General features: G+C 37.9%; 2 protein-coding genes and 2 non-coding genes across 6 annotated transcripts; 2 read left to right on the forward strand and 2 right to left on the reverse strand.

The window, feature by feature from the left end:
• The first annotated feature begins 20,688 nt into the window (after nt 1–20,688).
• GCFC2 (GC-rich sequence DNA-binding factor 2) lies at nt 20,689–88,821 on the forward strand. Of its 3 annotated transcripts, XM_060117815.1 has the most exons (17): nt 20,689–20,997; nt 25,507–25,647; nt 33,646–33,864; nt 34,778–34,878; nt 49,292–49,407; nt 59,543–59,729; nt 62,140–62,263; nt 63,260–63,341; nt 63,814–63,926; nt 64,708–64,907; nt 66,596–66,746; nt 72,305–72,429; nt 78,697–78,773; nt 80,248–80,314; nt 82,263–82,409; nt 85,246–85,370; nt 86,203–88,821. In XM_060117815.1, the coding sequence occupies exons 1-17, from the start codon at nt 20,727–20,729 to the stop codon at nt 86,318–86,320; spliced, it is 2,364 nt and encodes a 787-aa protein (XP_059973798.1). In that variant the 5' UTR covers nt 20,689–20,726; the 3' UTR covers nt 86,321–88,821. The 3 variants fall into 3 exon arrangements, with proteins under 3 accessions (XP_059973798.1, XP_059973799.1, XP_059973800.1); XM_060117816.1 differs by lacking the exon at nt 64,708–64,907 and having other exon boundaries at nt 66,609–66,746; XM_060117817.1 differs by lacking the exons at nt 72,305–72,429; nt 78,697–78,773; nt 80,248–80,314; ... (1 more) ...; nt 85,246–85,370; nt 86,203–88,821 and having other exon boundaries at nt 66,609–66,696.
• LOC132502249 (U6 spliceosomal RNA) lies at nt 76,331–76,434 on the forward strand. The gene has a single exon (XR_009534443.1). It is a non-coding gene; the product is annotated as a U6 spliceosomal RNA (small nuclear RNA).
• A 4,744-nt stretch (nt 88,822–93,565) lies between the features above and the next one.
• Nucleotides 93,566–106,299, reverse strand: MRPL19 (mitochondrial ribosomal protein L19). Its single transcript, XM_060117818.1, has 6 exons — nt 106,191–106,299; nt 105,881–105,998; nt 103,142–103,260; nt 102,793–102,927; nt 99,404–99,585; nt 93,566–99,280 (listed from the first exon to the last, which is right to left on the reverse strand). The coding sequence occupies exons 1-6, from the start codon at nt 106,291–106,293 to the stop codon at nt 99,059–99,061; spliced, it is 879 nt and encodes a 292-aa protein (XP_059973801.1). The 5' UTR covers nt 106,294–106,299; the 3' UTR covers nt 93,566–99,058.
• Nucleotides 106,300–117,691: 11,392 nt separating this feature from the next.
• On the reverse strand, nt 117,692–117,902 carry LOC132502247 (small nucleolar RNA U3). Its single transcript, XR_009534441.1, has one exon. It is a non-coding gene; the product is annotated as a small nucleolar RNA U3 (small nucleolar RNA).
• Between the last annotated feature and the right edge of the window lie 26,277 nt (nt 117,903–144,179).

Raw genomic sequence — 144,179 nt, forward strand, 5'->3', positions numbered from 1 at the left:
TACAGGAAGATTTATTTTCCCACAACCTCTTATTATACTGGAAAATTAATCTCAGACCATTCAGGTCCACTTTTCCTAGGGCTGCATCTAAGTTTCAGGTGCTTTCAAAGTATAAGGCACAGAGAGGGAGCCATTTCTGATTTTCTATGCCATTTGCTTTCCAAAAGCCCTCCCATCTGGTCCTGTCATTTGTCCATTGTTTACTCCTGAGATATCCCTTCTCCCTCTCACCTGGCATGTTCATCCTAAAGCAACTTCTCTCTCATTTCCATGCTAAGGGATAACTGCAGCTTTGGATTGAGTATGGACAGTGAGGCTATCCAACTGTCCCTCTTGATCCAGATTCAACTTGTAGCCCTCCTCCTCTAAGTCCTCTGTCTCCCCACAGGCCTATCGAGGACACGTGGTACAAGGCCCCTCTATATGGGCCATGCCTCACACGTTTCTGCTCTTATCTCTTTCCCTGTGTCTCTACTCTAGATCTCCCAGCCCAGGAAATCTTAGGAGATGGGGAAAGCCCTTGCTGCTTTCAAACATTCTCTCTGTGTCTCTTCTATATCAAGGTTTCAAAACCTTGGCACCATTAACATTCTGAACCAGATAAGTCTTTGTAGTGGGGGCTTGTCCTTTGGATTCTAGGATATGAAGGAGAGCAGAATATGTCACCCCAAAGTGTGTCATTCTGGTACATTGGTTATTTTGAATTAAAGTTACTTAAGAAACAGCCAGTGCAAGAAGGACACCCTGACTCTTCTTCACCCCGAGAAGGAGGAAATAAATTCCCCATGTGAAAGGTATCCTCCATGTACCAGCAGGCAAAGAGACGACCTTATCACCAGAGATAGGGAATTTAGAGCCAAGAAGGCTGTGTAAACAAACCTTGTTACTTCTTCACTAATTTACTACCCCAAGCCCAAACTTCTTTATCAATTCTTCCCAAATTTATTGTTTCTTTGTCTAAAAAGTAAAAGAGCTGCCTGCTTTGATCACTTCTTTGAGTCATATTTTTATGAGCTCCTCTACATAAAAAAAATTAAGTTTGTTTTTCTCCTGTTAATTTATCTCATGGCAATTTAATTAGATCAGTCAAAGAAACCAGAACGGAAGAAAGGAAAAGTTTTCCTCCCCCACAGATGTTAGCAGCATCTACACACACCCAGTAAATATCTCTTAGTTGTGACAATCTGAAATGTAAAATGTTTCCTTCTGGAAGAAAAATAACCCCAGGTTAAGAACTACTAAAAACCTGAATTTTTGTGAAAAACAAAACAAAACACAGAAGTAAAGTCCCTGAGTATTTCCTTCCTGCTTGCTTCATTTCTCCCCTGAGATACTGAACTCAGGAAAGTTTCCCTGTGTGAATGCAGCAAAGGAAAGGGAAAAGAAATTTGGTGGGGAGAACACAGATTAATATCTGATAATTACCTGAACACGCTATCTCATTCTGTGTGACTCAAGATCACCCGTGGCTCATTAAAAGTGCAGAATCTCAGGGCCCCACCCCATAGCTACTGAATTAGAATCTTGACAATTCAACTAACAAGCTCTCTGCATTATTCTTATGCTGTGTAGAAATGAAGACCATCCAAATGAAAACACGCAGAGGTTTAATGTTTAGAGCTTGCTATAGCAAGGAAATCAGCCACCATCACTTACATTTGACTCTAAGGCAGTCAGGGGAGTGGCAAAGCTTTACAGTGGAAAAAAAAAAAGGAAAGCTTAAGATATATCTTGATTGGAGGTTATTGATGCAGGAAAGCTGGATGAGGCTAACTAGAAGTGGAGCATCCTATGTGACTGGTTTGTGAACATATTTCACTTTATCTGGTTGGTCCTGGGTTGGAGGTGGGGGCAAAAATTAGTGAAGGTGGCAGTTATTGACCAAATTCTAACTGTTCTGGGCTGATTGGCTCCCCAGGCTGGTTGCTATAGAGGTGTGGGTCAGGTTTTATTGTCCTATATAGACTGGCCAATGTCCATTGGTATATTTCATATCTCAGCCACTAAAGCTTGAGAATCATTGCTCTTTCCAAAATATCTGGCTGAGCCTCATCCTACAAATTTGAAGAAGGTGCCCCTAAGGAGCCGACAGTTTAGCAGAGGAGAGTGACACGAAAACTACCTGCCGTGCAAACTAACTTAGGGAGAGGGCCATTAGGGAGGCCAAAACAAGATGTCTTGAGAACAGAGAGGAGGGAGTAATTTCCTCTGACAGGGATATCAGGGAAATTCATGCTCCCAGATGGTGCAGCATGAGTATTGAGCTTTGAAAAATCAGTGGGATTTCAGTACAAAAAGGGGAACTAAGGTAAACCTGCTATTTCTGAAAAAATAAAAGATTTTTAATCAAAGGAGAGAGTCTGCAGGGCTCAAAATAAAATCTGGTCTCTTTAGCTTGGAAGGAAGGGACTGATCATACAATTCTCCTAGCAGCCCACATATTGTCTTGCACTGTATCTGTCTCTGTATCAGAAAAGGTATAAAGGCCAGAGTCAGTTACAGACTGCTAATTCAGAACAGATCACCCCTTGCCTTTTGGCAGGGAGCATCTCTGCCTCTGACCAACCCTTAAAGACTACAGATGCTCAAATAGCAGCACAGATGTAACAGAAAGAAACCTGGGAAAGAGCCAAATCCTAGAAGGGGAAAGAAGGTGAAACTGTCATATAAATAACGTGCAGAGAATGAAGAAGGGACAAAGAGGAGGGGTCGGAATGAAGAATGGAGCCAACAAGGGACACACACACACACACAAAGTTGAAGCAAAATGTAGAAGGTTGAATGAGAAAGGAAGGACCAGAGGAGGAAAAGCCTTCCGAACAGAGAGTCCATCACGAGCCCAGGAGGGAGAAGGAAGTAAAATCTCCATGGGGAAAGTAAAGGGGTAATGGACTATTTTATATCACCGAGATTACAGAAAAACAAGCAGAGTAGCAAATGATCATGTCTCCAGTGCTATATCCCCTCAGTGTAGAAAGTCCTAATGCTCAGGTCCTGTTAACTGACCATCCCCACCCATAGCCCAGAATTGTAAAGCCCATTGGTCGGAGCTGTCTCACAGGCTCTATTCTAAAGGTAATTTGTATGTAGCATTCATGACATACCTATGAAAGTGGTAAGTTTTACTAATATCTGCATTTTACAAGGCATAGGCACGTTAAGTAACTTGCCCCAAACCGAAGTCATGGATCTGGGATTGGTCGGAGCTGTGCAATGAGTCTCAGAGCAGGGAGAAGGGAGAGGAGCATCGGGGCAGTTAGCACAGGGATCAGCTGAGGACTTCCTTCCCAGGGAATAAAGGGAATACAGCAGCCTGTCTCTGCCCATCTCCTCTCCTGAGCCCATAGTTCTTCTACCTTTACTCCTTTCATTCCTGGGTATTCAACTTTTATCTTTATAATCTGAGGAGAGCAAGGGGGGATACAACTAATCTTCCAAGCTTTCTTGTCCTCCAAGAGATATGTTAAAGTCAGATGCTCTTAGATTTTAATCAAAGTCCATATAGGGATATTCCCTCAAATCCACAACACTATTTTTACCTAATTCCTTTCTCAACAGAAAAATTCTGTGTCCAATTAATTTTTTTTAGTGAATATCCCGAAGCAAAGAGTCATTGCACATTAGTCAGGCAGACACAATTTTCACTGAGAGAACTAACCCCCAGCTAAGGGGTAAATTAAATGCATTTAGTCTTTCTTTGAGGGAAAATCAAGGAAGAAAATTGATATTTGACCACAGCTGCTTTATGCTAGGCACTGGGATAAGCACCCTTATATAAATTCATACTTGATTTGAATAACACTGGCAAATGGGCACTATTATCCATAATTGACAGCTAAAACACTGAGGATAAGTGGTTATCAAACCAAGCCACCTCACCAGAAATGGTGGAACTGAAGCCTAAGCTCTGTTTTGATGAATCTCAATCTTCTGCTCCCTTTGCATTTGTAACAACTTATCTCTGCCCACCTAGGAGCTCAGCCTTCACAGTGTCTCCTTCGATTCCCATAGAACCTTGCTCCTTGGAAAGAATTTGTTGCTAGTCATTTAAAATAGTGTATTTTCCCAAATGTGCTCTAGAGAACACTAGTACTATCAACTATGAGTTCCATAGGTAAATAAATTTGGAAAGCACTGGACTAAACGAACAAACATTTTCACTGGAGAATTCTCAAAGCCTTGATCATAGTTATGCACATTGTGAAATAAGAAGTGGATAAAGCAATAGGATGGAATGGAGTATTGGGAAGTTATGTTATGATTCTCCAAAAGGGGATATTGTGAGACAATATAATGCAGTGGTTAAGATCACAGTCTCTGGGGCCAGATTCATTAGTTTCCAATCCCAGATCCATTACTTCGGTTTGGGGCAAGTTACTTAACCTGCCTATGCCTTGTAAAATGCAGATATTTGTACAACTTACCACTTTCATAGGTATGTCATGAATGTTACACACAAATTACCTTTAGAATAGAGCCTGTGAGACATCCATGAAAATGTGCCTCTCAGATCTCCTGCTGCAGGGAGCAAAAGTTGACTGACAGCCCCAGCTGCCAGCCCTCTGGGTCCACCATTGCATTTGTGCTGAGACCACAATTTCTCCCTGGCAGTACACAGTGTGTGTACCAGTGTAAGCCCATTCCTGTGAGACATGAGACTTTTCTAACAAGTGACTAAGCTGTGGTGTGCCCATCCTCAGTGAAACTTCCTTAGCACTGCACTGTAATCTAAGATTCTTCCTATTCAATCCACCTTTTTTCTACCTTTGCTTCTCTGCCTGTGCCTGTTTCTTTCCCTTCATTCATTAGGTATTTCCCTAATAAATCTCATGTGCATCCAATCCCATTTTGGCATTTGCTTCCTGGAAGACCTGAACTAACAAAGGCTGGTACAATCAGGCATAACCCACAAAGTTAGTTTGCCCATAGAGTCTGTTACTCAGGAAGCACCTTATGGGACACATTCCATGCAACACATCTTGGTAAAATAGTGAATATATCTGTATGTTAATTTTGCCTGTAGGTAGAGATACTTTAGGTATTTGTTGTTGGAGAGGAAAGTAGGGAGAGAAGAGCAGAAGAATCTTCAAGGTAATCCAAAATCAAATTCCATACCAACTAGCTACCCAACTTAGCACATATGACTGTCTCTATCTGAGATAGTAAATAGACTCTGCTGGCATTTGGAGACATGAAATAATTTGTAAAACTTTAAGTTCTCTTCCTGCATTAGGACTCTGTGAAATTAGCTTCATTAGAACCCAATTTTCCCTGGTAAGACTAGAAATAAAATGGGGGAAAAGGCAAGGATTGTATAATGCCAGTTCTCAGTCATACATTCATCAGCTCATTCACTCATTTAACAAACAAGCATTGAGATCTCAATATGCACTGGATTCATTCCTAGGTGCTGAAGATAAAGGTTCATGAGTCAGATGAAGAAACAACTTTTAACAAATATGATAAATGCTGTAAGAGAGAATTAAGTTCTACAAGAGCACAGAGGAGAAAGAACTTGACCTAACACTGAGAAGGACTCTTTTAGGGTGACAAGGAGGGAAAGGGAAATCCACACAAAGAGAGAGCTGTGTGAAGACTGGAAGTGTGAAAGAGGAAACACAGATTGCTCAAAAGCCTATGCTGACCGTAATGTCTAGGGTTCATTATGAGGACAGACTGTAAAGACAGGCAGAGATCAGATCACAATGGGCTTCCTAAAGCACCCTAAGGATTGTGCACTCACTTAGGATTCCAATTAGCCAGCTGGACATGGTGAAATAATTGATGAGATTTTTGAAGATAATGTTGATAAGGATGTACATATACTGACATTTGGGGAATTTATTGGAAAAACAATTTTAAAAACAGTTGGCAGTATCTACTAAAATTGTACATCTGCAGGCTCTAAAACACAACTGTAATACATGCACCTGTGTATCAAAATAAAAAGTAAAGACTTTTCATACCCCCTCGCCGAAAAAAGGATTTTCCACTTCCCCTGTAGAAGAGACAATGAACCATACAGTCCTGCTTGAAGTTGAGACACAAACACTCAACATGGGAGCACTGAAAACCTCCCTTGAGTGGATTGGGCCCAAACTGGTAGTTGCAAGACCCTATCAGTTCATGACATGGGTGTAATAAAGAGGGAATGGAGCACATGTGAATGTACATGGGAATGTATGTGTATTAATGCTTTGTCCCCGGAAGAAAGTAAGCCCATTCCACTGAAAATCATCAGTATGGAATTGATTTGAAGCACTTACAAGTAATAGAAATACCCATGTTTTCTATCATAACCATAAAACGTACTAACAAACTATGACTTCAGGGAGAGTTGAAATTTCAGAAAGCCCACTGAATTTTTCCCTCTAACAAGTACCAGAGTAAACTGAAGTTAATCAAAAGAATAGAAAAGTTCTAAATTTGAAAAAAAATTAGTTTTAGAGTCCTTGAACCATATGACTGTTCTTTGTGCCCTCATTTCATTCTGTGTTCAAAAATTTTAATCCCCATTTTAAAAACCCATGCATATTTTTTGAACTGAGTTTAAATGTTTCATCATCACAAATTTCTGAGATGTTTTCTGCTCAAGAACTGATCATTAGTAAATTCACTTTGTATTCTAGTGGCTGTCAAGGTTAGTTCTGAAGGTGTTACATTGAGTTTTGACATTAATTGATGAACATTTAAACTAAGCATAACTCTGCTCAGATTCAGAACAGCAGAAATTAGAAAGATGAATTTCAGGAGATGAATCAGGAAATGAAACTTCAGAATCACTACCATTGAATGATCAGAGTTCAATGACCTTCACACTGAAGGCAATAAGGAATCCTGGCTGCTGTCAAGCATAGGGTTCTGGTGAGGGGGAAAAAAAGTTATTCTGCATGTGTTGAACAAAGCTGGACCAAGTCAGCAGGTCCAACTTCACAGTCCTATGTACTGGGAATGGATGAGAACTAGGTTTGCCTTATTTTTACTAAAGAGCATCTCCACAGTGTGGAGAGGAAACTACTTAGGTTGAAATAATAAAGAGTTCTTATTTCTATCACTACCAAAATATTTGTGAAAATGGAAATTGTCAGCCTTAGGCTAGCAGACAGGAATTGGGGCTGTGAAATCCCAACAACTTTGACAAGCAAGTATTAAATAAATTCATGGAGCTAAGAGTGAAATAGAGCAGTTTTCCTTGGTAACAATAGGTACTTGCCTATCTAAGCTACTTGAATAGCTCATGGGTAGTTCAGTAAATTTTTTGATATACAAAGTTTTCTGAAAACAGGAAAACATGATGAAAAGATGATTAGACAGGTTAAAATCAATAAATATTCAAAATCCATAACTGCAATACTAGCGTGGGTCCAAACTTCTAGGGTATCACATTCTTGGAATCAAAATCCAGTCAACACAAATGACTTTCCTTCCACTTGTTTTACTCTTCAAAGCTCCACAAGGGAGGTTTGTTTTGTTTTGTTTTTTAACCTAACTTACAAGCTTTCAATTATTCATGAGAAAGACCATGTGCTAAAAGGTATGGAGGAACACAGAGGAACTTAGAAGGTTCTTTGAAAACAAAAAAGTAATTAGCGGGCTTCCCTGGTGGCACAGTGGTTGAGAGTCCGCCTGTCAATGCAGGGGACACGGGTTTGTGCCCCAGTCCGGGAAGATCCCACATGCCGCGGAGTGACTAGGCCCATGAGCCATGGCTGCTGAGCCTGTGCGTCCAGAGCCTGTGCTCCACAATGGGAGAGGCCACAACAGTGAGAGGCCCGCATACTGCAAAACAAAACAAACAAAAAAAAATTAGCTAAGCTTTTAGGAAATATTGAATTTGTTAAAATAATAGCCACACCTCCTCTAGCCCTGGCATAGTGTTAGCACCTATATACTCTTATTTCTAGGAAGGATCAAGGTGGTAAAGAAAAAGGATGTGGACCTCACCTCCTCCCACAAACACATCAAAAATACATCTACACGTGGAACAATTCTCACTGAAAACTAACTGGAAACTGTCAGAAGAACTCCTACAAACAAAGCTATAAGAAAGATACACATGCAATCAAGCAGGAAGGGAAGAAAAGTGATCAGGTCAGGACCTGTGCCCCTGGGAAGGGAATCAGAGGAAAAGGGAGATTACACAGACAGACACCCACCCTGGGGAGTGAGTGGCTCAAGCCAGACTGGGCTCCCCAGTCCTGGGGCCTACACATGGGAGAAAAGCACACTTGGCTGGTTGGAGGACCACTGGGAAAAACAGAAGGGCTGTGGGAAGCCTGGACTCAGCTCATGAGGAGTGCTCACTCACTGGCTAGCTCCTGAGGCAGGGCAGAGAGAGGTCTGCTCTAGTGGTTGCATTGTTTCCCATGATGATCTTGCCATGCACCCCAGCCCAAGCTGAACAAATGTGTCAGCCCCACTGACTACACATCACAATGTGGCACTGGATCTGGGGCAGCCACAACCAGGAAAAGACCACGGGATGTGCAGAAGACCTGGTCCCAGGGCAGAGACTGGGCAGGGTGCAGTGGCCATTGTTGGTGCTTACTCAAGCAACCCAATCTCTGATGGTAGCCACTCACCCTCCATTACCTGCTGAGAGTCCACATGGACCCTTCCAGCCCTGCAGAGTTGTTCCACATCAGAGTAGGGGTGGCAGAGGCTAGGGGTAGTGATCACTGTGAGGGACAAATAGGAATTAATCCAAAGGCTGCATCTGAGCAGAGTCATGGGCACCTACACAGGCAGCACATCAAACCTCTATCAGCACAGAGACCTCACTTACTTCAGCACTCTCTTCTTTTGGGCAACAGTCGTGGTGAAGGGAAAGGTAAAAAAACACACACACTTAAACGGAATGGAGCCAGGTCAACCTGACCCTCAGGGCTTCTCTTCCAGCAAATTAGAATCCCCCCTGAGAGAGTGGTAATGGTCACGAGCTGAAGGGAAGTCCCACTCACACTTGATGCCAGCTCTAGCCCTTCCATCTCCAGCCACACCCCCTACAAACTGCTGCCATCACACCCTGAAGAAAGACGTGCCTTGTGTCCACATCAAACCTAGCTCTCCCCTAAAGACATTGGGCACATGTTTCAGACTACAGGGATGTTCCCACATATGAACACCCCTTTGAGACCACAATAGGTAACTGTTTCACATAAATTCATAGAGGCAGAGAGAGTTAAGCAAAATAAAAAGGCAGAGGAATTACTCTCAATTGAAAGAACAAGAGAAAACCCCTGAAGAAATAAAAAATAAAACAGAAATAAACAATTTACTAGACAAAGAATTCAAGGCATTGGTAATAAAAATATTAACTAAATTAGAGAAAAGAATTGATGTACACAGTGAATATTTTAACAAACAACAAGAAAATACTTTTAAAAGACCCAGTCAGAAATGGGGAATTCAGCTCAGAAGCAGTGCATTAAAGCTCCACAATCAACTTGATGTACCCTGCATCTGTGGAATATATGAATAGACCACGAATAATCACAAATTGAGGAGGTGGACTTTGAAAGCAAGATTTAAGATTTTTTCCCCTTTTCCTCTATTGCGGGGTGGATGAAAGGCTCTTGGTGCTGCAGCCAGGAGTCAGTGCTGTGCCTCTGAGGTGGGAGAGCCAACTTCAGGACACTGGTCCACAAGAGAACTCCCAGCTCCACATAATATCAAACGGCTAAAATCTTCCAGAGATCTCCATCTCAACACCAGCACCCAGCTTCACTCAACGACCAGCAAGCTACAGTGCTGGACACCCTATGCCAAACAACTAGCAAGACAGGAACACAACACCACCCATTAGCAGAGAGGCTGCCTAAAATAATAATAAGTCCGCAGACACCCCAAAACACACCACCAGACATGAACCTGCCCACCAGAGAGACAAGATCCAGACTCATCCACCAGAACATAGGCACTAGTCCCCTCCACCAGGAAGCCTACACAACCCACTGAAACATCCTTAGCCACTGGGGACAGACACCAAAAACTACAGGAACTACGAACCTGCAGGCTGCAAAAAGGAGACCCCAAACACAGTAAGATAAGCAAAATGAGAATTTAGAAAAACACACAGCAGATGAAGGAGAAAGATAAAAACCCACCAGACCTAACAAATGAAGAGGAAATAGGCAGTCTACCTGAAAAAGGATTCCGAATAATGATAGTAAAGATGATGCAAAATCTTGGAAATAGAATAGACAAAAGGCAAGAAACATTTAACAAGGAACTAGAAGAACTAAAGATGAAATAAGCAACGATGAACAACACAATAAATGAAATTAAAAATACTCTAGATGAGGGGCTTCCCTGGTGGCACAGTGGTTGAGAGTCTGCCTGCCGATGCAGGGGACATTGGTTCGTACCCTGGTCCAGGAAGATCCCACATGCCATGGAGGAGCTGGGCCGGTGAGCCATGGCCGCTGAGCCTGTGTGTATGGAGCCTGTGCTCTGCAACGGGAGAGGCCACAGCAGTGAGAGGCCCATGTAACACAAAAACAAAACAAAACAAAACAAAACAAAACTCTAGATGGGATCAATAGCAGAATAACTGAGGCAGAAGAACAGATAAGTGACCTGGAAGACAAAATAGTGAAAATAACTACTACAGAACAGAATAAATAAAAAGGAAAGAAAAGAACTGAGGACACTCTCAGAGACATCTGGGACAACACTAAACGCACCAACATTCGAATTATAGGGGTTCCAGAAGAAGATGAGAAAAAGAAAGGGACTGAGAAAATATTGGAAGAGATTATAGTTGAAGACTTCCCTAATATGGGAAAGGAAATAGTTAATCAAGTCACATATTAATAAAACTCAAAAATTAAACACAAAGAAAACATGTTAAAGCAGCAAGGGAAAAATAACACACAAGGGAATCCCCATAAGGTTAACAGCTGATCTTTCAGCAGAAACTCTGCAAGCCAGAAGGGACTGGCAGGACATATTTAAAGTGATGAAGGAGAGAAACCTGCAGCCAAGATTACTCTACCCAGCAAGGATCTCATTCAGATTTGATGGAGAAATTAAAACGTTTACAGACAAGAAAAAGCTGAGAGAGTTCAGCACCACCAAACCAGCTTACAACAAATGCTAAACGAACTTCTCTTGGCAAGAAACACAAGAGAAGGAAAAGACCTACAATAAAGAACCCGGGCCTCCCTGGTGGCGCAGTGGTTGAGAGTCCGCCTGCCGATGCAGGGGACACGGGTTCGTGCCCCGATCCTGGAGGATCCCACATGCCGCGGAGCGGCTGGGCCCGCGAGCCATGGCCGCGGGGCCTGTGTGTCCGGAGCCTGTGCTCCGCAACGGGAGAGGCCACAGCAGTGAGAGGCCCGCGTACAGCAAAAAAAAAAAAAAAAAAAAAAAAAAAAAAAGAACCCAAAACAATTAAGAAAATGGGAATAGGAACATACATATCGATAATTACCTTAAATGTAAATGGACTAAATGCTCCCACCAAAAGACACAGATGGCTGAATGGATACAAAAACAAGACCCATATATATGCTGTCTACAAGAGACCCACTTCAGACCTAGAGACACATACAGACTGAAAGTAAGGGGATGGAAAAAGGTATTCCATGCAAATGAATATTAAAAGAAAGCTGGAGTAGCAATTCTTTTATTAGACAAAATAGACTTTAAAATAAAGACTATAAGAAGAGACAAAGAAGGACACTACATAATGTTCAAGGGATCGATCCAACAAGAAGAAATAACAACTGTAAATATTTACACACTCAACATAGAAGCACCTCAATACATAAGGCAAATACTAACAGCCATAAAAGGGGAAATCGACAGTAACACATTCATAGTAAGGGACTTTAACACCCCACTTTCACCAATGGACAGATCATCCAAAATGAAAATAAATAAGGAAACACAAGCTTTAAATGATACATTAAACAAGATGGACTTAATTGATATTTATAAGACATTCCATACAAAAACAACAGAATGAATATTTTTCTCAAGTGCTCATGGAACATTCTCCAGGATAGATCATATCTTGGGTCACAAATCAAGCCTTGGTAAATTTAGGAAAATTGAAATTGTATCAAGTATCTTTTCCAACCACAACGCTATGAGACTAGCTATCAATTACAGGAAAACATCTGTAAAAAATACAAACACATGGGGCTTCCCTGGTGGCGCAGTGGTTGGGAGTCCACCTGCCGATGCAGGGGACACGGGTTCGTGCCCCGATCCCGGAAGATCCCACCTGCCACGGAGCGGCTGGGCCCGCGAGCCATGGCCACGGAGCCTGTGTGTCCGGAGCCTGTGCTCCGCAACGGGAGAGGCCACAGCAGTGAGAGGCCTGCGTACAGCAAAAAAAAAAAAAAAAAAAATACAAACACATGGAGGCTAAACAATACCATACTTAATAATGAAGTGATCACTGAAGAACTCAAAGAGGAAATAAAAAAATACCTAGAAACAAATAACAATGGAGAAACGACGACCCAAAACCTATGGGATGCAGCAAAAGCAGTTCTAACAGGGAAGTTTATAGCAATACAATCCTACCTTAAGAAACAGGAAAAATCTCTAATAAACAACCTAACCTTGCACCTAAAGCAATTAGAGAAAGAAGAACAAAAAAGTTAGCAGAAGCTAGCAGAAGGAAAGAAATCATAAAAATCAGATCAGAAATAAATGAAAAAGAAATGAAGGAAACGATAGCAAAGATCAATAAAACTAAAAGCTGGTTCTTTGAGAAGATAAACAAAATTGAAAAACAATTAGCCAGACTCTTCAAAAAACAAGGGAGAAGACTCAAATCAATAGAATTAGAAATGAAAAAGGAGAAGTAACAACTGACACTGCAGAAATACAAAAGATCATGAGAGATTACTACAAGCAACTCTATGCCAATAAAATGGACAACCTGGAAGAAATGGACAAATTCTTAGAAACGCAAAACCTGCCAAGACTGAATCAGGAATGAATACAAAATATGAACAGACCAATCACAAGCACTGAAATTGAAACTGTGATTAAAAATCTTCCAACAAACAAAAGCTCAGGACCTGATGGCTTCACAGGCGAATTCTATCAAACATTTAGAGAAGAGCTAACACCTATCCTTCTCAAACTCTTCCAAAATATAGCACAGGGAGGAACACTCCCAAACTCATTCTATGAGGCTACCATCACCTTGATACCAAAACTAGACAAGGATGTCATAAACAAAGAAAACTACAGGCCAATATCACTGATGAACATAAATGCAAAAATCCTCAACAAAACATTAGCAAACTGAATCCAACAACACATTAAAAGGATCATACACCATGAGCAAGTGGGGTTTATTCCAGGAATGCAAGGATTCTTCAATATACACAAATCAATCAATGTGATAAACCATATTAACAAATTGAAGGAGAAAAACCATATGATCATCTCAATAGTTGCAGAGAAAGCTTTCAACAAAATTCAACACCCATTTATGATAAAAACCCTGCAGAAAGTAGGCATAGAGGAAACTTTCCTCAACATAATAAAAGCCATATATGACAATCCCGCAGCCAACATCATCCTCAGTGGTGAAAAACTGAAACCATTTCCACTAAGATCAGGAACAAGACAAGGTTGCCCACTCTCACCACTCTTATTCAACTTAGATTTGGAAGTTTTAGCCACGGCAATCAGAGAAGAAAAGGAAATAAAAGGAATCCAAATGGGAAAAGAAGAACTAAAGCTGTCACTGTTTGCAGATGACATGATACTATACATAGAGAATCCTAAAGATGCTACCAGAAATCTACTAGAGCTAATCAATGAATTTGGTAAAGTAGCAGGATTCAAAATTAATGCACAGAAATCTCTGGCATTCCTATACATGAATGATGAAAAATCTGAAAGTGAAATCAAGAAAACACTCCCATTTACCATTGCAACAAAAAGAATAAAATATCTAGGAATAAGCCTACCCAAGCAGACAAAAGACCTGTATGCAGGAAATTATAAGACACTGATGAAAGAAATTAAAGATGATACAAATAGATGGAGAGATATACCATGTTCTTGGATTGGAAGAATCAACATTGTGAAAATGACTCTACTACCCAAAGCAATCTACAGATTCAATGCAAATCCTATCAAACTACCAATGGCATTTTTCACAGAACTAGAACAAAAAATTTCACAATTTGTATGGAAACACAAAAGACCCCGAATAGCCAAAACTCTCTTGAAAACGAAAAATGGAGCTGGAGGAATCAGGCTCCCTGACTGCAGACTATACTACAAAGCTACAGTAATCAAGACAGTATGGTACTGGCACAAAAACAGAAAGATAGATCAATGGAACAGGATAGAAAGCCCAGAGATAAACCCACGCGCATATGGTCACCTTATCTTTGATAAAGAGGCAGGAATGTACAGTGGAGAAAGCACAGCCTCTTCAATATGTGGTCCTGGGAAAACTGACAGGTACATGTGAAAGTATGAGATTAGATCACTCCCTAACACCATACACAAAAATAAGCTCAAAATGGATTAAAGACCTAAATATAAGGCCAGAAACTATCAAACTCTTAAAGGAAAACATAGGCAGAACACTCTATGACATAAATCACAGCAAGATCCTTTTTGACCCACCTCCTAGAGAAATGGAAATAAAAACAAAAATAAACAAATGGGACCTAATGAAACTTCAATGCTTTTGCACAGCAAAGGAAACCATAAAAAAGACCAAAAGACAACCCTTAGAATGGGAGAAAATATTTGCAAATGAAGCAACTGACAAAGGATTCATCTCCAAAATTTATAAGCATCTCATGCAGCTCAATAACAAAAAAACAAACAACCCAATCCAAAAATGGACAGAAGACCTAAATAGACATTTCTCCAAAGAAGATATACAGACTGCCAACAAACACATGAAAGAATGCTCAACATCATTAATCATTAGAGAAATGCAACTCAAAACTACAATGAGATATCATCTCACACCATCCAGAATGGCCATCATCAAAAAATCTAGAAACAATAAATGCTGGAGAGAGTGTGGAGAAAAGGGAACACTCTTGCACTGCTGATGGGAATGTGAATTGGTACAGCCACTATGGAGAACAGTATGGAGGTTCCTTAAAAAATTACAAATAGAACTGCCATATGACCCAGCAATCCCACTACTGGCCATATACCCTGAGAAAACCATAATTCAAAAAGAGTCATGTACCAAAATGTCCATTGCAGCTCTATTTACAATAGCCTGGAGATGGAAACAACCTATGTGTCCATCATTGGATGAATGGATAAAGAAGATGTGGCACATATATACAATGGAATATTACTCAGCCATAAAAAGAAACGAAATTGAGCTATTTGTAATGAGGTGGATAGACTTGGAGTCTGTCATACAGAGTGAAGTAATTCAGAAAGAGAAAGACAAAAACCGTATGATAACACATATATATGGAATTTAAGGGAAAAAATGTCATGAAGAACCTAGGGGTAAGACAGGAATAAAGACACAGACCTACTAGAGAATGGACTTGAGGATATGGGAGGGGGAACGGTAAGCTGTGACAAAGCGAGAGAGAGGCATGGACATATATACACCACCAAATGTAAAACAGATAGCTAGTGGGAAGCAGCCGCATAGCACAGGGAGATCAGCTCGGTGCTTTGTGACCACCTAGAGGGCTGGGATAGGGAGGGTTGGAGGGAGGGAGACGCAAGAGGGAAGAGATATGGGAACATATGTATATGTATAACTGATTCACTTTGTTATAAAGCAGAAACTAACACACCATTGTAAAGCAATTTTACTCCAATAAAGATGTAAAAAAAAAAAAAAAGAACTCTACAAACAAATGCTGGAGAGGGTGTGGAGAAAAAGTAACCCTCTTGCACTGTTGGTGAGAATGTAAATTGATACAGCCAGTATAGAGAACAGTATGGAGTTTCTTTAAAAAACTAAAAATAGAACTACCGTATGACCCAGAAATCCCACTACTTGGCATATACCCTGAGAAAATCATAACTGAAAAAGCGACATATACCACGGTGTTCATTGCAGCACTATTTAAAATAGCCAGGACATTGAAGCAACCTAAATGTCCATCAACAGAGGAATGGATAAAGAAGATGTGGTACATATATACAATGGAATATTTGTCATAAAAAAGAACGAAATAATGCCTTTTGCAGCAACGTGGATAAACCTAGAGATTGTCATACTGAGTGAAGTAAGTCACACAGAGACAAATATGATATGATATCGCTCATATGTGGAATCTAAAAAAATGTACAAATGAACTTATCTACAAAACAGAAATAGAGTTACAGATGAAGAAAACAAACTTATGGTTATACGGTGTAAGAGGGGGAAGGATAAATTGGAAGATTGGGACTGACATATACACAGTACTATATATAAAATAGATAACTAATAAAGACCTACTGTATAGCACAGGGAACTCTACCCAATATTCTGCAATAGTCTATATGGGAAAAGTATCTTAGAAAGAGTGGATATATGTATATGTATAACTGATTTACTTTGCTGTACACCTGAAACTATGACAACATTGTAAATCAACTACAGTTCAATAAAAAAAATTTTTAAATATTGCCAACTGTAAGTATGATAATTTGATTGTGACTATTTTTTAATAATATAGTCTTTATGTTTTAGACATACCTGAAATATTTTGGATGAAACACCATGTGTGTGACATATTTTGAAATAATGTATAAAGAGAGTAGATGGGAATAGAAATGAAACAAGTTGTCCATGAGTTGAAAATTATCAAAGCTGAATAATAAGAGTTCATTAAATTCTTCTGTGTACTTATTACATATGTTTGGAAATTTTCCATTATATAATTTTTAATTAAATTAGGTCAATTGGATAACCATACAAAAATTAATTTGACTGTCATCTCACTCCATACCCAAAAAATATCAACTCCATGTACATTATAGATCTATATCCATAATATACTATCAGAGACTATATTTTTGACGTTGGGGTATATAGAAAGATTTCTAAAATAAGACACAAAAAACACAAAAGATAAAGGAAAGGATAAATAATTGCTTTACATTAACATTAAAAATTTAAGAATTTCTCTTCACACACACAAAAAAACAAAAATCATTAAGAGAGTGAAAAAGCCAACCACAAGGTGGTAGAACATATTTGCAATATGTATAACAGTCAAAGGGCTCATATACATAATACATAACAAATAGCTATGTGCCATTAAGAAAAAAAACAAGTAATAGAAAATGGATAAGAGACTTGAATAAGAAAGTCACAAAAGAGGAACTTTAGGTAGGACGTATGGGTGTGTGTCTGTGTGTGTGTGTGTGTGTGCGTGTAATACATACATATATATTATATATATTATTTATATGTATGTATGAATAAGGGCTCTTATTCATTAGTAATCAAGGAAATTCTAATTAAAGCCATCAGGACCCAGAAGGCTAAAAGTAAGACAATTGACAATACCAAGTGTTAGCAAGGATAAAGAATCATGAAAACTTTTATACATGTAAATTTATGGAAGTATAAATTTAGGTGGCTACTACCTTGGAAAGCTGGCATTTTCCACTGAAATTAAAGATATGCATAATCCATGTCCCAATATTTCACTCATAGGACAATACCCAACAGAACTGTGTGAACATTACTCTGAGCTGGTATAAGTTTTAATAACTATATTATTTGCAATATGGCTGTGAGATAATATATATATATATATATATATATATATATATATATATATATATATATATATATATATATATATATATTTCTATTATAGGTCCCTATGGAGCCTTCCCAGGAACAGATCCCCATGTCCCCTGCTTCTTGTTTTTAGAAGAGCTTTAGCCTCCTAAAACCTTCCCTGAATGACAATGAGCAAATTTAATCAGAGAAATGCAGACACTAAGGAAAAGAGTCAAGCAAGAAACAATAATAGTAGTTTAGCTATAAGACAAAGTCAAGCACTTCTAGTTCCTCCTTAAAGGTTATAGATAATATCCTGAGCCATATCCTCGAGTTGTTTTGCAGATACTAAAACCCCCAACAGGTGAAAGAAGTTAACTCCTGACCACCAGCATGTAGACCCCAGACCAGCTGGAAATAGAAGGTTGATGATGTTGACTCTGAAACACCACTGTTACCTCACCACCAACAAATCAGAATATCCATGAGCTGATCAAGCACCCTGCAACCCTCTTCCTCACATTGCACTTTAACCTTTCCCTGAAAGCCAACAGGGATTTTGGGTCTTCTGTGCATGAGCCTCCCATTCTCCTTTCTTGGCCCTGCAGTAAATGTTGTACTTTCCTTCACTACAACCCAGTGTTGGTAAATAGGCTTTGCTGTGTGTTGGGCGAGTGGACTCAAGCTTGGTTCAGTAACAGTCTCTGCTCCTGGTTCCTGGCACAGAGCTCCTGAAATCCTTGTACTTTGATTTGAATAGGATTTTAAGAGACTTTCTCCAAAGAAGCCAACAGGTATGTGAAAGATGCTGAACATCACTAATCAGGGAAATGCCAATCAAAACCACAATGAAATATCACTTCACATCTGTTAGGATGGCTGGTATCAATCAGTCAATCAATCAATAGTCAACAAGTGTTGGCAAGGTTGTGGAGAAAGTGGAATGTTTGCACACAGTTGGTGGGAATGTGAAATGTGCAGTTGTTATGGAAAACAGTATGGAAGTTCCTCAAAAAATTAAAAATAAAACTACCATATGATCCAGCCGTCCCACTTCTGGGTATTTATCCAAAAGAATTGAAATCAGGATCTTGAAGACATATTTGCACTCCCACATTTATTGCAACACTCTTCACAATAGCCAAGGTATGGAAACCACCTAAATGTCTATTGTCCAATGAATGGATAAAGAAAATGTGGTATATAGAGACAATGGAATATCATTCAGCATTAAAAAGGAAGGAAATCCCACTATATGTGACAAAATGGATGAGCTTTGAGGACATTATGCTAAGTCACAGAAAGGTAAATACTTCATGATTCCACTTACATGAGGTACCTAAAATAGCCAAACTCATAGAAGCAAAAAGGAGAATGGTGATTGCCAGGGCAGGGAGGAGGAGGAATGGGGAGTTAAAGTACAACAGGTAAAAAGTTTTGGTTAAAAGGAAAAAGTTCTAGAGATCTGCTGTACAACATTGTGCTTATAATTAACAATACTGTACAGTACACTTAAAAATTTGTTAAGAGTGTAGATCTTACATTAAGTATTTTGAGCATCATTTTTTTTTAAGTAATTTCCAACAAGCCAAACTGTAGGGATAATTTGGCTAATAGCACCTGACCACCGGGAGCATGACCCCCATGTATATCATGACCCTTTGGGCCCAGGACAAGAGACCTTCATAGTAAGTGCTCAAAAATAGATACTGAAAAAATGAAAACAAAATTAGGTCCATACTTTTGTGGATGTATTTCCACAATAAGTGTTTTTAATTCCTAAAGGAGAGAGTGATAACTTATTAATACGACTTCTCTAAATTTGTTCTCTGAGAAAATCTGATGTAGGTATGGCTTAAAAATGAAAATATATCCATTACTTATAACAAGAGAGAATGAAAAGTAGCTCTATTATGAGAAAGGAGGCAATTTCCAAAAGATTGACACAATCCTTCTGTAAGTAGCACATTTCTCACTAGAGGGAGCTCAGAACCCACTGACCAATGGCTAGAAGAGCAGAATAAAATGTCACCACTAGGGGATAAACGATTTCCAAAAGCTGGGAATATTTCATCTGCCAATTTTCTTTCAATTATTAACCTCTTCAATTTTTAAATTATATAAAAGATGAATAATGTAAAGTTTCCTAATAACCAGTTGATTAATTTAATAAGCTAGTATTGTAAATAAGTATAGTGGGGGCAAATAAGATATATGGCATTATTCATGCCCTCTTGGGGGAAGAAATTCCTCGTATTCATGAGAAAGGGCAAATAATATAAAGTAGTGATGATTATGGGTACCTAAAAAGGCTTCTTGCTCTCTTGTTGCTCCACCCGTTTCTAAAGGTAACTCTGTGGGGCTGTCCTTCTTATCTCTGTGCTTCTTTTTAAATTACATCCCCATTTTTCAAATACATTTTTTTTTCTTATGGACCAACGTATTTAACCAGGTTCGATTGAAGCCTTGATGCTTGGAAGCAATCATTTGATGTTTGCTTATTTGTGCACCTATCATTTATGTGCAGATTCTACTGTGTAGATTTTACTGTTTAGCTTTCAGAGACAATCTCAAACACACACACACCTGCGGTTTTTTGCTTGTGTTTTGTCTTTTTTAATTCTTGGTTGGAGAGAGAACTTCACTCTCTCCAGAAAGTAGAAGAGCAGATCCGGTCCCAGTCCAGGATGTGGGCATAACGCCTGATTCCCAGATACGGTTTGCACAAGGAGAGCCTGTGAGTGCAGCTTTCCGTGGAACTCACCTCCGGAAGTCAGCGAGATTCTCTGCAACCATCTGCGCAAGCTGGCCTTGCAAAGTAAAGACAGCGCTCTACCTACCTCAGCCTGGGAACCGAACTCTGTCGAACAGATCGAAGGAAGCAAAGCACGCATGCGCATGGAGAAGCTGGAGTTGAAGACGCGCGGGTCGGGCGCACGCATGCGGCGGAAAGGCGGGAGGCGGAAGCGCGCGCCTGGGTGGTTGCTGTAGCCCTGGGTTTGCCAGAGCCGGAAGTGAGCCTGCTATGGCTCACAGGCCGAAAAGGACTTTCCGGCAGCGCCGAGCGGACTCTAGTGACAGCGACAGCACCCAGGAACCATTTGCTGAACCCGGGGCGTCGAGGGAGCAGGCAGACCTGGGCCCTGCGGAGGAAGGGCTGCCGTCTGGAGGAGGCCGCGCGGAAGCGGCGGAACTACCCCGCCGGGCCCGGGGCCGGGGCCGCGGCCGTGTCTGGGCCAGTTCCCGGCACGCCGCGAGAGCGGCTGCGCGTTTGGACGGAGGCTCGGACGTCCCAGGTGACGCGGGGCAGCAGGGTGGGTGCCCGGGGCGGGGTGTGGGGAGGATGGGGAAAGAGCCCGCGGGGTTCTCTAAAGGTTTCTGCAACCTTTTGCCAGCCACGAACAACGATGAATCGCGGAGATAACCTGCCTGCGAACACTGGCCTGCTGCCTGCATCTCCGTATTGGGCCCCTTGGGGGAGTAGAAAGAATACTGCATGGTTTGGGCTTGTCCGTGTTTGCACTGTCAGATAAACCCTCACCAATTATATATAGCTTTAGTGCTGCACTTTATGCTTAGAAGAACCTAAATCGTCACAGAAGAGTTTAAAAATTCCTAATACTCCTAGGTAGGTGAAGGTACTTTCTGTCCCCAATTCTTTTCCTCGAAAACAAGCAAAACGATACACTAGAAAAATTTAGGTGACAGGCTTTGGGACATTTTCTTTTGCGTTTTGTTTTTTAATCGGTTATTTAAAGAAAAGATAAAAATAGCAATATATGCCACTAACAGATTGGTGACCCTGTAGAGTACCAATAATGGTGTTAAATACAATGTAGTAATTTTGAAGTACCTTTGCATTCTTAAAAGTAGAATTCAAGCAGCATAAACTTGTTTACGTAAGATGTGTTCTAGTTTGAATTGGAGTTTAATAATAATATGGTTAAAAATAAAACTGTATAGTTAGGAAAAGTTAGAAATAAAAACACAGGAACAAGGACTTGGAAGGAACTTGTATAAGTAGGGTCTTGAAGTTTAAATACATTAACTTCTGACTCAGACACACATAAAAGTATTTGAGATTATGTTTCATTCTAAAAGGAACTTCTAAAAAAATTCAATAGTGAAGCTCGTAGTAAAGGCCCTAAAAGCAACCAGCTTCTCCAAATAAATGGCACTTTTTATCTACTTTTGTCTGCAAACCATGTTTCTCCAGGATACCTAACACTCAGGTTTAATGAACTGAGGTAATCCCCAGCCTGTTAACATGAGTAGAATCTCCAGTTTGTCACCTGTGGATGATGCCACCAATAGAATGATGATTCAGCATTTCTGGCTTGTCACAGGATGAAATAACCATGTAGAAAACAAACCTATGTTGCTAATGATATGTTACATAATTTATTATTATTTTCAAGACAGTATACATGGTATAATTTCAATAAATAAAAAAGTATCTGTAAAAAAAACTATAGTTTTTGGTTAGTCTTGAGGTAAAAAAGTTTTCTCCCCACTATTTTTAGTCCAGGTGATTTTGGTGATTTCTTAGTCAGTGTTAAAATCACTTGTTTATCTGAAGTTCTGATGACTTTTAAAATATTTTTTTCTTTATGTAAGAGTCATCTGGTTAAACTTTAATGGGGGGTGGGGGGGGTGGGGCCCAGGAGTTGCCTCTTCTCTTGCCTTCCAAAACAGTGAAACAGTGGTTCTCAAACATTTTGGTCTTAAGAGTACCCTTTTGGTCTTAAAGGTATACCCTTTATACTCTTAAAAATAATTAAGGATCCCAAAGAGCTTTTGTTTCTGTGGATTATATCTATAATATTTACCATCTTAGGAATTAAGATAAATTTTTATTAATTCTTTTTAAAAATTAACTCATTATATGTAGGGATAAGAAACATTTTTATGAAAAATAACTTTTCTGATAAATAGTAAGAGACGTTTTCAATTTGCAAATCTCTTTAATGTCTGGCTTAATGGAAGACAGCTGAATTCTCACAGATATTTCTGCATTCAGTCTATTGAAATGTGTTGTTTTGTTTGAATGTATGAAGAAAACCAGATAGATGACTAGGAGTACTTAAGAGCCTTTTTAGTTCATTAAAGGTGTTCTGCTTTAATATTACAATGAAGCTCAAAAAGTAATAGGTTCTTGGGGCTTCCCTGGTGGCGCAGTGGTTGAGAGTCCGCCTGCCGATGCAGGGGACACGGGTTCGTGCTCCGGTCCGGGAAGATCCCACATGCCGCAGAGCAGCCGGGCCTGTGAGCCATGGCCGCTGAGCCTGCGTATCCGGAGCCTGTGCTCCGCAACGGGAGAGGCCACAACAGTGAGAGGCCCTCATACCGCAAAAAGAAAAAAAATAATAATAATAGGTTCTTAAAGGTTAGTTTGCAGTGTGTGTCGACTGAAGAAAATGCACAACGTGAAAGTTTGTGAGTTGTTTTATTTGGAGCAAAATGAGAACTATAGCCCAGGAGACAGCGTTTCAGGTAGCTTTGAGAAACTGCTCCACAGAGGTAGGGGAGAGGTCAGTGTTACATATGATATTAGTGAAGAGGGGTTTGTGCGGTCAGACACACATTTTGGCAGAACCTTGCTGCTAGTCATGAGGAGCAGACGTCACCATTAATGATTTTAGTGCTTTTCCAGATATGAGGAGTTGTAAGGATTGGGCTTATAAAATCTTCTGAAAATATCTGTCTGAAGGCCTGTTCTGCCAGTTTTTCCCAAAGCACAGAGTACCTCATTCCTCAGCTCTGCCCTGAACTCCTTTCAGGGTGTGTTGAAAATCAGCAGCTACAGCAGTTTGTGACTTAATCCTTGTAGATGCAGAAGGCAAGTGCTAAGTTTTAGTTGGCATGAGGAAGCTGAAACCATATCAGTCAATTCTTTGTACTCCACTATAGTAAAATCTGTCAGTGTGTTTTGCACTTTGAATGGCTTTTACCCATGCATGATTGGTAACATCATGCATTGACTCTTTGGAAAGTAGTGGTTCACCCAGTTGCAGTTCTTGCAAGTGTTGGTACAATTTATTACAATGTCAAAAAAAATCTCTTAATGCTACTACTGACATCATCAGTCTTTAAGTATTGGAAAGCTATCAAGTTCACAGTAGAGGGTGTGCTTTCCCAAAATTATAGACTTCACTTGCAACCTCTAATCTTGAAGTGGTAGGCACGACTTTGCTCGTTTTTAAGAAAATGTTTGTCAGATACCCGTGTCTGAATAACTAGAGTTTGTCTGTCATTCTTTCAAGTAGAAAGGTTTTCCTCCTCGAAGACAGTGGTTAAGTTCAACTTGCAGCTCATCACACAAGTGCTTTACCTTGAGGCAACCATTGCATTTCAGTATGCGCCAGAAGTGCTTTATGCATGCTTCCATTTTGATCCACAGAATATTAAAAAGATATGTACTCAGGGCCAAAATTTAATAAAATTAATTTTTTATTGCTTCATTAAGGACAATAAGTGAAACTGACTATTTTTCTTGCTAGTACAAGGTGGAAAAGAATACAGTGGATGCTTCTGCAGATTGGTATCACTGTTACGATTCATACTAAAAAATTAGCAGTTTTACCCACCAATGGAGTAAAAAGGGCAAGTAACATGTTAATGTTGTGATGAAAGTAGTTTGGGTTTTCCCTCAGACCCGCTGAAAGGGTCTGAGGGACCTCCAAGGGTAGATGAATCATACTCTGAGAACCACTGCTCTGGTGTAACTTTACTTCACTTTAAGAAGATGTAGGAGTTGTCATAAATAGCAGTAGCTAAGAAAGATATAAGCTACAGCTATATTACTTGTCTTTTACACTTGATCTTAGCCAAATGGCCAAGAAGTGATATATTACTTTGTCTTTTAATTCTTGATTTTTACTCCAGCTTTTTTGAAATTTATATAGGTTTTCTAATTAAGGAACATTCTTAATATAAGAGTACTTATTTATGTAATCTTAAATCTTAAGATTATTCACAACTATTACAAAATATTTGTGAACTAACAAGTCCTTTTTTGTCAATAATACCATAAATTCCTTTACATTTTGCTCATTCAATTCTCACAATACCTCTGTGGGTGTTCTCTCTTAATGCTGTCTTTGTTTAATAGGTTAATTGACTGTGTCCTTTCCAGAATCACACAGTGGAAATAGATCCATGATTTGGTTTGAGGCTACAGTACTCATTATAGTACTTCTTACCACCAGCCATTGAAATGTAACTTAGTATTTATATTACAAGAGCCTAAATTCCAGAGTTGGATGAAATTAGATTGAAAGCCCAGCTTCTCTATTTAGTAACTTTGTGACATTGGACATGTTATTTAGCCTTTCCAATCCTTAGTTTTCTCATCAGTAATAACATTTACTTTATAGAGTTCTGAATGTTAAATGAAATAAATCTTGTAAAACAGACTTCAGTGTGCCTAGCACATAGGAAATGTACGTTAAGTATTCTTTTCTTTTTCTATTTATTCACTATCACTATTTTTCTTTTTTCATTTAAATATTCTTTCACTTTTTGTCATTTTCTTTTTTCTCTTATGTTCCCTTTCCTCTTTTCATTTCATTCTTTAATGAAGGGAGTATTTTACTAGTTAAGTAGATAACACAAATAGGATACATCCTTGTACATTTATTAGACCATGCATTGATTTCAGAAAGAATGGAAATTAGAGAAAAATCTGCATATCTACTTTAAATATGTAGAGTAAAATTAAAACACCATATTTTACAAATGCCATGTGTTGTTCACAATTTCAATTATTGATTCCAACATCTTGACTCTTTCTTGTTATATTCAAGAAAACATCCTGTTAGAATCCAGAGCGGTTGATCTTTCAACAGACGAAGAGGATGGAACACATCATGCTTCAGAAAGTAAAGATGATCAGAGTTCATCTTCCAATACCTCTAGCTCTCTGGAAGAAGAGTTTACATCACTAGGTTGGTAACTTTTGAATTTTGTTTAAGAACTTTATTTCTAGGCAGCTGAAAGCACGGACCCCAGAGACGGGGGTGGGACGATGGGGCTGCTGTTGCCGCCACCAAGAGACCTGTGTGTGAGCGCAGGTCACTGTCCATGCCCCCCTTCCGGGGAGCCTGTGCAGCCCGTCACTGCCGGGATCCCAGGATCCAGGGACGGTTTCCCCAGGAGAGCGCATGGCGCGCCTCGGGCTGGTGCTACGTCACGCTGGCCTCTGGCGCCGCAGGCTTGCCCCGCACTCTGTGCCCCTCCTTCCCCCCTGGCCTCAGTGAGCCAGAGTCCCCGAAGCGGCTGCTCCTTTAACCCTGTCCTGTCTGAGGGAGGAACAGATGCCCTCCGGCGACCTACAGGCAGAGGCAGGGCCAAATCCAAAGCTGAGACCCGGGAGCTGTGAGAACAAAGAAGAGAAAGGGAAATCTCTCCCAGCAGCCTCAGAAGCAGCAGACTAAAACTCCACAATCAACTTGATGTACCCTGCATCTGTGGAATACATGAATAGACAAGGAATCATCACAAATTGAGGAGTCTGAGCCGTGTGGATGAAAGGTTCTTGGTGCTTCAGCCAGCAGTCAGTGCTGTGCCTCTGAGGTGGGAGAGCCAACTTGAGGACACTGGTCCACAAGAGACCTTCCAGCTCCACATAATATCAAATGGCGAAAATCTTCCAGAGATCTCCATCTCAACACCAGCACCAGCTTCACTCAACGATCAGCAAGCTACAGTGCTGGACACACTATGCCAAACAACTAGCAAGACAGGAACACAACGCCACCCATTAGCAGAGAGGCTGCCTAAAATCATAAAAAGTCCACAGACACCCCAAAACACACCACCAGACGTGGACCTGCCCACCAGAAAGACAAGATCCAGCCTCATCCACCAGAACATAGGCACTAGTCCCATCCACCAGGAAGCCTACACAACCCACTGAACCACCCTTAGCCACTGCGGACAGACACCAAAAACAACGAAAACTACAAACCTGCAGCCTGCAAAAAGGAGACCCCAAACACAGTACGTTAAGCAAACTGAGAAGACAGAGAAACACACAGCAGATGAAGGAGCAAGATAAAAACCCACCAGACCTAACAAATGAAGAGGAAATAGGCAGTCTACCTGAAAAAGAATTCAGAATAATGATAGTAAAGATGATGCAAAATCTTGGAAATAGAATAGACAAAATGCAAGAAACAGTTAACAAGGACCTAGAAGAACTAAAAATGAATCAAGCAACGATTAGAAACACAATAAGTGAAATTAAAAATACTCTAGATGGGATCAATAGCAGAAAAACTGAGGCAGAAGAACGGATAAGTGATGTGGAAGATAAAATACTGGAAATAACTACTGCAGAGCAGAAGAAAGAATAAGGAATGAAAAGAACTGAGGACAGTCTCAGACCTCTGGGACAACATTAAACGCACCAACATTCGAATTATAGGGGTTCCAGAAGAAGAAGAGAAAAAGAAAGGGACTGAGAAAATATTTGAAGAGATTATAGTTGAAGACTTCCCTAATATGGGAAAGGAAATAGTTAATCAAGTCCTGGAGGCACAGAGAGTCCCATACAGGATAAACCCAAGGAGAAATACGCCAAGACACATATTAATCAAACTGTCAAAAATTAAATACAAAGAAAAAATATTAAAAGCAGCAAGGGAAAAACAACAAATAACACACAAGGGAATCCACATAAGGATAACAACTGATCTTTCAGCAGAAACTCTGCAAGCCAGCAGGGAGTGGCAGGACATATTTAAAGTGATGAAGGAGAAAAAACTGCAACCAAGATTACTCAGCAAGGATCTCATTCAGATTTGATGGAGAAATTAAAAGGTTTACACACAAGAAAAAGCTGAGAGAGTTCAGCACCACCAAACCAGCTTTACAACAAATGCTAAAGGAACTTCTCTAGGCACGAAACACAACAGAAGGAAAAGACCTACAATAACGAACCCAAAACAATTAAGAAAATGGGAATAGGAACATACATATCGATAATTACCTTAAATGTAAATGGACTAAATGCTCCCACCAAAAGACACAGATTGGCTGAATGGATACAAAAACAAGACCCATATATATGCTGTCTACAAGAGACCCACTTCAGGCCTAGAGACACATTCAGACTGAAAGTAAGGGGATGGAAAAAGATATTCCATGCAAATGGAAACCAAAAGAAAGCTGGAGTAGCAATTCTCATTTAAGACAAAATAGACTTTAAAGACTACTAGAAGAGACAAAGAAGGACACTACATAATGTTCAAGGGATCGATCCAAGAAGAAGATATAACAATTGTAAATATTTATACACCCAACATAGGAGCACCTCAATACATAAGGCAAATACTAACAGCCATAAAAGGGGAAATCGACAGTAACACATTCATAGTAAGGGACTTTAACACCCCACTTTCACCAATGGACAGATCATCCAAAATGAAAATAAATAAGGAAACACAAGCTTTAAGTGATACATTACACAAGACGAACTTAATTGATATTTATAGGACATTCCATCGAAAAACAACAATACACATTTTTCTCAAGTGCTCATGGAATATTCTCCAGGATAGATCATATCTCAGGTCACAAATCAATCCTTGGTAAATTTAAGAAAATTGAAATTGTATCAAGTATCTTTTCCGACCACAATGCTATGAGACTACATATCAATTACAGGAAAAGATCTGTAAAAAATACAAACACATGGAGGCTAAACAATACTTAATAACGAAGTGATCACTGAAGAAATCTAGGAGAAAATAAAAACATACCTAAAAACAAATGACAATGGAGACACAATGACCCAAAACCTATGGGATGCAGCAAAAGCAGTTCTAAGAGGGAAGTTTATAGCAATACAATCCTACCTTAAGAAACAGGAAACATCTCAAATAAACAACCTAACCTTGCACCTAGAGCAATTAGAGACAGAAGAACAAAAACACCCCAAGGTTAGCAGAAGGAAAGAAATCATAAAAATCAGATCAGAAATGAATGAAAAAGAAATGAAGAAAACGATAGCAAAGATCAAAACTAAAAGCTGGTTCTTTGAGAAGATAAACAAAATTGATAAACCATTAGCCAGACTCATCCAGAAAAAAAGGGAGAAGACTCAATAGAATTAGAAATGAAAAAGGAGAAGTAACAACTGACACTATAGAAATACAAAAGATCATGAGAGATTACTACAAGCAACTCTATGCCAGTAAAATGGACAACCTGGAAGAAATGGACAAATTCTTAGAAATGCACAACCTGCCAAGACTGAATCAGGAATAAATACAAAATATGAACAGACCAATCACAAGCACTGAAATTTAAACTGTGATAAAAAATCTTCCAACAAACAAAAGCCCAGGACCAGATGGCTTCACAGGCGAATTCTATCAAACATTTAGAGAAGAGCTAACACCTATCCTTCTCAAACTCTTCCAAAATATAGCAGAGGGAGGAACACTCCCAAACTCATTCTACGAGGCCACCATCACCTTGATACCAAAACCAGACAAGGATGTCACAAAGAAAGAAAACTAGAGGCCAATATCACTGATGAACATAGATGCAAAAATCCTCAGCAAAATACTAGCAAACAGAATCCAACAGCACATTAAAAGGATCGTACACCATGATCAAGTGGGGTTTGTTCCAGGAATGCAAGGATTCTTCAGTATACGCAAATCAATCAGCATGATACACCATATTAACAAATTGAAGGAGAAAAACAGTATGATCATCTCAATAGATGCAGAGAAAGCTTTCAACAAAATTCAACACCCATTTATGATAAAAGCCCTGCAGAAAGTAGGCATAGAGGGAACTTTCCTCAACATAATAAAAGCCATATATGACAAACCCACAGCCAACATCATCCTTACTGGTGAAAAACTGAAACCATTTCCACTAAGATCAGGAACAAGACAAGGTTGCCCACTCTCACCATTCTTATTCAACATAGTTTTGGAAGTTTTAGCCACAGCAATCAGAGAAAAGGAAATGAAAGGAATCCAAATAGAAGAAGTAAAGCTGTCACTGTTTTCATAGGACATGATACTATACATAGAGAATCCTAAAGATGCTACCAGAAAACTACTAGAGCTAATCAATGAATTTGGTAAAGTAGCAGGATTCAAAATTAATGCACAGAAATCTCTGGCATTCCTATATAGTAATGATGAAAAATCTGAAAGTGAAATCAAGAAAACACTCCCATTTACCATTGCAACAAAAAGAATAAAATATCTAGGAATAAGCCTACCTAAGCAGACAAAAGACCTGTATGCAGAAAATTATAAGACACTGATGAAAGAAAGATGATACAAATAGATGGAGAGATATACCATGTTCTTGGATTGGAAGAATCAACATTGTGAAAATGACTCTACTACCCAAAGCAATCTACAGATTCAATGCAAATCCTATCAAACTACCAATGGCATTTTTCACAGAACTAGAACAAAAAATTTCACAATTTGTATCGAAACACAAAAGACCCCTAATAGCCAAAGCAATCTTGAGAACGAAAAATGGAGCTGGAGGAATCAGGCTCCCTGACTTCAGACTATACTACAAAGCTACAGTAATCAAGACAGTATGGTACAGGCACAAAAACAGAAAGATCAATGGAACAGGTCAGAAAGCCCAGAGATAAACCCACGCACATATGGTCACCTTATCTTTGATAAAGGAGGCAAGAATATACAGTGTAGAAAGGACAGCCTCTTCAATAAGTGGTGCTGGGAAAACTGGACAGGTACATGTAAAAGTATGAGATTAGATCACTCCCTAACACCATACACAAAAATAAACTCAAAATGGATTAAAGACCTAACTGTAAGGCCAGAAACTATCAAACACTTAGAGGGAAACATAGGCAGAACACTCTATGACATAAATCAGAGCAAGATCCTTTTTGACCCACCTCCTAGAGAAATGGAAATAAAAACAAAGATAAACAAATGGGACCTAATGAAACTTCAAAGCTTTTGCACAGCAAAGGAAACCATAAACAAGACCAAAAGACAACCCTCAGAATGGGAGAAAATATTTGCCAATGAAGCAACTGACAAAGGATTCATCTCCAAAATTTATAAGCAGCTCATGCAGCTCAATAACAAAAAAACAACCCAATCCAAAAATGGGCAGAAGACCTAAATAGACATTTCTCCAAAGAAGATATACAGACTGCCAACAAACACATGAAAGAATGCTCAACATCTTTAATCATTAGAGAAATGCAAATCAAAACTACAGTGAGATATCGTCTCACACCAGTCAGAATGTCCATCATCAAAAAAATCTAGAAACAATAAATGCTGGAGAGGGTGTGGAAAAAAGGGAACACTCTTGCACTGCTCGTGGGAATGTGAATTGGTACTGCCACTATGGAGAGCAGTATGGAGGTTCCTTAAAAAACTACAAATAGAACTACCGTATCACCCAGCAATCCCACTACTGGGCATATACCCTAAGAAAACCATAATTCAAAAAGAGTCATGTACCAAAATGTTCATAGCAGCCCTATTTACAATAGCCCAGAGATGGAAACAACCTAAGTGTCCATCATCAGATGAATGGATAAAGAAGATGTGGCACATACATACAATGGAATATTACTCAGCCATAAAAAGAAACGAAATTGAGCTATTTGTAATGAGGTGGATAGACCTAGAGTCTGTCATACAGAGTGAAGTAAGTCGGAAAGAGAAAGACAAATACCGTATGCTAACACTTATATATGGAATTTAAGAAGAAAAAAATGTCATGAAGAACCTAGGGGTAAGACAGGAATAAAGATACAGACCTACTAGAGAATGGACTTGAGGATATGGGGAGGGGGAAGGGTAAGCTGTGACAAAGTAAAAGGGAGGCATGGACATATACACTACCAAGCGTAAGGTAGATAGCTAGTGGGAAGGAGCCGCATAGCACATGGAGATCAGCTCGGTGCTTTGTGACTGCCTCGAGGGGTGGGATAGGGAAGGTGGGAGGGAGACGCAAGAGGGAGGGGATATAGGAACATATGTATATGTATAACTGATTCATTTTGTTATAAAGCAGAAGTTAGCACACCTTTGTTAAGCAATTATACTCCAATAAAGATGTAAAAAAACCTTTATTTCTAATATTAGTATTTTTCTATAGCAGTGATTTTTTTAATTTAATTTTACTTTTTTATACTGCAGGTTCTTATTAGTTATCTGTTTTATACATATTAGTGTATATATGTCAATCCCAATCTCCCAATTCATCCCACCCCCTACCACGCCACTTTTCCCCCTTGGTGTCCCTGCGTTTGTTCTCTACATCTGTGTCACTGTTTTCCTTGCAAACCGGTTCATCTGTACCATTTTTCTAGATTCCACATATATGCATTAATATACGATATTTGTTTTTCTCTTACTGACTTACGTCGCTTTGTATGACAGTCTGTAGGTCCATCCACGTCTCTACAAATGACCCAGTTTCGTTCCTTTTTATGGCTAATATTCCATTGTATATATGGACCACATCTTCTTTATCCATTCGTCTGTTGATGGGCATTTAGGTTGCTTCCATGACCTGGCTATTGTAAATAGTGCTGCAGTGAACACTGGGGTGCATGTGTCTTTTTGAATTATGGTTTTCTCTGGGTATATGCTCAGTAGTGGGATTGCTGGGTCATATGATAATTCTATATTTAGTTTTTGAAGGAACCTCCATATTGTTTTCCATAGTGGCTGTATCAATTTACATTCCCACCAACAGTACAAGAGCGTTCCCTTTTCTCCACACCCTCTGCAGCATGTGTCGTTTGCAGATTTTCTAATGGTGCCCATTGTAACTGGCATCAGGTGATACCTCATTGTAGTTTTGATTTGCATTTCTCTAATAATTAGTGATGTTGAGCAGCTTTTCATGTGCCTCTTGGCCATCTGTATGTCTTCTTTGGAGAAATGTCTATTTACGTCTTCTACCATTTTTTGATTGGGTTCTTTGTTTTTTTTAAATATTGAGCTGCATGAGGTGTTTATATATTTTGGAGATTACTCCTTTGTCCATTGATTCGTCTGCAAATATTTTCTCCCCTTCTGAGAGCTGTCTTTTCATCTTGTTTACAGTTTCCTTTACTATGCAAAAGCTTTTAAGTTTCATTAGGTCCCATTTGTTTATTTTTGTTTTTATTTCCATTATTCTAGGAGGTGGATCAAAAAAGACCTTGCCATGATTTATGTCAAAGAGTGTTCTTCCTATGTTTTCCTCTAAGAGTTTCCCATCTTACATTAGGTCTTTAATCCGTTTTGAATTTATTTTTGTGTGTGATGTCAGGGAGTGTTCTAATTTCATTCTTCTACATGTAGCTGCCCAGTTTTCCCAGCACCACTCATTAAAGAGACTGTCTTTTCTCCATTGCATATCCTTGCCTCCTTTGTCATAGATTAGTTGACCACAGGTGCGTGGGTTTATGTCTGGGCTTTCTATCCTGTTCCATTAGTCTGTATTTCTGTTTTTGTGCCAGAACCATATTGTCTTCATTACTGTAGCTTTGTAGTATAATCTGAAGTCAGGGAGTCTGATTCCTCCAGCTCCGTTTTTTTCCCTCAAGATTGCTTTGGCTGGGCTTCCCTGGAGGCGCAGTGGGTGAGAGTCCACCTGCCGATGCAGGGGACACGGGTTCATGCCCCGGTCCGGGAGGATCCCACATGCCGCGGAGTGCCTGGGCCCGTGAGCCATGGCCGCTGAGCCTGCATGTCCAGAGCCTGTGCTCTGCAATGCGAGAGGCCACAGCAGTGAGAGGCTCGCATACCACAAAAAAAATAATAATAATAATGATTCTATTGAAACAGATTTTGAGTCATTATTCATATCAAAATAGTGAAAAAATTGGAAAAATGGTGCTCTTTTCCTTTAAATATGAGGAATATTTCTCTCTGTTAGTATTTTGTTTTCAATGTCCTCCTCTTTGTTTCTTTCAGTAAATATCCCTGATGCAGCTTTTATTCAGGCAGCCTACCGAAAACGTGAATTGGCCAGGGCCCAAGAGGACTATATTTCTTTGGATGTAAAACATGCCTTCACCATCTCTGGTATGAAGAAAAACACTGAATATCCTGAGAGTGAGACTGATGATGATGAAAATATACCATTTACCCCGAAGCCTCAAACACTTAGACAAAAGATGGCTGAAAAAACAGGTACATATTTAATTTATTTATAATAAATGAACATTAAGGCATTTTTCATTAGAATATAATATTATGATAAAAATATCCATAAAAACATAATGTAGTATCTCCTATTCTAAAGGTTGTTTAAGTTATTTTTTAATACCAATGTATTTACTGACATCATGGCTTCTAAAATACATGTCTGTATCAAAATGTTATCAAAGGGTACATGCAATAATAATGTTTACTGTTATCTGATCTCCACTTGATCTTTCTTGACAGGTTAAAAAATTTGTAGAGTTTCCTATTTTTGATATTGAAAACTTTCATTGTCACCTTTATAAGATTTTTTTTAACATAGAAACATTGGTAGGATTTTGGTGTCATGTGTTAAAATCTTCCCTGCTCCAGTAAAAAGTTTTCCTCAACCAATAATCCTTAGGTATCAAAGAACTATTTTCACATTTCTCATTTGTAAACAATAATGTTTTACCCAAGTTTTTGTCATTTCAAATAATACTATTTCAGAATGAGACTTTTGGTTCCTATTAACCCAGAAATTATTTTTGCGTGTTTAGATTCTAAGGTAGAATTGAGAATCTCTGATAAAACCAAATGTTGCATTTTTTCCAAGCTTTTTCATATGTGAGACCATCATGTTTTGAGTGAGACAGTTTAGTGATAAATGCAGATTCTGAAGTCAGATTGCTAGATTCAGGTCCTAGGTTCAACACAGTCCTTAGATAGAGAACTGTGTTATGTAACATTGTGATATCTTAGTTTCTTTGTTTATAAAGAGAGAGTAAATTTTGAATTGTGAAGAAAAGGTTAACACATATAAAGAGCTGCTAAGCCATTTATAAGCTCCCCAATTGCTAATTTCTGCTGCTATTAGAATGGAAAAATATGGAATATTTATACATGAACTTTTTTTTTCAAGCCACCAGAAATGAAGAAACAAGTGAAGATAGTGAAGAAGATAAAAAATATCAAGATATTTGGGAAGAGCAGCAGATGAGAAAAGCAATTAAAATCACAAAGGTAATAATCTTTTATGCCATATGTATTAGTTTCCTGTGGCTACCGTAACAAATTACCACAAACTTGATGGCTAAAACAACAGACATCTATTCTCTCACAGTTGTTGAGGCTAGAAGTCTCAATTCATGGTGTTGACAGGGCTGTGCTCCTTTTGAAGGCCCTAGGAAAGAATTCTTTTTTTTTTCCTTTTTCCCCCCCTTTTTCTTTTCTTAATTGAAGTTGAGTTGACATAACAGTATTGTTTTAGTTTCAGGTGTACTAGATAGTGATTGGCTTTTATATACATTATGAAATAAATCACCATGATAAGTCTAGTAACAATCTTTCACCATACAAAATTATTACAGTGTAATTGACTATGTTCTTTATGCTGTATATCATATCCCTGTGACTTATTTATTTTATAACTGGAAGTTTGTACCTCTTAATCCCCTTCACTTATTTCACCCTACCCCCATCCGCCTCCCCTCAGGCAACGACCAGTTTACCTTTTGTGTCTATATTGTCTGTTTCTGTTTTGTTTGTTTCATTTTTTAGATTCCACACATAAGTGAGATCAAAGAGATTGTCCTTCTCTGTCTTGTTACACTTAACATAATACCCTCTATGTCCATCCATGTTGTTGCAAATGGCATGATTTCATTCTTTTTTATGGCTGAATAATATTCAATTGTGTATATATTACCACATATTCTTTATCTATTTGTATATCAGTGGACACTTAAGTTGCTTCCATATCTTGGCAATTGTGAATAATGCTGCAATGAGCATAGGGTTGCATATAACTTTTCAAATTAACATTTTCGTTTTCTTCAGGTAATTACCCAGAGTGGAATTGCAGGATCATATGGTAGTTCTATTTTTAATATTTTGAGGAATCTCCATGCTGTTTTCCATGGTGGCTGCACCAATTTACATTCCCACCAACAATGCACAAGGGTTCCCTTTTCTCCACATCCTTGCCAACCCTTGTTGTTTGTTGTCTTTTTGATAAAAACCATTCTAATAGGTGTGAGGTATCTTATTTTGGTGTTGATTTGCATTTCCCTGATGATTAGTGATGTTGAGCATCTTTTCATGTTTCTGTTGGCCATTTGTAAATCTTCTTTGAAGAAGTGTCTTTTCAGATCCTCTGTGTATTTTTTGATCAGATTTTTTTGATATTGAGGTGTATGAGTTCTTTATATAATTTGAATATTAACAATTTATCACATATATCATTTGCAGATACCTCCTCCCATTCAGTAGAGTGCCTTTTTGTTTTATTGATGGTTTCCTTTGCTTGTGCAGAAGGTTTTTCAATTTGTAGTCTGATTTGATTATCTTTGCTTTTATTGCCCTTGCCTGAGAAGACATATCCAAAAAATACTGCTGAGACTCATGTTAAAGAGCATACTACCTATGTTTTCTTCTACTTTTATGGTTTCAAAAATGAGTTTTCTATATGGTATAAGAAAGTGGTCCAGTTTCATTCTTTTGCATGTAGCTGTCAAATTTTCCCAGCACCATTTTTTTTTCTTTTTTTATTTTTTTAATTAGTTTCTGCTTTATAACAAAGTGAATCAGTCATACATATACATCTGTTCCCACATCCCTTCCCTCATGCATCTCCCTCCCTCCCACCCTCCCCATCCCACCCCTCCAGGCGGTCACAAAGCACCGAGCTGATCTCCCTGTGCTCTGCGGCTGCTTCCCACTATCTATCTACCTTACATTTGGTAGTGTATATATGTCCATGCCTCTCTTTCGCTTTGTCACAGCTTACCCTTCCCCCTCCCCATATCCTCAAGTCCATTCTCAAGTAGGTCTGTGTCTTTATTCCCGTTTTACCCCTAGGTTCTTCATGACTTTTTTTTTTTTAATTCCATATATATGTGTTAGCATACAGTATTTGTCTTTCTCTTTCTGACTTACTTCACACTGTATGACAGACTCTAGGTCTATCCACCTCATTACAAATAGCTCAGTTTCGTTTCTTTTTATGGCTGAGTAATATTCCATTGTATATATGTGCCACATCTTCTTTATCCATTCATCCGATGATGGACACTTAGGTTGTTTCCAGCTCCGGGCTATTGTGAATAGAGCTGCAATGAACATTTTGGTACATGTCTCTTTTTGAATTATGGTTTTCTCAGGGTATATGCCTAGTAGTGGGATTGCTGGATCATATGGTAGTTCTATTTGTAGTTTATTAAGGAACCTCCATACTGTTCTCCATAGTGGCTGTATCAATTCACATTCCCACCAGCAGTGCAAGAGTGTTCCCTTTTCTCCACACCCTCTCCAGCATTTATTGTTTCTAGATTTTTTGATGATGGCCATTCTGACTGGTGTGAGATGATATCTCATTGTAGTTTTGATTTGCATTTCTCTAATGATTAATGATGTTGAGCATTCTTTCATGTGTTTGCTGGCAGTCTGTATATCTTCTTTGGAGAAATGCCTATTTAAGTCTTCTGCCCATTTTTGGATTGGGTTGTTTGTTTTTTTGCTATTGAGCTGCATGAGCTGTTTATAAATTTTGGAGGAATCAGGCTCCCTGACTTCAGACTATACTACAAAGCTACAGTAATCAAGACAGTGTGGTACTGGCACAAAAACAGAAAGATAGATCAATGGAACAGGATAGAAAGCCCAGAGATAAACCCACACACATATGGTCAACTTATCTTTGATAAAGGAGGCAGGAATGTACAGTGGAGAAAGGACAGCCCCAGCACCATTTATTGAAGGGACTGCCTTCTCCCCCATTGTATATCCTTGTCGCCTTTGTTGTAGATTAGTTGACCGTATAAGTATGGGTTTATATCTGGGCTCTCTATTCTGTTCCATTGATCTATGTGTCTGTTTTTGTGACAGTAACATACTGTTTTGATTACAGTATAGTTTGAAATATGTAGTGTGAAACCAAGGAGCTTGATATCCCTAGCTTTGTTCTTTCTCAAGATTGCTTTGGCTGTTTCAGGGTCTTTTGTAGTTCCATATAAATGTCAAGATTATTTGTTCTAGTTCCATGAAATATTTCATTGGCATTTTGGTAGGGATTGAATTGAATCTCCCAGCAGAGAATTCTTTCTTGCTTTTTGTAAGTTCTGGTAGCTCCAGGTATTCCTTGCTTTGTGACTACATAACTTCTATCTCTACCTCCTTCTTCACATGGCCTTCTCTACACTCTACTTTGTGTGTCTCTTATAAGGATACTTGTCATTGGATTTAGGGCCTACTTGCGTAATCCAGGATAATCTCATCTTGAGATTCTTCACTTAATTATAACCACAAAGACCCTTTTTCCAAATAAGGTCATATTCAGAGGTTCCAGGGGTTAGGATATAGACCTGTCTTTGGGAGGCCATCATTCAACCCACTATACCATGTACATTATGTTCTTTTCCCACTAGATTATGAATACTTTCTACATATTGTAAGCCCCTTGAGGGAACCATCTTTTTTACTTTTAATTTTACAGTTATATGGTAGATGCCTAAATGTGAAGTTCAAACAAATAAACAGTGAGGGCTAAAACAAAACTAACAAACAAAACAAGTATTATACTTGGGGTGGAAAGTCCTAGATTTGGGTTGTGGCTCTACCACTAAAATACACTCTCCCTGAAGTCAAGAATTATTAACTACTTTTTTCCGTGTTATATCCCATAGTGTCTAATATTGTGAGAGCTCAATAATTATTGGTATGACTTTGAGAAAATAATTTCATTTTTCTAAATCTCAGTTTTCTCATCAATAAAGTGGGAATAATAAAGTGGGAATGATAATGTTACCTACCTGAGTAGGTGGCTGTAAGGCTCAAAGTTATAATGGTCTAATCTAATTCAAAGTGCTTATAAATTGTATAACAAACACAATTTTTATTTTTAATCTTTTTAACAGAGGTGCTTTGAAAGATTTTTTGCTCTTTTAAGCAAGAAAGTATTGTACGATCTTCATGTTATTAAAACTAAAAAGCTAAATAAAAGTAAGCCTTCAGTTACAACTTAGAAGTCTCTGAGCCATTTTTTTTTTAGTTATTTGCAGTCTGAATTTTTTTGCTATTAGTAAGAACTGGTAAATATTTGCTTGTTTTTTTTCCTTCCTTTTTTTTTTCTTTCTTTTGTTCAGATGTGTGTTTTTTGAACTTTTCTCTTAAGGTAATGGCCAAGAGTAGTATTACTAATAGAGAAGATGAACATTTTTATGGCACTTATTACATTTTTCTCTGTTGTCTTCTAGAGAAAATTTAGATCACTCTGTAATGCCACTGTTATTATGGGAATGTTCTACCGTAATCTTGCCAGCTTTAGGTATAAGTTCACTTGGTGAAAATGGAATCTCAAGTTTATTTGATTTGCATTTTTATTGCTGATGTGGATGCATTTACTGATTTCTTTATTAAAGTTTTACTGCATGCCACTGTATTCGTTTCCTGTGACTGTTCTAACAAATTACTACAAACTGAATGACTTGAAACAACCAAATCCTATTTTCTCACACTTTTGGAGGCCAGAAGTCCAAAATCAAGGTGTTGATATGGCTACACTCCTTCCAAAAAGCTCTAGAGGATAATCTAGTCCTTGACTATTTTAGCTTCTGGTGGCTATTGGCATTCCTTGGCATATAGCTGTATCTCTCTACTCCATCTTCACATCACCTCCTCTTTTTGCATCCCAAACTCTCTCTCCTACTCTTCTATGAAACTACATGTAATTACAGTTAGGACTCATTTAGATAATCCAGGATAAGCTCCTATTCCCCAGAACCTGAATTTAATCACATCTTTTGCCATATAAGGTAATATTCATTCACAGGTTTGGGATTTTAGAACCTGGGCATATCTCTTGGAGATCACTGTGTAGCCTCTATAACTACTTAACAGTGGTAGACAAAAGAATGTACAATCTTTGCAGGGGAGAGACAGCTAAACAAAAGAATTATAGTAAAATCTTACAAGGTTCTGTGACAGAATTCTATACAGGGTTCTGAAATAGCACAAAGGAACAAGTGAGTGGTCAGTTTTATAGGCGAGAGGGTGGATGAGAAGGTTTGGAAAAGCCTGTAAGAAAATGGTCAAATTTGAATGAGTCTTTGAAAGATGTTTATGATGTAAGAGATTTGAAGCAAAAGAGGATATCAGGGGTGAAGACATGAAGTTTGAAAAGGTCTGGTTAATTTGGGAATTTGTAGGTATGATTCAAACTGAAGAGGAGACTTGGTAAGAATTGATATGAGAAATGATCAAGTCTCATGGAAAATATAAAAAGTATAGTTAAGCCATTGAGTTGACTAATTATCTGGTCCACTTCTTCACATATCCTTTTCTAAAACAGGTTCTTCAGAACCTTTTCAACATTCTAAGCATGATGGTGATGAGTGAGTTACGATGAGCCAGAGGACAGTAATATGAAATGTACTGAGTTACAACATGTATTAGCTAGGAATACATTCCTCTGCAAGTAACAGAAAACCCAAATAATGGTGGCTTAAAGAAAATTAAAAGCTTTACCTAGAAACCCACCAGCAGACTTCCATTTGCTTTCCTTTCATTAGACTGGAGTTAGGTGGCAGCATCTATCATGAAAAACCGGTATTTGGTTTCTTGTTGTTTTAATTTATTTTACTGAAGTATAGTTTATTTACAATATTGTGTTACTTTCTACTGTACAGGAAAGTGATTCAGTTATACATATATATACATTCTTTTTCATATTCTTTTCCATTATGATTTATCACAGGATGTTGAATAGAGTTCCCTGGGCTTTAGAGTAGGACCTTGTTGATTATCCATTCTGTATATAATAGTTTCCATCTGCTAATCCCAAACTCCCAACCTGTCCCCCACTCCCCCTTGGCAACCACAAGTCTGTTCTGTATGTCTGAGTGTGTTTCTGTTTTGTAGATAAGTTCATTTCTGTCATATTTTAGATTCCACATATAAGTGATATCATATGGTATTTGTCTTTCTCATTCTGACTTACTTCACTTAGTATGATAACATCTAGGGCCATCCATGTTGCTGCAAATGGCATTATTTCATTCCTTTTTATGGCTGAGTAGTATTCCATTGTATATATGTACCACATCATCTTTATCCATTCATCTTCAATGGACATTTAGGTTGTTTCCATGTCTTGGCTATTGTAAATAGTGTTGCAATGAACATTGGGGTGCATGTATCTTTTTGAGTTATAGTTTTCTTTGGATGTATGCCCAGGAGTGGGATTACAAGATCATATGGCAACTCTATTTTTAGTTTTTTGAGGAACCTCCATACTGTTTTCCACAGTGGCTGCACCAATTAGCATTCCCAACAACAGTGTAAGAGGGTTCCCTTTTCTCCATACCCTCCAGCATTTATTATTTGTAGACTTTTTAATGATGGCCATTCTGACTGGTGTAAGGTGATACCTCATTGTAATTTTGTTTTGCATTTTTCTAATAATTGTCAGTATTCAGCATCTTTTCATGTGCCTGTTGGACATCTGTATGTCTTTTTAGAGAAATTTCTATTTAGGTCTTCTGCCCATTTTTCTATTGGGTTGGGTTTTTTTGTTACTGAGTTGTGTGAGCTGTTTGTAGATTTTGGAAATTAAGCCCCTGTTGGTTACATCATTTGCAAATATTTTCTTCCAGTCTGTAGGTTGTCTTTTCATTTTGTTTATAGTTTCCTTTGCTGTGCAAAAGCTTATAAGTTTGATTAGGTCCAACTTGTTTATTTTTGCTTCTATTTCTGTTGCCTTGGGAGACTGACCTAAGAAAACATTGGTATGATTTATTTCAGAGAATGTGTTGCCTATGTTCTCTTCTAAGAGTTTTATGGTGTCATGTCTTATATTTAAGTCTGTAAGCCATTTTGAGTTTATTTTTTGTGTATGGAGTAAGGGTTTGTTCTAACTTCATTGATTTACATGTGACTGTCCAACTTTCCCAACACCACTTCCTGAAGAGACTGTCTTTTCTCCATTGTATATTCTTGCCTCCTTTGTTGAAGATTAATTGACCATAGGTGTGTGGGTTTATTTCTGGTCTCTCTCTTCTTTTCCATTGAATCCATATGTCTGTTTTTGTGCCAGCACCATGCTGTTTTTATTACTGTGGCTTTCTAGGATTGTCTGAAGTTTGGGAAGGTTATACCTCCAGCTTTGTTCGTTTTCTTCAGGAGTGCTTTGGCAGTTCTGGGTATTTTATGGTTCTATATAAATTTTAGGATTATTTGTTGTAGTTCGGTGAAAAATGGTATGGGTAATTTGATAGGGATCAGATTAAATCTGTAGATTGCTTTGGGTAGCATGGCCTTTTTAACAATATTAATTCTTCCAATCCAAGAGCATGGGATATTTCCCATTTCTTTAAATCATCTTCAATTTCCTTTATTAATGTTTTATATTTCTCACCATATGTCTTTCACCTCCTTGGTGAGGTTTATTCCTAAGTATTTTCTTTTTTGATACGATTTTAAAAGGGATTGTTTTTTTTTTTTCTTTCCCTTTCTGGTATTTCATTGTTAGTGTAAAGAAATGCAACCAATTTCTGTGTGTTAATCTTGTATCGTGGCTACCTTATGAATTTGTTTATCGGTTCTGCTAGTTTTTCTGTAGGTCATTAGGGTTTTCTACATATCATGTCACATAATGACAATTTTACCTCTTCCCTTCCAATTTGGATCCCTTTTATTTCTTTTTCTTGTCTGATTGCTGTGGCTAGGACTTCCAGTACTATGTTGAATAGAAGAGGTGAGAGTGAGCATCCTCGTGTTGATCTAGATTTTAGCGTGAAGGCTTTCAGTTTTTCACCATTGAGTATTATATTGGCTGTAGGTTTGTCATAGTTTTTATTATGTTGAAATATGTTCTCTCTACACCCAGTTTGGTATGAGTTTTTATCATGAATGAATGTTGAATTTTGTCAAATGCTTTTTCTGCATCTTTTGAGATTATCAGGTAGTTTTTGTCTTTTCTGTGTCAGTGTGGTGTATCACATTGATTGATTTGCATATTTTGAACCATCCTTGTGACCCTGGGATGAATCCAGCTAGGTCATAGTGTATGATCTTTCTTATGTGTTGTTGGATTCAGTTTGCTAGTATTTTATTGAGAATTTTTGCATCTGTAATCATCAAAGATACTGGCCTGTAATTTTCTTCTTTTGTAGTGTCTTTGTCTGGTTTTGGTATCGGGCTGATGGTGGCTTCATAGAATGTCTTTGGGAGTTTTCCCTCCTCTTCACTCTTTTGGAAGAGTTTAAGAAGGATCAGTATGAGTCCTTTTTTGTGTGCTTGGTAGGATTCCCCTGTGAAGCCATCAGGCCCTGGACTTTTGTTTGTAGGGAGTTTTTTTATTACAGATTCTATTTCACTTCTAGTGATTGGTCTGTCCAAAGTATCTATTTCTTCTTGATTCAATTTTGGTGGGATGTTTCTAGAAACTTGTCCATTTCTTCTAGGTTGTTCAATTTGTTGGCATATAATTGTTCATAGTATTTGCTTATGGTTTTTTGTATTTCTTCAGTATCAGTTGTGATTTCTCCTCTTTCATTTCTCATTTTGTTTATTTGATTCCCCTCTCTTTTCTTCTTAGTGAGCCTGTCTAGAGGTTTGTCAATCTTGTTTAGCCTTTCAGAGAACCAGCTCTTGGTTTTATTGATTTCTTTCTATTGTTTTTGTAATCCCTTTTTCATTTATTTCCTCTCTGGTCCTTATCATTTCCTTCTTTCTGCTTACTTTGGGTTTTATTTGTTCTTCTTTTTCTAATTCGTTTAGGTGTTAGGTTTTTATTTGAAATTTTTCTTGTTCTTTGAGGGAGGGAGGCCTGTATCACAATGAACTGATCTCTAAGAACTGCTCTGCTGTAGCCCATGGATTTTTGTAAGATTGTATTTTCATTGTCATTTGTCTCAAGGTATTTTTTAATTTCCTCTTTGATTTCATCGTTGACCCATTGGGTTTTTTGGTAGCATGTTGTTTAGTCTCCATGTAATCTTTTTTTTTTTTCTCGTTTCTTTTTCTGTGGTTGATTTCAGTTTCATGCTGTTGTGGTTAGAAAACCTGCTTGAAAACATTTCTGTACTCTTAAATTTGTTGAGGCTTGTTTTGTGCCTCAGTATGTGGTCAACCCTAGAGAATGCCCCATGTGCACTTGAAAAGACTGTGTATTGGGTTTTTTGGATATAATGCCTGAAAATATCAATTAAGTCTAAATGCTCTAGTGTATCATTTAGGATCTCTGCTGCGTTATTGATTTTCTGTCTAGAAGATCTGTCCACTGATATGAGCAGGGTGTTTAAGTCTCCTACTATTATTGTACTCCCATCCCTTTTTCCCTTTATGTCTGTTAGTATTTGTTTTATGTATTTGGGTGCTCCTATATTGGGTGCATATATGTTGATGAATGTAATATCCTCCTCTTGTATTGATCCTTTCATCATTATATAGTGTTCTTCTTTATCTTTCTTTATGGTCTTTGTTTTAAAGTCCATTTTGCCTGATATGAGTAGTGCTACCCCTGCTTTCTTGTCATTTCTGTTTGCATGAGATATCTTTTTCCATCCCCTCACTTTCAGTCTGTGTCCTTCACTCTGAAGTGGGTCTCTTGTAGACAGCATATGGTAAGCTCTTGTTTTTTAATCCAATCTGCCAGTCTGTATTTTTTTATTGCAGCATTTAGTCCATTGACATTTAAGGTAATTATTGATAGATATATATTTATTGCCATTTTTAACCTTGTTTTCCGGTTGATTTTGTATTTTTTCTTTGTTCCTTTCTTTTTGTTTTTCCTTTTGTGGTTTGATGATTTTCTTTTGTATTATGCTTGTTCTCTTCTTTTTGGTTTTTGTGAATCTGTTGTATGTTTTTTGATTTGTAGTAACCCATATGGTTTTCAAATATGTTAACCCATTACTATATCTACTTGCTTTAGATTGATGATAGTCATATAGGCTCAAACACATTCTAAAATTTAAAAATCTACATTATTTTACTCTCCTACCTGGCATTTTATGATTTTGATACCCTCTTTTACATCTTCATGTTTATCCTTTTTCTGTTCATTTTGCTTATCATCCCTTTCATAAAAATGTTTGTTTTTTACTCTAATCTGTATACTGGCTTAAGTGATTTACTTTCCATTTTTGATTTTCTCTTTTATATAGATTATTGCTTCTTTTCTATTTAGAGAAGGCCTTTAATTATTTCTTTTAGTATAGGTTTAGTATTGCTGTTATTCTTTTAGTTTTTGCTCTTCTGAGAAATTCTGTCTCTTTCCTATTCCAAATGATAATCTTGCTGAGTAGAGTATCCTAGGTTGCAGATTTTTTTCCTTTCAGGACTTTGACTATATCTTGCCACTCCCTTCTGTCCTGCAATGTTTTCTATAGGAAAATCAGGTAATAGCCTTATGGTGGTTCCCTTGTAATTAACTCTTTTTACTCCCTTCTGGCCTACAATGTTTTCTATAGGGAAATCAGGTAATAGCCTTATGTGGGTTCCCTTGTAATTAACCCTTTTTTCTCTTGGTGCCTTTAGAATCCTCTCTTTAACTTTTGCCACTTTAATCATAATATGTCTTGGTGTAGGTCTGCTTGGGTTCATCTTGTTTGGGACCCTCTGTGCTTCCTGTGCCTAGATATCTGTTTCCTTCTTTAGGTTTGGGAAGTTTTCAGCCATAATTTCTTCAAATACATTTTCAATCCCCTTGTCTCTTTCTTCCCCTTCTGAAATTCCTATTATGCATAGATTGGCACACCTTATATTTAATGTTTTAAAAACTTTTATTGTGGACATATAATAATACAATGAATCCCCCTCTGTGGACCATCATTCAGCTTCAAAAATTGCCAACTATTGGCTAATTTTGTTTCATCGATGCCCTCATGTACTCACCCTGCCCATATTATTATGTTTTAGTTAATAGACTTTTTTTTTTTAGAGAAGTTTTAGGTTCACAAAAAATTAAGCAGATAATATGCAGCATTCCCACCTCTCCCTCTTCACCCAGTTTCTCCCATTATTAACATCTTGCATTAGTCTGGTACATTTGTTACAATTGATGAACCAATCCTGAGACATTATTATTAACCAAAGTCTGTAGCTTATATTACAGTTCACTCTTTGTGTTGTACAGTTCTATGAACATAAGCTGTTTATTCCACAATTTATAGAGTCAATTATCCCTAAGACCATAAATGTCTGGACTAAATCTAAACTGCCTTCTAAATCTTTAGTTCAGGAATCAGTGAAGTGATAAAAAAAAAAGCCCTTGGAACTAATTGAAAATTGTAAAGTTGAGGAAACAGCAGACCATACTAAAAATCACCAGTCCTGGTACATAAAAGCAACTGTAGCGCAAGTCATCTTTGCCCAAAGTGTGGGTGGGGCTGTGGGCTGGGGAGGAGCCTGTATCCTGCCCTGGCCCTTATGGGCCTGGAGGAGACAGAACCCACTCTTCAAGGAACAGTAATTTTAATTGAAGCAACATTGTTGAGGCAGCAGGAGCAGGAAGGAGAGCATAGAACTTTCCACAAGCATGACTGGAGTCAGAACCTCCGAGGTCCTTGCGGCAGGGAAGAGAAGCCTTTGAGTCAAGTACTGAAACTCAGTGCTTTGGCCTGGGTGCTATACATGTCACTTCTGCTCAGACTTCCTTAGCTGCAAGGAGGCATGTGGCTGTGCCCGGCTTCACGGGAGTGCGGAAGTATCCTACCTTAACGGCAGTGTCCATGTACTCCAGTTGCTGGGGCCTCCACGGACTGTGACCCATGGAGACTGCTGCTGCCATTAAGTCCCAGAGGTGGGGATGGGGGAGAGGTTCGGGGCAGCTTCGAGGCCTGGACCCCACAAGTGGGTGGCCCTGGCGAGGGCTCTGGAGCTCTGCAGGGCACAGCCCTCAGCCTGTCCCTGAGCCACCAGCTCACCCTCCGGCCTGAGGCCAGAGGGCCTGGAGGGCCCCAGGGAGAAGGCTGCGATCCTCCTCTCTCTGCACTCTCCATAGCGAGGACCACTGCCAGGCTGATTGTTGGCAGAGCGGGACCTCTAACCACTGGCAAGCTTTGTATTATCCCATAGATCTTTTCTATTGCTTCCATTTTTTTCATTTCTTTTATATTGGCTTTCTGTCTGCTGTTCTGATTGGGTGATTTACATTATTTTGTCTTTCAGAACACATTCGTTCTGCATTATTCAGTCTGCTGTTTATTGCCTTTAACTCAGCTTTCATCTGGGCAACTGAGTTTTCTAATTTTTCTTGGCTCCTCTATATAGTTTCTAGTTCCTTTTTATAGTAATATGTATTTCAATTATAGTCTTTCTTAATTCCTTCAGTATTTTCACTATCTCCTTTTTGAAATCAGTATCTATTAGATGAAGATGTCTGTTTCACTGTTTGTTCTTTCAGGGCAATTCTTTTGATCTTTTAATTGGAAGTGGTTGTTCTGCTTCTTCATTTTACTTATATTTCTCTTACTCTATGAGTTTAGGAGAAACAGTTAATTACTGTGGTCTTGGAGGGCTATTTTTATGTGGGAGTATCCATGTGTAGCCTGCATGGGTTTAATATATTTGGTGGGAGGGCTGTTTTTAGTATGGCTGCCTCTTTCCTCAGTGTGTGCTGGCCATTATCATCTTAAAAGGGGGTGTGACTGGTGTTGTGGTGACCCGAGCCTGAACTGAATGTTGAGCGGATCCTCCTCTTTGCTCTGTGGTTGTCACAGCCCTGTTGGAGGCAGCGTCTACCCCCTAGTTGTTGGAGTAGAAACCCTCAGATCTGTTTCTGATGTGCGGTGTGAGATAGGTGGAATTGGAGCACTCGCACTGAGAGAGGAGCCACTGAGTGTTCCTCTCCCAGAGCTATCCACTGTGAAGTGCGCTCCATGGTGTCACCTGAAACCCACTGTGCAAGCTAACAAAGTATACTGTTGGTGGCACGCCCTTGGTCCCACCTCAACTTTGGGAATGCAGGCAGTAGTCCCTGGTGTCCCTCAGGCCCTGTGTTTACAAAGCCACCAGCTCAAATCAACCAGTGCAGATCCACTGAAGTCAGGTACCATGACTGCAGTAGTTGCACACCTGGACCCGCCATGGGAGCTATGGAAGCAACCCAGACCCTGTCCCAGCCTGCATGTGCATGCGCCCACAGAGCCCACAGGTGCTAAGTCCAGACCCATCAGAGCTGCAGGAGCACCCGTTGTCCATTCAGATATCGTGCAGTCGCTGAGTTCTTACAAAACCAGTAGCCGTGGCATAAATCTGCAGATCACACAGTCGTGGGGAGATGGCTTAGATTTCAGCCCTGCTTCCTAAGTTGTGTGACCCCTGGTAATCAACTCGGATTTCAGCCCTGCCTCCACTTGTGGGCAACCCCCTGGCACTTGCATGCCCCCAGAGCTTGTAGAGATGGTGCCAAGCCAGCTGAGAGTGTGCAGAGAAAGAGGCTGCTATGGCGGCCCTGCCCCTCCCTTCACTCATATGCACATTAACAGTGGGGTTTCAGTGGCAGCCCCACTCCCTCTGTGAGCATGCCAGGTGTGAGGCTGCTATTGGCAGGCACCACCACTCCCTTCTCACACCCCCTTAACAATGACACTTCGCTTCTATGGCGGGCCCAGGCTTCTTCCATGTATACCCACCGGTTGACGCTGTACCACTCCAGCCCCTTCCTACTGTTTCCACACAGCCAACCCCAGTCCTTCCCCTGGGTCTGTCCTCTAAAGCTGGAGTATCAGCACCCAGCCCTCATGTGCACCAGCCGATGTGCATCTCAGGCTGGGGAGTGCAGGGCAGTGGCCCAGACCATCTGTTCTGGTCTCTCTGTGCAAACTGGCTGCTGCTGTCTCCTCTGAGCCTCTGAAGCTCCCTTTCTGTCCCACCTGAGGGGACTTCCAAGGTATGGGAACCTTTTCCTCTTTCATGACTCCCTCCCAGGGACACAGGTCCCATCCCACTTCCCTTTTTTTCTTTTTCTTTCATCCTACCCAATTACATGGAGATCTTTCTTGCACTTTTAGGTTCTGAGATCTGCCAGGTTCAGTAGGTATTCTGTGAGAATTGTTCCACAGAGATGTATTTTTCATGTATTTGTGGGTGGAGGTGACCTCCATGTCCTTCTATTCTGCCACCTTGATTGGAGCATCCAGTATGTAGTTTTTTGAGAGTATATTAGATATAAACAGAACTAGCTATATAAACACTGAGAACCAAGCTTTTGTGAAAAATAAGATTTTGTAATTTGCCTCTTGCACGTGAATTTAAAGTTCTAAATTTTAAAACTGTGTGCAAATTTTAAAAACGTTTTATTACAACCATAAAAAATGTCAGAGGCATGGAATTTTGAGCTGGTGAGACCTTGGTGTATCCAATCTGCTTTCATGCTATTAATATTTGTAAGACTAATGAATGTTGAAAACAATATAAATTTTCATATTATTTTTAGGGACGAGAGATAGATCTTTCTCATAGCAGTGAATCTCAAACAGTGAAGAAGTTTGGTGCTTCCATTTCATTTCCACCAGTAAATTTAGAAATTATAAAGAAGCAACTAAATACTAGGTAAGTAATATTAATTTTAAAATTTATATTTGTCATAGACATTTAATAGTGAAAAAAATTAGCCCTATAATCTTTTTAACTATTAAATATTAGTATTAAAGAGATTTATAGGAAAAAATTAGCATCACCTGTTACCACATTAATATAACTGATTTCCTCTTTTTACATGTCTTTTAGTGTTTATAATAAATATATATAGTATAGTTACAATCAATAAAATTAAGTTCTGCTCTTTTCACTTACTATTTTTGTTAGCATTTATCTGCATTGTTAAATAGCCTTTAATTTTTAAAAATAATATGTCGGGAGTGTTGGCAGCAAGATGCCAGAATAAGAAGCCCTAGACCTCATTGCCTCACAGAGATACCAACTTAACAACAACATACTGTCCAAAAAGCTTTTATGAGTACTCCAGGAATCAGGAAGTTGTAATACCCCAGGCAAGCTCAAAGCCCAAAATAGCCACATTGTAATGGGTAAGAAAAACCATTTCATTCCAACTGCATCTAGCCCCTCTCACAAGCCAGCACTGCTTTTGATGGAGAGAAAAAACCCAAGTCATAGCTTTTCCATTGGGAAGGAGAAAGAAGTGTGCAACACTGTCTTTTGGAGGTACTGCCCAAGGGACTTGTTTCTGTCTTGTCTGTCTCAGAGCACTGATGGGGAACCATCATACATTAAATACCTGAGGACAAGAAAGAGCTAAGCAGCCTGTTGCAGAACCGGAAAGTCTGCAGTACTACAAACACCAGAGGGAACAAGAGACTACAGAATCCTGAAAAGGAAAGCCACAAATCTCTATAACTAGGAAATTTCATATAGAAGCCCAGAGAAGGTGCATCCCCCAGGAAAGGTTTGAGAAGACACTCTTCCCCACACAACACCACTGGGAATCTCCAGTCAAGCTGATTGAAATGCACTTAAGAGAAACAGCTTCATATGGGGGAGAAACTCCCCTTAAGTGCATTTTCAAATACACAAAACACAACAAAAAGATAACCAGATACATGAAGAAACAAGGAAACATGGCCCAATCAAAGGGCCAAAATTAATTCCAGAACTAAAAGAAACAGAGGTCTATGAATTACCTGACAGAGAATTCAGAATAGTCTTCTTAAAGAAGCTTAATGTCTTCTTAAAGAAGCTTAATGTGCCATAAGTGATCACAGACAACTAAAGAAATCAGAGAACTGATACATGAACAAGGTTGGAATACCAACAGAGGTGGAAACTAAGAAAGAACCAGAGGTTCTAGAGCTGAAAGTGTAATAACTGAACTAAAAAATTTACTGAAGGTAGCAGACTATATCAAGCAGAAGAAACAAGCGAGACCTCTGAGAGTGATCATTTGAAATTACCAAGTCAGAGTAACAAAAAGAAAAAAAAAAGAAAAGTGAAGAAATCCTAAGGGATTTATATGATGCTATCAAGCAGAACAACATATACATTATGGGAATCCAAGAAGGAGAAGAGTAGCAGAATGGGACAGAGAGCTTATCTGAAGATATAATGGCCAAAGCCTTACCGGCCTGAGGAAGGAAATGGGCATTCAACTTCAAAAAGTTAAAAGGACTCCAACAAGGATGAATACAAGGAGGCTTACACTGAGACGATTATAATCAAACTTTCTAGATACAAAGAATTTAAAAAGCCACAAAACAAAAGCACCTCATCATGTACAAGAGGGCCCCATAAGATTAACAAGAGACTTCTCAACAGAAACATTACAGGGGCCAGAAGGGAGTAGGATGATATATTCAAAGTACTGAAAGAAAGAAACTGCCAACAGAGATTACTGTATCCAGCAAAACTGTCCTTCATGTATGAAGGAGAAATAAAGAACTCAGGTAAACAAAACTGAGGGAGTTCATCACACTAGACCTGCCTTAACAAAAATTGCTGAAAGATATCCTTCAAGTTGAAATGAAAGAACACTAGACAGCAGCATGAACCATACAAAAATACAAAGTTCTCTGGTAAAAGTAAATATATATATAAATACAGAATCCAGTAATACTGTAAGAGTGGTGTAAAAATCACTTTTAATATAGAATTTTAAAGGTAAAAGCACAAAAATAACTATAACATGTTAGTGGATACAAAATTTTTAAGTGTAATCTGTGATATCAATAACAAGAGGTGGAGGGGAGATATAAAGAAGTAGAGTTTTTGTATGTGATTGAAGTTAAGATGTTGTCAGTTTAAAATAGATTACTAGAATTATAAGGTTTTTTTTGGTAATCCCCATGGTAAACATAAAGAAAATACCTATAGAAGATATGCAGAGGAAAATGAAAGCGATCCAGAGCACATCACTACAAAAAAATCAACAAAACACAAGGCAGCAACAAAGTGAGAGAGTGGCGTGGACATATATACACTACCAAACGTAAAATAGATAGCTAGTTAGTGGGAAGCAGGTGCATAGCACAGGGAGATCAGCTCGGTGCTTTGTGACCACCTAGAGGGGTGGGATAGGGAGGGAGGGAGACGCAAGAGGGAAGACATATGGGAACATATGTATATGTATAACTGATTCACTTTGTTATAAAGCAGAAACTAACACACCATTGTAAAGCAATTATACTCCAATAAAGATGTTAAAAAAAAAAGAGAGGGAGAGGTACAAAATAACTACAAGACAGACAAAAAACAATTTAAAAATAACAGTCATAAGTCCTTCCATATCAGTAATTACTTCAAATGTGAATGGATTATATTCTATAATCAAAAGACATACAGTGGCTGAATAGGTTGGGAAAAATAAAAGAAGCAAGATCTGGGAATTCCCTGGTGGTCCAGTGGTTAGGATTCTGTGCTTTCACTGCCTAGCACCTGGGTTTGATCCCTGGTCAGGGAACTAAGGTCCCACAAGCTGCACAGCCAAAAAATTTTAAAAAGCAAGAGCCAACTATATACTATCTGCAAGAGGCTCACTTAGATTTAAGGATACATATAGGATGAAAGTGATAGGATTGCAAAAAGATTCCATGAAAACAGTAAACAAAAGAGAGCAGGAGTGGCATTACTTAGAGAAAAGAATTTTAAGTTTAAAACTACAAGAGAGGGCTTCCCTGGTGGCGCAGTTGTTGAGAGTCCGCCTGCCAATGCAGGGGACACGGGTTCGTGCCCCGGTCTGGGAGGATCCCACATGCCACGGAGCTGCTGGGCCCGTGAGCCATGGCCGCTGAGCCTGCGCATCCGGAGCCTGTGCTCTGCAACGCGAGAGGCCATGACGGTGAGAGGCCCACATACTGAAATAAATAAATAAATAAATAAATAAATAAATAAATAAATAAAAATAAAACTACAAGAGACAAGGATATTATGTAATATAAAAGGGTCAATTTATTGGGACAATATAGCAATTATATACCCAACAGTAGAGCACCTAACTGTATAAAGCAAATATTGACAGAGCTGAAGGGAGAAATAGCAATATAATAATAGTATGAGACCTCAATATCACACTTTCAAATAATTGATGAAATAGACAGAGAATCTTAAGGAAACAGTGATCTTGAACAAAGCTAAATGAACCTAACAAATATATGGAATGTTCCACCCAACAGCAGCAGAATATACTGTCTTTTCAAGCACACAGACCATACTCTGCAGGATAGATCCCACATTAGGTCACAAACAAGTCTTAACAAATTTAACGTTGAAATCATACCTTTTCCAAGCACAGTGCAGTTAGACTAGAAATCGGTAACAGAAAGGGAAAGGGAAAATTCACAAATGTGTGGAAACTAAACATGCTCTTGAACAGCCAATGTACCAAAGAAGAAATCAAAATGGAAACTATAAAGTATCTTGAGGCAAATGAAAACAAAAACACCAAAAGTTATGGGATGCAGCAAAAGCAGTACTAAGAGGGAAGTTTATAGCAATGAACACATTAAAAAAGAAAGATATCAAATCAACAGCGTAACTGTACCTCAAAAAACTTAAGAAAGAACAAACTGAGCCCAGAGTTATCAGAAGGAAGGAAATAGTAAAGATTAGAGCAGAAATAAACATAATAGAGCATAGAAAAACAACTGAAGAAAAATCAAAACTGAAAGTTTTTTTTTTTTAAGATCCAAAAAATTGACAAGCCCTTAGCCAGGCTAAGTGAAAAAGAGAATAGGTTCAAATAACAAAAATAAGAGAAACGTTAGAGCTAATGCCACAGAAACAAACAAAAAGGATCATAAGATACTACTCTAAACAATTATACACCAACAAACTAGATAACCAAGAAGAAATGGATCAATTTCAAGAAACATACAACCTACCAATACTGATTTATAAAGAGATGAAAAATTTGAACAAATCTGTTACTAGTAAGGAGATTGAATTAGTAGTCAAAAACCTACCAACAAAGAAAAGCCCAGGACAGATAACCTCACTGGATAATTCTACCAAACAATTAAAGATGAATTAACACCCATCCTTCTCAAACCCTTCCAAAAAACTGAAGAGGCAATAACATTCCCAAACTCATTCTATGAGGTCAGCATTACCCTGATCCTGAAATCTCAGACAAAGATAGTACAAGAAAAGAAAGTTAATAAGCCAATATCCCTGATGAATATTGTTGTAAAAACCCTCAATAAAATACTAGCAAATGTAATTAACAGTACAATAAGAGGATTATACACATGACCAAGTGGGATTTATTCCTGGAATACAAGGATGATTCATAAGAAAATCAGTGTGGATACTACATTAACAGAATGAAGGGCAAAAACCACATGATCATCTCAACTGATACAGAAGACACCGTTGACAAAATTAAGCACACTTTCATCATAAAAACCCTCACCCAACTAGGAATAGGAAGAAATTACTTGAACATAATAAAGACCATATATGAGTAGCCCACAGCTAACATCATATTCAGTGGTGGAAAACCAAAAGCTTTCCCTGTAAGATCAGGAACAAGGCAAGGATGCCTATTCTTGTCCCTTCTATTCAAAGTATTAGGAGTCATAGCCAGAGAATTCACGCAAGAAAAATAAATTGATAAATAAATAAATAAAAGACATCCAAATAGGAAAGGAAGAAGTAAAATTATCTCTGTTCACAGATGATATGATCTTTTATGTAGGAAAGCCTGAAGACTACACTTACACACACACACACACACACACACCCTGTTAGAGCTAATAAATCTAGCAAATTGCAGAATGAAATATCAACACACAAAAATCAGTTGTTTCTATGCACTAACAATGAAAAGTCCAAAACTATATACTTAGAAAACACTCATTTACAATAGAATTAAAAAGAATAAAATTTAGGAATTAACTTAGTCAAGGAGGCAAAATATTTGTACATCAAAAATTATAAAACATTGCTGAAAGAAATTGAAGACATAAGTAAATGGAAAGACATCCCATGTTCATGGATTAGAAAACTTAATACTGTTAAAATGTCCATATTACCCAAAGCAATCTATAGATGCAGTGCATTCTCTATCAAAATCCCAAAGGCATTTTTTGCAGAAATAGGAAGAAATCCTGAAATTCATATGGAATCTCAAAGGACCCAAGAAAGAAAAAGCACTGGCAACAAAAGCAAAAAGAGACAGGTGGGACTACATCAAACTAAACTGTTTCTGCCTAACAAAGGAAATAATCAACAGAGTGAAAAGGCAACCAATGGAATAGGAGAAAATATTTGTAAACCATATATATGATAAGTGGTTAATACCCAAAATATATAAGTAGCTCATGTAACTCAACAACAGACTATCCAACTGAAAAATGGGCAAAGGACTGGAATAGACATTTTGCAAAGAAGACATACAAGTGGTGAACAAACCTGAAAAGATGCTCAACATCACTAATCAGAGAATTAACAAATCATAACCACACTGAGCTATCACCTCATACCCATTAAGGTGGCCACTATAAAAATACAGAAATTGACTAGTATTGTCAAAGATATAGAGAAAAGGGAACTCTTATACACTGTTGGTGGGAATGTAAAATGGTCAGCTGCTATGGAGAACAATTTCTGAAAAAGTTAAAAATATAATTACCATATGATCCAGCAATCCAACTTTTGGATATATAGCCAAAAGAATTCAAAAGAAAACAGTTCAAGAGATATTTGCACATTACAGCATTATTTACAATAGCTTGGAGGTAGAAGCATCTTAAATGTCCATCAGCAGATGAATGGGTAAAGAAGATGTGGTATTTACACACAGTGGAGTATTTATTATCAGTGGTAAAAAAAAAAAGAAATCCTGTCATGCCACAACATGGATGAACCTTGAGGACTGAGTGAAATAAACCAGTTACAAAAAGATAAATACTGCATGACTCTACTTTTATGAGGTATCTAAAGTAGTCATACTCTTAGGAACTGAAAGTAGAATGGTGGTTGCCAAGGGTGGGGGGAGATAGGGAGTTGTTGATCAGTGGGTATAGAACTTCAGTTCTGCAAGATGAAAAAGTTCTAAAGATCTGTTATACATCAATGTGCATATCGTTAATACTACTCTAATATACTTTAATGGTTAAGTGTAAATTTTGTTATGTTTTTGACTACAATAAAAAATAATAAGCATATTAGTAATATTTTGTTCATCAATACAGTTAGTATATCATGATTTATTTAAGTATTTCTCTGTTGGACGTTGACATTTTGATTTCTAAATTTGTCTTATTATAAATAATGCTACAGATGTTCATTATGAACGTTTTGTTCCTATAAGTCACTTAAACTGTTATTTTCTTTTTTTTATGAATGTATTTATTTATTTTTGTCTGTGTTGGGTCTTCATTGTGGTGCACGGGCTTCTCATTGTGGTGGCTTCTCTTGTTGCGGAGCATGGACTCTAGGCACATAGGCTCAGTAGTCGTGGTGCACAGGCTTAGTTGCTCCGCAGCATGTGGGATCTTCCCGGACCAGGGCTCAAACTCGTGTCCCCTTCATTGGCAGGCGATTCTTAACCACTGCACCACCAGGGAAGTCCCAAAATGGTTATATTATTTCTTAAGATAAGTTTCCGGGGAAAGTTAAATGCAGCAAAAGTTAGGCATATTTTTATGGTTGTTGATACAAATACATTTCTAAAGCACAGCTAACCACTCATTATCTATTGCTATTAATAGTTATCTCTTAAAAAGTATTAATCTCACATTTATAAATGCTATTTTTTGTTAAAAATAAGGCAAACCCCGTAATAGGTTGTCTTGTTTTAAATATTTATATATTTTCTGTTTTACTATTTAGGATCTAGTGTGCATCTTTAGATATATGAAAGAATAAGTATGACAGTAAAGGTCTAATTAGTCCTTACAACATTTAATACAAGGAGAGAGCTTGGTTCTCCTGCCACCAAAGCAAGTATTCTTAAAGAACATTTTCATTGCTTTTTTTTTTTTTTATACCTGGAATTTTTTTCTGGTACCTTGGAATAGGTTCAGAATTTTCTCCCCTGTATCTTTTGTATAAATCAGGTTTACAGTAGCTTCATTCCTTGATCACATTGCAACTAAAATATGTTGGTCATGGTTTATTTAAATGATTTGATGCAGAAAAGGACCTTTTGTAATATTTTATTGTGAAATATATGAAAATTTTAGATGTGCCATTTTTTAGATTTCAGGTTATCTCTGTTTTCTAGGAGGTTGGCAAACTGCCAGCCTACAGCCTGTTTTTGTATATAAGGTTTTATTGAAACATAGTCATGCTTGTGCAGTGTATTGTCTATAGCTGCTTTTGTGCTACAACATAAAATTGAGGAGTTACAACAGCAACCATCGAGCTTCCAAAGCCTAAAATGTTTACTGTCTGTCCCTTTACCAAAAAAGTTTGCCAGCCTCTGTTCTAGGTCATTGTTTTTCAGTAGTGATGTTAAATGATGAGATTATTTTGATTAAAGATGATTTTTTGTAATGTTTTCACTATCATTTCATCTCCTTCTGATACAGAGCTAAAATTATAGATAGATTGCATCTAGAATCACATATAACTCAGAATCTTTTTTTTTGAGATTGTGTTTGAGTTGTCTTGCATGAGTAATAGAACAGAAAAAAGTAGCAGACCACTGATATAGATTAGCATTTCACTTTATCCAGATAAATGTTATTTTTAACTTTAGTGTACTTTATTCTTTTTATTAACCAGGTTCTTTATTTTAAAAGAAAATATATTTTATGGTTTAAAGACAGAAAATTCAAACAGTACAAAAGCTGATACAGAGAAAAGGAAGTCATCTTCCCCAGAGAAAACCATTTCTACCAGTTTCCTATGTTTCCTTACAGAATTAATATATATGTATGTCTGTATAAGCACATATGTACTTATATATTGCCCCATTTTTAATACAAAATTGAAGCACACTTATATACCCTGTTCCATACCTTGTTTTTCCATATATGTACTTACACATTTACTGCTGTAACCAGTAATACTACACTTAAAGCATTTTGTTAATAATGCTTGCTGGGCTTCCCTGGTGGCGCAGTGGTTGAGAGTCCGCCTGCCGATGCAGGGGACGTGGGTTCGTGCCCCGGTCTAGGAGGATCTCACATGCCGCGGAGCGGCTGGGCCCGTGAGCCATGGCCGCTGAGCCTGCGCGTCCGGAGCCTGTGCTCCGCAACGGGAGAGGCCACAACAGTGAGAGGCCCGCGTACCACAAAAAATAATAATAATAATAATAATAATGCTTGCTGTACATTATTATCTTGATTTATTTCTTAACTGCCTCTATTTTTTATATAAAGCAAGGAAAGATTTTCAGAGACAAATGCAGTAGTCATTGTTCAAGGGAAACTTGAGAAGAGGACATTTGGCCTAAGCAAGTGCTTGCTAATGAGTTTTCATTTTAGAGGAGGTTAGCAGAAGTTTAATTTTTTTAATTGTTTGATTCAAGTCCAAATACTATGAATTTGTTATTTCATTTAGTTAATTCTCTAATTCTAATGTGCTCAGAGTGTCAAATATTAGTGTAAAACACATTCTGGATTTTTTGTGTGTTTCTTATTTCTCCATTGGCATGTATATGTAAGGGGTAAGTGAATTTTAAAAGATAAGCAGATGTTGAATTGTATTTGAGAGTCTTTTTTATGTTACATAAGTTGATACATGTGATATTCACAAGAGCTGAAAGAAACTGGGCTTTCTGAACATCAACAGAGCAGTATAGGGGCTACAGCAACAACAGAGGGAATGAAGTGCACCTCACGGAACATCAAATTCTAATGACAGGGCTTCCCTGGTGGCGCAGTGGTTGAGAGTCCGCCTGCCGATGCAGGGGACACGGGTTCGTGCCCCGGTCTGGGAAGATCCCACATGCCACGGAGCGGCTGTGCCCGTGAGCCGTGGCCGCTGAGCCTGCGCATCCAGAGCCTGTGCTCTGCAATGGGAGAGGCCACAACAGTGAGAGGCCCGTGTACCGCAAAAAAAAAAAAAAAAAAAAAAAAAAATTCTAATGACAAAACAGAAACCATTATGAGTCACAAAACAGATAAATTATTACCAAAATAATTTATAAATTATAAAGTTTAATATTAAATTTTAATGTTAATTTAATATTTAATTTTATTAACATTAAATATTTATTGATGTTTAATATTAATATTTAAATATTATTAAAATGTTGGTTTTAAATATTAAATTTAATATTAAATATATTAATACTTTAATGATTATAAATTATAATATTTATAATCTTATAAATTACCAAATCATAACATGCTCAAATGTTTTTAATACCAGCTCAGATACCCATATTGCAAGGAAGACCACAGATTGATTTAACAGTAACTCCACATGGACTCCTGTGTTTCAAATATAAAACCACTGATTATTGCAGGAACTCACCTTGTTTATAAAATCTGATCAATCCACACTTACTAACTTCTCCTCTAAGACTAACTTATGATTAGCTCCAGCACCTAAAAATCTTTGTGTCCTTTCCTACCTTTCCCTTTGAAACCTCTTTTATCCTGGTGTTTTCCTTTGCTCTACAAGTCTTATAAACCCAGGTTTATATGATTGTCAGTTTCCTTGGTGGTCTTTGTAAGGTAGATTTGAAAAAATTTTTCATTAGACCGCTACTTACTATAATAGAAATAAAAGTTTGTAATATAAAGCGATTTTTATTTATTTTTATTTTATATTTATTTAGATTAACATTACTACAGGATACTCACCGCTCACACCTGAGGGAATATGAAAAATACATAGAAGATGTCAAGAGCTCAAAGAGTACCATCCAGAACCTAGAGAATTCATCAAATCAAGTTCTAAATTTTAAATTCTATAAAAGCATGAAAGTTTATGTGGAGAATTTAATTGACTGTCTTAATGAAAAGGTACATGTCTATAAATATGTAATCATTTTCTTTTTATGGAGAAATTCTCTTACAGTGTGATTTTTTTAAAAGTCTAAATCCCATAAATAAATATTTCATCTAGGACTCTTCCTACATATTTTTGACATACTGGAATATTAAGTATTCCCTCGATGTTGGACAGTTAGGTGTTTTTTGTAATCATTTTGCAACTTATAAATAGCAGTATAAATTTTTTAAATTCCATCTGTTTAAGAAAAGTTCCTAGAAAGTAAATTATTAAGTGAAAGGGTCTAAATATTTTTAAGGCTTATGGAACATTGCTAAATTATCCTCCAGAAAGATTGTATCAGTTTCTAGTTTACTACATTAAAAAATGGTTTTTGGTTTTACATATTTATTTTGATCTCAAACAAACCTTTGTTTTGTTAATGTAGTTTTTCTTCTTTTGAATTATTTGTGTCCTTTGCCCTGCTATCTTCTTGGTTTATATGGAGGTTTTTTGTGGGTTTTTTTTCCTTTTTTCTTTTTCCAGTATATGGTGAACAGTTCTTTATTGCTTAAAAATTTTAGTGCTTTATCCTATTTGATGTAGGTAAGCATTCCAGTTTGCCCTGTCTTTTGATTTTGTTTGCAATGTTTTTTTTCACATTAGATGTGTTTTTTTGTTTTTAATTTTTTTTATTGAAGTATAGTTGATTTACAACGTGTTAGTTTCTGGTGTACGGCAAAGTGATTCAGCTATGTATATGTATGTTCTTTTTCATATTCTTTTCCATTATGGTTTATTACAGGATATTGAATATAGTTCCCCGTGATGAACAGTAGGACCTGGTTATTTTATATATAGTAGTTTGTATCCACTAATCCCAAACTCCTAATTTATCCCTCCCCCACCCCCTTTCTCTGGTAACCATAAATTTGTTTTCTGTGTCTGTGACACAGAAGTATGTTTTCTGTGTCTGTTTCTGTTTTGTAAATAAGTTCATTTGTATCATATTTTAGATTCTGCGTATAAGTGATATCATATGGTATTTGTCTTTCTCTTCCTGACTTATTTCATTTACTGTGATAATCTCTAGGTCCATCCATGTTGCTGCAAATGGCATTATTTCATTCTTTTTTATGGCTGAGTAGTATTCCATTTGTGTGTGTGTGTGTATGTGCGTGCATGTGTGTGTACACCACATCTTCCTTATCCATTCATCTGTCAGTGGACCTTTAGGTTGTTTCCCTGTCTTGGCTATTGTAAATAATGCTGCTGTGAACATTGGTGTGCATGTATCTTTTCGAATTAGAGTTTTCTCCAGATACGTACCCAGGAGTGGGATTGCAAGATCATGCGGCAACTCTATTTTTAGTTTTTTAAGGAACCCCCATACTGTTTTCCATAACGGCTGCACCAGTTTACATTCCCACCAACAGTGTAGCAGGGTTCCCTTTTCTCCACACCCTCTCCAGCATTTGTTATATGTAGACTTTTAGATGTTGATCATTGTGACCAGTGTGAGGTGATACCTCATTGTAGTTTTGATTTGCATTTCTCTAGTAATTAGCAATGACATCAGATGTTTTGAAATTTTTGTGTTAATCAGATTTATGAATCATTCTTTTCCATTATTATTTTTGTTTTTGTTTTATATGTACTAAGTCCTTACACTGGGGTCTTAAGTTGTCCTTTTTTTAAAGTAGACTAATCATTTTAAAAATATACTTTCTGCATTACTTTTAATTTACTTTTAAAATATTACCAAATGTATTTTCTCCCCTATTATTTTAAGTTGACTACCTTTAATATCACTTGGTCGTTACTTTTCTGAAATATCTATTACAGTGTAACTTTCTTCATTCATCCTTGAAGAATTACACTGTCAAAGGCTTGAATCCATAGCATTAGCTATGGAACATCATTGGAGTGGGTGGGATTGTTGCCCAAGAAATATAAAAATGCCAGTTTCAACTAATCACTCAATTCTGCTTGACAGCTTTCTTACTTGTCTGGTTAGGTCTCTTCAGTTCTCTATTTTTTTCAAATTTTACCAGTTTCCTCAAGTGTTCCCTACAGTCTGCCCCACCTCAGCCTGTGAAAAATAGCTGCAGTCATCATTTCCTCCTCCTCTTTTAGCTCAAAAAAGAATCCTTCTTCTTATCTATCTACTCTTACCATGTTCCTGACTCCAGCCCATTAGGTTTTATTATTTATGATATTTATAGCTGTTTTAATACAGTAAGTTGATTTTCTAGTTTTATTAGTATTAAAAGTATTGGAAGCTAGGTCTGTTCCTCACAGTGTTCTTTTAATTGAAATGAGATGATATAAAAAATGTTTCTGTATATGAGAATTGAGCATGTAATGTGCTTATATATAAATATTATATTTTATAATTCATTAATGATGACCCACAAAATGTTACTTATATATGTATTTCAGATTATCAACATCCAAGAAATAGAATCAGCCATGCATGCACTCCTTGTAAAACAAGCCATGATCTTTATGAAACGCAGGCAAGATGAATTAAAACATGAATCAGCGTATTTACAAGAGTTATCACGTTAGTGTTTTTCATGTTCAATGTGATTTTTTATTCATTAAGCTAAATTATCAGCTAAAAGATAACAATATTTTTATTCCTGTATAAAAAATGTTTTTTGAGTATTTTCCCACTAACCTTTCAACTACCCCCTTCCAAAAATCCCAGACCATTTAAGCTAGGGCTTCAAAATGTCTTAAGTGCAGTCTAAAACTAAAACATGAAAATTATAACTTCTAATCACTTAGTATTTGAAACAAAATATTTATAGGACCATTTAATGACTGCTTGGAGATGACTTGAAATAAATATGTAGACTGTGTCAGAAATATAACTCTATAAATTTTCCATAGCCCGTCCACAGATTGTTTGTGGAGGTTAAAGAAATTCTGGTGGGTTCAGCATAGAATCATCTGTAAGATCTCATTATATTAATAAAAGATTTGGATGCTTCCCTTTAGTTGTCACACTGGTTTTGTATTTTCAGAGATGTCTTCCATTGATTAAGGTGCTGTCAGGGTATAGTGAAAGAAATGGGCCATAGCATCAAGTAGATGATAAAAGCAAAATCGGAATGACTCAAATACATGACATTCATTTGGTCATAAATTACAGTACATGCTAAAATAGGAAATAATATGAATGACATATTGGTAATGCAAATGTTTCTAGCATTTGACTATAGGGACAGAAAAAAAACTGGTGAAAACTGCTGAAAAAGAATACTAGGGAAAGAAACTTTCTATTAAATTTTGTTACTGTTCTCAAGTGCTGAACTATATTCACCAGACAAGGTACATTTTCGTAGACTAGCAAGCTCAATGACTGTTAATATTGCGATAGGGAGTTAACATTGCAATTTCATTGCATGATGAAATATGCAATTTAAGCATATTCTATGTGTGTGTTTATATATACAGATATGTATATATATCTAAGATATAACTTGTTTTCAAAGTGTTTCACTGTATTTCTTTTGAGAATTTGCAGTATGAAATCAATTTTATTCATTAACAGGCAAAGCTGAGATGTCAACAAATAGAAGCTTGGCTATAGATGAAAAAACTCAATGGATTTTAGAAGAGATTGAATCTCGAAGGTAACTATATAAAGACTTAAAGCATCATTGAGCAAGTATTTTTTCTACTTAAATAAAATTAACCATATAGTATAAATAACCATAACCTTAGCATATTAATTTGTGAGAATGATGTAAAACCAAAATTTATGGTTTAAAGATGCACTGGTATATTTGGATCAGTCAGAAGGAATGGGTAAAATGGCATTTATCAGCCTGGGAATGGCTCATACCTAGAAGCCGGTCCTAATTACATTGTTACCTGCTCTTCCAAATCTGGGTAGGCTATGGGAATGTCTTAAAGGAAAAAAGAGGGAGAACCAGTTCAGATTAATGAAGCTAAAATGTCAAAAATATTAATATAAAATTGCATGCAAATGTGATGGTTTATTTCTGGGTATTTTAAGTAAATGATGACTTTTTGTTTTAAAGCATTTCTTTTCAACAGGAGCTATTTGTTTTTTATTTATTTTTGGTTTATTGCAAAATATAGGGCACAAAGAAGACAAGCAAGGGTTCTTTCTGGGAATTGTACTCATCAGGAAGGAACATCTAGTGATGATGAACTATCTCCAGCAGACATGATGGACTTCCAAAAAAGCCAAGGTCAGTTATCAAGTTTCTAATGTGTCTTGAAGTATTGAAATGCTGGAAAATGCTTTGCTGTGATTGCCCTTAATTATTTAAGCTATGTAAAACAGTTGGTAAAATTCAGGAAAAGAGGAATACATTTTTTTTCCAAATAAGACTTGTCCTTTCCTCTGAAAAAATGGATAAAATGGAGGAGCATGATGAGTATTCCTGAGTTTTCTCCATCAACCTTTTTCATCTCCTGTTATAAAAGGAACCATGAACATTTTTGGCTTCATTTCTCTACTGCATACTTTCTATATTATAATTTTTAATTTAAAATAATTGAATATAGTAAAGCCCAGTTTTAGCATTATAAGAAGGTAAAATATGTGTAGTTGAGTGTGGGCTTTACAGTCAACCAGATGAGTTCAAAGAGGGGATCTAGTCTGTGTGATCATTGGCAGATTCCTTGACTTCACTATATCTGATATTGTTGTTTGTTTGCTTGTTCTTTGTCTGTAAATAGGTAGGCTAGAAACACCTACCTTATAGGGAACATAGTTATGATGATGAAGTGAGGTAATGTATTTATAGTGTTTTGGCATATAGCAGGGGCTCAATAAACGGCAGACTTTATTAGTGTCAATTGTTACTAAAGTGTTTTTTTAATAAAACCTAATTTATATGTTAACGTCAAAGGATAGTTTTCAGCTCAGTTGATTACAAAAATTATACGTAACTATGTTTATAGGAAGCAAACTTCAAGATCACAAACTTAAAATGCATAATATACAGAGACTCATTTTCTTCACAGGTGACATTTTACAGGATCATAAGAAGATTTTTGAAGATGTACACGATGATTTTTGTAATATCCAGAATATTTTATTGAAATTTCAACAGTGGCGAGAAAAGTTTCCTGATTCTTATTATGAAGCTTTCATTAGTTTATGCATTCCGAAGCTTTTAAATCCCCTAATACGATTTCAGTTGATTAATTGGAATCCTCTTAAGGTACATAAGCTTATCATGTGAAAAAAATAATCCTGATCACATTTAGTTACTTAAATCCTCTAGTTATCAGGTTAACTATAAAGTACCATTCCTTTAGAGTTGGAATTGATAATTTGTGCTTTGGAGTAATAGTCTGCACTCATCTTTTCTTGGTTCTCACTCTGTTTTTAAGGCTGAGTGACACTTAACATCAGTAAAGGAAACACTTTTTCTTTTAAATCTTCTTCTATGATAAGTTGAAGATTACTCAAAAAAGTAAAGATAGTATTAGACCTTAAGAGTTTTATAGTCTGTTTGAGTGAAATTCAAAATAGGTACCAAGAGTTCTGAAGTTGGAGATGACATAATGGGAATACTTGGCTACAATGAAGATGAGGAATTTAAATGATGATTTGAAGGATATATAGAATTTAAACAGGAAGACAGAGGAAGGAAAAGGTATTTTATAAAGGTACATAGGGAGAAATATTCGTTTAGTAGACTGCATAGATCCTAAATTAAGAGATATGAACTTGTTTTGATAGATAATGGGAGGCGTACATGATGAAGGTAATGTTTTAGGAAGCCCTGAGCAACAGGCTAACTTGGAGGCTAGGGAGAAAGAGTTGAAGGTATATACTGAAAGGCTATTGCTGTAGCCCAAGTGCAGGGTGAAGAATTCCTCACGTGGGGTGATAGTGACAAAGGGAAGAGAAAGAAAGTGTTGATTACAAGGGAAGAGAAAGTGTTGATTACAAGTGTTGTTATGAAGTAAGAATCAGTAAAATACTGAGAATAACCCTAACACCAACACATCAGAAAGATGACCCCAAGGTTTGGAGTCTGAGTTATTAGTACAATGGTAGTTCAATTCATAAAAATGGTGACTTTTCAGAGAGGGGAACGGTTTTGATGGAAGTTCTACTTTATAGACAATGAAATGATGATGGGACATCCATGTGGATATGCCTGTTAAGCAAACAGAAATGAGAAAATGAAGAAAGAGCTGAAAATAAAGATTTAACAAAGTAAAGGATGGATCCTTGTCATTTATCTTCCTCTGCTCTAGTCATGCATGCCTTTAGGCTCTGTGTTAGGGCCATGCAGTGTTCATAATTTAGGAGCCAAGCTTATCCCTGAGAAAGTGGTAGATAGTTGGTCGGAAAGCAGCCTAGTTGTTAACCACTCCAGCTGAACTGAGTACTCTGTTACATCCAGCAAAGATCTGTTCATTCAGTTATTCAACAAATAATAATTGGCCATCTGCTGTTTGTTGAATAATAAGCTAAACCACATGCAAAGTATACATTTGTGCCAGTGAAACTCGAGAGAGCCAGAAGTGAATTTTGCGTGAGATAAGTGTATTTTTATAAACAAATTCCGTGGCTGTTTTAACTGCTGTTGTTATAAATGCATATTTTGCTCCTAACAGTACCTGCCATGTAGTAGGCTCTGAACACACAGTGGACATTTCTGGATATGAATGAATGCATGAAACGCAGTGTTCTGTCCTACTGCCTAGACGTCATGTCTTAGTCATGTCATCCTGCCTAGCCTTGGTGGTCTAGTACTGTATACATTGGGTTAAAATATGGAATTATTCTCCTTTGATCATTAGAGAAGCTCTGGTAATTACTGAAAAGTTAACTATTTAAAAATAAACTAATGTTTAAGAATTTATTTATAACTTAGATAATTTTATTTATAAGTTTGATTCCATAGGTTTAAAACAGATGCCATGGTTCACATCTATAGAAGAATTTATAGATAGCAGTATGGAAGATTCAAAGAAGGAAAATCGTTCTGATAAGAAAATCTTATCTACTGTCATCAGCAAAACAATTATTCCTCGACTTACAGGTACTGTTTTGTAATCTTGATAAAATTAAATTGTTCTTTGGCAAAGTGTAAGATCATTAATTTCTGTTACAGTCACAAATTTTTTTAGACGTTTTTGAACACAACAACTGTAATATGCAGTAAAAAGCAACAGATGTTATAATTTAAGCTGATTAAAAAATGCTTGTTTGTGCAAGTGATTGGCTATCAAACTCCTGATACTTTTGGATCTTTAGTATTTGTGACATTAGCATTACTTTTATTTTTATTTTTTTTAATTTATTTATTTTATTTTAGGCTGTGTTGGGTCTTCATTGCTGCATGCAGGCTTTTCTCTAGTTGGCAGCAAGCGGCCTCTAGAGTGCAGGCTCAGTAGTTGTGGCGCACGGGCTTAGTTGCTCTGCAGCATGTGGGATCTTCCCGGACCAGGGCTCAAACCCATGTCCCCTGCATTGGCAGGTGCATTCTTAACCACTGCACCACCAGGGAAGCCCTAGCATTACTTTCATTAGTTACTTTTTTATAAGTCATTTATTAGGGGCACACTTTCATCTCCTACATGTATTTCTTTCTTTCCCTTAACTTCTCCCCTTATGTTTCTTTTTTTTAAATTTTTATTGGAGTATGGTTGATGTACAATGTTGTGTTAGTTTCAGATATACAGCAAAGTGAATCAGTTATACATATCCACTCTCTTTTTGGATTCTTTTCTCATATAGGCCATTACGGAGTACTGAGTAGAGTTCCCTGTGCTATACAGCAGGTTCTTATTAGTTATCAATTTTATATATAGTAGTATGTACATGTCAATCCCAATCTCTTGATTTACCCCTCCCCCCATCCCCTGGTAACCATAGGTTTGTTTTCCATATCCATGATTCTACTTCTATTTTGTAAATAAATTCATTTGTACTCTTATTTTTAAATTCCACATATAAGCGATAACATGTGATATTTGTCTTTGTCTGACTTACTTCACCCAGTATGGCAATCTCTAGGTCCATCCATATTGCTGCAAATGGCATTATTTGTTCTTTTTTATGGCTGAGTGATATTCCATTGTATATATGTACCACATCTTCTTTATACATTCCTCTGTTGATGGACATTTAAGTTGCTTCCATGTCCTGGCTGTTGTAAACAGTGCTGTAGTGAACATTGGGGTGCGTGTATCATTTTGAATTATGGTTTTCTCCAGGTATTTGCCCAGGAGTGAGATTGCTGGGTCATATGGTAGTTCTGTTTTTAGTTTTTTAAGGGACCTCCATACTGTTCTCCATAGTGGCTGTACCAATTCACATCCCCATCAACAGTGTAGGAGGGTTCCCTTTTCTCCACACCCCCTCCAGCACTACTGTTTGTGGACTTTTTGATGATTGCCATCCTGACCGGTGTGAGGTTATACCTCATTGTAGTTTTGATTTGCATTTCTCTAATAATTAGTGATGTTGAGCAGCTTTTCATGTGCTTTTTGGCCATCTGTATGTCTTCTTCAGAGAAATGCCTATGCAGGTCTTCTGCCCATTTTTTGATTGGGTTATTTGTTTTTTTGCTATTGAGCTGCATGAACTGTTTGTGTATTTTGGAGATTAATCCCTTGTTGGTTCCTTCATTTGCAAATATTTTCTCCCATTCTGAGGCTTGTCTCTTTGTTTTGTTTATGGTTTCCTTTGCTGTACAAAAGATTTCAAGTTTAGGGAATTCCCTGGCAGTCCAGTAGTTAGGACTCCGTGTTCTCACTTCTGATGTCCTGGGTTTGATCCCTGGTTGGGGAACTAAAATCCCACAAGCCATGTGGCATGGCCCAAAAAAAGATTTTAAGTTTAATTAGATCCCATTTGTTTATTTTTGTTTTTATTTTCACTGGGAGGTGGATCAAAAAAGATCTTGCTGCAATTTGTTAGTGTTCTGCCTATGTTTTCCTCTAAGAGTGTTATAGTGGCTGGCCTTACATTTAGGTCTTTAATCCATTTTGAGTTTATTTTTGTGTATGGTGTGTTTCTTCTTTCTTTAAAAAACATTACTACATTTCCCTCACATCTGCCACCAGCACTCAGAAACCCTTGGGCATTGATTTTTGTGCTTCAGTCTGAAGACTTGTTTTATCTGAAATTGTATTTGATAAGGATCTGTTCCACCATGTCACTGAGAATGGATTCTGACAGCAAAGTCTGTAGAACTCTTAAAAGATGAAGCAACTTACTTTATAGTGCTTCTCAGCCAACTTGACTATACTTTAAAGATTTTTTTTTCATATAACTTTCAGTGCAATCATGGGTATCTTAGAAAGATAGTACTTTTAACTATTTACTTTTAGCTATTAAGCACTATTAATGATAGCATAGAATATATGTGCCTTATTTAAGTACTCATCTGAAAACTCCAAATTTTCACTTACAATTAAACAGTTCCTCAAATAAGTAGCATTATGAGAAATTAATACTGTATATTTATTCTCAAGTCCTATCCTGGATCTTCTTCATGAGCTCCCTGAGTAATTGCATACTCTCCTCTAGTGCCATCTATATCTGTGTTGCTCATTATGGTAACCACTAGCAATATGTAGCTATTAAAATATAAATTTCAAATTAGTAAAATTAAAATTCAGTTCTCAGTCACACTAGCCACATTTTAAATCTTCAATAGCCATATATCACTCATGGCTATCATATTAAATAGTGCAGATGTAAGATGTTTTTTTCCATCATCACAGAAAGTTCTTTTGGATGGTACTATTCTGCTTCATTTTAAATCAAAACGAACTGGAAGAACAAGTCCAGATGTCTTCTTAGAGCACCAGATCTCTCTTATCAAAGTACCTTCTGAGTACATCTACTTGACAACTCAAACTCCACACGCAAAATCATACTTGTCATCTTTGCTGCAGACCTGCTCCTCTTATATTCCTTGTCTAGAAAATGGTACCTCCATCTACCCACATATTCAAACCAGAACTTTGAAGTCATCCACTCCTCCCTTTTTCTTACCTCGTTATATAAGCAATTGCCAGGTCTGTTTTTTTTTCCTTTTTCTAACCCATTTTCTATACAGAAACCATGGTGATCTATCTAAAATATGTCTGATTCTGTCATGCCTCACGTAAAACACTTTAATTATTCTTAACTGTCTTTAGGATGAAGTCTAAACTCTTTAACATGCTTTCCAGGCCTTTCAGGATTTTGTCTCTGTTTAGTAGTGCTTTAGCCCCATCTCCTGCCAAGCTCGGTTCCTTCTTCCCCTCATTTCCACCTCTACTGGACTTCAGCTATATTCTCCTTGGCCTTTATATCTTCTGCCCTCCATCCACTTAACAAATCCCCTAACTCTACCTCTTTCATCTAGCTAACTTCTTCTCATCTTTCAGAACTCGGTATGGACATCACTTCTAGGAACTGGATTAGGCATACCTCTCAGGGTTCCTGTAGCACTCTGAACTCATACTTGGGGTGGCATCTACGCATTAAATTATAATTGCTTACCTAAACGTTTGTATTTGCCATTAGACAGAATTGTTCAGAGGCAGTTACCTCGTCTTACTTATTGCTTTGTTTCCTGTCGTTAATGTTAGACGCATAGTAGGCTCTCAGTATTAGTTGACCAAATATTTCTGAGATTATTACAAGCCTAACCTTGTAGTTGCCTGAGAAATCACTGTTTTATATTTGACTTGGGGTGTTTCTTTTTAACCTATTTAAATTTAAAAACGTTATTTAACATGTATTTTACAAGGGTCAAGCACAGTTGTTACTTCAGTGTATACAACAATGAACAAAATAATAATCCCTGCTCTCATGGAGCTTACATTCCATGCAGAAGACAAACGATAAACAAGATAAATAAATAAAATCTAGAGTATGTTGGTTAAAAGGGCCAAGGAGAAAAATAAAGTAAGGGAAAGAGATACAAATTATGAAAGAGTAGTGCAATTTAAAATAGGTTGGCCAGGGAAGGCTTTCCTGGGAAGGTCACAAATGAGCAGATTCCAAAAGGAAGTAAAGAAGTGGGCCATATGAATATCTGAGGTAACAGCATCCAAGGCAGCAGAAACAGCAAGTACAAAGGCCCTGAGGCAGGAGCTAGCCTGATTTGCTTGAAAAACAGCACGTAAGCCAGGGTAACTTTAGTAGAGTGAGCAAGGGGGAGACTACGAAGAGGTGAGCAGGATGACTGGCTGTGTCATATGGGGCCTTAAAATCATTTGTAAGGACTTTTACTTAAGTGAAAGAGTGAGAAGCAGTTGGAGAGTTTAGAGCAGAGAAGTGACAAGATCTGCCTTAACATTTTAACAGAATTACTCTGGTTATTGTGTTGAGAATGAACTGTAGGCAGACCAGTTAGGAAGCTTTTGCAGTAATCCAAGCAACAGATGATGGTAGCTTAGGCTTGAGTGTTAAAAGTGGAGGTGGCTGGAAAGTGGTTGAATTCTGTATAAAGTATAAATATAAATAGGAAAGAGAAGGTAAGTGACCAGAGTCCTGAGGTACTCCAGCATTTAGAAAGTCAACAAGATGACAAGCAGACAGTAAAGGAGACCAGAGAGGTAAATGGGACACGGAAGTCGTATCCTGGAAGCCAAGTAAAGAAAAGTGTTGTGATTGTTGCTGATAAATCAGATGGGGAGTAGAATCAACCATTAGATTTTACAAATGTGAAGGTTATCTGTGACTTGGTAAGAGTAGTTTAGGAGAATAGTTGGAAGTAAGGCCTAACTGAAGTGAATTCAGGAGTTTGAGGAGAGAAATTGGAGATAGGAAGTTTTTTGAGTAATTTTGTTATAAAATGAAGGAAAGAAATAAGGCAGCACTGGAGAGGAAAGTAGGGTCAAGAGAGGGATTATTTTTAATACAAGAGAAATAATTGTAGAGTGATAGAAAAGATCCAGTGGAAGTGAGAGGGCAGAATTCCAGGAACAGGATCTTCAAGAAAGCCAAAGGGGTTGGGGTCTTTTGTACAAATAAAGGGTTGGCCTTGGCAAGGAGTGTAGTGCTTCATCCATAGGAATGGGAGACAAGTTAGAGTTTATGAGTACAGGTGCTGGTAGCTGTGTAGATTCTGTAGGAGGAGCTTGTGGAGCTTCTTTTCTGATTGATTCTATTTTTCTCATCAAATGGGGAAGTAATCAGCTGAGAGTGAGAGCAAGTGTGGAGAAGAGAAAACGTAAGAAATATTCATCTGGAAGAGTAAAGTCCATTAACTGAGAGCAAGGAGTAAGGATAAGTCAGGAAATAATTGTCTAGGAAAGAGAACGGGCCAGGGAAACAGAATGTGATTGCTGGGCAGCATTAAGGGCTCACTGGAGTTTCATGGTGATCAATTTAGAGTGTATTTTTTTCCAGCCATGTTTTAGCCACATGGTTGCAGGCACAGATGCTGTGACAAGGTGATTTAACTAGGGTTGCAGTTGAGCCAGACTGCAACAAAAGAGAGTGTATGCAAATACGTAATGGTACTGATTGTCATGGATTTTAAACCACATAAGGAGGGAAGTAGTGTTTGCTAAAGGCCTCAATTGTTTATATGTGACAAGCAAAGCTTAGTCTAGTAACTAAATTGTGCACCGCCAAAAATTTTTGTTTCAGACTTTGTAGAATTCATTTGGGATCCCTTGTCAACCTCACAGACAACAAATTTAATAACACAGAGCAGAATGATCCTTGAAGAACATTCCACTTGTGAAAATGAAGTTATTAGTAAAGGCAAACAGGTAAATTATTTAATTATTATTTAATTATTATTAATTATTCTAGAATTATGAATTTCTTGATATATTTGTAAATCAATATAATTTATTATAAATCTTTGTTTACGGAAGATGCAGAAGAAGTAATTATCAGAAGACTAGGATTGACCATTTTTTGCTCTTTATAGTTAATAAGATGAAAGAATACACCTTGATATTTCTGAACATTCTTACAGGAATGGTAATGCTTATAAAAGGATACACATACATTCAATAAGATCCAGATTATTACTTTCATTCTTATTAGCTTATTTCTCTCTGTTCAGTGGTCTGATTTGTATTCTCATGGCCCAGCCAGCTGTCTTTCAGGTTTGTGAATATACAGTGGCCCTGCAGAGACGAAAAGGCATAAATATATTAGTGCAAATTCATTCCTTCTAAAAGAAAAAAATACTAATTACCTTTGTTTTTTGGCAAAAGTCTAGTAGTATTATGACCTTACTTTAACAATGATTTTTTTTTTTTTTTTTTTTGGCGGCATGCGGGCCTCTCACTGTTGTGGCCTCTCCCGTGGGAGAGCACAGGCTCTGGACGCGCAGGCTCAGCGGCCATGGCTCACGGCCCCAGCCACTCCGCGGCATGTGGGATCTTCCTGGACCAGGGCATGAACCCGTGTCCCCTGCATCAGCAGGTGGACCTTCAACCACTGCGCCACCAGGGAAGCCCTAACAATGATTTTAAAACTAGGCTAACATTCATTATACTAACTAGTTTTCTATAATCTTCCAAAGTTGAGAACAGTAATCTCTTTGAGGATTCAAGCTTCAATAGGATAGATTCTCATCTTAGCATAATTTAGAATTGAGTTTCACTGAACATAAGACATAAAGAGGAAGGAACTTTTTAGAGGCTCTGTTGAGACTGTTGAATCTTACTCTTATTGTAGTACTCTTTTTTATCATTCTGTTTGTTGATAATAATATTGTATACTCATGCAGTTAAATAAGTAAACCAAATTTACATTGAGTTTTAAGAGAATTAAGAGAGAGATTGACAGACTGGAGGGTACCCAGAGTGGAATAACCAAGGTGGTTGAAAAAGCAAGGAGACATGTCATATTCATATTCTGAACACCAGTAAGTTTTAGCACTTGGAATTGCTGTCATGAAGGAGGGAAGCTGTAAGAAATAAGAGGGAGAATAGGGATACCAGCATGATTCTGCCTTTAAGAAGCATGTTATCTTAGAGGAAACAAGATGTATATAAACTGTTATTTCAAATAGGAAGTAAGTGGGAGTGACAAGGAGCACTTGTTTATCTGATTCCTGCTCTGTACTAGGCACTCAGTCAGGTCTTATTCCTGTAGCATCCCACTTCGTCCCAGCAATCCTATTAACAACAGTGATAGCTTAATCTTACAGTTGAAGAATCTGAATCTTGAAAAGTTGTTCACAGTAAAGCCTCGAGTCAGAACTAGGATTTGTATCTTGGTTAGTCTTACTTTAAAGCCCAGGATCATCTCACTGACCACATTGCCTCCCCATGAGTGGCCCAGATAAAGGGCTATGAACCTCAAAAGAGAGGCAGGAGAGAGAAATTACTTTCTGCAGTGAAAGAATTTTTGTTAGATGTGGCATTTGAGCAGGGACCTGAAGGAAGGAATAGGATTTGAATAGTAGCAACTGATGGAGAAAGGGCATTTTCCACTTACCCCCAACAGGATAAAAACATGTGAAAATCATGCAGGAATTAGAGAGATTCAACTTAAAAGAAGATGTGCATAGAGATAGTGTTTATATTTGAAGAAGGAATAGATTTATTCTGTGTTGTCATAAAGCATAGAACCAAGATTAGTAGGTTAGAGCTACAAGGAAGCAGCTATATAGTCCTGTATTTGCTCTCTGTGTGGGATTATTTAATTATAGCCCAAATGTAAATAGTGCTTTGCCATTTTTTTTAACACTTTCACATTTTCTCATTTGAGCCTCACAACCTTGGAAAATGTGTTGAGTTTAATTGCATTTTACAGGTGAAGAAGCTGGGGCCCAGAGTTCCAAGTCACTTTTAAAAGATTAAAGTGGCAGGCCCAGCACTTTGTAACCACTAAAGTCTTCCAACGGTGTTACGGATTCACTCAGGAAGTTTTTATACTGGTGATTTTAATTCTGGAAGCCCTCCCACTCTGAATGTTGAAAATGGGGTCTTTGCATCCATAGGAAACTAGAACTACATCAGGACTTTTCAACTTTGGCACTCTTGGCATTTGGAACAGATAGTTCTTTGTGGGAGGCTGTCCTATGCATTAAGTTCCCCTGGCCTCTACTCACTAGATGCCGGTAGCACTTCCCCGTCTTGACAACCAAAAATATCTCTAGACTTATAAAATATTCTGAGGCATGGCAAAATTATCCCTACTTGAGAATCAGTGTACTACGTAATATTCCAGGTTAGTAACACAGTTTGCCAGTGAGCTCACTCTATTTTTTTCAGTGATATTTAAGAATTGAAGAGAATGAGAACGGTTCCAGAAGAACAAGTCAGACAGCATAGTTCCTGATTTTGAAGTGAAAAGCAAATGATTCTGTAAACTAATGTCTGGTGAGAATAGTTTTGATTCTGGTTAATGTTCTAAAATAGATTATTACAGAGATGGATTACGAGCACTTAAAATAAGAAAGCAGTGTTTACTGTAATCTTTCATTGATGGGGTTCCTAAATACAAACAACTGTTTATCAAAGCATATTCTTCCATATTATCTCAGTTACTTTCACTGATAAATAAGGTACTGTACAGGTAGAGTAGGTAATATATTTAAATATGTTAAGATTTTCTTACAGATCAAATGGGAAAAGATATGGTATAGTTAGATATAAAGAAAACTGGTAGAGTATACCTAAAGAATACTGACCCATAGGGCCAGAATCTTCTCAGATTTGTCCTGTTCAATATTTTTATTGAACTGGATGAAGATGTAAAATACATGCTAATAAAATTTCTCAATGACAGAAAGCTAGGAATTCTGTCATAGATCTGTGGGTAATAGAATTAGAATCCAAAAGAATTTCCAAATACTGAGAAAATGGACTGACTCTCAAAATGTAAAAGGAATATACATATGTCCTACCATTGTGTTCAAAAATTCAACTGCATAAATACAAGATGGGAGAGGCACAGCTTTGAAGCAACATAGGTAACACAGAGTGGGATTATAATCGACCGTAAACCCAATATGAGTCAACAGTGTCTCTTGAGTAGCAGAAAGACTAATGGGAGTTCATCCTACTAGGTGTATGCTCTTTTGAGTAAAAATGTTGTATGTGCTTTCCTCACAAGTAAGACTTCCCTGGGTATTTTGCATTTAATTTTAGGTTAAAGTATATTAAATGGAGAGTGTCTAAGATGATATGGGAAAGAGAAAATGTAGAAAAGTGAGATATCAATCTTAAACCTGAAGAGTTTTCATATGGAAGGATGATTAGATTTGTTCTGCATGATCCTGAGAAGTAACCGGGACAACGTATGGAAGGTGTAGGGGAGAGAAGTTTGCTTCTCATTAACTGAAATCTAATAGTCCAAAGATGCCCGAAGTTATGCACAGCCTCAGGAGACAGTGCATAGTTTGGTTAACCGGTTAGTGGAAACGTGAAAGTGACATCAGATGAATGCTTAGATAGATTGGTAGTTTTCAAATTTCTTTTTCTATCCACAGAAACTTTATCAAATAAAGCCTTACATACCGCTGTACACAGACACACACAGAAGTAATGCTGCGCTTGCTGTGGTGAGCAACTGCTCTCCTCCCCTGAGGGCCTCAACATCTGCCCATGCCACCCAGGTTATCACTGTGGATATGCAGAGCATCATAAAAACTACTCGCTAGAGCTTTTAAGTGCCTTTTCAGAGCTGTTTTAGAGTCTCTGTATAGTGCTCGCTTCAGCAACACATATACTAAAATTGGAATGATACACAGATTAGGATGGCCCCTGTGCAAGGATGACACACAGATTCGTGAAGCATACCATATTTTTATCATGTGTGTGAAACTTTTGAAAATTGTAAAGCATTATAGAATTTAAAGAATCTTTCAATAAGAAAATTAAAATAATAAGAATAAAGTCTGTATACAGAAGTGTGTGTAGTTGTTAAAACTTTACTCTTTAGAGAACTTTTTTTTTCTACCAAAGGTATTTTACTACTTGGAAAAGTTAATGAGCTCCGAGTTATAAAATATGTGAATTTAAGGGTTTTTTTGTTTTAAACAATTATTTAAAAATAATGGCAAACTTACAGAAAACTCTCATGAATAAAAATCGCATATTAATAGGCCTTTTACCCAGATTGACTTGTCGTTAATATTTTGCCCCATTTGCATTAGTGTTTGCTCTCCCATTAGATATACACACGCACACGATTTTTTTTCTCCTGAACACTTTGAGAGTAAGTTGCGTATTTGCTAAGGATAGTCTGTTACATAACCATAGTACAGTTAGCAGTTTCAGTAAATTTAACAGTACTTAATCTACCATCCATATTCTACTTCTGTCATTTGACTCAATAAAGTCCTTTATAGCATTTTTTAGAGAAATATTTTTAAGAAACAAAAATTAATATGGAAATATTTATCAAGGCTGAGTTTCAAAATCATTTACATTAAGTGGAAAAAAAATCAAAACATAATTGTATTTTAAAAGAATTCAAAAGGGCTTCCCTGATGGCGCAGTGGTTGAGAGTCTGCCTGCCGATGCAGGGGACACGGGTTCGTGCCCCGGTCCAGGAAGATCCCATATGCCGCGGAGCGGCTGGGCCCGTGAGCCATGGCCGCTGAGCCTGCACGTCCGGACCTGTGCTCCGCAACGGGAGAGGCCACAACAGTGAGAGGCCCGCGTACCGCAACAACAACAACAAAAAAATGCAAAATGTTTGAGAGAGTAAAAGAAAATTGAGTTTTTATTTGTTTTTAATGTTAATATTGATATGCAGCCATTTGAGGAATATGTTACAGATATTTAAGTGAAAAGAGAAACAGGACTTCAGTTAAATATACCTTTTATGAAAAAATATATTTGGTTGAATTCTACATTTATGAGTAACTTGCTTAGTATAGGGTATATGACAGCTTAATTTGTGCTACACACATTGTCACTGACCTAAAAAAATAACTTTCCCTCTAGTATGTAGTATGCCGTTTCCATTTTTCAAATATGGTTTCCTTTTTTAAGTGTAAGATCAGTATCTTATTATAGAAATTTTTATCCTAGTACAAAGACTGATTCCATTGTAGGATATTTTCAGCCTACCTTTTATTTCAGAATTATAATACTGATGGACATGTACACTCGTATCCTACTTCTTCCACTTAAATATTAAACATTTAAATTTGCATGTTACTACAGTCTTCATAAACTTTAGCTAAATATTTCATGCACTGGATGGACATAACATGATGTCCTTAGAAGTTCCCATAATTCAACGTTTTGGTTATTTTAAATTTTTGATATACAAACAATAAAATGACTTTGCCAAAGTGAATATACTGTGTCAAAGGATATTGACAAACCAGTGAAGAAACCATATTTATAAAGCATCTACAAATCAATAAGAGAACCTAATTTAAATTTTTAAAAAAACAGATATGTAGATAAGCAGCTTAATTGGATACTTTGCAAAGGGGCATATCCAAATGGTAAATAAGAATATGAGAAGATGCTCAATATAACATTACTCAATAGGAAAATAAAAATTAAAACATAATAAAATATGACTACATACTCACCAGAATTGCAAGCCTTTAAAAACCCTAAAAATACCAGGATTTAGTAAGGGTGTAGAGAAACAGGATTTCTCATACATGGCTAGTGGGAATATAAATGGCATACCACTATTTCAGAAAACAATTTGGCATTCTGTACAAAGTTGAACATATAAACATGAACTGTATTCCAGCAGTTCTATCTCTACATATACCCATTAGAATTGTATGCCCATGCATACTAAAAGACATGTTCTACAAGAACTTTTATAGCAACATGATTCATAGTAACCCTTAAACTGAAGACCGTCTAAATAAATGTTCCATCATGCAACAGAATATTGTGCTGCAGTGAAAAGGCACCAACTACTGCAACATGCAACAACATGGATGAATGAAGTTCTCTTGTACCTAATTGATAGTTATTTTAACACCTAAGTCTGTGTGTACAAATTTGCACTATTCTGTTAAAATTGCTTCTTTTGGTAAACACATTTCTACCTATAACTATCAGTGATGCTTTTAAATTTTTTTAAAATAGGATTTAATTAAACCCATTGTTTCAAGAATGAAGAAGGCAATAGATGATGATGTTTTTATTCCTCTATATCCAGTGAGGTAAGAGTTGCTAATTTCTAGATTTTATGAAATAGTTACTCCTGCAATACAGATTCATTTAAGAGTGTAATGAAAAAAAACTAAATGTATTAAGTGTTTACAAAACACATACCTATTAAGATGCAAATTGAGATTTCAACAAATATTTTTCAGTCACCTTTTATATTGCCGTGTATGATGTCTGGCACTTGGACATAGGTTTTAGGGTTTTTTTTTTTTTGGTTGGGGGTGGTGGTTAATGATATTCCTAAGAACATGACAGTTGGCATGGCAGAGTGGTTAGAAACACAGATTCTGGAGCCCAGATTCACCATTACTAGATATTTGACCTTGGGCCTTTCTGTACATCAGTGTCCTTGTATATAAAATTGGGCATTAAATTAATGCCTACCTCACAGGACATTGTGAAGATGAAGAGAGTGCTCAGAACAATGCCTGACACGGAAAGCCCAGCATAAGGCCTGGAACATCACTGAGGGGCCAGAAACTGCATCTTTGAATTCTATATTTACCTTTAAATGATCAAACAAGTAGTATTTGATGCATATTCTTACATTTGCTAAGAAGGCATCATTTATAGTAATGGATCATGAACTGGAGCTGTAGAGTACTTACAGGATGGAAGAGCTGCATGGAAAGAAAAGAAAGGAACTTCTAAGCTTGCTAGTTAACGTGAATACTGAAGAGATGCCTGCATGTAAAAATTCCCCCCCAGTAAGGTTTGTAATATTTTAGATAAGTAATATAGTCCCATGGTTAAAAAGTATGAATGTGTATTTTTAAATTTTGTTTATGTTTAAAATGAAAAGTCTTACTCCCTCCCATTCCTGACCTCCATCCACCCAGTTTTTGCCCTTCCTTCTCTGTACACATACATGCATGTAAGAATGCTCAATGTTGGTAAATTTTTTTACCTTTTCAGAATTTCTTTATGCAATTAGAATTAAACACTTATAGAATTTTAATACTTATAATGCAATTAGAATTAATCTTATTTTCCTCTCCTTTTTTATATATTTACTTATAAAGTAAGTATACTGTAGTCATAACCATTGTTTTGTACCTTACTTTTTTGACTTAGTACATCTTTGGGATCTTTTTATGTCATCACATAAGTTTCCTCAGTCTTTTTTAAGCTGCACAATATGCCATTATATAGATGTACTGTAATTGATGAGCATGTAAGCAGTAAAACATTACTAACAATGTTGAGAATAATTTTATGGACATATTATTCTGTACACGTGGAAATGTATCTACAGAAGGCATTCTCAGACATGGATTTATTGAGTCAAAGTGTGCATGCATTTGTAATTTTAGTAGATGTCACCAGAGCACCTCCCTTTATATTCTGTAAAGGCTTAGTTTGGTTGATTTTTAAAAAAACAAAACCATTCAGGTTTTTAAACTCTGTTTCTGAAAGATGAACAGTCATTTTCATTTTCTTTTTTCTCTTTCTTTTGCTTCAAATTAGTGCTGTAGAGAACAGAATGTCACCACATTCAAAGTTCCAAGAAAGACAGTTCTGGTCAGGTCTAAAGGTAAGCAGAAAACGGCAGAAATAAAAATAATTGCTTTTATTTTTTAAAAGTTTACTATAGAGTGAAGATCAGCAAAATTCTGTAAAGGACCAGACAGTAAATATTTTAGGCTTTGTAGGTCATATGGTCTCTGTTGAACTGTTCAGCTCTGCCACTGTAGTACAAACAGTCATAGACAATATGTAAACAAATGAGCGCATGTCTTTGGTTCAGTAAACTTTACTATCATTTAAAATTATAAAAACCATTCTTGGGACTTCCCTGGCAGTCCAGTGGTTAAGACTCCACGCTCCCAATGCAGGGGCCTGGGTTTGATCCCTGGTCAGGGAACTAGATCCCCCATGCCACAACTAAGAGCCTGCATGCCACAACTAAAAAAGCCCACCTGCCACAGTCCCACTTGCTGCAGTGAAGATCCCTCATGCCTCAACTAAGACCTGACGCAGCCAAATAAATAAATATTTTAATACATACATAAATAAATAAACATTCTTAGTTCACCAACTCTACAAAAACAGGCAGTAAGGTTTATTTAACTCACAACCCATAGTTGTCTCACCCCTGGTCTAAATGATACAGGATGAAGTCGGTGCTAAGTCAGTGGCAAAGGAAGGTAAGGAAAAGATGGATTCAAAAGATATTAATAACGTGTGAAGAATGTAGGGTATTAGTCAAGTTTTTGACTTTGGCAACCTGGTAACTTATGATGACATTCTTTGAGGGCATTGGAGGGGTTATGGGAAGAAGAAAAGGTTTGGGAGGAGAGATAAGATCTGTTTTGGACATAGTGAATTTAATATCTATGGGGCAAATGGAGGCAAATGGATATATGATTCTGAATTGCAGGGGACAGATCTGATCTGGAGATTTGGGAGTCAGCCACATATAGGCAGTATTTGGAGGCATGGTCATGAATGACAACCTCTGAGGAGATTGCATGAAGCATGAGAAGAAGGCTAAGGATAGACCCTTGGGAGATGCTGAGATAAGAGGTGGGCAGAGAAAGTGGAGTCTTCAGAGAGGCCTTAAGAATGAGTTGTGAAACTAAGAATGGCCATAAGAGAATGGCATCAGGGAAACTAAGTGAAGGGCTTTCAAGAACGAAGACAGAGTGTTAATGCCACTGAAGAGAATTAGAAAGAAGACTGAATTTTTTTTTACTGGATTTGATGATGATAAGGTAATGGGTGACCTCAGCAAGAACAATTTTGATAGGGTGAATCAATACTTGTCATGTGGTTGAGTCAGGAAAAAGGCTTTTCAAGAAGAGGGAGCAATATGAAAAATGACATTGTGAAAAGGCATTGCATATTAGTACAATTGGATGTAGTTTAGCACCTAGTGTGATAAATATATTACTGGAAAGAAAGTGGCAGATACCATAAAATTCACAGAAAGATCTGCATTTAGAGGAGGGAAATGCAACCCATGTTACTTTTATTAGATTTTCTTAAAAGTATTTTACCCAAGGTATCTTCAAAGTCACAGGTTATTGTTCATCTTATACTCTATATTAGAGCAGTGAGGTTCTCAGGTTTGATTGATTTCTCAAGGTCACACGTTGGTAACAGTAGCACTGGCTTTAACAGCAGTGCTTTTATGAATCCTGAGGTCCTGCGGTCTTGTATCTGATGGCACAAGCCTCCAGGAGAGTATGGATTGAGAAGGAAGATGATTGATCAGGAAAAGCTCCAGCAAGGTAATTTGAAATAGATTTTGAGCAGTTGTCCTAAAAAGAAAATAGGATGAACAAATATATGGAGGTTGGAAAGAATCAAGTGTTTATTCAGAAATGTTTTCTGTTGATTCTAAAATTGACGGTTCCAACAGTGCCAATTGTAGTGAGAGTTTAAAAGAGTTTGACCAACTTTTTATGTTTGTTGGATACTATTACAGTTTTCCTTTGACGAAAAGGTACATAGTTACTTGACATTTTATTGTGTTTTAGCTCTTCCGCAATATTCTTCTTTGGAATGAACTCCTCCCAGAAGACACCTTGCAAGAGCTAGGACTAGGGAAGCTGCTGAATCGTTATCTTATTATAGCTCTTCTCAATGCCATACCTGGGCCAGATGTTGTTAAAAAGTGCAACCAGGTAAGTTGTATAGAAACTGATTCTAATTTTATCATTTTTAAAATTTAGTTATTAAAATCAATTTTGTAGCAAAATAATTAAAATTGTGGTACTCACATTAACAACAAATTAATTTAACAGACTAGAAACTCAGAAGAACCCAGTATTTAAAAAAAGTATACTGGTTAACTGTTTACAAAATGAATGTTAGATCCTCACCTCTCACTACATACCAATGTAAATTACAGGTGAAGTAAAGAATTAAGTGTAAAAAAATGAAACTATAAAATATCGTACTAAGAAGATAAATGACTATACCTGATGTTAAAGGAGTCCTTTCTGAACTTAAAAGCAAAAATGGTGAGAAAAAATAATAGATTTGACAAAAATATAAAACTTCATTAAACCAAAAATGTATCAGGATTATTTGATTATTGTTAAAACTGGAAGACGGGTTCATTGGGCTCACTATACTTATTTTTTCTCCTGTTGTTTATGTTTGAAATTTTCTATAACGAAAAGTTAAAAAGAAAGTTGAAAAACAGAGAAATAAGTTACAATGCATAATGAGGATAAATACCCACATTTTTAAAAAGCAGTAAACAATTCAAATATTCTTATTGAAAGTGACCAAAAGACATGCAACATGGTGAATTGCCTAATTCACCAAAAAAAGATATATGCAAAGATAACTTCTAAACATGTGGAAAATACTAACAGTACTAATAATCAGAGAATTGCAAATAATACAGTAAGGATATTGTTTTTACCTGTTATGCTGCAAATTTTTTGCCGTTATTTCCATTATAATTTCCAGTATTGTCATAAGCACAGGGAAACAACAGCCCCACATCATTCCAGGGATACCATTCATCTAGAACGTATGGAGTGGCAATTCAGGGAAATAGTTTCTGCACTATGGAAAGAGGAATACAATTCTGGAGACTGTTTTGGCATGATTGATATAAAACCTTTAAAGTTTATATCCTTTTACATAGCAATTTTACTTCTCGGAAATTATCCTATGTTAAAAAATCAGATGTGCATAAAGGTTTCTACGTACAAAGAATATTATTGTAGCATTATTTATAATAGAAGACAGTTGGAAAGAACCTAAATGTCTAAAAACATTAGTGTCTATTCATAAGATAAAAGTCATAAGGAAAAATTTTTAAGAATGTGGGAAAATATTTACATTCTTAAATAAATTTTTAAAAAATATAAATACATATGTAACTTTAGATAGCAGTTCCTAGACAACCTCCATTTTTCTAGCTGTGGTTATTTCATGTAGTTTTAAACTACATTATCTACCAGAAATTTCAATCATCATCCATCCTATGTGTGTTTCAGGTTTCAGTTTAGTTCTCTTTGACCATACGCTCTACTATGCAGAATTAAGGAAGAGGATATATGACATTCTGTCCACAGCTTGTGGCCAGAAAACCAGGCCAAGACAATGTGTTTATAAGTCCCAGGATCATTTATGGAAAAGCTAGATAGTTCCTTCAGAATTTTATTGAGACTTGTGGTACAAAACAAGGGGAAAGCGAGTGCAAATGACATTAAATTCCAAGCCAGTAAAAGCTGGTTTTTAAACTTTAAAAAGATACAGTTTGCATAATAAGACTTACAGGACTTTCTGCCTTAGGCAATCAGTGTGTCTGTATTTTTTCTGGATAATTGAAAAAGGTGATTAAAAAATAAGATAAATCATTTTCCTCAACTGTGTTTTCAGTGTTGACCAGTCAGATTTATTTTAGAAAGAGTGCATTCCAGAACTTTCATTTAACGTATTTTATAATATATATATGGTGCAGCTTTCTACTTTCTAGAAGTACGTACTGATCTTGATCTAACCAACTATAGCAAAACCAAGAATTTCTTTAAATAGTATGATCTCAGATTTTTCCTTGCTCCCATTCTCTCTCCTTTTTTAAAAAAATTCTTCCTTCTGCTATGAGGAAGTTTTTCTTTTCTTTTTTATTTTGTTAACATTTTTCTTTTTTTCCAAAACTTTTCCCCAAATCATGTATTACCTTTAGCATGATGATGGTAAGTGTTGTTTGGGTTTATTTTCCCCCCAAAAGAAAAAAATGAATGCACATACATTGACTCTTCATGCTGCCATGGACATTTAAAGCAATGTATTAAATTACAAGAAAATCAAAACCATAATTAATTTTTTTCACTCAATGTATCTTAGAATGACCTTGATTTATTTCTTCATGTAGATAATACACAAACACACCCAATTTCTTACTGTGAAATCATATTAAATGTACCTATTTTATACAGTTGACCCTTGAACAACACAAGTTTGAACTGCATGGGTCCACTTCTACATGGATTGTTTCAATAAATACATACTAGAGTACTACACAATCCACAGCTGGTTGAATCCTTGGATGCAGAACCACAGATATGGAGGGCCGACTGTAAAGTTAATACACTGATTTTCGACTGCGAATGGGTCACTGCCCGTAAGCCCCTGCATTGTTTAAGGGTCAAATGTAGGTATGTTAACTAAAAGTGTTTTGTGTCTACACATTTCTGGTGTTTAGTTATAAATGTTTTGTACAATTTAATCACTCAGGAATACACAGTATTGAAAGTATTACAAGTACTAGGAAGTATTTATAAAGAGTAGTCTATTTTAAGCTCTCGGTATCAAAATATGATTTTTTTAAAGTATAAATCCTTGACAAAAAAAGGGGAAATTCTCAAGTTATTTAACCATGAACTATAAAATGGAAGAATAATACTCAACCAACATCAGTACTATAAGGATTGAATGTTAGCTAAAGTCCTTAGATAATAAATGTCATTATTAAAAATGATGTGTTTTGATTATCAGATAGCAGCATGTTTACCAGAAAAATGGTTCCAAAATTCTGCCATGAGAACATCTATTCCCCAGCTAGAAAACTTCATCCAGTTTTTACTGCAGTCTGCACGTAAATTATCTACAAGTGAAATCAGGTAATGCATATTTTATTTGTACCTCCATAAGCATAGTTTAGGGTTCCATTCTCAGCAATTTTTAGAAAGATTTGTACTTTACTTTTAAAAATCTAAGACTGTCACTGACGAGTTAGGAGATATTTTCATGTATGATCTTTAGAATCACTCAATATTTTATATTCACACCTCATACATATTAGTTCATATTTTTAAATGTAAATCTCTTCCAAAATAAGCACTTCCAGAAAACTGTATCACAGGGGAATTTAAAATTAAAACTATAAATCAAAAGCCTCTTATCAAGCATGTTTTTAATGTCTTCTTAATTTTCCTAGCCATTTCAAAATCTCAACATTTGTTAAGTACAGGTTTGCAACCTGGCATTTACCCAGCAGTAGCTAGATCTCCGTTTTGGATTATCTCATTCACAGCACTAGATGTTTAAGGACTTAAATACAGTGGTATTCTGGTAAACCACCTCTCCAAAAAGAAAAACAGTTAAAACCTCAAATTGTAGCATTTGATGATATCTGTGGATAAATACTGCTGCCAGGATAGCCCATATAAGCTGCTGGTAGCAGCAAACCACAACTCAAATTTCTGATAGATTTGCTCTGTGCTTTTCTCCTTTTTTATAGTCATTCACATTAATATTTGCCAGAATACATCCACTAGTAGTCTGTATTGGAACTTCATGATTATGTAGAGAAGGTAGCATCTAAATATTTTATGCTATCTTAGATATTGGCATAAGGTAAAGTTTTTGTTTCAGATTAACTACTTACGATTCACTGTGCCCTTACACACTGCATTTCTAAAAGGGAAAATGCTTTTTTGTTTTTTTTTTCAGGGATGAAGTCAAAGAAATAATTCTTATTCTGGTGAAAATAAAAGCTTTGAGTCAAGCAGAATCCTTCATAGAAGAATATCACCTAGACCATCTTAAATCAGTAATTAAAGAAGTTTGAGTGAACTTTATAGGAAAGTACTAAAATGAGGTTTTAATATAGTCACACTTGGCTTTTTGCTTGGAGAAAGAAGGAAAAAAAAAAAAAAAGTGTTGCCACTTCTTTATTCCCAGTAATGGAGGGGAGGATTTGCAACACCCAAAAAGCAGGACTCTGTCTTTCCATTCCTTCCACCTTCTACCTTCTGGTATCATGAAAGGCTGGCCCTTTTTTTTCAGTGTTTGCAGGAATTAGACACACAGGAACAGTAAGAGTTTAACATATTTCTATTTCCATTTGATTTTTCCATCGACTTTTCCAGCTTAAGAAAGGAGTTGAAGGAAGCTTGTTATAGCTGTTTTGGCTTTGGTTGGTCTTCTGTCCTGAACCATAAAAACCTCTTTTAGTTCTCTTCACTTTCACTATCTCTGTTTACAGATGAGTTTAAATGAAAGTCTTAATTGGGATGAATTACTTGTTAAGGATTCTGATTAAGGCATTTTAGGGCTTTTGATAACTACTGCTTGTCAAATTGTTCTTCAGAAATGTGTACCAATGTATTGTACCAACAGAAGTCTAAGAAAGGCCAATGAATCTCTACCAGCAATAGGTATTATCATTTTTTTAACTCATTTGCACTTAATAGGTGAAAAAAATCTTAATGATTTGTTTTGGCTATTAGAGAGTGACTACTTGTTTTTTGGCCATTTATAATTCTTTTTGAAATATCTATTCATCTTTTTCTTATGGATTTGTAAGAGCTTTATATTTTAGAGATACTGATGTTCTGGGAATTCCCTGGCATCCAGTGGTTAGGACTCTGCACTTTCACTGCCGAGGTCACAGATTCGATCCCTGGTTGGGGAACTAAGATCCCGCAAGCCACACAGCACAGCCAAAAGTAAAAACAAAAACAAAACAAAAAACAAAGATACTCATGTTTTGGCTGTGCTATGTTATAGTTTCCCTCATTTGCCATTTTCTTTAAATTTGTGTATGTTTTTGGTGTACTACGTTATCGCTTGTTAGGTAGTTACTATTTTTTGTTGTGGTTTTTTTGTCATTGGTGGTAGGCCTATACAGGAAACAAATATTTTAAATATTCAGCACAGGAATTTCCCTCGTGGCACAGTGGTTAAGAATCCACCTGCCAATGCAGGGGACACGGGTTCAATCCCTGGTCTGGGAAGATCCCACATGCCACAGAGCAACTAAGCCTGTGTGCCACAACTACTTAAGCCTGCACACCTAGAGCCTGTGCTCCACAACAAGAGAAGCCACTGCAATGAGAAATCCCCATGCACCACAATGAAGAGTAGTCCCTGATCACTGCAACTAGAGAAAGCCTGCATGCAGCAACGAAGACCCAATGCAGCCAAAAATAAAAATAAATAAAATGAATTTATTATAAATAAATAAATATTCAGCACATGTGATTCATTTTCTAATGAAAAAATTTGTGTGATTAAGAAAGTGAGGCAAGGTCATTGAATCAAAAAGAAATTGAGGGACTTCCCTGGTGGTCCAGTGGTTAAGAATCCACCTTCCAATGTGGGGGACTCAGGTTCGATCCTGGCTGGGGAACTAAGATCCCACATACTGTGGGGCAACTAGGCCTGCGTGCAGCAACTAGTGAGAGCCCCTAAACAAAGAGCCCCATGCACTGCAATGAAGACCCAGAGCAGCCAAAAAAAAAAAAAAATTCTTTGTGGCACTCTCAATAACTATAAAATAAAAACTTTGAAACATGCTATGTGTATAAGAATTAAAAAAAAAAAAATTTTCAAAGTGAGTTTACTAAAAATTTTTGTTAAATCTTTTGTTTAAATAACTTGAGGGCCATCCTAAATGTATTATGCAAATTGTTGCCCAAAAGACAATCAGGAAAAAATTGATTATGTTTAGGATTTGAGCATGTGGCCTCTGACATTATCACCCCTAGTTTTGAAGCTGCATGTAATTTATTTTAGCAGATTGGTGTGTGATTTCTACTCCAGTGAAGACTCATGATTCACTGGTATGAACAGTTTTGTTTTTTTGTTTTTTTTTCGGTATGCAGGCTTCTCACTGTTGTGGCCTCTCCCGTTGCGGAGCACAGGCTCCGGATGCGCAGGCTCAGTGGCCATGGCTCACAGGCCCAGCCGCTCTGCGGCATGTGGGATCTTCCTGGACCGGGGCACAAACCCGTGTCCCCTGCATCAGCAGGCGGACTCTCAACCACTGCACCACCAGGGAAGCCCTGAATAGTTTTTTAAAGTTTATTTTGATTACACAAATTATGAAGAGTAGAATCTCATCTAGAAAATTCAAGCCATTGCTAAAAAGGATTTAGCATTCTTACACAATTATGTTCCCAGAGGTAACTGCTGTTTTCATTTTGTTATCCTTTCAGACCTTTGCTCTACTTAAAAAGTATGTATGTGTGTATACACACACAAAGACCTTTGTTTTTTATATAAATGGTAGATACTTTATTGTGTATAAAATTTGTAACTTTTTAATTGTTAAAGTGTACATTTGAAATTTCCCTATAATTTTTGCATTTGTAATTAAAGGTGTGTTAGATGATCCCTTACATTTTTAACTTGGGCAGAGAGATTTCTCTTGCTTTTTGTAGAGTGGAAAATATTAGAACTGCTTTTAAAACTAAATTGATTAAAATTCCCAATAGTTTTAAACTAAATTTTATTATGTTTGGAGTTTGAATCTCAGTAATTTTATCCATCATATACTATATCTGAGGATATTCAAAAACATTTGTGAAGCTTGCCTAATCCTCAGTGCAGAGTTCCTTTTTCCAACTCCCCCCCCCCCTGCTTTTTTCCTGTTACTCTGAAATGTATGGAATGAAGGAGAGAAAACAACTAGCAAAAACAAATCTTTGAGTTAGTAGTTTATCTCACATCTCAGTTCTCTCCCTGGATTTTTTCAGCTTTTTGTTCACTTAAAGAATGTAAAATTTTTACAGAATCAGACAGATAACCTTTTTGTTTTTACTTCTTTCATATGGCTTTCAGGAACTTTCAATGGCCATGAAAACATACCTCAGAACAATTGAGTTTTGCATTTGTTAGGCTTGAGATGAAATGATATTTATATAGATGACTCCTAAGAAATACCGTATGTGGTACAAAACCTGAAAAAGTTATTACAAGAAAAGAAAATAGACCAATATTCCTCATGAATATAGAAATAAAAATCCTTAAAATATTAGCAAACTGAACCCAGCAATGTATATAAAAAGGAAAAAACTAATACATCATGACCAAATAGGGTTTATTCCAGGAAGGCAATTTGGGTCAACATTAAAAATTTAATCAGTATAATTCACCTATGAACAGAATAAAAGAGAAAAACCATACAATCATCTTAATGATTACAGAAAAGACACTGGACAAAATTCAACACCGTCCCACAGTACAAAAACAGGAATATAAATTATTTAATAAAGAGCATCTGCAAAAGAACATCCACACTTAACATCATACTTAATGATAAAATATTAAAGCAAGGATGTCTGCTCTCACCATTTCTGTTCATTCTTGTTCTGCAGGTCCTAACCATGCAAGCAGTCAAGAAAAAGGCATAAAGATTAAAACACAAGAGTCGTCATTCACAAATGACAAGATTGTTTACGTAGAAAACCTTATGCACTCTACAAAAAAAAAAAAAAAAATTCAATCAGAACAAATAAGTGAATTTACCAAGATCTTACAAATATCAAAAGTCCATGGGCATGCTAGTGATTTAGCTGGAAACAAATTTTTAAAACAATAACACTTCAGTAGCAGTGAAAAACATCAAATTCTAGGAACAAATCTATAGAAAGACTTTACACTGAGGAGTACGAAAACTGCTGAGGAAAAAAAAAAAAATGTTTAACCTAAATAAAGGCTCTCCTGGTAGCGCAGTGGTTAAGAATCCACCTGGCAATGCAGGGGACACTCAACCGAGAAAAGACAGTCTCTTCAGTAAATAGTGCTGGGAAAATTGGATATTCACATGTAGAAGAATGAAATTAGACCCCTGTATTTCACCACTCACAAAAATTAACATGAAATGGATTAAAGACTTAAATGTAAGACTGGAAACCTTCAAACTCCTAGAAGAAAACAGAAAAAATTCTCCTTTACATGAGTCGTGGCAATGAATTTTTGTATATGACACCTAAAGCTCAAGCAACAAAATTAAACAACTGGGACATCAAACTAAAAAACCTACAGAGCAAAAGAAGTGATCAACATATGAAAAAACAGTCTATGCAATGGGAAAAAGTATTTGGAAACCACTAGTCTGATAAGGGGTTAATATCCAAAATATATAAAGAATTCATACAATGAAACAGCAAAACAAATAATCCAATTTAAAATGGGCAAAGCACCTGAACTGACATTTTTCCAAAGAAGATATATGCCAACAGGTGCATGAAAATGTGCTCAATATCACTAATCATTAGGGAAATGCAAATCAAAACCACAATGAGATATCACCTCACTTACTAGAATGACTACCATGAAAAAGACATGTGGTAACAAATGCTGAGGAGGATGTGCAGAAAAGTGAACACTTGTGCAGTGTTTGTGGGAATATAAATTGGTGCAGCCACTATGGAAAATAGTATTCAGATTTCTCAAAAAATTAAAAATATAACTGCCATATGATCCAGAACTTCTACTCCTGGGTATATAGCCAAAGAAACAAGAACACTATGTCAAAGAATTACCTACACCCTCAAGTTCATACTAGCATTATTTACAATAGCCAAGGCATGGAAAAAAACCTAAGTGTCCATTGCCAGATAAATAGATAAGTTATGGTATATTATTCTGCCATAAAAAAGAAGGAAATCCTGCCATTTGCAACAACAAGAATGGATTTGAAGAGCATTATGCTAAGTGAAATAAGAGAAAGACAAATACTGTATGATCTCACTTATATGTAAAACTGAAACACTCAAAAAGAGATCAGATTCCTGGTTGCTATAGACAGGGGGCAGGAGGTGGAGGAACTGGATGAAGGTGACCAAAAAGTACAACCTTCCAGTTGTAAGATAAATAAGTACTGGGGATGAAATATACAACTTGATGACTATAGTTAACACTGCTGTATAGTATACTATAAAGTTGTTAAGAGAGTAGATTCTAAGTTCTCATCACAAGGAAAAATTTTTTTTCTTTTTGTATAAATATGATATTAACTAAATTTATTGTGATAATCATTTCATAATATATGAAAGTAAAACCAGTAAGCTATATACCTTAAACTTACACAGTGCTCAATTATATCTCAATAAAACTAGAAAAAAATTTTAACAAAAACAAATGTTAGGAAAACTTTGTGACATTTTTACTTGCCCTTCCCCCACCCCTCCTTGATGTGCAGCTGTCTTGAAAATGACAGCTTCATTCTCAGTGTTGAACCTCAGTCCCTGTCTCTGGATGGTGCAGAGCAGACCTTATTCACAAATTACTGATATGTCTGTATTCTAGCCTCTCTAGGGGTTCCTTAAGGACTGAAGCAAAGCACTAATTTCTGTTTTGCCTATCTCAAAACTCAGGCCAGAATGTAAGGCAAACCAACAATCCACAAATGCCTGGGTCAAAAGATTACAGTTGAGATACACGATAGACCATCTAAGGACTGGGAGAAAAAGCTGGGGGTGGGGAGTTACTTTGGGCAGTTAGGATATTCAAAAGCATATATAGGGAAATTCAGAAAGCCACAAATGTACAGGGCAAGAAGCATACTTTAAAAAGACCCAAAAGACCCTAAGCCTTCAATTCAGGCTAACTGTTAGGCTTAGTGCAAGCCTGGTTTAGTGTTGAGGGAGTACCCTAGAAAAGTGACAACCTGCAAAAACTGGGAGAGGTGTTTGTTTTAGCCCCTGAATTTTAAGGAAACCTATCAAAACACTATCTAAAGACAAGGTAAGAAACAAATTTCAGTGATCACACACAAGGAATATGTTCTTCGCAAAAATAATTTGAAAACATCATTAACCAAATGGACTACTACAGTCCAATAATCAAAATGAAGAAAACCCTAGGGAAGGAGGGAAAATCTTATTTCCAGAATCACATTAGAATATTTAAATGTCCAATTTTCAACAAAAATAATCAATACATTCAAAGACACAGGAATGCATGGCCATCCAAAGGAACGAATTAAATAGAAACAATTGCTGCAGAAGTAGAGACATCAGAATTAACAAACAAAGACTTTGAATAACTGTCTTGAACATGCTCAAAGAGCTAAAGGAAAACATGGACAAATAAAAAAAGGAACTTTGAAAAGGGATATATGAACAAAATGAGCATATCAATAAAGACATAGAAATTATAAAAGGGAAACAAATTCTGAGGATGAAAAGTACAATAACATTAAAAGAAAGCACTAGAGGAGTTCAACAACTTGTATAAGCAGGCAGAAAAAAGAATCAGCAAACTTAAAACCAAGGCAATTACAATGATCATGCCTGTGGAGCAAAAAGAAAAAAAGAATGAAGAAAAGTGAACACTGTCTACAAAACTGATCCGACACCATCCAAAAGACCAACATGTGCATTATGAATGTCCCAGAAGAAGAAAGAAAGGAGCAGAAAGAATATTTGAAGAAAGAATGGCCAAACACATCCAAAATCTGATGAAAGACATGAATCTGCAAATCCAAGAATCTCAATGTCCAAGCAGGATAAACTCAGAGGTGCACACCAAAACACATTATAATCAAACTGGCAAAAGACAAGGTCAGAGAGAATCCTGAAAGCAGCAAAGGAGGAGAAACCCCTCATGATCAAGATTCTCAAAAAATTTAACAATTCTCATCAGAAACCATGGAGGCCAGAAAGCAGTGGGATGAGATATTTAACTTGCTGAAAGAAAAGTAGTGTCAACCAAGAATTCCCTATTAGCAAAACTGGCCTTCAAAAATTAGGGAGAAATAAAGACATTCCCAGATAAACAAAACCTGAGGCAGTTCATAGCTATTAGACTGTCCTACAAGAAATGCTAAAGGGAGTCCTTCAGGCAGAAGTGAAAGGACTCTAGGAAGTAACTTGAATCTACATCTATTTTGTGATTAAATAAAGACCTCCAGTAAAGGTAAATACATGGGAAAATATAGCTATTATTGTTGTAACTTTGTCTTGTAACTACTTTTTATCTCCTACAAGGCTTAAAAGACAAATGCATACAAAACAATTATAAATCTATAATGCATACAAAATAATTATAAATCTATATTGTCAGGCACACAATATATGAAGATATAATTTGTGACATCAATAAAGGGAGAACAAAACTTTATAGGAGTAGCAATTTTGTATGCTATTGAATTCAAATTAGTATCAATTCAAATTAGACTGTATAATGTTGACTATAATCCCCACAGTAACCACAAAGAGAACATTTAACAGTTATGCATAAAAGGAAATGAGAAGGGAATCATAATCGTTCACCACAAAAAATCAACACAGAAGGAAACGGTAATGGAGAAAATGAGAAACAAAAAAAGTATAAGACATAAAGACAACAAATAAAATGGCAGAAGTTCTTTCTTATACTAATTTTTTTTTAAGATTTTTTTTGATGTGGACAATTGTTTTTAAGTCTTTATTGAATTGGTTACAATATTGCTTCTGTTTTATGTTTTGGTTTTTTGGCCACAAGGCATGTTGGATCCTAGCTCCCCAGCCAGGAATTGAACCCGCACCCTCTGCATTGGAAGGTGAATTATTAACCACTGGACTTCCAGGGAAGTCCCATACTAATTACTTTAAACGTAAATGGATTAAACTCTCCAAACAGAAGGCAAAGATTGGCAAAATGGATAAAAGAGAAATAAAAATAAATGATCCAGCTATATGCTGTCTATAAAAGACTCACTTTAGCTCCAAAGACACAGATATGTTGAAAGTGAAAGGATAGAAAAAGACATTCTGTGCAAATAGTAACCAAAAGAGAATTGGAGTGGGTATTAGACTAGTATTAGATAAAATAGCCTGTAAGCCAAAAATTGTTTTAAGAAACAAAAATGTATATTACATATTGATAAAAAAAGTCACTTCATCAAGAAGATATAATGTATGTACCAACAAAGCCCCCAAAATATATGAAGCAAACATTGACAGAATTAAAGAGAAAACTGGATAGATCTATAAGAATTGTTAGAAACTTCAATATTTCACTGTCAAAAAATGGATAAAACCTTTAGACAAGATCAATGAGGAAACAGAAGACTTGAATAACACTATAAACAAACTAGACCTAATGGACATATATAAAACACTCCACCCAACAACAATAAAATATACGTTTCTCAAGGGCGCAAGGCACATTCTCCAGGATAGACCATATGTTAGGCCACAAAACAATTTTCAGTACATTTTAAAAGACTGAAATCACTCTAAGTATCTTCTCTGACCACAATGGAATGAAGCTAGAAATCAATAACAAAAGGAAAAGTGGAAAATTCACTTATGGCATATTAAATATGGCAATTAAACAACACACTCTTTAAAAACCAATAGGTCAAAGAAGAAAGTATAAGGAAAATTTCAAAATATATGATCCAGCAATTCTACTCCAAGGTATGTACATATCTGGAGTATATATTTTCAAAATATTAAAACAACTCAAAAAGAAACTTGTATATCAGTATTTATTGCAGCATATTCATCATAACCAAAAGGTGGAAATAGCCCAAGTGTTCATCAACAGATGAATGGATTAAAAAATATGGCATACATATACAATAGAATATTTAGTCATAAAAATGAATGAAATTCTGATACATGCTATAACATGGATGAATCCTGAAAACATATTAAACAAAATAAGCCAGGCACAAAAGAACAAATATTGTATGATTCCACTTATAAGAAGCAGAATAGGTAAATTCATATAGAAAGTGAGTAGATACGAGCTTACCAGGAGCTGATGGGGAGAGACGAATAGGGAGTTATTATATACTGGTTAGAGTTCCTCTCTGGAGTGATAAAAAAGTTTTGAAGATAATGGTGATGGCTGCGCAACATGAATGTAATTAATGCCACTGAAGCTGTACATTTAAAAATGGTTAAAATGATAAATTATATGTTATATATATTATTTAAACATTTTTAATAACAATTTTATTATGGTAAAGTATACATATATATTACCACAATAAAACATTTAATGTATTAAGATTTGTTTTTTCTGAGGGAAAATTCACAAGAATTTTAAAGAGAATCTTAAGAGTAAAAACATGACTTGCTTTGTTGTTATGAGCACATGTACTTATGAGACAATCATACATTTGCACAGCTTTAGATCTCGAAATGTACCATTCATCTGCCCTTCTACCAAGAAGACTGCAGAGTGTTTATCAAGGTAAAAATGAACAAGCTTTAAAGGTTCTCTTCTGACAAGTTAAACAGAAGAAAAATATAGGATATAGGCTGTTAAAATTTTACTTTGAGAGGCTATCTCAGCAAGTAATCTAAATAAGTATATGATGGTATATTCATTGCTTTTTGAAAATAGTTAGATCGCTGTGTAACTTTTAGTGAAAGATCAAGGTAGCACTGAATGTTAAGAACCCCAAGCATTAATATCTGAATATTTCTCTCAAAAGAAATCTATTACTGGGGAAAGTGGCTGAATAGGTTAATTTGTCAGATGAATTATTCAAGTAACCACTAGAATATACCACAGGGAAAAAGACAAACCCTCAGGAAGGAGAAAACAGGACAAGATGCAAGTAGTACAAAATGTTGAGAAACATATAGATGAGATATAAAACCACAAGAAAGAACAGAACAAGAAACAAGCAGAACAAAATTTTGAAAGCTGAAAAAGCATATGGATGGACTGGCAGACTCAAGAAAGGCAAATCAAGCCAGCAGTGGAGAAAGATGAAAATCAACACAGTTCACTTCTCACAATTGCCAGTCGGCAGATGCAGTACCTCAGGGGGTACTGGACAGTGGCTAAAATGAGAACCTGATGAAAACTATTTGGAGGTTATATTCCTGATATCCCTTTCCCAACTCCCCACCACTGCTTGTCTAGCCCTCCCCCACACCAGCTAAAGTCCAGAGGTTTATTCTCTAGAGCAGTTAAAGCAGTTTTCTGGACTGCAGGCACTGGGTACTAAGCCAAAAGTGTATGTGTGGGAGGGGATGGACAGGATGGCCATAAAAATGTAGAGTGCCAGAAATCCTGTTTTTCTCCAATATGGCAACTGGAACACTAGCAGACAAACCCTTAGCCTCCAGGAAGGAGATTGGAAACCTCTACTCCGTAGAACCTGACCAAAGCAAGATATTCATGTGGAGGAGGAGACTACCAAAAAAGGCCCACCCAGATAACCCTAAAGCAAACCCCTTCCACAAGTCCAAGGCTTCTAATCAGCTTTATAGTCCACTATATGTCTACCATAAGTAGACAGCCAAGGATTGCCAGATGTCCTAGAAAAGCCTAAAACATAGAAAAAGAAATAAATACATGAGAAGAAATTTGGAGTTAACAGATTCTACAGAAAAACAATTTCAAAAGGAAGAACACAGGGACTTCCCTGGTGGTCCAGTGGTAAAGAATCCACCTTCCAATGCAGGGGACGTGGGTTCAATCCCTGCTCAGGGAACTAAGATCCCACATGCTGCGGGGCAACTAAGCCCGTGCTCCACAACTACTGAGCTCATGTGCCTTAACGAGAAAGTCCGCCTGCCACAAACTACAGAGCCCATGCACCACAACTATGGAGTCCACAGGCCCTGGACCCTGTGCCACAACTAGAGAGAAGCTCACACACTGCCAACGAAAGACCCACATGTCTCAATGAAGATCCTGTGTGCTATAACTAAGACCCAACACAGCCAAAAAAAAATAAAGATAAATAAATATTAAAAACAAACACAAACACTATCACGAACATCCTCAATGGTAACAGAACAAATCCATAGACAAGAATATAAAATAAGAACCGAGTACTATATAAGAAAAGGAACTTTCAGAAATCATAAAGGGATCTTGAGATCTAAAAATATAGCAAAGAGTTGGAAGACTGAATCAAAGAGCTAAAGAAGAGATGGAGAGAGGGTAGGAAAACAGAGATCCAATCCAACATCAAAATATCAGTTCCAGGAAGAAGAGAAGCAGAGGAGAGGAAGTCAATGAACACTGAAAGTTTCCCAGAACTGAAACATATGAGCTACCACATGGAAAGGGTTCATCAAACACCTAAGATAATGAATAAAAATAGACCCACACCAAGGCACATCGCTGCAAAATTGCACTACCCTGAGAACCAAGGTATTCTACAAAGCTTTCAAGTCACATTCAAAGAGCAGAATCAAAATGGTTTTGGATTTCTCAACACAACTGGAAATAAGACAGTGAAGCAATACCTTCAAAATTCTGAGGGAAAATTATCTCCCACCCAGAATTTTATAAAATATCAACTATGATAGATATGCAAGGTCAAAAAATTTACCTATATATTGATACTTTCTCTAGAAGTTAACAAAGGGTGTGCTTCACCAAAATGGAAAACAATAAAGCCAATAAAATGGAAAACAAAAAATCCAGAAAACAGATCAGCATAGGAGAAGAGTAAACACAAATCCCAAAAGCTTAGGCACAAAAACATAGATTTAAGCAGAATGATTCAAGAGACAGGTTAATGGTTACCCTCCCCAAGATCAGTGCTAGTACTGTACTCTTTTAAACTTGAGGGACAGCATGCCCAGGTGAAACTGGTCCTAATTATCTGTAGGTTGCTCTTTACCATGTATGATTACATGCCAGCTTTCCATTCCATCTCAGCTACAAGGATCAGCAAAGACACTCACATCACCCTATGGAAGTACTGTCTTGACCTACTCCTTTGAGCTAGAATTTCCTCATGGACTGAGAACAAGTAAACACAAAGAAGTCTACTCCCTCTGACCACATTTTTGTCAGACCATCAATTAGGCAGTCCACACTATAGGCCCTTCCAGATACCCTCTGGTGAGCCTTCTATTTAGCAGGACTCACTCATGACCTTAGCCATGAACTTCCTCAAAAGTGACTTTTGTAAACTCTCATGGAAGCTGAAGCCAGACTATGACCCAAAGACTTTGTTATGCTCTCCCTGAAGCTTTCATGTAATAATGACAATGTTGTCCTTTTATACCTGCCAACAGATTTTTCAAAAGTAAATATATTGTTTAAGAGTATATGTGTATGTAATAAAATAAAGAAATGCAAAGGAATGATTAACACAAAGTCAGGATAGTGCCTACATCTGGAAGAGGGGAGGGATGCAATTACAACACACAAGAGTCTTCTTAGATTCTAGTAAATGCTCTATTTCTTGACCTTCGATATTACAAATGTTTTACTTCTTAACCTGACGGTGGGTATATGAATGCTCAGTTTATTATTACTCTTTAAATCATACACTTTTTGAATTTATAATTTTTCACAAATTTAAAAAATCATCCTATCCACTTCCTTGCTCAGATTCCAAGCTCAATGAAGACCATTCTGGTAACAGTTTGACTCTATTGTAGCTTTACCTCCATTAAGAGAATGGACATCAGACCACTTGGCATGTACATATTTCTTTTTAAAGTAATAAACTGGTGTGCTAATTTTTAAAATAATATTCATAAAATAATGAATGTTTGGTTGATTTAATGACTATGTCCTTATATATGAGACTAAACTGGTTTCTAAATAAATCCTCTGAGAGTCAGTATATCCTCTGCAAGTAACCAAACTCATTCTCAGATCAGGAATTTTTTGATGCTTCAATTTCATCCCATATTGCAGCTTCAATTTTTGAAGTGTCATATTCCCTCATCATATCAAACTCAAGCCATGGCTGACTCCACTTCTGGGCTTCTTTCATTTGCTCTTCCGTTAAACAAAGGTCAAATCTGATCCCCTTAATATTAAATTTTGGACGTTCCCAGCGTTTGGACCACGGCTTGGGCTTCATTTTTACTTTCAGCTAAGGAAGATATAAGGAAAGGAACAAATTAGGCTGATAGTTGCAAGCAAAAATTCTTCTAAAAGTTTTAAGATGATTCTTAGTTTATACTTGAACTTCCAGTTCCAAATGTACAACTTATACCTGATTCACAGGAACTTCTTGGCTAGGTTCTTGTGCTATTGGCTTCATATTCATATCAAAAGTGCTGTATTCAGGAAGGGCATCTCGCAAGTATAGCAAGCTATCATCCAGCCGCTTCTGTAATTTGACTACTTGGATCTCCTGGATTCGAGGATTATAAAGTTCAAAGCAAATCTCAACACCTAAAAGAGAAGAACACATATTCTTATAATCTAAATTCAGATTCCTGCATACACCTCATACTATAAAAAAGCTATTTCAGGAAGGAATTAGCTCAGGGTTTTGCATGTAGGAAATGTGATATAAATTTGTAATCTTTAAAATGAAGATTATTGAAAGAAATAGAAATGAACAAATCCATGTAGATTAAAAAATGAGAAAACCTGAATTAGAATGATAAAGTCTAAAGAAAACTGTCTTCTATAAATATGCTGAGCCATTTATTTCTTTGATTTTGATAGTATTAAATTAGTTGGAAGTTTGAATAAATTCTTCACTTTGTTATGTTCTTGTTTATTTCCCAATTACTTAAATAAAACTCTGTCTTCTACATTTTGACTCTATCTTCTACATTTTGAGCAACAGAATTAATGATGCAAAAAGAGTAAGTACATTTTTAAGTTCTAACTTTGATTTAGAAGTCCTCTTAAGATGGCCTAGGTTTGTTAACACTCTGGAGCCCTCCACAGGAGAAACAACTTTGAGTTGTTTCAAGATGCTGACATAAAAGGTTAATATATATCATCTGTATCATCAAACATTTAAAGGGAAGAGTATATTCTGAGGTTTCCTGGAATAATCCCAAGAGAAATATAAATAGTAAAACATATGATCAACGTTAACATCAAGTGTTTAATATCAGGATTTAAGCCAGTGTCCACTGTACATCTATTCTGTTATAGACACTGATTTAGGAGCTGTGCCTATAGCAAAATCAAAATAGGTAAAATCCTTCTCTTCTCATAAAGCCTACATTCTAGTGGATGACAAATGATAAATAAACCAACAAGGTACCTTCATATAGTGAAGACAATACAGGGTGATGACATTGTGACTGGGGAGGGGGCAAATTTATGTATGTATGTATGCATGCATGCATGCATGCCACACCGCATGGCTTTGGGATTAGTTCCCTGACCAGGAATCGAACTTGGGCCCCTAGCAGTGAGAGCACTGGGTCCTAACCAGTGGATCACCAGGGAATTCTCAGGGGCAACTTTATAAATAGTATAGTCAGGGAAAGCCTCTCTGAAAAGACAACATCTAAGCTGATACTATAAAGAGCCAAGAATGCTCCAGGCAGAAAGAACAGCAAATGCACAGGCTCTGGGGTCTTAACAAACCTGCCATGTTGGAAAAACTAGAAAAAGGTCCATTTGGCTGGAGCATAGTAACTTGGTGGGCCAGGAAAGTAAGCCAGAGATACTGCACAGTTGCAGGCAGGAGAAGATGGTGGCATGGACAAGAGTGGTAGCAATGGAGACGGAGAAACAGGCAAAATTGGGATAAAATTTTTGGAAATTGAGCCATGAAAACTTGCTGATTGACTGGATGTGTGAAAGAGAATAACTAAAAATAGCTCCTAAGTTTTGGGTTTAAATAAATGGGTGTGGAGTGGTACAACTTATGGAAATAGAAAAAAACTGTTAAAAGAACACATTGTGAAGGAAACAAAGAGTTCTGTTTTGAACTTGTTTTACGCTTATAAGATGCCCAAATGGAGATGTCAAATAGGTAGTTGTAGGTGCAAATTTGGAACAAGGAAAGGGTCAGTCCTTGACACATAAATCTGGGAAGTTAATACCACATGGATGGTATTTAAGGCTAATGGACTAGAAAGAATCATCAAAGTAGGAAGTATCAATGGGGAAGGCACAGGCAGGTCACAAACAGTCAAAATGTTAATGGTAGAAAATAGCAAGAGAGAACTAATACTTTTGCGTATTCTGTGTCCAGTACTTCATAGAGAACATCACAATAAACTGACCACAACCCTGGGAGGTAGAAACTATTATCTCAATTTTAAAGAAAAAAAATCATCTCAGGTCTATCACACCTTTGCTCCTGCCTTTCTGTTACAAGATTTCTCCAAGTACACAACCTGATTGTTGGCCCAAGTTTCTGTTATCAAGTTCTGCTGAGTTCCTACATCCACAGCACCACAGGTCATTATAGGATAAGGAAGACAGCAACGATTCTCACATGTTCAATTTCTTTCAATATACTACTTCACTGTTGGGGACCATGAAGCACACAACTTTAAGTATGAAAAATGTACTGTCCCTGCCAATTTTTTTGTCTTTATTTCTTAAAAAAATTTTTTTTTTAGTTTTATTCATGTTTATTTTATTTATTTTATTGAAGTATAGTTGCTATACAATATTGTATGTTACAAGTATATAATATAATGATTCACAATTTTTAAAAGTTATACTCCAAAGGGATATGGGAACAGATGTATATGTATAACTGATTCACTTTGTTATAAAGCAGAAACTAATAAAAATATATATATATTAAAAAAAAAGTTATACTCCACTTAAAGTTACTATAAAATATTGGCTATATTCCCCATGTTGTACAATATATCCTTGTAGCTTATCTTATACATAACAGTTTGTACCTCTTAATCCCCTACCCCTATATCACCCCTCTCCTCTTCCCTCTTCCCTCTCCCCACTGGCAACCACTGGTTTGTTCTCTATATCTGTGAGTCTGCTTCTTTTTTGTTATATTCACTAGTTTGTTGTATTCTTAGGTTCCACATAGAAGTGATAACATACAGTACTGGTCTTTCTCCATCTGACTTATTTCACTTAGCATAATACCCTCCAAGTCCAACCATGTTCCTGCCATTTTGATTCATAATTTTTCTAGAATTTTACCACTTGTTCCCCTATCTTATTAGCATAGCAAATGTAATTTTGTGTTTTAAAAAATTCCTCCAATTCTTATAAAACTAATCATTGTGGTGACTGTTGTAATATAAAGCAAAATGGGGACCATTCATTTTAGGAGAAAGTTAACTTGCAAGGACATCATTATGCTTATCTTAATGTTTTCAAGGGTTATTTGCTCCTAAAATGAATGCCCCCGTACTGCTTTATAGTCACTTGTCTCCTCCTTTGATGTTGCCATGATTTGGAAAGTCTACTTCTAATGGTTTTTGTCCCTGTAACAAAAGAAGCCTTCAGGAGAAAGCAAAGCACCAACTGTATTTACTCAGCAACCTCAATTCTCATACCATTCTTAGGCCACAGGCTCCATGGCATCCCTCCAAGCTCCCTTTCACTTTCAAGTTCCAGATGTCTTCACCCAGGATGCAGAAAATAAAAAAGACTCCTGAGATAACATTTTCCAGAAAATCAAAATAATGAAATGAAACCTACCTTGTCCTTCAATAGTATTCCTAAGGATAAAAGTAGCTCCAAGTCCTGTTCCTGATCTCTGGATGCAAATTCCCAGAAACTGGCTGGTTTTTCCATTGGCATATGGGTCAGCAGTAGTAACACGAAGAATGCTTCCTCCAAATTCAAAAGGAAAGTGAACTTTTACATGAGACACAGAATCAAACAACAGCATTTCCAGGTAACTTCAAACTTCCTAAATATTTTAATATAATATTAGGAATAAGTACCTCATATGGGCAAAACACAGACAGGTGAAAAACAATTTTCTCTTTGTCAAGAAAACTAACCCTCCAACCACTAATAATAAAAGCATCCAGCTCTTACTGACCAACATAGAACTCTGGAATGTGGAGTATTTTTCTCCTTTCTAACATATCTTTTCTTTCTATTTGAAATTTCAGAGGATTTGTTCTTCCCCTTGGAGGAATGAATTCAGGACTCAAGAACCTGTGAAAAATATAGAGTAAAATAAATTAAAAGCAAACTTAAAAGATCACTAAAAGAGAAACCATTGCTTTACCAAAAAAAGTGAAAGATTAGGATGCTGACATGTTTTATTCTTCCTTCTCTAAATAAGAGAAGTCCATCTTATTTCTAAAATTGTTGTCAATTCTCATGAAAATAGCTAACAATTTCTGAGTACTCACCCGGCATTGTGTTAAAAGCTTTATTAAACACCTATAGCATAACTTAATCCCTACAACAACAAGGTGAGTTTGGTGTCATCATCTCCTTTTCACAGATGAAGAAAATGAAGCTTGGAGACGGTAAACAGACCTACTACTACATTAGCTATAAACTTATCAAGCCAAGATTAACAGACTTATTACTACACTAGCTATAAACTTATCATGTCTGTCAGATTCCAAAGCTTGTGACCCACAGGCCTCACACTGAGTTGTACATGTTATAGTAAATTATGTTGGAAAAGATATAAACATATAAATCATTAATTGTAAACTAACTTTAAAAATAATCTCCCTATTAGCAAACTGATTTTAAAGTCATTATGAAATATCTAATCTGTAGAAAAGTATAAATGACATTACAATGAAAATATATGTCCCTATCACCCATCTCAAGGAATAAATTAACAATGTAGTTGAAGCCCCTGTGCACCCCTCCCTACCCCCATAGTTAATTACTGTGGGGTAATTAACTAAATTTGGTGTGATGATGATTCCTACGAATTTCTTCCTTTTCTTCAATTTCCTACTTTAAAATGTTTCAAACCTACCAAAAAGATGAAATAGTAATACAATGAACACCCATATATACTTCACCTAATTTCACCTACTGCCAACATTTTGCCGTATTTGCTTTATATGTACATATAATTTTTTTCCAGAACCATTTGAAAATGTCAAACAGCAAGGCATTTCATCCCTCAAACTTTAGAAGGCTTCTGCTAAGAATAAGGACTTTCTCTTACATTTATCACAATACCTTTATGACACCTAAGAACTTCAGCATTAATTCAGTAGTATAATCTAATACAGTTCATATTTAAATGTACCTAATTGGTCCTGGAAAAGGTCTTTCATAGCTGTTTGTTGCTCAATCCAAGCTACAATCAAGCTTCACATATTATATCTGGTTGTTAGTCTCTTAAACTAGTACTCTTCCCCATATTTGTATTTTTGTAACATTGACTTTTTTTGAAGAGTCAAAGCTGATCCATCCCTGGATTTGAATTTGTTTACTGTTTCCACATGCCTAGACCAAGGATAAACATTTTTGGTAAAAATATTACAGAGGTGATGATGTGATCTTATTCCATCACATCAGGAGACACATAATAGCTTGAACGGCTACTGGGAAAACTAGGTTTGATTGCTCTGTGAAAGTAGGGAATTTCCCCTGTATATTTTTTTCTACTTTACATATGTATGTATGCCTGGGCAATACAAAAATGCTACCATACTTGTCAATTCCTCTGCAGGTTGCTTTTTTCACACATCATAGTTGAAGTTCATCCATGGTAACTCTAGTTCATTCATGTTTCACTGCTGTATAATAGTCCATTATGCGAATGTATTTGCTCATTCACCTACTGAAGGATATCTAGGCTGCTTCTACAGTTTTATTACAAACATTACTTTTGTGTTCATTTTTGTACATGTCTCCTTGTACATATTACTTTCCTTACGTTGTATACTGTCTGGGTGGGAAGGTACAGACAGCCTCAAACTTACTAACTTTTGTCAAATTGTTTCCCAAAGTAGTTACTCCCATTGAACTGAATTATATTGTGTTGCCATTTAACAGAAATATTCCTTTTCCACCTTAAAAAAAAAAGTTGTACCGAGAAATCTTTTCTGAATCTCTAGGTTCCATAAATTCAAGTTTATTTCAACTTAGAACCACAGGATATTTTAAATATTAAACACAAATACATATGCAGAGATAATCAAATCAACAATATAGAGTCCTTTCATAAAGCCTAAATCACACCAATTTTCCCCCCTAAAATGCGCTTTTTAATAAGGTTGTTATACAATTCTACAGAAACAGTTTCTGCAAATCCTAGATCATCCAAATTTACACGTACCTACAAAGTTACCACTGCCTGCTTAAGTGAACCAGGCTTTTAAGCACACTGTTTTGAAGAGCAAATTTCAGAAACAAATTAGTAGAAATTTTTACCACCGTATCGCTTTTTCAGAGACACTAAAACACAGTTAGTTGGGAAACTAAAACAGGGTGAGTTCTGGCCAATCCATTTCACCTAGGGAGAAAAGATCCGTTCCTTAACGTCAACAGGTAAAATACAATGTATTTCACAGAAAAATTCTCGGTACGGGCCAAAGAGCTTCAAATCTGGGGAATCCCTACTTGAAATTCTGATCTAATATGACTGCAGAGAAAGTTCAATGCCGGCTTGGGAGAAGCGAGGAAGTCAAACCTGAGTTGGGTGCGCTTCACGCATTCATTAATCCTGCACACAAGCTCTTACCTGGGAGTTCCAGACCCCAGGATAAGACCCGTTTCAGACCTCGGAAGCAACTACAGGTTCTAGAGCGCACAGACCAAAAGGCAGGAATCGCGTCCAGGTCGGGGCTCTCACCTGCTTTCCCGGCGCTGGGGACGGCGATTGTCCACGATAATCGGTTTCGGCGGTGGCTGGAACGCGCCGGGCTCAGAAGGTCCAGTGATCTGCCGCCGGCTCGGCCCCGCGAGGGCCTCTGCGGGAGCGCACCACAGAAGTCAAGACTGCTCGCGCCAGCCCAGAGCTCCCGCGAAACCTTGCAATCGCCCCCAATGCGCGGTCCCACGAGAGGCCTCCTCCCATGTCGCCCCTGACTTCCAGAATCGCCTCCCCCTAGCCTGACCCTAAGCTCCTTCTGTCCCCGGCTAGCAAGCCCCGCTGCACTTACGGCAGGCGACAGAGGCCGGCGCAGGGCGCAGAGCCCAGGCGCATCGAAAGCTCCAGCCCAGGGCCATTGCAGCCCGGCAGCCCCTGGCAATAGCGGCCGCCATGCTTACTCCCTCAGTCGAGACTACAACTCCCAGTAATCAGTGCGACAAGGTCGCAGTCACCTGAGCCAGATGGCGCCTGCTAAGGGACAAAATAGCCAAGTCTTTCTCCTCCCAACCCACCCCCACTCCCCACAAGGGCCCGGACATCTTAGGGAAAGTTCGCTGTATTTCTTTAGTTCTCCGCATATGCCAAGTTACATCCCTCTACGGGAGAGTTCTCTCAGCCTAGAAAGATTTCCTCCCTCTTTGAATCAACTCTATCTTCAATTTCTCAGGCAAGACTTCAGTATGTCAAAATTCTCATTATAGGCTCTCATTCTTCCATTAGCAGCTCTGATGTCATTTGCAATTTTAATTTTTAATTTAACTTAATTTTTAATTACTTGTGTAATTATTGGATTAGCGTCTAACTCCACCATTATACTGTGAGCTCCTGAGGACATGGAGTTTGTCTTTTGCTCACCATTTTCTCTCAGCATCTAGCTGGTCCTCACTCTTTGTTGAATGCAAAAAAAGGAAAAGAAAATGGTTCCTGACAGAAGGGGTGGCACAAAGTCCCGGAGACTACGGAGAGCATTACTCCCTTGAGGAGCTAAACTTGAGTTTGGGCTGAGCAACTCTAGGTAGGGATTATATTACGCTGAAAACTGGGTTCACCTTTTGTTGGGTGTCAAGACAAGAGACACAACCAAGCCAATATCAGAAGGAAGGATGTATTACTTACAGCAAGTAAGGGGAACACCTGGGCTCTTTCCCAAAGCAGTGTCTCCCTGCACAGCAAATTTGAGGAAATCTTAAACTAAGAGTACATGCATACTCATGAAGGGGTTGGGCCATATATGCATATGCATGAAGGGGTTGGGTCATATATGCATGAAGGGGTTGGGCTATATATGCATATCATTGAAAGGGCTTGAAAAGGAGAATCCAGCATAGAATGTTGCAGCTAAAAGCTAGCTAAAGCAGTTTTAGTCTCCATTATTTTATGTTCTACTCACTTTCTTTCATCTGCCTCCCACAAGTGATTTCTTTTCCTAGTTAATAGCTTTTACAAATGATTACTTATTAGTTAGTGTTATATTGTGCACCTTGTATTTTTCCTCCTTTGAAACGCTCCCTAACACTCCCTTCCATTGTGAGCATTCTTCTGTTGTGGAAGGGGGACCCCTTCCAGGGCTCTTGTCTAACACTCAGAAATGACTTGTGGAGGAGACAGGGGCTGACAAAGCCAGAAACTGTATTGAGACGGGGCACCTGGGCAGAGAGCAGCAGAGCAAGGGAACCCAGGAGAGCGCTCTGCCACAGGTCTTGCAGTCTCAGGGTTTGTGGTAATGGGGTTAGTTTCTGGGTTGTCTCTGGCCAATCACTGTAACTCAGGGTCCTTCTTGGTGGCACATGCATCATTCAGCCAAGATGGATTCAGTGAAAAGGATTCTGGGAGCTTGGTAGGACATATGGACAGGAGTCTCCTCTCTCCTTTTGACCTTTCCCAAATTCTTCCAGTTGGTGGTAGCTTGTTAGTTCTGCATTCCTTACCAGGACCTCCTGTTGTAAGATAACATATGCAAGTGGCTACTATTGTGCCTGGCCAGGGTGGGTAGTTTTGGTCAGTGGTTCCCCTAATAACTCCCCACTGAGAGACTTCATACTCAAGATACTTCTTGGGAATTGGGGCAGAGGTTTCGTTCTTCTGTAACTACTTCCTGCTGAGAGTGGGCATAGTCCTGCCTTGTAGAGCAGAAGTCTCTCTCTACCTGATCTAAATCAAGTTATCCCATGTCTGAAACCAGCTTCCACCCTTGTAGTAACAACAATTTATCCTGAAACTGTTGGACCCTGTAGGAGATAAACCTTGTAAGCAGTTGAAACACACAGGGGCCAAACAGGATTGTCATCACTGGGCCCAGAAAAGGAAGGCAAAATTTGGGGTGAGGGCTGCAGGGTGTGTGACTTTCTTCTGATTGGTTGGTGGTGAGGTAACAGGGTGATGCTCCAGGAATCTTGCACTCAGCCTGAAGTTACCATTCTCCACTTGTTTGGGGGCCCCAGTTCTGCGTAAGAACTCAAAGATATTGTTATGTATACTACTTGAGGAGGAACCAGGACCCTGCCCCAAGGCTGCATTTTTGTTTCTTGACTTCTCCTCCTTTCTTCATTCCCTCCCTTTCCTGATTAGTAATGGTTTGAATCTGCCCTTTGGAACTCACGGAAGGTCAAGGAAGCTGAATGAAGCCTATTTCCTAAAAACAAGAAACAAGGGACACAGAAAGGTTTTTGTATCCAAGGGTGCCCCCACAGGGTCCTGCTCAGTTTCAAGATCACAAAATGGCTTAAGCCCAAAATGTCTTCTCTTATGTCACAAAGCTGTAATTGGTTCTTTTCCTCTGGGGACCCCCTACCCTATCTGCTTCTAATAGGTGTCAGAGATGAAAACTAAAAAGGTAAATTGTAAGTCTTGTTAAGAAATTTGAAATGTGTACTCTCAGCAATGCGTTCCACTGGAAGGATTTCACACTCAGAGTTGTTGTAGTCCGAATGCAGGTTGGAAAATAATTTCTAGACACAAGGCAGAATGAAAAGAAGATAGAATTTATTAGATGGAAGGGTCACTGCCAGAACAGCGGGCCAACTTCCTGATAGCCAGGGGGAGTTGACCCTGAGCAAGGTTTTCTGGTCTGTTTTTATAGCCAGGGAACAAGAGAACCTGGGAATTATCTGCTGATTGGGCAGGGTATGTATACTTACAGTGTGCAGAGAGTGAGAAGAATGGGACAAATACCTTTCCTTATTTGAGGTGGGAAAGGGACAGGGCATCCTGCTTGGGAGGGCTCTGGGACATTGTAATGGTCGCAATGTGACATAGTGATAAGAGTCCTTTAACTCTTTGTTCCAGCAATATTGGCCCTTTGACTTTATCTTGTTCTTTGTCCTTGGAGCATCACAAGAGTGAGATGATTACTTAGTTACTTATTGGTCATTCCAGTTGAATTAATGTCCCAAAGTACCTCAAACTCAATGTGTCCATATTGAATAGACTATGTTCACCTCCAAACTTCCTCCCCAGTATTAGCTATCTCAAGGAATGGCTTCAAAATCCAATATGTTGCTTAAAGCCAAAAATCTCATTGTCATTTCTGATTCCTTTATGTCTCTCCCTAGGAAAAGTTCCTAAAGCTACACCTGGCACCATCAACTGTCTCAAATATCTTAAACTTTCTCATCCTCCCATCCATATTGCTAATCCAAGTTACCATCCTTTCTCCTCAGGATCACTGCAAACCACTGCAACTGTCTTCTCATTGGTCTTCCTGCCTCCAGTTCCCTTCAGTCGTTCTCCACATAAAAACCAAAAAGGTGGCTCAGAAATGCATACCTAGTCCTTCCACAGTTTTCAGTTGACAGATAAAAAATCAGATTCTCAAAGAAAGCGAGCCATGTTCTGAGGACAGAATTCAAAGTACTGTGAGGAGGGACAAAGTCTTCTTTTAACTCCAGCTTCCTTGATTAGAACAGAATTTAACTTATAATAGCAAGGAATTACACAACCAAAGTTTCAGATTAGCTAAATTTAGGCTCTCTCTGCCCACCCAAAAAGGATAATTCAAACCTTTAAGAGAGGTAAAAAGGGAGGAGAGGCAAAGATAATTATGACTGGTAGCCATGTTCAGAGATCAGGCTTGTCTAATTCACTTGCATTTTACCTCAGAAGATAAAGATGGAGAGATGGGATAGGGCCACTGGTCCTAGATAGATTAGCAGATTGAGCTGCTACAGAAGGACGGGCGGATGGGAGTTGGAGGAATACATGATGTGTGGGCAGAATCCCATGCCTACTCTTAGGCATATGGGAAGATAAATGGGGAAATCTCTATAGCATACCAACTATGGAAAGAGATGGCTGCAGGGATCAGCCCTAGACTACCCAGAATTATTTTTACTAGAAAACTGAATTTCACTAAGATTTGAGGAATACTAGCTTGAGAAGTATGTTTTATCTGAAAGAAAATATTCATAAAATGTAATGACTTAGACTTATACTTTCTTTTTAGGTATTTGTTTATAGACACATATCATGCATTTTAATCAACATTACCTCGAAAATCATGGAAGGAAAATAACAATTTACTAGAGACGAAGTATTTCTAACTGTATAATAATGTTGATTGGTTTGTTATCACAGAAGTAACACATACTTGAAGGAACTGGGATTTGATTTTCCCCTGCTTACAAGTGAATAAGTTGTTTTTGTCTCATAGACATTGGTAGAAGACATGAGACTCCTGAGACAAAGGACTTTATTACTGATGGCACAAGAAGTAAGCAGCATCAGCATCAGCATGTTTGCAAACATTTCCTTTGCCCCCAAACCCCACAGGTTGACACCATGGGCACAGATGCAATGGGTTTGCTTCACAGCTGAGAAACACTGAACTTAGTAAATCCTTTGCTTTTAGAGCAAGCAGTAAACAAGCCTGTGCTTTGTCCTGGTGAGACATGGACATTTATCCCTCAAGGTTGCTCATTGTAAACTCAATCTTGAGAAATGGTCTGGATAGCATACCTACTAAGACACGTAGGAGCTCAAGAGACCCATGGAAAACTCTCTCTCAATAATACTTCATCTAGGAAATGTGAAAAAAAATAACAAGGAAAATCTACCTCCTAAACTTTGAGAAAGGTTTATGGACAGCCACGGGAATCACACTTAAAGTTCAGGTGATAATATTTTTGAAACTGGGACACAAATACTCCTGTTAGGTACACCTAAAACCTCTCACACATTCTCGACCTCATGGTTTGGGGTTGGGATTACTCTCTCAGGGGGGTCACTGAGGGGCCCCCATGTCCCAAATTCTCAAGGACAATCCTTCAGGTGTCCCAGAGATGGTGGTAATGTCCTCCATCTTTGAACATGGTGAGAGTTTCCTCACAGAGCCTGTCCACTTCTAAGCCCTAGCCTCTTCCCCAGCATGCTGTAAAACCTGAGCAAGTCACAGAAAAGGCTTGGAATAGCAGAGCTTCCAGACTATCAGTGTGCTGGATCCTCAAGGCCACAGGCAGCCTTGGCTGGAGAAGCATGTAACACAGTGGTCTGTATGTATTAGTGGGATATTTCCCACAGAGGCTACTAATCCATAGGGATATACGCCATGAGTGGTTCCCAAACCTGGCTGTTCCCTCTCAGTCTCTTGTATTGGATTTTTATCTGTACCTGTTTCCTGGCTTGCTGGGTATTCCCATACAGTCTCCCACAGGGATCTCAAATTCAATGTGTTCCTAATTGACTTAATAATTTCCTACCTATCCAGGTCTGCTCCTGCTCCTGCATTTCTATCTTGATGGATGAAATACTCAGCCATCCCACTGCCCAAAGTACAACCTTGGGAATCTTGATTGACTCCTCCATCTTGCTTATCTTGGATCATCCATCTAAGACCAACTCTTGTTGATTTTACTACATAAATATTCCTTATACCTGTTCTTTCCCCTGAATTATTTGCCACTTCTCTGGCTTAGCTCTTCATCATTTTTCCAGTAGATCTGCAATATCTTCCTTACTAATCTCTCTTCCAGGGATTCTCAAAGGAGATGCTATTGGCATTTGGAGAAAGACAGTTGTGCATTTGTGCAAGATGGTTCCAGCATCCAATGACTGCATGCATGAAATGTCAGTAGTGCCCCCTAGTTGTAAGAACCAACCTCTCCTCCCACACGTGGTGCTAGAAAGGAGTTAATGCTGATCAGAGACCCAGGGATATCAAGGGGCAAAGTAGAGACACAGGAACCATCAGGGCTGACCTGAGCCTAATCTGAAGGCAGGAACCTGTGTCCCTGATGGGGCTCCTAGGGTAAGAATGTGGTTCCCCCTGGGGTTTAGATTCAGCAGGCACTGAATCTCTACTCCATACCTCGTCCTTCTTTAATTGTCTTCTCTTTCAAATTTTCCTCTTCTTACTCTACACATTAACCTCAGAGATTGTTTTCACTTGCAATATCCAAATGTCATGTAAATGTCAATTTCTACCAAACTTGAATCTCTAGCCAAGATATCTCTTTTGACCTTGAAATTTTGTATATATTGAAATTTAGTATATAAAAAGGGTGGCTATTCAAATCTGTTCAGAAAGGTAAATTATTCAAAAAATTGTATCCATACACACAGAGAAAAAGTTTAGATCCTTAACCAATTATAGAAGTATGTTCCTTTTGGTTAAAGAAATTGATATAAAAATTATAAAGTCATAGAAGAAATATAAAAGGAATGTATATTTGAAGATTCCAGTTTGATGGTGACATAGGAAGATACTGACTTCACCTCTTCCCACATACACACTGAGGCTATAGCTACATATGGAACAATTTCCTCTGGAAGAAACCTAAAGGCTGGTTAAGCAACAACTGCACACTGGTAAATAAGAAGAAAACCACACTGAAGTGGGTAGGAGAGGCTGGGATACAATCTCATTATAAACCTCATCCCCAGTTTATAACGCACAATCAAGAGTGAATTCAAAACCTGGAGCTTCTCTCTGAAGAGTGAAGGATTTGAACCCTATATTGGGCACCCCAAGTTTTAAGACCTGCACCAGAGAGATGAGCTCCCAAAACATCTAGCTTTGAAAAACAGTAGGACTCGCTTCCACAAGACTGTAGCTATCTGAGAAACGGGTCTTCAAGAACACACCTGCTCCAGGGCCCAGGGCAGAGACAGCCTATCCCACCCAAACTAAGAATCTACTAGAACAGTCTACCAGGATGCTGGGTTGGAGACTGGTGGGCACTATCTTTGCTCTCTCCCTCTATCTTGCTATAGCTGGGTGGGTGGATGGGAGAAAGGGGTGAAGTTGCTCAAAAATCACAAACTTTCAGTCACAAAATTAAAAGAAAAAAAAGCAGGCATGTAAAATTCACTTGAAACAAAAACGCAAAACTATGAGGTTAATAAACCTGATCACAGGAGTACCTCATTTTATTGCACTTTGCTTTATTGTGCTTCACAGATACTGCCGTTTTTACAGATTGAAGGTTCTGTAGCAACCCTGCACTGAGCAAGTCTATCAATGCCATTTTTTCTAACATCATTTGCGCACTCTGTGTCTCTGTGTCACATTTTGGTAATTCTCTCAATATTTCAAACCTTCCACCAGCAAAAGAATTATGACTTGCTGAAGGCTCAGATGATGCTTAGCATTTTTTGTCTATAAAGTATTTTTTAATTAAGGCATGTACATTGTTTTCTTAGACATAATGCTATTGCACAGTTAATAGACTACAGTATACTGTAAACATAACTTTTATATGCACTGGGAAACCAAAATATTCGTGTGACTCACTTTATTGCAATATTCAATATACTGTGATGGTCTGGAGCCAAATTTGTACTATCTATGAGGTATGCCTGTATATCAATACTGATACGAATAACAGAAGTAATCATAAACAAAATTAAAGACTGAGTAGTTATAACCAAGGACTACTATCCAGACTATACAAAGAAATCATACATATAAAATAACACACATACTTCAATATTGAACTGTAGAGAATATATTAATAAGCATTCAGAGAAGAAAATAATATAAATGACCATGAAATATAAAAACAATTTCAATCTGGTTTGTAATCAGGGGAATTAAAATTAGAGCAACAGTAAGATTATTTCTTCAGAGAGAGAATATAAGTGGAGACAGGTATTTACTCCACACATTGTTAACAGGATTTAAGATTTAAGTACTGAGGTAACAGGAAATTTGGCAGTATCTTACAACTTAAAGTATACATACTCTTTGACTCAATAATTCCACATCTTATCCACTCCTAAGGAAAACTCACAACACACACAAGAATGTTCATTGAAGAAATGCTTGTTATAACAAAGAATGGAAAGAAATTTGATGGTTAAGTATAGTGTGACAAATCAACAGCTAAACATACTGTGGTTTGTTCTATCCTAAGACATTACACAACAGATTTAAAGATCACTTACATATGTATAGTATCATGTCATCTGCAAACAGTGACAGCTTTACTTCTTCTTTTCCGATTTGGATTCCTTTTATTTCCTTTCCTTCTCTGATTGCTGTGGCTAAAACTTCCAAAACTATGTTGAATAAGAGTGGTGAGAGTGGGCAACCTTGTCTTCTTCTTGATCTTAGGGGGAATGGTTTCAGTTTTTCACCATTGAGGACGATATTGGCTGTGGGTTTGTCATATCTGGCCTTTATTATGTTGAGGAAAGTTCCTTCTATGCCTACTTTCTGCAGGGTTTTTATCATAAATGGGAGTTGAATTTTGTCAAAGTTTCTCTGCATCTATTGAGATGATCATATGGGTTTTCTCCTTCAATTTGTTAATATGGTGTATCACGTTGGTTGGTTTGCATATATTGAAGAATCCTTGCATTCCTTGAATAAACCCCACTTGCTCATGGTGTATGATACTTTTAATGTGCTGTTGGATTCTGTTTGCTAGTATTTTGTTGAAGATTTTTGCATCTATGTTCATCAGTGATATTGGCCTGTCATTTTCTTTCTTTGTGACATCTTTGTCTGGTTTTGGTATCAGGCTGATGCAGAACCCTAAAGATGCTACCAGAAAACTACTAGAGCTAATCAATGAATTTGGTAAACTAGCAGGATACAAAATTAATGCACATAAATCTCTGGCATTCCTATACACTAATGATGAAAAATCTGAAAGTCAAATCAAGAAAACACTCCCATTTACCACTGCAACAAAAAGAATAAAATATCTAGGAATAAACCTACCTAAGGAGACAAAAGACCTGTATGCAGAAAAGTATAAGACACTGATGAAAGAAATTAAAGATGACACAAATAGATGGAGAGATATACCATGTTCTTGGATTGGAAGAATCAATATTGTGAAAATGACTCTACTACCCAAAGCAACCTACAGATTCAATGCAATCCCTATGAAACTACCACTGCCATTTTTCACAGAACTAGAACAAAAAATTTCACAATTTGTATGGAAACATAAAAGACCCCAAATAGCCAAAGCAATCTTGAGAACGAAAAATGGAGCTGGAGGAATCAGGCTATCTGACTTCAGACTATACTACAAAGCTACAGTAATCAAGACAGTATGGTACTGGCACAAAAACAGAAATATAGATCAAGGGAACAGGATAGAAAGCCCAGAGATAAACCCACACACATATGGTCACCTTATCTTTGATAAAGGAGGCAATAATATACAGTGGAGAAAAGACAGCCTCTTCAATAAGTGGTGCTGGGAAAACTGGACAGGTACATGTAAAAGTATGAGATTAGAACACTCCCTAACACCATACACAAAAATAACCTCAAGATGGATTAAAGACCTTAATGTAAGGCCAGAAACTATCAAACTCTTAAAGGAAAACATAGGCAGAACAGTCTATGACATAAATCACAGCAAGATCCTTTTTGACCCACCTCCTAGAGAAATGGAACTAAAAACAAAAATAAACAAATGGGACCTAATGACACTTCAAACTTTTGCACAGCAAAGGAAACCATAAACAAGACCAAAAGGCAACCCTCAGAATGGGAGAAAATATTTGCAAATGAAACAACTGACAAAGGATTCATCTCCAAAATTTACTAGCAGCTCATGCAGCTCAATAACAAAAAAAAACAAACAACCCAATCCAAAAATGTGCAGAAGACCTAAATAGACCTTTCTCCAAAGAAGATATACAGATTGCCAACAAACACATGAAAGAATGCTCAATATCATTAATCCTTAGAGAAATGCAAATCAAAACTACAATGAGATATCATCTCACACCAGTCAGAATGGCCATCATCAAAAAATCTAGAAGCGGGCCTCCCTGGTGGCGCAAGTGGTTGAGAGTCCGCCTGCCGATGCAGGGGATACGGGTTCGTGCCCCGGTCTGGGAGGATCCCATATGCCGCGGAGCGGCTGGGCCCGTGAGCCATGGCCGCTGAGCCTGCGCGTCCGGAGCCTGCACGTCCGGAGCCTGTGCTCCGCAACGGGAGAGGCCACAACAGTGAGAGGCCCGCATACCGCAAAAAAAAAAAAAAAAAAAAAAAAAATCTAGAAGCAATAAATGCTGGAGAGGGTATGGAGAAAAGGGAACACTCTTGCACTGCTGGTGGGAATGTAAATTGATACAGCCACTATGAAGAACACTATGGAGGTTCCTTTAAAAACTAAAAATAGAACTACCATATGACCCAGCAATCCCACTCCTGGGCATATACCCTGAGAAAACCATAATTCAAAATGAGTCATGTACTAAAATGTTCATTGCAGCTCTATTTACAATAGCCAGGAGATGGAAGCAACCTAAGTGTCCATCATCGGATGAATGGATAAAGAAGATGTGGCACATATATACAATGGAATATTACTCAGCCATAAAAAGAAACAAAATTGAGTTATTTGTAGTGAGGTGGATGGACCTAGAGTCTGTCATACAGAGTGAAGTAAGTCAGAAAGAGAAAAACAAATATCATGTGCTAACACATATATGTGGAATCTAAGAAAAAAACAAAAAGAAACTGTCATGAAGAACCTAGGGGTAAGAAGGGAATAAAGACACAGACCTACTAAAGAATGGACTTGAGGATGAGGGGAGGGGGAAGGGTAAGCTGTGACAAAGTGAGAGAGTGGCATGGAAATATATACACTACCAAACGTAAAATATTTAGCTAGTGGGAAGCAGCCGCATAGCACAGGGAGATCAGCTCGGTGCTTTGTGACCACCTAGAGGGGGTGGGGGGATAGGGAGGGTGGGAGGGAGGGAGACCCAAGAGGGAAGGGATATGGGAACATATGTATATATATATATATATAACTGATCCACTTTGTTATAAAGCAGAAAGTAACACACCATTGTAAAGCAATTACACTCCAATAAAGATGTAAAAAAAAAAAAAAGTAAAGCAATATTGAGAACTCCCTGGTCGTCCAGTGGTTAGGACTCTGCCCTTTTACTGCTGAGGGCTAGGGTTCAATCCCTGGTCAGGGAACTAAGATCCCCCCAAAAAAGGGAAAAAAAGGCAAAGCAGTATCATACACTGTTATATAAAAAATAAGTAGAGTGAAAAGAACTGCTTGCCTTACGGAAAGGAAATATTTGGTAACATTTGGTAAAGGGTGAGTAGCCATGAAGGAGTTAAACTGTTAACCTTTTTTTTTTTTTTTTTTTTTTTTTTTGAAAGCAGGGAGTCCTAACCTCTGAACTGCCAGGGAATTCCCACGTTTAACTTTTTGAGAGTTTTGTTACAATACACACCCGTAATATTACCGTAAGAAAATTAAAATAAAAGAATATACCCGATGTCACCCCTTCCCTTTCCTCTTCAGGAAAGGGAACAAACCGTGAGGATGAAGAACAAAACATAAGCAATGACATCAGAAATGAATCCTTCAGCTTGAGTTTTCTCCCTTTTATCCTTTCCAAAGGAAAAAAAGAACAATCAAGAGCAAGCAGTCAGCCCACCAGGTGGCACTCCTGGCCAGATTCACACTCAGAAAAAAGCACTACAGCTCATTAGGATTTTTGAAGCCTGACGCTATTTAGAAACACTTCTCTGGTAACATACAATAGAAATGGTCCCTGAAAGTGTAGTCTTAAGCTTCTGCCATTTGCCTTTGTTGAGATTAGGAAGTTTATTCCTATTTTGTTGATGGAGAGATTTCTCCCACTCCCCACCCAACAGTCGTTCAGGAGAATATATTTCTTATAATTACATTCCGCAAATTTAACAAAGCACTTTGGAATCCATTAAGTAATATTTCTCAAAGAAAGCATAATTCACAAAAAGTTTTTAATTAGCTAGTACCATACAACTACCCAATCAGAAGTGATTATCATCCAACTGATAATGGCCTCTAACCCTGTAAATATTCAACACACAAGAACCAGCTTTCCAGTTGGTGCGGGGCTTCTCTCTGTGATGAGGATACTAGAAAGTTGATGCTACCTATACTGGAATAAATCAGATATGGCTTAAGTGTAGATTTGAGGTTATTTTTATTCCTGCTTTGTGTGAGGAGTTCAGTGTCAATGGAGATTTTTAATGCTCAAAACAGCAACAATTATGTTGTATCATTGTGCTTCTTAGATATCTAAGTGGAAGTGGTGAGTTGGCAGTTTATATAAGTCCCAGGTACAATAAAATCATCTGAGCTAGAGATAGGGTCCTTGTATGGCTATTAGCATAAATGACGCCATCTTGGGCCCATAGAGTTCCTCTTGTCCTTCCACTGACCCTACCCAGGACTGTACTATGTGGCAAATCACTTCTCTGTTATCAAAGACCTTGTAGTTAATACATATTATTTAATAATCATTAGGAGTAGGTTGCCTCTATGCTCTGTTAGTCGCCAAACAATGATGAAGACCTTTGCTGATGTAATCCTGGCACCCGTGAGACTAGTTACCCATTCATAAATGTTAACTTAGGAATGCATATCCTGTTTCCAAGCATGTACTCCCATACCCTAGGTTAACTCTAAAATTGTCCCAATGGCCCTTTGGTGGTGCAAAGTGCATTTGTTAATGCTTTCGGATCGTCATCTGCCTGATCCCACCCGGTGAGTACGTTACCCTGTAGTAAACTGATCCATTGATTCTATGGAGCTGCCTGCCTCGTTTTTCAATCTCAAGATGTCTTCTCAGTTTGGTGGGCACTTTTTGTTCCCTCCCTCCACCATCCCTCTTCTGAGGAAATACAAATAAATACAAGCATTAGAGTAATATTAATTGAGATATTAATTGATGTTTTTCTCCTCTGTGTATTTTCCTTTATTTTTTTTTTCTGAACTTTCCCTCAACCGTCTCCATCCCAGAAGCTGGTCCAGTTTAATTGTCTCAGGGAAGAAGAGCAATAGCAGAAAACACCCTGCTAGTCTCTGGCTAAAGCTCATATTCACTAAGGAGATTAAGTGAGATGTCTCTGAGGGTAAACACCACAATAGAGGGAGTGCCTTTAAACCTAAAACCATAATTAAGAGTTCCTTTAGGTGGGGTGGGGCTGGGAGGAAGTTGGGAGTCCGAAGAGTAGGAAGATTCCAGAAAGGAGTGGTTATAGCCTCCCAGAGGTAGTTCCCAATTCTGAAGCCCAGAGCATTGGATGGGTCCTGAAGAGAGGGTCTATGCATGATGCTAACTGGGCAGAGTTCTTGGGTGAGTGGGGAGAGCAAAGGGCATTCAGACTCCAGAGAGATCTTAGAGGACCCAGGGCCAGTGAACAAGCAGTGATATCAGAGAGATGGCACAGAGCTGTGGGGTGTGGTGGGGATGAACCAAAATATATTGGAATTAAATTTCCACTCTTCCTATGGAAAGTGGCATTCCTGGTAGTCGTGGGGCTCCAAATAGAAACTGAAGTAAATCTAGATGAAGTTATATTTCATTTATATGAGTCTGAGGACAGAGATTCCTCCCTGAAACTCAGATGCGTCTTGTTTTCTTATCAATACTACACAGTAATGCAGAAATTAATACTAGACAGTAATACAGCAGAAATGAAGAGGAGGAGAAAGAATCTTGAGACAGTGATGAGAGAGAACAGATAGCCATAATGACCAATTTGATGTGGGGGCTAAAGGAGAAAGAGGCAGCATCTGCAATGAGCCCCAAGTTTCTTGCTTGGGGCCTTGGGGGTAGAAGTTGAGGCCACTTACTAGGACGTGGAACACATGAGCAAGAGAGTCTTTGTGAGCCTGGGAGACTTAGGTAAGTCACATAATTCTCTCTCCTACTTTGTGGCCTCATCTCTAAAATGGGGGCAATGTTGCATACCACAGGGCCCCACTCATTTCACAAAGACCTGTTAGAGTGCTGTGGGCTAGAGTTGATAACTGAAATGCTAACAGTTGAAAAATACAACAGTTGATGGGGAACATTAGACCAGAAGGAAACTTAAAGAACGAAATGTTCTCCGTCTCTCTAAGTGAATACATCAGAGCCAGAGACACCTCTTCTAGTTTGACAATGCTACTTCGTATCCACATCATGGCCCACCTTTACTGGGCCTCCATCCCCTGTAAAATGAGGGCCACAATGTGGTCCCACCTCTAAGCAGGAGCAGGACGTGAGGAGGGAAGGAAGAGGGACTTCAGATGATGGTTACTACTGATTGATCTGTCTTCAGAAGCATGGCAGCAGCATGCAGGATGAGTATGGAGCCAGGTCAGTGCCCAGAGAAGACTGGATGCTGAAGAAGGATAGACGCAGGAGGGACGTGAGGTATGGGGGAGGAGTTGGTGCCTTGTAGATGGCTGGGGAATTGTTTTGGGGGAAGGAGAGCAGAGAACATCTGTGACCTAGGAGAATCAGGATGGTTCAGGCCTGGGACTGCCACATCAGTCCCCTCCCTGGGCCCTGGAGAGCATTACGAGGCTTAAGGTAGCCCCAGGATGGCAGTATCCTTTGAGAGCTGGGCAGAAGACTCATAAGGCAGGTCCTCACCACAGGGTCCTCAGTGTAGAGAGGAAAATCCTAGGGGATTAGGGGGCAGAACACACTCCTGAAGGGCAGTGAGAACCACACAACAAAAGGGAGGCCCTGCTCAATATCCAGGGCAGGCTCTGGTTACCACACAAATCAAACCCCCTATCAAGCGGATAATGGTACAAGCCTCTGAACCAACCTCACCCACCAAGGGGCAGACACCAGAAGCAAGAGGAACTATGATCCTGCCACCTGTGCAAAGGAGACCACAACCACCATAAGTTAGACAAAATGAGATGACAGAGAAATATGTTGCAGATGAAGGAACAAGGTAAAAACCTACAAAAGCAACTAAATGAAGAGAAGATAGGCAATCTACCTGAAAAAGAATTCAGAGTAATGATAGTAAAGATGATCCAAGATCTCAGAAAAATAATGAAGGCATGGATCAAGAAGATACAACAAATGTTTAACAAAGACCTAGAAGAACTAAAGAACAAACAGAGAGGAAAAATACAATAACTAAAATGAAAAATATACTGGAAGAAATCAATAGCAGAATGACTGAGGCAGAAGAAAGGATAAATGAGCTGGAAGACAGAATGGTGGAAACCACTGCCATGGAACAGAATAAAGAAAAAAGAATGAAAAGAAATGAGGACTGTCTCAGAGACCTCAGGAGCAACATTAAACACAGCAACATTCCAATTATAGGGGTCCCAGAAGAAGACGAGAAAGAGAAAGGCCTGAGAAAATGTATGAAGGGATTATAGCCAAAAACTTCCCTAATATGGGAAAGGAAATAGTCACCCAAGTCCAGGAAGTGTAGGGAGTCCCATACAGGATAAACCCAAGGATAAACATGCTGAGACACATAGTAATCAAACTAACAAAAATTAAATACAAAGACAAAATATTAAAAGCAACAAGGGAAAAGCAACAAATAACATATAAGGGAATCCCAATAAGGTTATCAGCTGACTTTTCAGCAGAAACTCTACAGACCAGAAGGCAATGGCACGATATATTTAAAGTGATGAAAGGGAAAAAAATACAACCAAGAATACTCTACCCAGCAAGCCTCTCATTCAGATTCAACAGAGAAATCAAAGGTTTTACAGACAAGTAAAAGCTAAGAGACTTCAGGACCACCAAACCAGCTTTACTACGAATGATACAGTTACTTCTCTAGGCAGAGAAACAAAAAGAGGCCACAACTAGAAACAAGAAAATCACAAATGGGAAAGCTCACTGGTAAAAGCAAACATACAGTAAAAGCAGGAAATCATCCATACACAAATATGATATGAAAAACAGCAACAGTAAGAAGACAAGAGTACAAATGCAGGAAGTGAGAACTGCATTTGAAATTAAGAGACCAGCAACTTAAAACAACCTTGTATACATATAAACTGCTATATCAAAACTTCATGGGAAATGCAAACAAAAAAATACAATAGATACACACACAAAAAAGAAAAAGCAACCCAAACACAACACTAAAGACTGTCACCAAACCAAAAGAGAAGAGAACAAAGAAAAAAAGAGGAAGGGAAGAAAAAAGACCTACAAAAACAAACCCAAAGCAATTGAGAATATGGCAATAGGAACATACATATGGAGAATTACCTTAAATGTAAATTGATTAAATGCTCCAACCAAAAGACATAGACTGGCTGAATGGATACAAAAACAAGACCCATATACATGCTGTCTACAAGAGACCCACTTCAGACCTAAGGACACATACAGACTGAAAGTGAGGGGATGGAAAAAGATATTTCACACAAATGGAAATCAAAAGAAAGCTGGAGTAGCAATACTCATATCAGATAAAATAGACTTTAAAATAAAGACTATTATAAGAGACAAAGTAGGACACTACATAATGATCAAGGGATCAATCCAAGAAGAAGATATAACAATTGTAAATATTTATGCACCCAACATAGGAGCACCTCAATACACAAGGCAAATGCTAACAGCCATAAAAGGGGAAATCGGCAGTAACACAATAATAATAGGGGACTTTAACACCCCACTTTCACCAATGGACAGATCATCCAAAATTAAAATAAATAGGAAAACATAATTTTTAAATGACACATTAGACCAGATGGATCTAATTGATATTTATAGGACGTTCCATCCAAAAACAACAGAATACACTTTCTTCTCAAGTACACATGAAATGTTCCCCAGGATAGATCACACGTTGGGTCACAAATCAAGCCTTGGTAAATTTAAGAAAATTGAAATCATATCAAGCATCTTTTCCAACCACAACGCTATGAGATTAGAAATCAATTAGAGGCAAAAAAGAAAAAAAAACCTGTAAAAAACACAAACACACAGAAGCTAAACAATATGTTACTAAATAACCACTGGATCACTGAAGAAATCAAAGAGGAAATCAAAAAATACCTAGAGACGGGCTTCCCTGGTGGCGCAGTGGTTGAGAGTCCACCTGCCTATGCAGAGAACATGGGTTTGTGTCCCGGTCCGGGAGGTTCCCACATGCCATGGAGTGGCTGGGTCCGTGAGCCATGGTCACTAAGCCTGCGCGTCTGGAGCCTGTGGTCCGCAACGGGAGAGGCCACAACAGTGAGAGGCCTGTGTACCAAAAAAAAAGTAAAAAACCCCCCAAAAAACCTAGAGACAAGTGACAACAAAAACACGACCATCCAAAACCTATGGGACGCAGCAAAAGCAGTTCTAGGAGGGACGTTTATAGCAATACAAGCCGACCTCAGGAAACAAGAAAGATCTCAAATAAATAATCTAACCTTACACCTAAAGGAACTAGAGAAAGAAGAACAAACAAAACCCAAAGTTGGTAGAAGGAAAGAGATCATAAATATCAGAGCAGAAACAAATGAAACAGAAACAAAAAAAATAGCAAAGATCAATAAAACTAAAAGCTGGTTCTTTGAGAAGATAAACAAAATTGATAAACCTATAGCAGATTCATCATGAAAAAAGGGAGGGGACTCAAATCAATAAAATGAGAAATGAAAAAGGAGAAGTTACAACTGACAACACAAAAATATGAAGGATCATAAGAGACTACTACAAGCAACTATATGCCAATAAAATGGACAACCTGGAAGAAATGGACAAATTCTGAGAAAAGTACAACCTTCCAAGACTGTACCAGTAGGAAATAGAAAACAAGAACAAACTAATCACAAGTATTGACATTGAAGCTGTTATCAAAAAACTTCCAACAAACAAAAGTACAGGACCGGATGGCTTCACAGGCGATTCTATCAAACATTCAGAGAAGAGGTAACACCTATCCTTCTGAAATTATTCCAAAAAATTGCAGACGAAGGAACACTCCCAAGCTCATGCTATGAGGCCACCATTGCCCTGATACCAAAACCAGACAAAGATATCACACAAAAAAGAAAATTACATGCCAACATCTCTGATGAATATAGATGCAAAAATCCTCAACAAAACATTAGCAAACTGAATCCAACAACACATTAAAAGGATCATACACCATGATCAAGTGAGATTTATCCCAGGGATGCAAGGATTCTCCAACATTTGTAAATCAATCAATGTGATACACCATTATCAAACTGAAGAATAAATACCATACGATCATTTCAATAGATACAGAAAAAGCTTTTGACAAATTTCCACACCCATTTATGATAAAAACTCTCCAGAAAGTGGGCACAGATGAAACCTACCTCACCATAATAAAGGCCATATACGACAAACCCACAGCAAACATCATTCTTAACAGTGAAGAACTGAAAGCATTTCCTCTAAGATCAGGAACAAAACAAGGATGTCCACTCTTGCCACTTTTATTCAACATCATTTTCGAAGTCCTAGCCAGAGCAATCAGAAAAGAAATAAAATGAACCCATATTGGAAAAGAAGAAATAAAACTGTCACTGTTTTCAGATGATATGATATTGGGTTGACCAAAAAGTTCGTTCCATAAGATGTTATGGAAAAACCCAAATGAACTTTTTGGCTAACCCAATACTATACATAGAAAATCCTAATGATGCTACCAGAAAACTACTAGAGCTCATCAGTGAATTCAGTAAAGTCACAGGATACAAAATTAATACACAGAAATCTCTTGCATTCCTATACACTAACAACAAAAGATCAGAAAGAGAAATTAAGGAAACAATCCCATTTATCATCACATCAAAAATAATAAAATACCTAGGAATAAACCTACCTAAGGAGGCAAAAGACCAGTACTCAGAAAACTATAAGATACTGATGAAAGAAATCAAAGATGATGCAAACAGATGGAGAGATATGCCATGTTCTTGGACTGGAAGAATCAATATTGCAAAAATGACTATACTACCCAAAGCAATCTACAGATTCAATGCAATCCCTATTAAACCACCAATAGCATCTTTCACAGAACTAGAACAAAAAATTTCACATTTTGTATGGAAACACAAAATACCCCAAAGAACAAAAGTAATCTTGAGAAAGAAAAATGGAGCTGGAGGAATCAGGCTCCATGACTTCGGACTATACTACAATGCTACAGTCATCAAAACAGTATGGTACTGGCACAAAACCAGAAATATAGATCAATGGAACAGGATAGAAAGTCCAGAGAGAGACCCACACATCTATGGTCACCTGATTTATGACAAAGGAGGCAAGAGTACATAATGGAGAAAAGACAGTCTCTTCAATAAGTGATGCTGGGAAAACTGGTCAGCTGCATGGAAAAGAATGAAATTAAAACATTCTCTAACCCCATACACAAAAATCAACTCAAAATGGATTAAAGACCTAAATGTAAGATGAGATACTATAAAACTCTTAGAGGAAAACATAGGCAGAACACTCTCTGACATAAATTGCAGAAAGATCTTTTTTGATCCACCTCCTAGGTAATGAAAATAAAAACAAAAATAAACAAATGGAACCTAATTAAACTTAAAAGCTTTTGCACAGCAAAGGAAAGAATAAACTTAATGAAAAGAAAACCCACAGAATGGGAGAAAATATTTGCAAATGAATCAACTGATAAGGAATTAATCTCCAAAATATACAAACAGCTCATGCAGCTCAATATCAAAAAAAACAAACAACTCAATTAAAAAATTGGTGGAATATCTAAATAGACATTTCTCCAAAAAAGACATACAGATGGCCAAGAGGCACATGAAAAGATGTTCAACATCACTCATTATTCTAGAAATGCAAATCAAGACTACAGTAACTTATCACCTCACACCAGTTAGAATGGCCATCATCAAAATCTACAAACAATAAACGCTGGAGAGGGTGTGGAGAAAAGGGAACCTTCCTACACTGTTGGTGGGAAGGTAAACTGGTACAGCCACTATGGAGAACAGTATGAAGATTCCTTTAAAAACTAAAAATAGAGCTACTATATGATCCAGCAATCCCCCGCCTGGGCATATATCTGAAGGAAACCATAATTCTAAAGGATACTTGCCTCCCAATGTTCATTGCAGCACTAGTTACAATAGCCAGGACATGGAAGCAACTTAAATGTTCATCAACAGAGGAATGGATAAAGGAGATGTGGTACATAATACGATGGAGTACTACTTAGCAATAAAAAACAACAAAATAATGCCATTTGCAGCAACATGGATTGACATAGAGAATGTCATACTGGGTGAAGTAAGTCAGACAGAGAAAGACAAATATCTTATGATATCGTTTATATGTGACATCTAAAAAAAATGGTACAAATGAGCCTATTTACAAAACAGAAATTTGAGTCACAGATGTAGAAAACAAACTTATGTTTACCAAGAGGGCAAGGAGGTAGAGGGATAAATTGGGAGATTGGGACTGACATATACACACTCCTATATATAAAAGATAACTAATAAGAACCTACTGTATAGCACAGAGAATTCTATCTGGTGTTCTGTAATGACCTATATGGAAATGGAGATGGAGTCTAGAAGAGAGTGGAGATTTATATATATATGTATATGTATATATATATGTATATATATATATATATATACATATATATATATGTAACTAATTCACTTTGCTGTACAGCAGAAACCAACATAACATTGTAAATCAACTATACTCCAATAAAAAATTAATTAAAAATTCAGAACTGAAATTAGCATTCAATCTTGTCCCCTCTTCCTACCTGCAGCAGAAGGTAGGTGAAAAAAACCTGCTGTCTTAGAGCCCCAGGTTGTCAGCTTCTTGCGCTCTCAGCTCATGTTCCCCCAACCCCGTATAGAAGGTTGGCGATTGGACTGGACACAAGTAATTAGCAGACAAGGACAGGGTCTTCTGCCATGGGACCTGTGTCTAACATAGCCTCCTCGAGAAGCAGATATCTGAAGCTGAGTCTTTCCCTTGTGGTACGTTTATGGTCTCTTCAGACACCCCCTGCCAGTCCCTCTGACCACAGGCCTTGTGACATGGGCAGTGCCCTCCTGACCCTTTGGATGTCAGTCCCCCGAGTCCCTGGTTTGCTCACGGCCCATTCTTCATTGAATCTCACTGTTGGGGTCCCCTCAACCTCCAAGACTCTGCTCTCAGGCAGGGCTTAAAACCTCTTCCGTCAGGTTCTTCTGCCTTTTCACGGTCTGTGAAACACTCACACATGCTTACTCTGACAAGTTCTGGGAGAACAGTCCAGTTCTGAGGCATCATCTTTTATCCTGCTGCCCAGGCTGCCTTAGCTATATCAACATTTCCTGTACCCTCCCCTCCCGCCTTTGGGAACACAGTGCAAGATCTTCTGCTGCAACCACAGAAGCCCCCTTCAATAAGTTTGAGGGGAAGAGGCTGCCTCTGGACACTCCTCAAAAGGGAGTAGGGACTTGGCCACAGCACCTACAAATAAACTTTTGTGAAACTCCCCGCTCCCCTCCTGTCTAGATACAGACTCTTCTATATTCTCAAGTAGGGGACAGTGCTTGAGGATCGTAGAATCAGATCTTGGAAATTTCCTTTGTGAATTCTGCACATTGTGAGCTGACCCACCCTCAACCTTGCTCAGGCTTTAGTTGAGACTGAGGCAGGAAAAGTCCCACCTAACAAGTCTGTGACATAAAGCTCTGGTAGGATGAGGTGTCAGTTCAGACATTCTCAGTTCACTCCCTCATGTACTCACTCCCTCATCACTCACACAGCACCTGTTCTTTGAGTCAGGAAGCTGGAAACAGCCCAGGGACTGTCCAGCTTAACTGGACAGTCAAGCAGCCCTTATTCATTCAATTTGGATTTTCTCTAAGTCAACAGTTTTTAATGAGGCTACTGACTGGGACTAAATTCAGCAGCATATGGAAGTGGTCAAAATTGCTCCGCAAACTTGGGGTGCAAATGTGGGCATATCTCTCTCATTTTTCCAGTTGCATAGCAAGTAAGCTCCATCTACACAGCCGAAAATCAGCCTTTCCTTGAGGTCGCCCCTCTCGCCTGTCCGAGATGATCTGAGAAGATCCAAGATGTGTGATGCAGAGAGCCCTGGGATCTGCTGTGTCCGCTGCTGCCGCTGCTCAATGCTGCCACACGGTGGCGCCGTTGAAAGTCCTTCAGCCTTCCACAAAGGGGCTTTTGTCCTTGTCCCTGCACAGCGGCTCAGGTTCTCTGAAGGAGAATGACCCCATTCCCTCAAGCGGTAACTTCAGCCAGGGGTGACCTCCACACACCAACTAGAGCTCACGAGGTTGCAGCTTAGCTGAGATCTGCTGCCAGTTTTTTTTCATAGCCCCCCGCCAGGTGCCAACTGGTTCATGGATCCCCAGGGCAGCAGAGGCTCCCAGGAATCCCTGTGAGCCTTTGTTTTCAACTCAAAACACAGTGTCCTGTTATCACCTCCTCTTCCTGAACAACTGGGCTAATTGCCAATCATCTAGAGTTCTGAAAAAAAGTGCTTTCGATAACTTGCTAGGGAATTCCAGGATGCCCTTGTAACAGGGAAGAGGCAAACCTGACTTCATGTTGGATCTGTTTCTTTTACTTTAACCTTTGCTTCCTGTTGCTTTTGTTCACTAAAAGGATACTGTCTATACAAAGTGGCCTGCCTCAAGGAACCCTGCCCCTCTGCCTGAAGGTTCAACAAAAGTGCCTTTGTTCAGGGAAACATCCGGACACTGTCCACCTGTGGATGGATGCAAGGAAGTAGAAATTAACACATCCCCTCCCCACAGCTGGCCATTCCAGGGGACATTTGCAAATCCTATGGCATTTTTACTTTACTTCCTCATCTCCTCCCCCTCTCTGTTCTACAAAAGAAACTGGCATCCAAACCCGACAAATGGTTTTTTGCAGACATTAGTCTGACATCTCGGTCTGCCGGCTTTCCAAATAAAGTCATGTTCCTTGCCTCAACACCTCATCTCCTGATTTATTGGCTTGTCGTGCAGAGAGCAGAGCGAACTTGGACTTGGTTACACCCTATCTCTTCCCTTCCCCTCCCCTCCACCTCATGTCAGCAGCCCATTGAGGCCAAATTGGTTTTCTGTCAGAATCTACAGGCCAAGAAGAAGTTGGCACTTTTCTCACTTAATAAAGGGGCTACAAATGTAATCTTTTAATCTTCCTTGGGCATCCCTCAAAGTAAGGGGTGCCTCAAAGTCACTCCGCCTCAAAGTAAAAGCATGTCTCACATGTTTTAAGATCTGGAACTGTCCATGGCCCTCACCTTCAGAGCAGACCTCTGGGAGTGCGTTTGAAAATAGTGCCACAGTCTGACCCCTTTGACTTAAGGAAGTGATTTTAGATTCCAAGGGCTTTTTCATGCAAGTTTAGAAACTTTTAAAGTTTCTAAGAACAAAGGTTAGTCTCCATGGAGATGCAGAGTGGGGAACCCAGTGTTTCTGTTGCAGGGATGGAGGTCATGGAGTGCTGGATGTCACACTAGTGACTAAGCCACCTCTCACCTTTAGTGAGTAGGAGCCAGGCACTGAGGGGAGCAGAGGTGGGAGGGTGAGGGAGGACCTCCCACAAGCTGGGAAAACAACAGTTAACATCTTTGGACATGGGCTATATGCAAAGCATTTGGGGGGTTACTTTGCATACATTAATTCTAATCTTCATGATCACTCTATTTGGTAGATATTTATTACCCCCATTTTACAGATGAGGAAAGAGTGACTCAGAGAAATAACCAGTCCAGTGTCACACAGCTGGTTGTGGAGTTGGGATTCAAACCCAATTCTTAGGACTCTACAACTCATTCTCTTCCCATTATCCTATGTTGGCTCTCAAGAATAGTGTCCACCTTGGAAGATGGATGGCAAGGAGGAGGTGGCTGGGAATGGATCTTGTCTTATTGCAGGGTTCCAATTCTTAGGATTCTACAACTCATTCTCTTCCCATTATCCTATGTTGGCTCTCAAGAATAGTGTCCACCTTGGAAGATGGATGGCAAAGAGAAGGTGGCTGGGAATGGATCTTGTCTTATTGCAGGGTTCCAATTCTTAGGACTCTACAACTCATTCTCTTCCCATTATCCTATGTTGGCTCTCAAGAATAGTGTCCACCTTGGAAGATGGATGGAAAGGAGGAGGTGGCTGGGAATGGATCTTGCCATATTGCAGGGTTCCTTGTGAGATTTAAAGTTTAGAAAAATGATAGTTTTGCCTGTGAGTCAAGGATGAAAATTATTCTGACCCACAGTCTCTGGCAGAAAGAGTGGTGGAAGCCAAGGGCACAGGACAAATGTGACCCCTTCTTTTCCCTGGTAGTGGGTGGGCTCCTTGTTCATCTGGCCTCTTTCATGTCTCTGCACCTTTGCCCTCACTGCTCCTCTGACTGGAGTTACCTTCAACCCCTGCCTTGCTCAGCTTGGGGAAAGTCTGACAATCTCCTCTGCAGAAGAAGGTTTTCTTTTCCTGATGCATCCCCCAATACACAAGTAGAATCAGGCACTCTCTCATCTGTGTCCCCATTGTTCTTGTGCAGGCACTAGTACAGCACGCATTATTCAAAGCACGGTCATTGTTTAGGCCTAGGGCTAAACATGATGGCAGAGGAGTTATCTTTTACACAAGACAAAAACAGATGCCAGGAATGCTCAGAGCCCCAACCATTCAAGAACAGGGAGATATGAAGGGAGTCTGCATACCCCAGAGGCAGACATGGTTAGGGGGTGAAGCTGGAACCAGGAACCAGGAACCTGGAGAAGGTGACAGAAACAAATGCTAGCAAGTCAAGTCGGAAGGTGCAGTATCTAGTGAGGGGCCTGCATGTAGATGGTTTGTCCTCAGTAAGGAGGTGATGAATCAGAGGAACCAGTAATGATGAACAGCCTTTCTTAAGCCAAACCTGTGGCTGTATTTGTCACAGGCAGTTGCTGCAATCAGGAATGAAATCATAATTCTCCCAAGAACTCATCATGCTCCTGGAACTTCCCTCTGTGTTTCCCAGCTGACTTCCCCACAGGTTTGACCAAAGACCTGGACCACTTGAATTGGTAAACCACACCAACCATCCTGGCCAGCCACACCCTGAGCAACACTTCCCTCTCTAGGTGTCTGTTTGCAGAACTGTAAATACCTGAGCCCCACATGACAGTTCAGGATAGCTCAACCCCTACTCTTGGCCATGAATCTACTTGTGCCCGACACCCCTTTGTTTTCCTGGGAGTTGGGACTATCCTTGATTAAGCCTCCTGGTCTTCCCTATTTCTGCATTTAATGAGCTCATTTCTTTTTCACTTAGCAGGTTTTAGGGTTAGTTAATGAGTGGTGGGGTTCTCTTTAACAGCCAAGTTGGGCCAAGCTCAGAGCACTTTTCTTGCTATCTCCAGCTCTTAAGTCCCCAACGTCTCTCGCAGTCTCTCCCCACCTAGGGCAATCACCCTCCTCAGTACAGATTCAATCTGTGGAACTTTCTGGAGTCCAATGACTTATAGGCCTTAGGGTTTTGTTTTGTTTTCTTTTCTTTATTCACATATCTTCCCTGGGACAGTTGTTTCAAGATGAGCTTTTACTTTTTAAAAAAGAAGAAGCTGTTGAAGCATCAGGGAAAGAGATTTTGGTTTTTTTTTTTTAATTAATTAATTAACTAATTTTTTGAGAGTTATGTTTTATTCGGTGGGGATTTTTAGGACTTCAAGCCCGGGAGGCAGCATCTCAAGTAACCCAGAGAGAATTGCTCCGAGAAGGGGAGGTGGGGAGCCATGTTATATAGAAGTTTTGCAACAAAGGGCAGGTATTCAGAACATCAAAACGTTACTGTTACTTAAAGAAAACCAGATATCCCAAGTTAAGGAAAGTAAGAATGTGTGTTTTTAGTAAAGAAGGTATACGGAATGTAATTACATTTTATTGAGGAAAAACAAATTTATGCATTTTCAGATTAACTAATTTTATATTGAAGTTAATTAAGTAAATGGATTTTGTCATTTAGTAAGCTAATACAAGACTGAAATTTGATTTCTCTCTCTGTTAGTGTGCTCCTTTTTGATAATCGATTGTGTGAGTGTCTGTGCCCTTAAGCAATCTGTATTTAATTTTTAAAATATTTTTGTGACTTGGTTAAATGAATAAGTATTGTTTCATAGAGATCTATGATCCTGTTGTGTTTTAAAATATTTTTGATATTTTTAACAAACTTCTCAAATATCAAAAATTAACTAAACTTCTTTGAGACTTGTTTTTAAATATGGAGTTTCTTCTCTGGGTTTTGTCTGAAGCTTTTGGTAGATTTTGGGGTGGGGGCTGCTTGTGAATTCCAGGGAGACTTGTCAGAGGCTGTTTCAACTTCCTGTGTGTGAAGCTATTGTAAAGAGCTGCCAGAAGAGAGCACTAATGAAAGGGAACTTGGAAGCCTTGCTGTGGTGATTGGCACCTGGGAAATTTTCAGCCCAGAGAGAATGAGTGTAGGATCCGTGTGGCAAGAACAGGAACCTACAGTGACTCAACAGCTGACTCACTTCCTAGTAGCTCCTCGTGGTAATGACATCACAGCTGCTTTGTTGAATCATGTACCACAGGAAGTTTAGCCCAAAGAATCTCCTTATACATTTGCCCCTCCTTCCATCAACGCATCCACTGATCGTCCATCCATCGATCTTCTATCTGTCTATCCATTTATCCATGCAATAAATGAAGATTGAGCACTTACTGTGAGGCAGGCACTGGGCTAGGTACTGGGGTAGCAGGAGGAGTGATTGCACACAACCATAATGAATGACCACAGGTCATCTTCACACATTTCAGAGTGAGGACTCTTGTGTGGTGGACGCCAAAATACAGTGGGGAGAATAATTCACAGAAACCTCAGCATGCCATGCTTGGGTAGTTCACAGAGTGATTTTTAACTACTTGTCTCCTTCTAAACCTCTGAAATTTGGGCACAACACTCCTCCCCCTGAGCTCTGCTCTCCCTGTGAAGTCTTGGCTTTCATCCTGCTTCTGCATGGGGTCTAGGCTGTGGGTGGCAGGCATTAGGGAGTTTGAGGTGTTTCCATCCCAAGTGAGGTCAGAGAGAGGAGCTCAGGTGGAAGGCAGTCTGCCTTCATCTCTGTTGGGTTGCATATGTATTTTTGTTCGCTAAGGCTGCTGTAACAAAACACTACAATCTGGGTGGCTTAAACAAGAGAAATTTATTGTATCACAGTTCTGGAGGCTAGAAGTCCAAGATCAAAGTGACAGTAGTGTTGGTTCCTTCTGAGAGCTGTGAGGGAGAATCTGTTTCAGGCTTTTCATCTGGCTTCTGGTGGTTTGCTGACAATGTTTGGCTGTCCTTGGCTTTTAGAGTCACCACCCAAATCTCTGCCTTCATTTTCGCATGGCATTCTTATGTGTGTGTCTCTAAATTTTTCTTTTTAATAAGGATATCAGTCATATGGGATAAAAGTCCACTCTAATGACTTAACTAATTATATCTACAATGACCCTATTTCCAAATAAGGTCACATTCTAAGGTCCTGGGGGTTCGAATTTAGTGTATGAATAGTAGGGGGACAAAGTTCTACCCATAATATCATGTTTCTGACTTTATCCTCTTCTTCCTGCCATCAGCAGTGTCTAAGAAAAAGAGGTCAGAGTGATTTGTGCTGGAGAGCAGCATGGCCCGTGGAAGTCTCGTGGACAGCTGCAGAAGTGAGGAGCAGCAGTTAGCGGGTGCCAGGGATTTTCGTCTTCTATGATTTTGTGCTCAGACATAGCAGGAACCTGAAGGGGAAGAAAACCCCAAGCATGCAGCCCTTTAGCCTGGGATACAGTTACCAGAGGAGAGCCACAGGCAGGTTGCCCCTAGGATATGGGTGAGGCAATCCCTTGGGTATGAGAGAAAGGGGAGAATAGGGTCAGGGCCCAGAGTTCTGAGACTTTTGGTTAGTATTGTGGGCAGGAATTGGAGTATGAAACTGCTCACGAGGGCACCTGGGGTGACTGAGGCTGTGTGAATGACCTGGTGTGCATGTGTGCAGCCATCCGAGATTCGCTGAGGTTCTCTTACTCACATCCTCTTTGAAACATAGATGCATTTAATTAAAAAGCATAATTATAGTGAGGCATTGTAATAGAGTACTTGTAGAGTCTGACAGATAATTTTAAAAAAGAAAAAAGGGGATATTTGCCTTACCAAATATTAAAATATAAGATAAATTATTGTCATCAAAAAATATGTTTTGGCACATGAATGAATTTCTCAAAGGAATAGGCTAGATGTCAGGAATGGACACAGTATGTTTACATACTTAAAATTTTTTTTTAATTTTATTTTTGTAAGCAATAGTCTTTTTTTTTGAATTTTTGAATTTTATTTATTTTTTATACAATAGGTTTTTATTGGTCATCAATTTTATACACATCAGTGTATGCTTGTCAATCCCAATCACCCAATTCATCACACCACCTGCCCCACCCCCACACCACTTTCCCCCCTTGGTGTCCATACATTTGTTCTCTACCTCTGTGTCTCAGTTTCTGCCCTGCAAACCAGTTCATCTGTACCATTTTTCTAGGTTCCACATATATGCATTAATATACGATATATGTTTCCTCTTTCTGACTTACTTGACTCTGCATGACAGTCTCTAGATCCATCCACGTCTCAACAAATGAACAATTTCTTTCCTTTTTATTGCTGAGTAATATTCCATTGTATATACGTACCACATCTTCTTTATCCATACATCTGTCAATGGGCATTTAGGTTGCTTCCATGACCTGGCTATTGTAAATAGTACTGCAATGAAAATTGGGGTGCATGTGTCTTTTGAATTATGGTTTTCTCTGGGTATATGCCCAGTATTGGGATTGCTGGATCATAAGGTAATTCTATTTTTAATTTTTTAAGGAACCTCCACACTGTTCTCCATAGTGGCTGTATCAATTTACATTCCCACCAACAGGGCAAGAGGGTTCCCTTTTCACCACACCCTCTCAACAGCAGCATTTGTTGTCTGTAGACTTTCCGATGATGCCCATTCTAACCGGTGTGAGGTGACACCTCATTGTAGTTTTGATTTGCATTTCTCTAATAATTAGTGATGTTGAGCAGCTTTTCATGTGCTTCTTGGCCATTTGTATGTCTTCTTTGGAGAAATGTCTATTTAGGTCTTCTGCCCATTTTTGGATTGGGTTGTTTTTATTTTAGTATTGAACTGCATGAGCTGTTTATACATTTTGGAGATTAATCCTTTGTCCATTGATTCATTGGCAAATATTTTCTCCCATTCGAAGTGTTGTCTTTCCATCTTGTTTATGGTTTCCTTTGCTGTGCAAAAGCTTTGAAGTTTCATTAAGTCCCATTTGTTTATTTTTGTTTTTATTTCCAGTACTCTAGGAGGTGGATCAAAAAAGCTCTTTCTGTGATTTATGTCAAAGAGTTTTCTTCCTATGTTTTCCTCTAAGAGTTTTACAGTGTTCGGTCTTATATTTAGGTCTCTAATCCATTTTGAATTTAGTTTTGTGTATGCTGTCAGGGAGTGTTCTAATTTTATTCTTTTTTTTTTTTTTAATTTTATTCTTTTACATGTAGCTGTCCAGTTTTCATAGCACCACTTATTGAAGAGACTGTCGTTTCTCCATTGTATATCCTCGCCTCCTTTGTCATAGATTAGTTGCCATAGGTGTGTGGGTTTATCTGTGGGCTTTCTATCTTGTTCCATTGATCTATGTTTCTGTTTTTGTGCCAGTACCATATTGTCTTGATTACTGTAGCTTTATAGTATAGTCTGAAGTCAGGAAGTCTGATTCCTCCAGCTCCATTTTTTCCCCTCAGGACTGCTTTGGCTATTTGGGGTCTTTTTTGTCTCCATACAAATTTTAAGATTTTTTGTTCTAGTTCTGTAAAAAATGCCACTGGTAATTTGATAGGGATTTCATTGAATCTGTAGATTGTTTTGGGTAGTATAGTCATATTCACAGTATTGATTCTTCCAATCCAAGGACATGGTATATCTCTCCATCTGTTGGGATCATCTTTAATTTCTTTCATTAGTGTCTTATAATTTTCTGCATATAGGTCTTTTGTCTCCCTAGGTAGGTTCATTCCTAGGTATTTTATTCTTTTTGTTGCAGTGGTAAATGGGAGTGATTCCTTAATTTCTCTTTCAGATTTTTCATCATTAGTGTATAGAAATGCAAGAGATTTCTGTGCATTAATTTTGTATCTTGAAACTTTACCAGATTCATTGATTAGCTCTAGTAGTTTTCTGATGGCATCTTTAGGGTTCTCTACGTATAGTACCATGTCATCTGCAAACAGTGACAGTTTTACTTCTTCTTTTCCAGTTTGTATTCCTTTTATTTCTTTTTCTTCTCTGATTGCTGTGGCTAGGACTTCCAAAAGTATGTTGAATAACAGTGGTGAGAGTGCACATCCTTGTCTTGTTCCTGATCTCAAAGGAAATGCTTTCAAGTTTTCACCATTGAGAATGATGTTTGCTGTAGGCTTGTCATATATGGCCTTTATTATGTTGAGGTAGGTTCCCTTTATGCCCACTTTCTGGAGAGTTTTTATCATAAATGGGAGTTCAATTTTGTCAAAAGCTTTTTCTGCATCTATTGAAATGATCATATGGTTTTATTCTTCAATTTGTTAATATGGTGTATCACATTGATTGATTTGCATATATTGAAGAATCCTTGCATCCCTGGGATAAATCCCACTTGATCATGGTGTATGATCCTTTTAATGTGTTGTTGGATTCTGTTTACTAGTATTTTGTTGAGGACTTTTGCATCCATATTCATCAGTGATGTTGGTCTGTAATTTTCTTTTTTTGTAGTATCTTTGTCTGGTTTTGGTATCAGGTGATGGTGGCCTCATAGAGTGAGTTTGGGAGTGTTCCTTCCCCTGCAATTTTTTGGAAGAGTTTGAGAAGGATGGGTGTTAGCTTTTCACTAAATGTTTGATAGAATTCACCTGTGAAGCCATCTGGTCCTGGACTTTTGTTTGTTGGAAGATTTTAAATCACAGTTTCAATTTCATTAGTTGTGATTGGTCTGTTGATATTTTCTGTTTCTTCCTGGTTCAGTCTTGGAAGGTTATACCTTTCTAAGAATTTGTCCATTTCTTCCAGGTTGTCCATTTTATAGGCATAGAGTTGCTTGTAGTAGTCTCTTAGGATGTTTTGTATTTCGGCAGTGTCTGTTGTAACTTCTCCTTTTTCATTTCTCATTTTATTGATTTGAGTCCTCTCCCTCTTTTTCTTGATAGTCTGACTAATGGTTTATCAATTTTGTTTATCTTCTCAAAGAACCAGCTTTTAGTTTTATTGATCTTTGCTATTGTTTTCTTTGTTTCTGTTTCATTTATTTCTGCTCTGATCTTTATGATTTCTTTCCTTCCACTAACTTTGGGTTTTGTTTGTCCTTCTTTCTCTAGTCCCTTTAAGTGTAAGGTTAGATTGTTTATTTGAGATCTTTCTTGTTTCTTTAGGTAGGCTTGTATAGCTATAAACTTCCCTCTTAGAACTGCTTTTGCTGCATCCCATAGGTTTTGGATGGTCGTGTTTTCATTGTCATTTGTCTCTAGGTATTTTTTGATTTCCTCTTTGATTCCTTCAGTGATCTCTTGGTTATTTAGTACTGTATTGTTTAGCCTCCATGTGTCTGTGTTCTTTATGTTTTTTTCCCCTGTAATTCATTTCTAATCTCCTAGCGTTGTGGTCAGAAAAGATGCTTGATATGATTTCAATTTTCTTAAATTTACTGAGGCTTGATTTGTGACCCAAGATGTGATCTATCCTGGAGAATGTTCCATGCACACTTGAGAAGAAAGTGTAATCTGCTGTTTTTGGATGGAATGTCCTATAAATATCATTTAATTCTACCTGGTCTATAGTGTCACTTAAAGCTTCTGTTTCCTTATTTATTTTCATTTTGGATGATCTGTCCATTGGTGTAAGTGAGGTGTTAATGTTCCCTACTATTATTTTGTTACTGTTGATTTCCTCTTTTATAGCTCTTAGCAGTTGCCTTACGTATTGAGGTGCTCCTATGTTGGGTGCATATATATTTATAATTGTTATATCTTCTTCTTGGATTGATCCCCTGTTCATTACGTAGTGCCCTTCCTTGTCTCTTGTAACATTCTTTATTTTAAAGTCTATTTTATCTGACATGAGTATTGCTACTCCAACTTCTTTTGATTTCCATTTGCATGGAATATCTTTTTCCATCCCCTCACTTTCAGTCTGAATGTGTCCCTAGGTCTGAAGTGGGTCTCTTGTAGCCAACATGTATATGGGTCTTGTTTTTGTATCTATTCAGCAAGCCTGTGTCTTTTGGTTGGAGCATTTAATCCATTCGCGTTTAGGGTAATTATCTATATGTATAATTCTATTACCATTTTCTTAATTGTTTTGGGTTTGTTTTTGTAGGTCCTTTTCTTCTCTTGTGTTTCCCACTTAGAGAAGTTCCTTTAGCATTTGCTGTAGAGCTGGTTTGGTGGTGATGAATTCTCTCAGCTTTTGCTTGTCTGTAAAGCTTTTGATTTCTCCATCAAGTCTGAGTGAGATCCTTGCCGGGTAGAGTAATCTTGGTTGTATGTTTTTCCCTTTCATCTCTTTAAGTATATCATGCCACTCCCTTCTGGCTTGTAGAGTTTCTGCTGAGAAATCAGCTCTTAACCTTATGGGAGTTCCCTTGTATATTATTTGTCATTTTTCCCTTGCTGCTTTTAATAATTTTTCTTTGTCTTTAATTTTTGCCAATTTGATTACTATGTGTCTCAGCATATTTCTCCTTGGGTTTATCCTGTATTGGACTCTCTGCACTTCCTGGACTTGGGTGGCTATTTCCTTTCCCATGTTAGGGAAGTTTTTGACTATAATCTCTTCAAATATTTTCTCGGGTCTTTTCTCTCTCTCTTCTCCTTCTGGGATCCCTATAATGCGAATGTTGGTGCGTTTAATGTTGTCCCAGAGGTCTCTTAGGCTGTCTTCATTTCTTTTCATTCTTTTTTCTTTATTCTGTTCCGCAGCAGTGAATTCCACTATTCTGTCTTCCAGGTCACTTATCCGTTTTTCTGCCTCAGTTATTCTGCTATTGATTCCTTCTAGTGTAGTTTTCATTTCAGTTATTGTATTGTTCATCTCTTTTTGTTTGTTCTTTAATTCTTCTACATCTTTGTTAAACATTCCTTGCATCTTCTGAATCTTTGCCTCCATTCTTTTTCTGAGGTCCTGGATCATCTTCCATATCATTATTCTGAATTCTTTTTCTGGAAGTTTGCCTATCTCCACTTCTTTTAGTTGTTTTTCTGGGGTTTTATCTTGTTCCTTCATCTGGTACATAGCCGTCTGCCTTTTCATCTTGTCTATCTTTCTGTGAATGTGGGTTTTGTTCCACAGGCTGCAGGATTGTAATTCTTCTTGCTTCTGCTCTCTTTTTCAGATTATTTTCCCTTATAGTTTATTACAAAATATTGAGCATAGTTCTCTGTGCTATACAGTAGGTCCTTGTTGGTTATTTATTTTATGTATAGTCGTGTGTATATATTAATCCCGAACTCCTAATTTATCCCTCCCTCCCTTCTCCTTTGATAACTATAAGTTTGTTTTCTAAGTCTGTGGGTCTATATCTGTTTTGTATATAAGTTCATTTGTATCATTTTTTTTTAGATTGCACATACAAGCAATATCATATGATATTTGTCTTTCTCTGTCTGGCTTACTTCACTTAGTATGATAATCTCTAGGTCCATCCATGTTGCTGCAAATGGCATTATTTTGTTCTTTTTTATGGCTGAGTAATATTTCATTGTACATATATATACCACATCTTCTTTATCCATTCATCTGTTGATGGACATTTAGGTTGCTTCCCTGTCTTGACTATTATAAATGAACATTGGCATGCAAGTATCTTTTCAGATTATGGTTTTCTGTGGTTATATGCCCAGGGGTGGGTTTGCAGCATCATATGGTAGTTTATTTTTAGTTTTTTAAGGAACCTGCACAGTGACTGAACCAATTTACCTTCTCGCCAACAGTGTAGGAGGGTTCCTTTTTCTCCACACCCTCTCCAGCATTTATTATTTGTAGCCTTTTTGATGATAGCCATTCTGACCTATGTGTGGTAATACCTTATTGAAGTTTGATTTGCATTTCTCTAATAATTAGTGATATTGAGCATCTTTTCATATGTCTGTTGGCCACCTGTATGTCTTGTTTGTAGAAAGTCTATTTAGATATGTGCATTTTTTGATTAGCTTGTTTGTTTTTTATATTGAGCTGTATGAGTTGTTTGCATATTTTGGAGATTAATCCCTTGTTGGTTGCATTGTTTCAGCAACCCCATTTTAAGCTGTCATTTCAGTAGATATAAAAGTGCCAGTGCCTAAGAATATATGACAGGGGTGTTTACGGAAGTACTGTTTGCTGTGACAAAATATTGTGCAATGAACCATTATCCGTTAATGATAAAATGGCCAAATAAACATGGTGCCTCCATGCTGTGGGATATTATGTAACTATCACAAAGAATAAATAAGTTAGATCTATCAACATATTCACATGGAGAAACATTAAGTGCAAAATCAAGTTTATTCCAAATGTGTATACTATAATTGCATTTTTGGAAAAAAGTTGAATAAGCAAATAAAGCTCAAGACTCATGCCTGTTCTGGGTTTGCATGTATTTATAACAGCTTGGACAAGCGTGGCTTAACAGCATAAATTCCCTCAGGTAATATGAATGAGAGAGAGTGATTTTTATCTTATTGTTTCTATACTTTTAGTTGGTCTTCTTTTTACAAGAATCATGTTTTTGCTTTTTTAATTAAAAGGAATCAGTTAAAGGCTTTTTTTTTTTTTGCGGTACATGGGCCTCTCACTGTTGTGGCCTCTCCCATTGTGGAGCACAGGCTCAGGACGCGCAGGCTCAGTGGCCATGGCTCATGGGCCCAGCTGCTCTGTGGCATGTGGGATCTTCCTGGACCGGGGCATGAACCCGTGTCCCCTGCATCGGCAGGCAGACTCTCAACCACTGCACCACCAGGGAAGCCCTAAAGGAAATTTTAAAGTGAAAAAAAGGGCAAAGTGCTTAAAATATTTCTATGACTCACTTGGCCCTCAGGTTAAAGTCCATTCTCTTTAATGGACTCACAAGGACCCTGGGATCTGATGTCTGCCTACAGCACCAGCCTTTTTCCCCTTTATTCTGCTCTTTCTCCTCTGTTCTCCAGCTGTGCAGGACCAGGAGCATTCTTGGCACCATTATTCCCTCCTATACACCTGGATCTCACTTCCCATGGGAATCCCTGAGACTGGGCAAAGTACCCACCTTAACGTTCTTATAGTTCCTTGCACCTATGTCCCTGATGGTATTGCTGTATTGCCTGTTTACTTAGTTTTATCCCCACTAGATAGTAAGTACCAAGAATGGAGGAATAGCTTCTGTCATGGTGTCCCCAGTGCCTTGTCTAGCTCATTGTAGGTACTAAACACAATAAATATTTGTTGAATAAATAAAGGAAAGAAGAACAAAATGAATGAATGTCAAGCATTAAAGATACAAAGAAGAAAACATAGTCTGTGCTCTCAAAATTGCATGATGGAGAGACAGGCATGTAAGCAGCCCAGTTATAAAAGAAAGAGATGATTATTGTTATAGGACAGAGGGAACATAAGCTACCTAAAGTCTGGAAGATTTCATAAGTGAGGAAACATTTAACCAGAGATTTGAAGGATAAATAAACATTTACCAGGAAAATAAGAGGATGGAGTGATGTTTCTGGCCCAAGAACCAGCCCCTTCAAGAGCACAGAGGCATGAAAGAGCATAACATATTCTGAAAAACTTCAACAGATTTGGTGTTGCTTGAGTGTAAACTCAGGTTGGGAAAAGGAGTATAAGAAAGATCATAAATGGAAGCAGCAATATATATATATAATTTTTTTTTTTTTTTTTTTTTTTTTTTGCTGTACGCGGGCCCCTCACTGCTGTGGCCCCTCCCGTAGCAGAGCACAGGCTCCAGACGTGCAGGTTCCGGACACGCAGGCCCAACGGCCATGGCTCAAGGGCCCAGCTGTTCCGCAGCATGCAGGATCCTCCTGGACTGGGGCACGAACCCGTGTCCCCTGCATTGGCAGACGGACTCTCAACCACTGCGCCACCAGGGAAACTCGGAAGCAGCTATACTGATGAAGGTCTCTGCTTGGCCATGCACATGAGTTTAAAGTTTACACGGGGAACTACTGAGGAATATTTTAAGCAGGGGTGTGATATGAGAGATTTTAGATCATACTGACAAGAAATGAAGTTTGGGGCAGGAGATGATTATCAGATAAGGGGAGATTGGCCAGGAGTGCAACAGAAAGGAGGTTACTACAACCTTCTATTGGAGAAGTAATCTGGGCTGAACCACAACAGAGACTAGGTTTTAAAGAGGAGGGATTTGTGAAGTACTAAGGAGGTCAAGTTGACATGACTCAGTGTTTGATGGGCTGGAGTGGTCAAAGGTCAAAATGACCCCTCAAATTTCTGATTTGGCAACTTCAGAAATATCACAACAAGAAATATCAGAGGAGAAGCAAATCTGAGAAAGGTAGAAAACAAACTCAGTTTGGATCATGTTGAGAGTGTTCATCTCCTAGGGCTTAAGTTCAAAAACTGCATGGCTCAAATAAACAGAAATTTACTCTCTCACAGTTCTGGAGGCTGGAAGACCAAAATCAAGATGGTCAGCAGGGCCATGCTCCCTCCAAAGGCTGTAGAGGAGGATCCTTCTTTTCTTGCCTCTTAGCTTCCGGGTGGTTGCTCTCAATCTTCAGTGTTCCTGGGCTTGCAGCTCCAATCTCTTCCTCTGCCAACAAATGAACTTCTCCCTGTGTGTCTCTATCTCCATATGGCATTTTCCTCTTCTTATAAGTACCAGTCATATTTGATTAGGGCCCACCCTACCAACCTCATCTTAACCTGATTATATGTGCAAAGAACCTATTTCCAAATAAGGTCACATACACAGGTACTGGGCATTAGGACTTCAACACATATTTTTGGGACACTCAATTCAATCCATTACACTTAGTTTAAAGGGTGGTGGGACCTTTGGTGGAGGTGTCCAGGAGGTGCCTCAATAGAGGACTCAGGGGAGAGTCTTGGTCTACATATCTTTAATTAGAATATACCAGCAAAGAGACAGCATGGAGTAATCACAGCAAATACGTAAGTGGCCTGAGAAGAGAAAACTTGGGAAAGTCAAGGTTCCCAAGGGAAACCAAGGGAAAGTCAGAGTGTGAGTGTCCGCAAGGGACTCTTGTGCTGACCATTTTGACTCATGTTAGGAGTGTTTGAACCCAGGATGTCTGGAACTAGAGTCCACTCATTGACACCCCTCATTGTACTCGTGAGCTTTGCTAAATTCTTGTTGAAATTGCTTGTCTACTTAACAAGTTTAGACCAAGAGAGGGGACAAGAATGATGTGGAAAGTTAGGAAGCCCTCAGGGGGCCTGCTGTCAGGTTCCAGGAATTAGGATACAACTTTGGCTTTGGGGAGAAAAATAGCAGTGAATTTAACAAGAAATGAATTGGAGCCTGGGTACCCAGGGTCATCACTACCCTGTGAGCTCTACATGTCTTCTGGGCTGAGTTCAGCTGTCACCACATGCAGGCCTACAAAGGGCATGGACTCACAGACTGAGCCCCTTTTTTCAATGAGCGAATTATGCATCAGAACCAGTGACTCATAACCTATGGGGATTCACAGGGCCCCCAAAGGTAATCCAGTTTGACTCTTTGATTTCACAGGTGAGAAGCCAGAGGCCCAAAAGGCAGAGCAAGGACTATGGCAGATTAAAGATGACTACAAATTCTTTGACACTTCTCCCATTGTGAGTGAGAACTGTATCCCTCCCCATGAATCTGGACAGGCTCTATGACTGCTTAGCTAATAGAAAGCTGCCTAAGTGACACTGTGCCGGTTTCTGGACTCAGGTCTTAAGAGGCTAGCAGATTCCACTTCCTGCTCTGTGAACATGGACGCTTTGAACACAGATGCCATGCTGTGAGGAAGCCCAAATAACCCCATA

The sequence above is a fragment of the Mesoplodon densirostris genome, chromosome 14 (assembly GCF_025265405.1).
Source record: "Mesoplodon densirostris isolate mMesDen1 chromosome 14, mMesDen1 primary haplotype, whole genome shotgun sequence".
Taxonomy (NCBI): Eukaryota; Metazoa; Chordata; class Mammalia; order Artiodactyla; family Ziphiidae; genus Mesoplodon; species Mesoplodon densirostris.

What these genes read in the sequence shown, in the direction of transcription:
- GCFC2 (XM_060117815.1), top strand. Translation starts at nt 20,727, where the DNA reads ATGGCTCACAGGCCGAAAAGGACTTTCCGGCAGCGCCGAGCGGACTCT. An exon ending in AGAAGAGTTTACATCACTAG is followed by an intron (nt 25,648 to 33,645) that starts GTTGGTAACTTT and finishes TGTTTCTTTCAG; the next exon opens with TAAATATCCCTGATGCAGCT. An exon ending in TTGTTAAAAAGTGCAACCAG is followed by an intron (nt 82,410 to 85,245) that starts GTAAGTTGTATA and finishes TTTGATTATCAG; the next exon opens with ATAGCAGCATGTTTACCAGA.
- MRPL19 (XM_060117818.1), bottom strand. Translation starts at nt 106,293, where the DNA reads ATGGCGGCCGCTATTGCCAGGGGCTGCCGGGCTGCAATGGCCCTGGGC. An exon ending in GAATACTATTGAAGGACAAG is followed by an intron (nt 99,586 to 102,792) that starts GTAGGTTTCATT and finishes CTTCTCTTTTAG; the next exon opens with GTGTTGAGATTTGCTTTGAA. An exon ending in AAGAAGTTCCTGTGAATCAG is followed by an intron (nt 99,281 to 99,403) that starts GTATAAGTTGTA and finishes TATCTTCCTTAG; the next exon opens with CTGAAAGTAAAAATGAAGCC.